The 143,551-nt window shown below is 47.0% G+C and overlaps 3 protein-coding genes and 2 long non-coding RNA genes across 7 annotated transcripts in view; 1 reads left to right on the forward strand and 4 right to left on the reverse strand.

Annotated features, from left to right (window-relative positions):
• Positions 1-953: 953 nt before the first annotated feature.
• Positions 954-31,394, reverse strand: KCNJ1 (potassium inwardly rectifying channel subfamily J member 1). Its single transcript, XM_030333597.1, has 3 exons — positions 31,222-31,394; positions 19,230-19,381; positions 954-4,124 (listed from the first exon to the last, which is right to left on the reverse strand). Exon 3 carries the CDS (start codon positions 4,101-4,103, stop codon positions 2,985-2,987), a length of 1,119 nt encoding a protein of 372 aa, XP_030189457.1. The 5' UTR covers positions 4,104-4,124; positions 19,230-19,381; positions 31,222-31,394; the 3' UTR covers positions 954-2,984.
• A 22,667-nt stretch (positions 31,395-54,061) lies between these two features.
• KCNJ5 (potassium inwardly rectifying channel subfamily J member 5) lies at positions 54,062-82,814 on the forward strand. The gene is made up of 3 exons (XM_030332852.1): positions 54,062-54,314; positions 74,526-75,464; positions 78,567-82,814. The coding sequence occupies exons 2-3, from the start codon at positions 74,528-74,530 to the stop codon at positions 78,887-78,889; spliced, it is 1,260 nt and encodes a 419-aa protein (XP_030188712.1). The 5' UTR covers positions 54,062-54,314; positions 74,526-74,527; the 3' UTR covers positions 78,890-82,814.
• Positions 69,473-74,809, reverse strand: LOC115525608. Its single transcript, XR_003972405.1, has 4 exons — positions 74,747-74,809; positions 72,192-72,347; positions 71,162-71,246; positions 69,473-69,575 (listed from the first exon to the last, which is right to left on the reverse strand). It is a non-coding gene; the product is annotated as an uncharacterized LOC115525608 (long non-coding RNA).
• Positions 82,815-83,551: 737 nt separating the features above from the next.
• Positions 83,552-88,150, reverse strand: LOC115525607. The gene is made up of 3 exons (XR_003972404.2): positions 86,838-88,150; positions 86,029-86,100; positions 83,552-85,230 (listed from the first exon to the last, which is right to left on the reverse strand). It is a non-coding gene; the product is annotated as an uncharacterized LOC115525607 (long non-coding RNA).
• A 41,157-nt stretch (positions 88,151-129,307) lies between these two features.
• ARHGAP32 (Rho GTPase activating protein 32) overlaps positions 129,308-143,551 on the reverse strand; it is a 179,198-nt gene continuing 164,954 nt past the window's right edge. For all 3 annotated transcript variants that reach the window (XM_032595033.1, XM_032595032.1, XM_030332384.1), the window contains 5 exons: positions 142,210-142,355; positions 139,716-139,787; positions 136,538-137,416; positions 134,841-135,814; positions 129,308-133,307 (listed from right to left, as the gene is read on the reverse strand). In XM_032595033.1, the coding sequence (XP_032450924.1) occupies positions 131,055-133,307; positions 134,841-135,814; positions 136,538-137,416; positions 139,716-139,787; positions 142,210-142,355 (4,324 nt within the window). In that variant the 3' untranslated portion in view covers positions 129,308-131,054. The remainder of the gene's footprint in view (positions 133,308-134,840; positions 135,815-136,537; positions 137,417-139,715; positions 139,788-142,209; positions 142,356-143,551) is intronic.

A 143,551-nucleotide genomic window follows, 5' to 3' on the forward strand; every position in this document is an offset into this window, starting at 1 on the left:
GCGCACCGGGAAAGTTCTTTGCTGTCCTGTCACCCACCCATAAGCTGTGGAAACAGACACTCTAATCCTCTCACTTCTTAGATTTGGCTGCTTACAGCCCATCTCTTCCTTCTTCGATTTCTCTCTTGTGGAATACATTTTTAGACCATCTCCCAAACCTTAACTCTGAATATTGGCAATATTGAGTCCACCTAAGCCCTGGAAGACGAAGCCAAGTTGAGACTCTCCAAACCAAAACCCCCATAGCAACAGAGCTAAATGAGGCACTTCAAGGGAAGTGAGTACCAGGAAAACTTTGAATATGGTACAGCATCACGGATGCAGTTTTTCTTGAAAGGAATACACAGCGACGAATTGCTTTTAGAATGGATTGATAATTCGGTAAATAGAACATGGCACACCTAGAACAAAAGCAATACTAACGTGGTCAGCTCCTGCTGGGAACCATGTTACCTCACTGGAGTAAAAAGCCTACCTTTAGCACTGGCATTAACCCATAGGCAAGTTAGCCTTCTGGAACCTTCTATTTCCCATATGTTTTCTTTACTCACTGAGCTCCTATGCCCTTGGCCTCCCCCTCTTTTTAAACATCCAGGGGTTTTATGCTGTTTTGGGGTTCCAGCCACCCCTCAAGATTATTAAAAGGTACCTGTGGGCCCTCATTTCCTCAGGGCTTTCCTGGATGTAAGTATATTAATGATTGCTAGAGGTTCATGGGGGATTTGCATGAAGAAAGAGACTCCAGGGGTGCCTAGGTGACTCAGTCAGTTAAGCGTCCGACTTTGGCTCAGGTCGTGATCTCATGGTTCATCGGTTCGAGTCCCACATCAGGCTCTGTGCTGTCAGTGCAGGGCCTGCTTCGGATCTTCTCCCTCCCTCTCTCTCTGCCCCTCCCCCGCTCTCTGTCTCTCAAAAATAAATAAACATTAAAAAAAAAAAAAAAAGGTGGAAAGAGACTCCAGATAGGAGAATGCCTTAATCCTAATAAAGGAATATTTGAAAGCACGGATTCCCCCGAATAACCCAGAAAGAGACACCAGTCACAAAGACTCCAGTGGTTCAGCTCTTCAGCAGTCTAAAGGAATAGATTGCATAAGATCATTTCACTTCCGGCAATCCCCAAGCATGCTGCTAACGGAGCAGAACAGACCGGAAGGAATGTGTTCTGACCCCCCCCCCAGGTTAATGAAGGGACTACGGAGTCATACAACCTCACGACAGTGGCCAGCAGAGAATTCTAGCTCCCTCATTTCCTTTAGCTTTGTCAATAGATCAAATTGCGGTGCCAGCATACCTCCAGGCACAGAGTAATCTCCCGTGTAGGTCTGGTGTTACGGCCACTGACAAAGTGCACAACTCTTAGCCCATCAGACTTCTTACTGCTCTTGGTCAGAGGGACCAAAGCGTGTGTGTGAATCTGATCAAACTCATCCCCGGGCCCCGGAAAACAGAACCATCCTTGGTGAAAACTGCCACAGCTGCCGCTTCATGTGCCAAGACACATTGGAGTGATTCGATGGAGCCGCACAGGAAAAGGCACGTCTGTAGCCAAGGTCACTTCCCCCCGGAGGTGAGCTGGCGTCGAGACAACATATGGTCCTGTTTGCCATCTTCCCCCACCCCTCCCACATCTCCCAGGAGAAAGTCCACCCTCAGCAAGAGGGCTGTCACCTGTTGGTCTGTTACAGTTCATGCACCGTAACTGACACTTTTGGAAAGCACGCGCACAGTTTCAGAGATTTAATAGATCAATCAACACACCGGGAACGTTTTGATTCCTAAGCAGCTTTGAGTACCATTCCTTCCAGAATATATTCACAATAATGCAGGAGGAGCCCTGAAAGAGATATTCACAGTAAAATCTTTCTCTACAGATCCGTCTTTATGTTCAGTTGGTCCCTTTGAGGAAGGGAGACCTCGTGTTTTCTTCACTGTGGGGTCACAGCCCATCCCACGCGTCTCCTTTAGAAACAGCATTTCGGTACAAACTCGAGGCAGAAGAACACAAGATACTTTTTTCTTTTTCTCAGAAGCATTGGCGGTACTGTCCCTTCTACCCTGACGCTGCTCCTTCAAACTCTTCACTGCCTTCTTGGAAGATCAGGAAATACTCTTTTACCCCAATTCATAGCCCCTTACCCCACCTCACACAAACTGGAAGAAATAACATCACCATTTTCAAATCAAGCATTCTTCCTTGCAGGAAGGTGTTCATTGAGATTCTAGAGTGGTGATTTAGCCTCTGTCTAAACGTACCACGTGAGATCGTTTGGGCCCAAACCGAACTTGGGCTGCAGTGTCTGGTGGGGCCAGAAAGTGGATGGAGCTCAGCGCTCCTCCCCACGTTGGATACATAGAGATGGAGAGTCCGTGGACTCAGCCTCCCCTTGATCTTCAGTAAACACAGCATGACCCAGACTAGGACCAAAGCTCAACAACCAGGGCTGGAGAAGCTCAGAGCCTCAGTTGTTCTTTGAGTATCAGTCTTTTCTTGCCATCTTCGATTAGTTCATTCTCTCCATCCTCAGGAGACTGATTTTTTTTTTTCTTTGACAAAAGCCAATGTTAAAAGTGGCTTATTTTTTATCAGTAGAATCTAAATAAGAATTCTGATCCTATCTAAAGCTCATAACTTCTTCAAAGAGAATTTTAAGATCTTTTTTGTCCTGTCCATGAAACTGTCGATGATTTTGTCCGTTTCTATCAACATTGCATGATTTCAAATAATCATATTCAAGATTCCAAGTGAATTCCTATGGCTTCCATATTGCAGTTTTCTAGAAATATATTGCATGTTCTAATGCAGGTGCCTTGTAGAGCTATATGTCTGTAAGATCATGGCTATGGAGTTCAGGGGCGTGGTGCTGGTAGACGTTGAAGGCTCTTGTCTTAATTTCATACCCTCAAATTTTCGATCACTTCATCATAGTTCTAGTCACCGTGTATCTTCAAGACTTTCCATTACTCCTGTTGAAAAGCCACTGTCACATTTTGGTGTCATCTGTTTCATTGACTTCTGATAAGACGAAGTTGGGATTGTCATAGCCTCTCTTCATCCTGGCTCTAGTATCTTTCTCATTATAAAGGCACATGGCACAGTGAGGGGTCTCCACTTCCACTGTCTTGCTAAAGTTATGGAAATCCACTCGGTATTTCCCTTCCTTTGTCTTGGATACTATGGGAGCAAAGCGGTAGCCCCAGAGCACCTCTTCTGGGACGTAGGACGTCCGGACTTGGCAGGTAGCACTAGTTGATTCCACTGTGCCATCTAAAAACACCACTAATTCAAAGTCTTGCTGGGGAAGGGTTTCTGCTGCCATGTGGAAGAAGGGGCTGTTTGGATCAATGACATGGTAAATTGTCAGTGGGGAGATGAAGAATAAATTTTCGTTCCCTGCGTCAACTACAAAATTGATGTTGATCTGGTCCAGAATAATGGTCTCTCCTTCAGGAGTGACGGTGGTCTTCAGAAGCTTTCCATATATGTGACTCCCAATAAGGAGGCTCTTCCTAAGATTAGCCACTCGGATTAGGAGACAGAGCTTCCCACCCCGCTTACTGATCACTGCATGCTTGCTGAATGTAATGGTCTTGGCACGTTTTTTGGGTCTGGAGATCTTGGCTAAAATGGCACCACACATGAAAGAATTGATGATGACTCCAAGTATAGACTGGAAGATAAGGAGAAAAATGGCAGTGCCACATTGTTCTGTCACACACCTGAATCCATATCCAATGGTCACTTGTGTTTCCAGAGAAAACAGAAAAGCTGAGGTCAAGCCATTAATGTTCTCCACACAGGGGGTGTGGTTGACAGAAGGATGGAACTCAGGGAGATCTTTGTGAATGTAGGCTACCGCATACCACAGAAGACCAAAGAGGAACCAACTCCCCAAGAAGGCTGTAATGAAGATGGTCATTTTGTATCTCCATTTGAGGTCAAGCACAGTCGTCCAGATGTCCACAAAGAATATGAACCTCGACTGTGCCTCGACGTTGCCAAACTCGATGTTGCACCTTCCATCTTTGGAGACCAGCCTCGCTCTTTGTCGAGAATGCCCAAAGAAGTGAGTGACGAACCATTTCCGAAGATGTTTGAACATTCTTTCTGTCAGCACTCTGATCTGAAACACATCAAAAACAAAACAAAACAAAGCAAAACAAAATTATGTTTATAGCAGCAGTGGACTAGGTGACTCACATAAAGAGCTAACTATATATGAAAGACCATTCAAAAGGATCTCAATTACTGATCAAGTTAGGAAAGCTAACAGTTTATTCTGGATACCACAACACTATTTTCGGTAAAAACTTTCCACTAGGACACCGTAGTGCTTAAATATGAAGAAGAAAAATAATTACACAGAGATACAAGTGGAAGGAACTTAAAGGGCATATATTCAAATGTTTCCTGCCCTTAGTCAGTGGCACACAAACTGAAAAATGTTTGTGATAACCAATTATGTCCTGTACTATGATTTATTTGATATCATTCTTTAAATCAATACTCTTTCTCCTTTAATAAACTTAGCCTTATGCTAAGCAAAAATACCTGTGAAAGCAGGCGCTGGAAGCACTATTTACATTTTTGGTAATATACGATAACAAATAACTATAAAAAAGGCTCATCAATATACTACCTAAAGCATCTTATACACTGTTATTATTACTCACTATCAAAAGAAATCCTGACCCAATTAAATTTTCTCATTTGTCCAATGAAGGAACTGAGATCCAGAAAATTTTAAGGACCTATCTAAAGCCTTGTACTAACCGGTGGCAGGGTGACAACTGAAAACATAAAACGTAAGGTTCCCTGCTTCCAGCCCAGAGGAGACTCTCCCAGGCTGCATCTCAGTTATTACCTTTTATATTCTAAAGCCAGATACGCCTCAAACATTTTAAGACAAATATTGGTCAACTTCCTTTTTTTTCCCCCCCTTTAATGCTTGAGACTATTTAGAACAGGGCTCCTCAATATGGTTTGGTCAAGTCCTATCATATGATCTCAGAAGTTTTCTCAATAGAGCTATAAACCTGTTTCCTGTCTCTCTCCACGGTATGCCAAGATTCCTAAAACGAATAGTATGACGGTCACCTCAATATCTCATACTTCCTTCCCTGCTCCTAAGTTGAAGGGAGCTCTGATTTCAATAATACTCCATAAAGCTAGAATCATGCTTTATTCACTCCTCTCTTCCAACTACCAGCACAGTCTATGGGCACTTACTAGTTATTCAATAAACATAAATGGAATAATTCAGTGAATGGGTTAAGCTCTTCAAAATACTATCTGATCAATGGTTTCTTGTTGATGACATTATTGTGACTTTCAGTTTATAGCAAAAAAAGTGAAGGGATTTTCCCCTAAACAGCCTACGGTGATGAAACCCATGGTCATCAACACTAGACTCCCTCTCCCCTAGGTGTGCCCTCCCCCATCCCAAGGTGTGCCCACCATGGTTAGCAATGTCTTCGTGGTATTTTTAATTAAATGCAAATATGTTTCTAAAATAGATTTCAAAACCCCCTTCAAAAATGTGTTTATTCATACAAACTGGGAAGCGAAACCAACTTAGTGATAAATTTTAAACAAAAGTCCTATCCCACAGTGTTTTGCTCACAGCCTTAAAGCAGGTGAAAACACAAGAAGCCAACACCAGGTAGAAGTAGTGAAGAGAAAACCACAGCTGTGGTGATTTGAAATTTTGAGGACAAGTTCTAAAGATATAAAAAAAGAAAATGCTACCAGGAGAGCAAACAGCAATGCACACACTCAGAGGGCCCTGCCGACATCCCACCCAACCCTCATTGACCTCAAGTCCCCAAAGACTCTTAGGGTTGGTCCCAGGTGAGACACACTGAAGAAGAAGAGTCTACCCCCTCCCCAGTCTCTCTCCTTTCTCTGCACACACATAGTTTAACCTGGCTTACATTCACTGGGGACTTCTCCCTTTCCTGGGTTCATGGAAGCTCTCACTGTTTTAAAAGCTCTTCATAGAGTGGATGTCACCTAAAATGCTAAATTCCCAAGCCAACATTTATCAAGTGAATCCACATTCTTTCCATCACGCATTGCATTTCCAGAGATGGCTCCAAAAACGCAACTTCTGAGTTTTCCTTCCTCACGACTGTTCTCTTCCAGTCTCAAGTTCGTTTCATTTTGATAAAGAACATTTCCGTAAAGGGAGCAAGTGCCCTCTGATTTATCTCTTGGATCCGTTTGGGTTTCCATGCCTGCATGGCTAATAAAATATCTTCCTGGCTTTTTAAAGAGCTCAAACAAAAATGTCAGCTTATAAAGCTTTCCCCCAGACCATCTGCACTTACCAGCATCCTAAGCATATTCCAAACCGGAGCTTCCATGCCTGGGGAAAGCAAGGAAGTGGCCTTGAGAGTTGCCCTCTGTATGCAGGCTGATTTCTTTTAGACTCAGCCTAATTTATTTCAGGCATTGGTCAGTGGACTGATGCTAATTTGTATTAGCTTGAAAACGCTTAATTTGATAGTGGGGTTGTGTGGTTTAAACCAAGGCAATTGGTTGTTCTCAGACTAAGCCCCAAGCTGGGTATGTATTTTTTTTTTCAGACCTCACATGGCTTGAATACCGTCATGCTAAGACATGACAAACCCCCAGCTAAGGTCTCTGGGCAGCAGGCATGGATTGAGTTCCAGCATTTTCCTCCTCTCCTTTGCCACGCTCCATATAGCTCTCTTACTGTTTCTCATAGGTCATGCCTATTAGCTTTCCACCAGAAAGAATTAGTTATCGTCAATCTCTCAGCCTATTCTCTGAAACACACTGAGATACTGAGATTTCCAAGTGTTTGCAAAGATACACGTGAATATGTAGACTTAGATCAGTACATATTTGTAAGATGAAAGTAAGAGACACCAGGAAGAAACAAGACACCAAGATAATCTCTCTATACAATAGTCCCTGTCAGGTAAGAAACAGATTTAAAAGCGGCCTTTATTGTCGGACTTATTTCATAAAATCTGGCATTTACTGAACGTACTTTTTACATGTACTAAGTGAGCCAATGCTTTTGGTTTATTTATTCAAAGAGTGAGAAGAATTATACCCGGAGAATGTAAGAATACAGGACAAATCCACCCCTTGACCAAACCCATCATTCACATGGCAGACCCATTATACTCAGCACATAGCCTACTTTGCTTAGACAATGGCATTTAACCTAACCACAGACAGAGCCAATATGTATTTGTCGTACTATTGGGTGGTTAGAGATCGGCCCTGGTGTCTGGGTTGTATAACATGTACAGTTTTAAGTTACTTTCTGTTGAAATCAGTAAATCTTAACAGCAAGCAAAGGGCCGTGCATTGGCTAATATTTACCAAGGTACTCTTAGTGGCCTGGTAGGGCAGGTGAATTATATTATTGCCATTTTTTTTCCCTTCAGGGCTCCAGTATGCTTGTTCTGTAAAGAGTCCATTCTCAGAAAATAGACTTTTTGTACACTTTCCAAACGTTGGGGCTATGTTTACTGTGTAGGGTTTCAAAAACAAATAGGACTCTGTTCCCATTCTCGAGGGGCTCACAGTCAAATGGGGAAGTGAGCTCAGTAAGTCAGCAATTACGATGTGGGGTGGGGTGGTGCGTATGTGCCCAAGAGGAACAACTTTTCTAAAAGATCTCTATTGGATGGGTAGTCAGCCTCTGCAAAATCTTTCAACTGACAGAAGACTCGTTGCCTTTTTGCATACATTAATGTCTTTATCTATCATCATTCAACAATGTTGTGTTGCTATGCCAGGCTCTGTGCTGGACATTAGAGACGCACACGATCGTTTACCAAACGGGCAGTCTTTGTCACTGTGAAGAAGCTTCCAGTCAAGCGTGGGGGTGGGAGATGCCACGATGAGAAACCGTGGGAATGCTCTGGGCAGCTTTTTATCTGAGAGGCAGAGACATGCTCTCCTGGGCAAGGCCTGAGCATGGTGTTAGACTCGCATGTGGTAGGAACTATAAGTATTTGTTGAGCGGTGATAAAGAAATTCATCAACCCACGCATAAAACCAGTGGATTGGCTCTATGGGTCCCCCTCTGGGATGTTTTAGAGGAGACATACCTGTGGGTGTAGTACTAACCAACTGCACTGTAATTGTGTGTGGCCCTGGAAGAAGCAACAGAAGAAAGAGAGCGTGGAGGGATGGAAAGAGGTGCCGGGAAAGGCAAGCAAGGGTCCACGCACTCACTGGTGGAGCGCCACGAGAGATACTTTCATTGTAAACCGGGATGGCTAACCGTTACGAAGACCACTGGTCTAGTTCCGCTTCAGTGACAACTCACCATAACACCAAATAAGTCTGAAGTCTCTTCTGTTTAAGAGCCCTTCAAATTCCTGGAAATAACCATCTTTTCCTCCCAGATCTCTTTTTTGTCCATAAAAGTGCCCAATCCATTTGCATGCGGTACCCACACCAACCCAAACTCCGGTCACCTTAAGCAAGGTACCCACGGTGTGCGCTCCTTAGTGACATTCCAAGAATGGATACAGAAGCCGTTCTTTTGGAGGGGTCCACCTGAGAACAAGCCAGTAAGGACCTGGAGCTTCCTAGGGGACTTTTCACACCACCTCCTTGTCTCCCCCCACCCCCGCCCCCGCGCATTTTGGCAGCCACAATATCAGAGGGGGGAGAGCAAAACTTTGCTTTCACTGCCTCCTACTTGAATCACAAAGGTCATCATTCCTAAAGAGAAATGATAAAACATTTACTCTAGTCTGCCTTTTCATCAAACCTCTCACCGCCTTAATCCCACCGAGGAACGTTTCTGAGAAGCGAGGTTTTATGTTAGAGGTAGGACTTATGAGTTATGGGTCCTGAGAGCGGAAGTCAAATGATTTTCTGTAGTTCCTTTGCAACGGCAGTGGAGGAGAAATTCAAGTGTCCGTGAGAATTTACTGCTTTGTTTAAGCCAAGAGTCAACTGAATCAACAAACATTGCTGAGGACCTATGAGAGTGAGGTGCAGAGTGGCATTATGGGACAAAGTCGCAGCCTCCTTCGTTAACATAATCAAGCAAACGCTCCATTTATTGAACGTGTGCTATGTATCAGGTGCTCTGCTAGGAAACAGAAGAGTTAATGACAACAGTCCCTGCTCTCAAGTTGCTCACAGATTGATTGAATAATCGCAGTGTGGTGTGTTTGCTGCTCTGAAAGGGCTGAGGACAGGGGTTTAAAGCAGCCACCAAAGAGGAGACCCAACAGGTTGGACATCAAACCTAAACACTCTTCCACACACCTTTGCTAAGGTATGTTGCACTTAACCGCTACTACAGAGAACTTCCTGTTTTCTATGAAAGTGATCTCAAGCTATTGTAGGATAGCCACCCAGCTGGGTCTGCAAACACTCAGGGCCCTGACTGAATCATCTAGCTCCCGGACTACCCCTTTCCTATGCAGAACCTATTGGAGACAGAGGGTGGTTTCCCTTTCGTTCCATAATTCCAGGAAGGGTTACTGCTGATGTCTGTCAGCACCATCAGGCAGCTCACTTGGGGTCAACGTGGGCTCTTCTCAAATAGACCTTGGCACGCCGGTACAAACCAATCCTCCTGGCCTCATGGCATATAGAAGGATACCTGAACCTCAACATTCCAGGCTGGACTCGGGAATGCACTTCAGCGGGCGCCTGGGTAGCTCTGTCAGTTAAGCGTCCCACTTTCGATTTCAGCTCCGGTCATGATCTCATGGTTCCTGAGATTCAGCCTCCCGTCGAGCTCTGTGCTGAGAGCGTGGAGGCTGCTTGGGATTCTCTGTCTCTCTCTCTTTTTCTCTCTCCCTCTCTCTCTCTGCCCCTCCCCTGCTTGTGATCTCTCTGTCTCTCTGTCTCTGTCTCTATCAAAATAAATCAATAATTTTTTTTTAAGGAGTGCTCTTCAGGGACACCTCACCTTTCCTTTGGGGTAAAGGTCCTCCCAGACCCTGCCCACCGTGAAGCCGTAAGTCTGCTTGTGTCCAGGGTGAGAATGCAGCACAAGCCTTCCTGGGTGCCTGGTTCCTTCCAACGAAAAGAGTGTGGGAACAAGAGCCAGGGGACCACAAGATCTGAGGGTATCAGTGCTCTCATAAAGGACACCGTGTTCTGTAGACATTTCTGGAGCCAGCTGGTCCAGTAGCATTATCTGAATAACTGCAGAGGTGTGCCAGGCATGGGGACCAAGAAAGGATGGGAGAACCTGGTCCAGGATGTTCCCGGCACAGGTGATAACCAAAGGCAGCGTGACAGGTGGAAGGAACTCCAGCTTGGGTAAACACAGACATGGACTGAATCCCAGCTCTGCCACTTAATGACCAGGTGACCTGAGAAAGCCACTTAGTCTTTCTGAGCCTCAGTTTCCTCACTTCTGAAATGGCTGCTAAAATATACTTTCAAAGGTTGCAGTGCGTTTTAAATGTCATCGCATACATAGAGTTCTAAAGTTTCCAGAACGCAGCGGTTAGGCAATAAATAGTAAGAACTGTTACTATTAGTCTACAAATGTAAATGTGTGTAACAGTTTAACGAGGTGTCACTGACCCAGGCCACACGAAGTCTACGCTGTGTGGAGTTAAAATGGGCTATATTAGAGACAGCAGCCAGGGGAAGGCAAAGGCTTCCAGGAAAGAGACAAAGGTTCGGCCAATGCAGCAATGCCTGTGAACTGTACTGGCTCCAGAGTCCATCTTCCCGCGTGGAACCGAAAACCTGGGAATAGCGAACATGCTTTTATAAAGGATTTGTCTGAGGTGCCTAGGTGGCTCAGTTGGTTGAGTGTCTGACTCTTGATTTGGGCTCAGGTCACGATTGCAGGGTCATGATGTGGGATCGAGCCCCACATCGAGCTCTGCGCTGAGTGCGGAGCCAGCTTGGGATTTTCTCTCTCTCTCTCTCTCTCTGCCCCTCTCCCTTGTTTGCACTCTCTCTTTCTCTCTCTAAACTTAAATGAATGAATGAATGAATGAATGAAGGATTTGTCTATAGCCAGGGCAGAAGCCTTACCTTGCAGAGGTGGAAAGAGAATAGAAGGAATGAGAATTATTCTTAACAAGCCTACCCAGATACCCCCAAGAGTGGTACCGGGGGTGGCGCTGTCCTTCTCCCACCACAGACCTCGACTAGGACTTGATCGTATTACTGAATACGTGCACATATGCCCACTGCAAAGGAGGAGAGCAGCCCTGGCTTCTGGGAGCTAGGTCCTGGCTCTCCCAGCGAGGGCTCTGTGTTCGGGTGAACGCAAACAGTTTCTCGAAACATCAGCATCACACAGGGCGACTCCGTAATCATGTCTGAACATTGTCCAAACCACAAAAATGACCCTAATCCCCCTAGTCCTGGCTAATAGAAGTGATCACTGCTTCTTCACCAATAACAACTCGGGCCGCACACCCGTCTTCCCCCCCACCCCCCGCTTCTAGATGATAAGATTTACTGACATATTCAACCATAACATTACTCTGAGTTCCTGGCATCTAACCCAGAGCAAAGTGTTACTTCTTTAAATCTTCCCCAAATTGCTTAAACTAGCCTATATCTTATTTAAGTATTTTCTTCTTTTTTTTTTTTAAATTTTTAATGTTTATTTTTGAGAGAGAGAGAGAGAGCATGTGCGAGGTGGGGGAGGGCAGATAGAGAAGGGGACAGAGGGTCCAAAGCAGGCTCTGCACGGAGAGCAGTGAGCTCGACGTGGGGCCTGGACTCACAAACTGTGAGGTCATGACCTGAGCCGAAGTCAGACGCTTAATCGACTGAGCCATGCAGGTGCCCCCTATTTAAGTACTTTCTAACACTGCACGAGGCTTCCCACAATTCATGGTCTGTGTTCTCACTAGTTGCAAAAAACCAGCTTGTTCAACTACAGGGATGTTCCTGGCACTCTTCGGCTGGAAGGCGCTGACACCACCAAAGGACAGAAAAGTGCACAGAAGAAAAGGTATAGCTAAGAAGTCATAGAGCCATTTTACAAGCCATATGGTCACTTTACACATTTGTTTGCTTTTGTATCCGGATGTGCAGAATCAAGGAAATAACCAAATTGAAATACCCAAAGTCATTAAAAGGAGTTAAAAGTTTCAGGTGCAGCTTTTAAATTCTATCTAGCTATCTTATTCACCACGACAATTGGTCGTCCTAAGATCCTGACACTCTCACCGCAAAAACCTGTATTTTTTCATGGCATCTGGATTGGGTCCCAGCAGCAAGTGTCAAGAGGTGTGACGTTCCCACTAATCCAGTCAGCCCGGGAGCTAGTGAAGCTGGACACAAGCAAGACGTCTGCGGGTCTTACCAGTCTCTGGTGACGGTGTGCATTTGCCTTGGAGTCGGAAACCTATGCTTTGGAAGCTGGACGCTTATTCTGTGTGTACTTTCAATACTGCTTCCTTGTTGTTCTTTGTCATTGCAACTTCAGGTATTTAGGAAATGTCAGCATGTCTCAGCTCTGCAGAGAAGGACCAAAAGGAGGCACTTCATCTCTGCCTGGCTCACAGTTTGGAAGAGAGAGCAACGCACCCCTGGGGGCTGCGAGGAGTGGCGACAGCAGAGTGAGAAAGCACTAGAAGATAAGAGAAACACACAGCCACACAGGTGGATCTACTTGGTTTCTGTGCCGGAGGTTTTTCTAAGAATTCTTCTAAACTTCACAGATTTCAGCTCTTTACCAAGAAGGCATTGGGTATGAGGGGACTGAGCCACAGCTAACAGAGGAAGTCAAGGTGAAAACGAAGCTGCACAGCTCAAACTGAATGAAGAGAAAGACTAGGGCTGAGAAAAGTCTCCCGAGAGGGAGTGGGAAATGGCTATTAAGACATCATGGAGGGCTTTCGGATCCTGTTGACGGCCTCTCCTGCATTCTGTGTGAACAGCGCCCTCTAGAGCATGATGCAGAGGGTGCCCCGTTGGAGCCGTGAAACTGTGGGGCCCAGAAAGCCTACAATGTCGGCGCCGGCACAAGAGAGAAATCTTTTACGTACATGTTACTATTTGATTCTTATCATAACCCTACGAGATGGGCAACTGAGGTTCAGAGAAGTTAAGCAAGTTTCCACAAGGTCACAAAGCAAAAAGCCCAAAGAGCAAAGATTAGAAGAACATAGCTCTGCCTGATTGAGAAGCCCTTGCTTTTAAGCCCAGTGGCATACTCAAAATAGTTACTGAACAAGGCAGAGGGAAGGCACGCATTTATTCGGCACCTACTTACTTTGCACCAGGCATGGTGATTTTCCACACGTTTCCTTGCCTAATGCAGAAAGCACATAGAAGGTAAGAACCAGCAAGAGACAAAACCTTTTTGGAAGACACAAAACCTGAAGGTTTGGATTGGCAGACTGGGGACAGGTTTCCAGGGACAAGAAAGAGCATGGGCCAAAGCACCAGAAAAGTTGAGGGAGGCAGAGTATGTGCGACACCATGGGGGCCCCCATGGAGAAGGTCCAGGCTCAACTGGATTGGATTTGAGAGTGCATGTTGGGGGAGAAGGCCTCGCACCCCAATGTCACCAGAAGGACCTCATAACGCCAGATGGAGTTCAGAAAGGTCATGATGCCAAAGTGATTAGGACACAACCGTGGAAGCTGCTGAAGATCTGTTGTCAAGCATCGCACTTTCTTTGGAAGCTTCTAGAGATTGTCCTAATCTCTAGATTGTCCTAGCTTGAGCTAATTGTAGGCGGTGGCCTGAAGTTACGGCAATGCCATCTTCCACCCGGAGATATTTCTGGATCTCCACAGGGTGGGGCCATTTCATCTTCCGTGGTCAGAGGTTCGTTGGGAGTGATGGCTAGTGAGGGAGGCTGGGGAGCTTCCTCCCCGCTGGAAGAGGAGAATCTGCCAGTGATGGTGAGTCGAACCTTGGGTCCTCACTGCTCGAGCAGGAGGGCCAGGCACCCTGGCCTCGGAGTCGGTCAGTTCAACGACACTCACTGAGCGCCACGGGCACGCCTCGGCAACAGCCGGGGATACAGACACAGGAGGAGACATTGGGCAGCCGGCTCTGCCTCACACCAACTACAGAAATGGGGGCAAGTCACTTCACCTTTCTGATCTGGCCTCATGTGCCGTTTCCCCTGCTGGGAGCACCTGGCTCTCTGCTCTCCCTCCTCCGAACCCCAGACTGACTACCTGGTTTCAGAAAGAAACATAAATGTCCGTCTCTCAAAGAGGGAAGAGTCCCTGGCCAAGCCCCTCCCCATTTAAATCAGGTTCCCTCCCCCTTGCGGTAGTTGATTGCACTCTTGACTTTTGGGGGTAGTATTTACAGTCATTTTAACCTACGCGTTTACTTTTATGCTGCTTTGGAGGCAGTGACCCCCTCCATCTCCTCTCCTGCTATATCCCCAGTGCCTCCTGGCTCAGTGCCAGCCTACAGTAGATGCTCAGTAAGTATTTGCCAAGGAGATTAATCAATACAGTGAGGTGTGAATGGCTCAAAGTGCTTACTTTCCAGAAGGGGATGTGGGGAGGGTAATAGAGCCTAATGCCACTCTCTAATGGCGGGACTCCGTCTCCACAGCACCAGGACAGGGCAGATGATCCGGCCTTGTGGCCTCACGCTCCTCATAACCAAACCCTTATCTGGTTTCTTCTAGCCTGGGTGGTTCGCTGGCTTGTTCACAGAGAAGTCCATGCCACCTGCCTCTGTGTGAAGAGGTGCAAGGAGACGATTTTCAAAGCTTCACGTATAACTGAAACCTGCCGTGGCCAACAGAGCTGGCCCGGGTTTGGGCGTGGAATATGCCGACCTGCCTCTATCGGGACGCACTCCGGATTGGGGTGAAATCACAGTAGGGAAGACACCTAGTGAAACACAGCAAATATGGTTATCGTCTGGAGAGAGAGGACAGATCCCTAGAGACTCCTGGGTCCGTCTGTCCCAGGAACAGATGGGACTTCGCCACAAAGGAATGGGCAGATGGATCGGTTCTAAGACCCCTCCTGTGCACGCAGGCCAGACCTCTTGAGTGCTGCTACATTACCTGTTGAATCCAGTTTCTAGTGAACCTGTGACAGAAAACTGAATTCACACAACAATCCAAAGACGTTTCTAGTCTCATGGCCTTTTTAGCCTCATTAGGATTCAAAAGAACTCCATGACAGGGCAAATGTCTCTGTCCATGTCTTGACAGGTAATCTTATCCTGGAACCAATTCTATGGTGTTCTCGGAAGATGGTATGAGAACAGAAATCGCTTATATACAGTAAGTCGTATCACATATGCATTAGGATATTAGATATTTAAAGGAATCCTTCACAGAATAATTTATAAAGTGAAGAATGATTTTGGCAAATAAAATAATCACCCTCTCACATGTTTATCTTGTAAAGGGATGTGTTGGGAGGAGTGTGTTTTTCTGCAAACTAGACACATCCAGAATGAAATAATTCTTAAATTTCATCTTTTCATCCCACACTGTTATTAGTGTGGGAATTCTCTCATTAATCTGACCCTTTTAGTTCCCTGCGGTTTAATTACATCAACTGTCTTTCCAGCCCAGAAACGAATAAATTCCGTGTGGTCTGTAGGCTCTGAACATACTTTCCTGAGCATCTGCAGCAAGAAAGTGCACTTTGTTTTTAAGAAAACATATAGAATTCCAAATGGCAATTTAAAATTAGGGGACTAATTCAACTAATACCTGAGTAATGGCACTTGGGGACTAGAATTCATGATGCTGTCCCCAAGGTAAAGGGTATCATGTTGGTATAACCCAGCTCTGATAGACATGCAAAAGACAAGAGACAGAACACCATGTTCTTGGGGGCGCCTGGGTTGTTCAGTCCGTTAAGTGTCCAACTTCGGCTTAGGTAACAATCTTGCGGTTTGTGAGTTCAAGCCCTGCGCCGGGTTCCGTGCTGACAGCTCGAAGCCTGGAGCCTGCTTCGGATCCTGTCTCCCTCTCTCTCTCTTCTGCTCCCCTGCTTGTGCTCTGTCTCTCTCTCTCAAAAATAAACAAACATTAAAAAAAAAAAAACTTAAAAAAAAAAAAAAGAACACCAGGTTCTTGAGTTTGGAGGGAACTTGGGATGCCTTCTGGTCTCACATTCTAGCTTATGTTTGTTTCCCTATCAGAGCTGCATCAAGTGACTCCCAGGAAGGATTTAAGAAGTCAGTATGTGGGGTTTGGATCTGGTGTTGGTCACTTACTAGCTCGAACCCTGGGTACTGCCTAACCTCTCGGTGTGTCAATTTCCTCATCAAAGAAATGGGGCCATTCGTATCAATCTTGCAAATGGCTGGAAAGGGCTTGGACGACACTGTGCTATGGAAAGGGATCAAGTTGTTCACACCCGCAGTGCTAGCATCTCAACACTAATTTCCTTTCAAGTTACAGCCGGCAGATTGACAGACCCAGTCGCGTCATCATCTGCAATGCCTTTAATGCTGGGCTTCTCTACACCAGGGTCCAGGCTACAAGAACATCATGCGTCCTAGAAAGGTGATGAGAAGGGCAAGCCTCTAGGATAAACCACAGAGCAGGGGATTAGCCAGAGAGCCAGTGTTCCTGTTAACTCTACTGCTGTGCCCCAGGGAGCCTCTGAGGGTCAATGATTACCAGCTTTGGCTTGGGTTCCAACTAGCCATCGGAGCTACATTAATGGGGCGGCACGTCACCCACACTCCCAGGTCCGGGTACTTTCTGGGAAAGCCCTGGGGGCAGAGACAAGCAGAGCCAGCAGCCTCTGTGACCCTTTTGTTCCATGCCATAGAGCCACCCCTGGGCCCATGCTGAGTTCCTCTCTTTGGGGCTCTTCCCGGGACCGGGCAGAGCTCACCTCAGGAACCTTCTCAAAATGGGCACTGCCGCACAGACGTCCCACCTGAGTCCTCACAAGCCTAACGCGCTACCCCAGCAGTTGTTTGAGCCACTCTTGACTGCTCCTCGTCTGCCACTGAAACAAGGAGGCGATTGGGAAAGGGGGGACGTTTCCCAGACCTTAGAACCGTGCCAGGGCAGGGCAAGCGTGAGGCTGTCATCGAGACCTGCCTCCCAAAAGAAGGCCAGTGGAGCCCACAGCAGACCTGCTGACGCACTTTCTCTCATTCCTGCCATTTCTTTTTACTCAATGGTGTGTATAATGACCTGGAAAGGCGAGGTGGAGCCCCACCTTATTTCCTCTTACTTGTCCTCCTGTCATGATCAGACCAAATCGAAAGAAGCTTCTCTGTCTCCAAAGTTGTCGCTTCACCTCTCTGAGCTGTGGCTTTTCCTACTAAATCAGGATTATGATGCCCATTTGTTGTCATGGGGATTAAAGGGAAAATACACCGCATCCATGAAAACTTGCACACGAATGTTTATACCAGCGTTCGTCACACACAGTAGCCAGAAAGTGGAGACAACCCAGGTGTCACTCAACCAATGAATCCATAAGAGAAACAGGGCACAGCCATCCAATGAAATATTGTTCGGCCATAAGAAAGGAGGGAAGTACTAATGCATGCTACAACAAGGAAGAACCTTGAAAGCATTGTGCTTGTACAAATGTCTACAGTTGGCAAATCTGTGGAGAGAGAAAGTCGGATTGGGAGTTGCAGGGTAGCAGGTGGAGAGGAATGGCTGCCAATGGGTATGGACTTTCTGTGGGGATGACGATGTTCCAACATTGACTATGGACTTTCTTTCTGTGGGGATGACGATGCTCTAACATTGACGTGGTGAGAGTTGCACAGCTTGGTGAACATACTAAGCCAACCACCATGGCATACTTGAAGTGGGTGGATTGTATCCAGAATCGCTACCCCAGGGCCTTTTCTGGGGCTTGGGCTGGAGGTGGCACCTCCCTCCTACAGCAGGTCGTCGCTGTGATTTTGGAGGCCCCACCATCAAAATGATTTTCTTGGCCACAAGAGCCTGGAGGTACAGGGAGATTTTCCTGCTTCCCCTCGCTCCTACATAGAATCTCTACTAGAATATGGAGAGGTGTCTCTTCTCCCCTTATCTGGGGGAGAAACTTTTCTTCCCCACCCTGGCCAGGTGGTGATGGGTGGAGTGGTTGAGGCAGAGCGTGGGTGCCTCCGGCTCGCCCATCCTCACCTGGGCTCCACGGGACTGAGAACCGCACACGGTATGACCCTGACCTGGCAGATCCGGGGTGAAGGGCCATCTCAGCTCTGCCCACTTGCTTCTCACGTATCCCAGGCCTGGAGTTCAGGCTAAATTCGTGTGATGGGGAGCCAGATCTACGGTTCCCCAAAGCAGGCAGGTCCATGGACTCCCAGGCTATCTGAAGGGATGCCCAGAGTTGGCCTTGACCTCACTCTGTGCTAACACCACCTGGCCTCACTGCAACCCCTCATGCTCACATGCTCCTCATCACTTGCTCATCCTCTTGCCTCCCTCCCCTTTTTTTTTTGATTTCTGGAGCCAATAACATTAATAACTCAAGTCTCATTTACAATGACCTCTCTGGAAATTCAGTACTACCTCACAGACAAGCCAGAATCCCATGCGACCATTTAAAGCCCCTCCTTGCCCCCAAGTCCCTCCATATCATTCCTTCCCCCTACTCCCCCACACACCAAAGAGAGAGAAGGAGGGGATATGGAGCATGACTGGCTCAGGGTCGGGGGGGCGGTGTCTTCGCTGCTTCTGTGGGTGACTGCTGAGGGCAGAGCCGTGTGGAACCCGGACTCACAGCCTCTCAGGGGAATGACAAAAAACTACCCACTGTGTGTTCCCAGAAGTCGACCCCTTTCTCAAAGGCAGGGCTGGGTTTCCCTTGCACCCTTCTTGAACAAGCACCACTGTCAAGACCAAGAGAGGCGCCTGGGTTGGGTAAGTGTCTTTAGTGTCTGACTCTTGATTTTGGCTCAGGTCATGATCTCATGTGTGTTCGAGCCCTACATCATGCCCCACGCTGACAGCATGGAGCCTGCTTGGGATTCTGTCTTTCCCAGTCTCTCTCTCTCTCTCTCTCTCTCTGCCCCTCCCTCCCCCTTTCTCTCTCTCAGAATAAATACATAAACTTAAAAAAAAAAAGAGCAAGAAAGAATGTATCAGTCCACCCTGTTTCTATTTTCAGTTTCCTGCCTTAAAATAAAAAAAATCCTCACCTGGATTAATATAGACCGTAATGACCTGTTTGATGATACAATATCAGGACCAAAGCTGATCTTACCAAGTATCATAAATACATGAGACTGGGGGTGGGGGACTGAAATATAGCCCCTGTCCTATTATGAATACTGATTGCTGTGAAAAGCAACAAGGCCAGTCTACCTGGAGAGTGCGTGCAGGTGCCCCAGAGTCTCTCGCCTTGGAACCCGTGGTCCTGGGTCAGACCTGAATTCCAACTCCGTGGTTGACTGGTCCGAGACTGAGTGCCTGCTTGTGTTTTTATATGGCCAGTGTCCCCACGTAATTCATTAAACCTGAAAAACAAAAAAGAAAGAAAAGAAGAGTTGAGGAACAGTAAAGATCTTAGAGTTCATCGTGAGTTGTTTATGTTTGCTTGTTTTCCTTCTCTCTCTGTGTCTTTTTCTCTTTTTGATGTGTAGGTCTTATGACTCTGCTGAATGGTATACCCTCCAGCCAAAGCCACTGTTTTCTGGTTCTTGTCCATCCATATGCCCACCAGACTCCCAATAGCTGTCCCCATTTTCAGTGATGGGTATTGCCACCATTATTTTCGTCCTTCCCCGACCCATGTTGCCAAGTCTCCCCTATGCTGCGCCGGTCAAGACGGAGGAGACAAGAGGAAGACCGCTAGGAATGACAAAGAGATTGACTCCAGGGCTTAGCACTGACTGCAATGCTCGCTGCCGGGCACCCAGAGGGTATGAGGTCGGAGCCGTGGGTAGCACTAAGACTGAGAACATCATCGCAAAAGTCCAGTGGGTGGGGTGGGCAAAGCAAAGATGGGGTCCAACAGGCGTCCGGAAGGTTGTGAAGGAGCAGGCCGTAAGGGGGGTATAGGCCTTGGCCTGGACTCTACTCTTTCCACTTGTCGGCAAGAATAAATTAATTTGCTTCTCTGAACCCAAGTGTTCACCATTAAAAAATGGAACTAGGAATACCAGTTTCCCAATGCTGAGGCAGGAATCAGTGTCAGGACACCCAGCAGAGGGTCCAGTACACTAAAAACTTCATAATGTTGGGTCCCTTTGCTTGGAGGGTCGAGGACTCCTGGTGAAGAGGCAGCCAAAGGTTGAGTTGGCATTTGGGGAATAATTTTAATTCCCAGTCTGGATCTGAGCAGGCGGCTGGCTCCAGGACCAGCTCGGAAGTGCCTGTACGAGCTGCACAGGAAATGCTGGGAAGGCCATGCAGTCTTGCCTGGGGGGAGATGCCAGGCCTCGGGTAACATCCTTCTGCCTCCCACGTCTCTGTCCCCACTGGCTCATCTAAAAGGGTCTCCCACCAGAACCTCTAGGAGAGGGTGACAGGGGCCCTGGGCTGCTTTAAAGAGGACTGATGCGGCGTATTTTTGCATACCTGAGACCCAGAAGGAGGAGACGTTGTCTGTCTGGCTGGCTTCTAGGGGAAAATTAACAAAGGAGAGAAAAGGCTGAGGAACAGAAGAAAAAAAACTGGCCATAAATTGATGAAATTGGATTAGACCAATGGAGATGTAATTGTGCCAAACCAATTGAATCCCCTCTGAGGTTAGCATTACCAGATTTCCAGATACAGCAGCAGCTGCAGCATGGGCCTTGGTGATGCGCCTGGCACAATCCTTTCTCTAGAAGCTCTTAGCAGAGGTTCATTGCCCATGACCGTTGCGCTGGGGGTGAAAAGTGCACCTTCCCCCAACCACGTACCAGGACATCACACCTGGGGACAGTCATCTTGGGTTGAGAATTCTCCAAAAAAATTTTCCTAGCACCCTCCTCTTTTCCTTCTCAGCACCTAATACAACCTACGTTACATTTATTTTTCTTAATCGGGGATTTCCTCAGCTCTGTCAATGGTACAACCACCCACTACTTCAAGCAAAGCCTTGATTCAGTCTTGATCCTTTCCCTTTCTGTCATCCCTGCACCAGCACGATTCATCAGCCAGCCTCGTCTGCTCTTTTGACAAACCATGTTCAGAACCTGTCTTCTTCACCCCAACCCTGTTGTCCAAACCACGTAAGTTCTTGAGGGGGCTATAGGATCTCTCTGCTATCTCTCCCTCTTCCCCATGATACATTCCCCGCCATCAGAGTGAGGTGTTAACGGTGTAAATCAGATCAAGTTACCACCCTGCTAAAGCCTCTCTTGCCTTCCTCTCGTCCTTATGACCTCAAGGCTCTATATGACCCGTCCTCTGCCATTCTCCCCAGCACCCCCTCATATCACTGCCACCCCATTCCGCTTTCACTTCTTCCCATCTTGTCACTACAGATGGCATCTTTTTTGTTTCCCTCTTTCCTACATGTTTACCTCCTATCTCGCCTCTGCCAAAACATTCACTCCCAGAGAGCAGCCTGCCTCGTTTTCCTCTGAATCCCCAGCACCTAGATCCATAGTGGGAACCCAAGGACCATTTCTTGAGGGGCACCTGGGTGGCTCAGTTGGTTAAGCATCTGACTTCAGCTCAGGTCATGATCTCACGGTTCGTGAGTTTGAGCCCTGCATCAGGCTCTGTACTGACAGCTCAGAGCCTGGAGCCTCCTTTAGATTCTGTGTCTCCCTCTCTCTCTGCCCCTCCCCTGCTCATGCTCTGTCTCCCTCTCTCTCTCAAAAATAAACAATTTTTTTTTAATTTTTAAATAAATAATAAATTAAAAGAAATATTTCTCTTTTTTTAATTTTTTTTTCAACGTTTATTTATTTTTGGGACAGAGAGAGACAGAGCATGAACGGGGGAGGGGCAGAGAGAGAGGGAGACACAGAATCGGAAACAGGCTCCAGGCTCTGAGCCATCAGCCCAGAGCCTGACGCGGGGCTCGAACTCACGGACCGCGAGATCGTGACCTGGCTGAAGTCAGACGCTTAACCGACTGCGCCACCCAGGCGCCCCAAGAAATATTTCTTAAGTGAGTGAAAGCCTGTGTCTTCCCCTGGCTGAAAGAACAGTCTGAGGACTTGCCCTGATCTGTTCACCACTTTATATCCAAGGCACCCACTGGGCTGTGCATGTAAGAGAGAGAGGGAAAGAGAAGGAAAGAGAAGTTATTTTCCTCCAAGTTGCATCTGAACACATTTTTTATTTTCTCACCCAACTAATGACCAAATAAACATCCAGCGATGGCATGCAAATGACACGTGGTAAATTCATAAACGCCCACGCCGATAGGTAGCAGGGAGATCTCGAATGTTCACAAGCATTGCATGCATTTGTGGGCTTTTGTTCTCTCATCTTTCAAAGTTAAGCTTAGGTTTTCTACAATGTGTAGTGGCACATATATCTCATGTATTATGAACTCAATCCTGTGCTTGGAAATGTGTATAAGAAATGCATGTGTTTTTGAGAACTCATTTACGGGATAAAAAAAAACTGCCCGTTTTTAGCATCGATTTACTTGGTATTGGGTTTGGAGGTTTTAAGAGTGCAAAAGCAGCTGAACCATGTGCAAAGGCTCAGAGAAGCTGAAGAAAATGTGGCTGAAATAGAAAGAGCCATCGGAGTGCAAGCCTGCAGTGAGGCCCTGGGATGATGGTTCCCATTAGCAGGCAAGGGCAGCTGGAAGCAAGGAGAGGGGGTACTCTACTGGCCAAGCAGAAGCACCCAGAGAAAAGCCCCTCTCCTTCAGGAATTGTGCAATCTAGGGCTGAGCCCTGAAAGGAAAGATATCCAGAATAGCATTAAATAAGTCAACTACATACCACCGTGTTTCACTATTAGAAAGACCCGTTATCTCTCTGGCTACAGCTGGTGTTTGTGGAATGAATGAACTGATGAATGAAGGAGAATGGGAAGGGGCTGTATCTTTTCATGTTATTCAGAGATGAAAGGAGACAAGATGTATAAAAGTAACTGGCAATTAATTAATGTTCTTTGAAGTTTTCTTGCATCTAGTTTAGTCTTGAGGGTAGCTTTTCTTCTAACCCATGGATCAACATAAACTAACATTTATAGACCTTACTAGGGGTGCCTGGGTGGCTAAGTCAGTTAAGCAGCCGACTCTTGATTTCGGCTCAGGTCATGATCTCAGGGTTATGAGATGGAGTCCTATGGTGGGCTCTATGCTGGGTGTAGAGCCTACTTGAGATTCTCTCTCTCTCTCTCTCTCTCTCTCTCTCTCTCTCCTTCTACAGCTTGTGCACTCTCTCTCTCTCTCATTCTCTATCTAAAAACAATAAATAAATAAATAAATAAATAAATAAACAAACAAAGTTTCGTTATGGCCTTACTACGTTCCAGACCCTCTCCGTGCTCACACTCAATAATTCCACCATCATTATTATTCCAAGTGTGTAGAGGGGAAAACCAAAGATCAGAGAAGCCGAGTTATTAATCCAAGTTCACAGAGCTAGAAAGTTAGAATTCAGCCTACTGTAGTTTCAGCTGGTATATATGTCCCTTGGGTTTAATTACCAGAAGTAGCTCATTAAAATGCATCCGTTCCAATGTGACTTTTTTGGCACAGACAGAAGGCTGGCGGTGTATTCTCTATAAGATCCTCATACCAGCTGGGAAGATAGCCTCTCCTATGTGGTTGGAGGCATGCTGCAGGGTTTGACTTTACTTTGCAGGATTGAGGTCAAAAGGTTGAAGTTACTGCAGGGGAAGGGGAACAACTTTTGCTGACTATCTACCATGTGCCAGAAACTGGTTTTGCAGAAATGCAAAATTTTATTTTATTTTATCCTCACCATGGCCCCGTGAGGTAGATATAATTATTCTGTTTTACAGGAGAGGAGCTGAGGCATAGGGAGGTTTCAAGGAGGCAGAGCTGGGATGAGAGCCCAAGTCTTCTAGATCCTTCTACCACAAGTCCCATAAGATTTGGCCCATTTAATGGATGAATTCCAATGTCCATGGTAAGGGAGGAAAGGCAGAAAGGCAGAAGGGAAAAGGCAGGCTCTCTAATTGTTTCCCTTCTTTCTGTCCTTCTTGCTTGTTCTTCCTTTTCTTATTCTTCCTTGTTATCTCTCTGTCAAAAAATATTTATTGAGAGTCTATCACTTACTAGGCTCTGTGCTAGGCACTTGGGATATAGTATTGAAAAGATCGAAATTCAGGGGGGTGGAGAAAGCTGAACAGATAATAAAATAAAGAAGAAACCAAATAAACACAATAATATAGATCATCATGAGGGTTAAGAAAGTCACAGTACCTGCAGGTAACCTTGACAAGTATTGGTAATCGGGAGGGCATGGGCCACCAAAGATGGTGAGGGTAGCAACGCCAAGATGAGAGAGGGAAGGTACTCACTGGGGCCAACGGTAAGCTCAGAGTCACCCTCCCTCACTCCCTGCAGCAGCACTTGCTGACTCCTTCCCAGGGCATTGCTCAGAGAGTTCTAGAATGTCAGGAGAGTTCTGAAAGGAGGTCTGCCTCCACCCTAGGATGGGCACAGATCAAGCTTCAGTTTTCCCATCTGTCAAATAATAGTAATAGTAATAGCTACCTCCAAGGGCATCATATAGATAAAATGATGTAGAGTTTGGGAAAATCCAGATGGGTGATACAAAAGTGAGTTGGAATTGTAGCAATAGGGAGTTCATTCGGTTAGACATAAGGAAAGACTTTTTGACTGAAAGGGTAATATGATGCTATAGCAGTTTTCCAATGAAGAATCTTACCTATGTTGACAATTTAAAATAGAAGCAATAACTATCTGCCTCAGATAAGCGCCTGACAATCCATAGGTGTAGTGGCATGGAGTGAATAAGTGTGGAAATGAATGCATTTTTAAATATGGATGTGATTTGCAAGAAGAGAAGCACTGAAGAACTCAGGAAGTCTCTCTGCTGTTACTATGTCAGGGATTCCAGAAGATTCTATTGGAAGAAAAGTGGCAGTATCATCAACTGGAATATTGAAAAGTAGCCCGCTGCCACTGCAGGGTTAGGTCCTTGTAGTTCACATCAGCTTGATCGAGGGGCCCGGAGACCCACAGCGTGGAGGTTCTCACTGCAGGGCCAGGAGCTAGCAGGATACAAGGAGAGTGGAAAAAAGAAACCAGTCTGGAGCTGCTCCAGAAAGTGAGAGGCTCTGAAACCCAGGTGTGATGCCCTGGGAGGTCCGTGGAGACCATGTGACCCAGCTCTCACCTGACCAACTCATGTGACCGGTCGCTCACAACCTGTGCCCCGGTGCAGTAATTTCCCTGAGACATGGGGACCACATCGCTGGCCTTGCCTAGAATACTTTGAAAAGCAAAACTGCGCTGTGAACAATGGGATTACTTTTAGTGACTCCAGGGCAAGGACAGTCATCAGCGCAGGGGTGAAGCCAGCCTCTTTCTGTTGGGTGTTGTACCTCCTCTCCATCCCCAGCCACGGACAGAGCCTAGAATGGCTCAGCATCTGGTCACTAATCAACAACTAGTGCTGTTTTTACTGTATCTGCATCTGGAAATTAGCCTTTTTGTGGTCTGGCTGTTAGAGTCCCCGTGCCCCGCCTTGCCCGCATGGCTAAGCAGGCAAAGACACATCCACTGCAGGCCAGCTTCCGCCAGACTTTGTTATAGTGAAGTGGCCAGCTGAGGGGACCGAAGAGGTCTGCTTCCTGCGGCTGCACTCGCTGGTAACTGAGGAGGGATGGGGGGGACTGGGTGGGGGCAGGGTGGTTAGAATGGCACCACTAGAGGGGCTGGATCACTTAGAACAGAACTGCCAACATTCAGGAGTGAGGACACCAGAGCCTGGAGCAGCAGGGCCAAGAGTAGGCAGGGAACAGAGGAGGTGAAGAAAACCTTGATCTATTGGCTGCCTGGGGTTTATGGCACCTCTGGGGTCTTTGGGACCTCAGGCAGGAAAAAAGCTACAAGGCCTATTTATCCTGGAGGCCCAGGCAGCCTGAAGAAAGCCTGAATGGGACAGGTAGCCAGAGGTGGCTGTCCCTGGGACACACCTAAACTGTGTGGCATTAGAAACACGTATCTGCTTCTCTAAGCCACTAGACAGAGCGGGATCATTGAAGGCACACTTCTGTGGTACAAGGACATAAGACAAGAGTCAGGAGCTCGTGTTCCACCCCTTTCTGGGACCTGGGGTTGAGAAGAGACTTCCAAGAGCATATTGGTGAGCAGCCCCTGAACCACTTCCAAACAGACACAGGTGATTACATACGGATTGTAGTTCCCTCTGAGATCTCTCCCCAACTCTCAACACCGCTACAGCCCAAGCTTCTCCTTGATATCTACTCAAATCCTGAGGCTGAGGTTTGAATCCACCGTCATCTTGTCTTCAGTAGGCATGAGAAAACCAGCCCCCTCCTACACTGGAAAGCAATGTTAGCCCACCACCCTTGGCCAAACTTCTCAAAAGATGACCCATTTCCCATCTTTACTTCCAGGCCACGATGGGCAGACTCCTTGGGAGGAATGGGGCCGCTTCCCGCCCTGAGTCCTGGATCTGTCCACTCACATTGTTCCAGGCGCCAGCCAGGACTGGGCCCACATCCCCCCCTGCACCACACCCCTCCCTACACTGCCACTAGACACTTAAAGAAGCGTCTTTGTCTGTAGAAATCCAAAACTGCAAATACCACCACAGGCTGGAAACACCCAGCCAAAGGCACACATGTATGAAAAGGTGAATAAAAGCCAAGCCCTGTGCACATGTTTCTCTATTTCTCAGCCAGCCTCTTTCTTCGGTGGACTTCCTCTCGTCCGAGTCTTAACAGAGGCGAGCATTTGCGTTGGCTGAAGAAGGAAGCCTTGAGTCTCACACACAATGCCTCAGACAATGCAAGGGAACATGAAGATCCCCAGACCCTGAAGGGATTCTTGGACGTAGTCCAGGTATGCATTCTTATTAGGGCCTCTCAGATCTCTTCTTCCCCTCATCTGGGGGGATGGAGTGGCTGGGAGAGGAGATGAGCCTTGTCTCCTCAACCACTCCACCTCTCTCAGGCCACCCTAGAAACAGACTCCGTAAGAGAGCCCCACCAGTTAGAATGTGCCTCATTTCTGCCTGTCACTCACACCTGTCCTTCCAGTGAGACGGAAAGTTCTGCACGGTAGGGACTGGGTCTTCACACTTTAGAAAAGCCCAATACAGAAAGCTTCTTTCTAAGGTGACCTTCTGGCCATTCCTGTGACTTATCTCTGAATCCAAGTCAAGCTCTCCATACTGTATGCATAATTCATCAGTGGCCTACCTCCCTAACCAGCAGAATACCTTGATCCCTGAAATGGTCGAATGAGCCATCCAGCACAAGACTGGGATTACTCTTATCTCTCTGAACATAACATCATCGGACTTGATTGCCAAGGGGCCAGGTTTCAGGGAGTCTTTTCCTGTGAGAAGGTAGCAACAGTTATTCATAATTTCCAGACACTGTCGAGCTCCTCAAGGACAAATGGCAGATCTGGATAGAGCCAGAAAGCTCCCAAGAATTTAATCAAAGGCAGTGAACCATGAGTCTTCCCCTAGGGGTAGTCACCTGAGAGAGCTTTGGTTGTTCTAAATGCAAAGACAATATTAACCTGTTGCTGCCAATGGGGTCGAGCTGCATATCTAAATCTGCTCCCTGGGGATATGGTGCCACATTGATCCACCTTGCTAAATACAATTCTTGAACTCAGGCAAAGAAACATTGGTGTTTGTGCAATTGGAAGTGAGGGAGGGTGGTGGAGATTGGGAAATTGTAAATAAATGGAAATTTCTGGCTTGCGTTTCACAGAGTATTCAAGAAGAAACTTAGAATGCAGAATTTACATGCATCTAACTAGAATGCAGAATTTACAAGGCTTGATAACTACAGAATGTAATGTAATGTGGGACAGATATGTGCACACTGAGGCAGACTGTTGCATCCTGGGGAACCAATTTGGGAAAATAACAAAAGGCTTCTTTGAGTGAGGAAGTTACTGACCGAAAGCGACACTGGATGCATTCAGATTGGTATTTTTTGGGGATTTTGAGAAAGTCACTGCACTACTCTAGACTGTAGTTTCTTGTTTTGCATAATGGGTCAAATGGACTTGATGAACCTTTAGAATTATTGTTTAAAGTTAGTTCCAATGTTCTGGTGTTTTACTGTGATGTTACTAGGTTGAATTTTCTATTAACAGCTAGAGCCCTTAATAAGAGTTTCCAGGAGAAACGACTTGGATTCTTAGTAGTCTTGAAGTTGCCCAGACTCTGTATTATTCTTGTTTTTTTTTTGTTTTTTTTTCTGTTATTTTCAAACAGAACCAGGGAGTTTCACGTGTGAGGGCAATGTTTTCTATTTGCTCACAGATTCTGACAAGGCAACAGCAAAGACAGTGACACTTGCTCTGAACATCCTTCATAGTAAATTCAGCAAGGAGGGCTTAGGATCATTCCATCTGGAACCAAGAACTGACTCCTATGAGCCCTTTGACCTTAAGGTTGTTTTCCGTTTATCATTGACTTGTCTAGGGGTCTACCTCTTATATGTCTTCACACTAATTTTTCCTTCATCCTTTTTCTTTCTTTCTTTCTTTCTTTCTTTCTTTCTTTCTTTCTTCCTCTCTCTCTTGCTCTCCTTCTTTCTTTCTTTTTTTCTTTCATTCTTTTTTGAAGGTGTTTTGTTGGTTTGGTTTTATTCTGTTTTGTTTTTCCAGTTTCCATATACTCCCTGCTTGTTCATGAAGATTATGAACTACATAATCAAGCCAGCCACTTTTTTGCTATCTAGAGCAGAGCTAATAGCATTCATGAATCTTATAGGTTCCAAAAGACAGAGCAGACTGGGAAGGTCTATGTCCTTTCATCTTACATTTTGACTTAGACTAAGTCATCACATTCCACAGTCCAGTACGTTCTTTTCTCAACCTGTAAAATCAGAGTGATTTTATTGGCCTTGAGATGAAGGTAGATGGCCACTTTGGGCTTTCTTTGCCTCAAGCCTCTTATCAAGCTGACCATCACTTCCCCCTCTGAAAACATCCAGCTAGTGTGGAGAAAAAAGAAGGTATTAAATAGATGTCTTTAAAACTAATTACTATATTCAACTACCTTCAATTGATTATTGGGCAAACTTTGATTTCTGTGCCAATAAATTCATTCCATAGTGACTTGACACTTGACATCTTTCCTCACCCCTCCCCTACCACCCATCCCCAGCCACACCAGCTTCATATTCCTTGTGTATGCCGTCATCTCTCATGCCTTCATATTTTTGTAAGTGCTATTTCCTTGTTCTGGAATGCTTTTCCCCCTGCCCCCCAGCAGGCCCCATCCCGTCTACCCAGGGAGTTGAGGATCATGTTTCCATGAAGTCTTTTTCAGGCACAGTAGGATGTCCTTCCTGTGTATGCAACAATTAAATCACGACTACACTGCGTGTAGCAGGACTTATTCATCATCGTATGTATCCTGCTAGAGGGTAATCACCTGTTTCCGTGTATGTACCCCCTAAACTGTAAGTGCCGTGAGAACCAGAGCTATTCAGTAACTTCCCAGGACCAAGCACAATTCCCACAACATCATGAGCGCTCATTATAAGCTTGTTGAAAGGCAAATGAGGGAAGGAAACCTATATGTATAATAATAATATTAATGAGGACACTATTGAAGAGAAGAAAAGCAATAGTCATCATTAGCATCTTAAATGGTAGAAGTGAGAGAGGTGAAGTTTGGGTCACACTCAAGGTCAAGCTGCTGAGATATAGAAGCGATCCCAGTGAAAACTTGACGAGAAGGAATTAGGAAACACTAAATCCACAGGAGTCACGGGGCAGGTAAAAGGTAAAGCATGAGAGTCGAAGCCGAAATCTTTGGAAAATCACTGAGCTGTGAACAGGTCGAGGGTAGATTTGTAACCTAGCATAGAAAAATGAATTGCCGACAACAGGAAAGTGACATGCATGAGAAATTCTGAATTTCGGCTCTGTAGAGCAAAGCATTCTTGGCAATTACAGTATTTTAAATATTGAATTTTTAAAAAACCAGAGAAAACTGAAAGTCACCCAAGTTCCAAGAACCATTCACAAGTAATCCACTTACCGCGCTTCTTGCAAATTTAGCCCTGCCCCTAAACTGACTTGAAGTGCTTCCTTACACAGAAGAAAATCAATCTTTATGCCTTTAAGTATCAAATATGTATATATGATATATATGTGTGTGTGTATATATGCATATATATGTGTGTATACATTATATATATGTGTGTGTGTGTGTGTGTGTGTGTGTGTATATATACATAATGTTTTTCCAATAGCTCACACCTTCTCAGATGCCCCTACCTCACCCTGCTTTGAAGAAACTGAAGCTGACTGAGTGAGAATACATTGTCACAAAACAGCATAGAGTGAGACACGGCAAGCCAAGCTCATGACTAAAGGGCACCCACTGGCCGACCTGGATACATTTTTGTCTAAAATGGCCCCCTGATCACAATCACCATGTTTTGCTCTATTTTGTATGCCCAACTAAAGAAAAAGAAAAACTTTTCCCCAAAGTCTTGTCTGTTGCAAAAGACAAACTTCTTCTGAGCAACTGTGCATAATCTATACGACAGAGATGTTTGGAGAAGGGGGCTCTGTGCCTGGTCACTCTGGGGTTTCTACAAAGCAGAGCATAGGGAAACATTTGCCATTCACTGCTACAAAGCACTTGTCACAGCAGAAATGTAGGGAATTGAATAAATGTTGAGAAATCCGAATGCATTCACTCTTAATCTGGCAACATTCATCAAAGGAAGGAAAGGCATTTGGGACAAGGGAAGCAAAATGTCTTACCAACACATCTGACCCAGGTAAGCATTGCACCTTTTCCATAATAGACCTCATTAAGCACCTTTATCCTCCGTCTTCATGATGGAGAAGTACTAAGAGAGGTCCTACTATTATGCAAGTTCTTGCAGCAATAGAAAGGATGCCATCAGGGACCAAATCCCTGAATGTAGCTCTACTACCAAGAGGGGAAGACCATGGAACCAGGCAGGGTGGGACCAGAGGCTCTTGCTGTGCTCCAGCTCTGGGCTGAGAAATGGCCAAGAGGCAGCAGGATGAAGCTCACAGTTTGTAATCCATATGTGACGGGAGATAGAGAGCATCAAGTGAACAAGTTAAAACCACACTTCTAATCCCCTGGAGTGGTAGGTGGTCTGTCTAGACTTGAGGTACGGAAAAGAGGGTTAAATTTCCACCAGAATTAACTTTGCTTTTCTACAGAGGCGGTGTGGCATTTCTCCCCCTTACCTCATGGATTGCCAGAGTAAGCGTAGAAACAAAAACCCAATCTCTTGGTCCCCAAGAAAGCAGCCAGATCCTTGATGTGGGCAAGACTTTGCACCTTTGGTCCAAGAGTTTGGGTATCCCAGGCGAGGGTGCTGAGGCCCTGTCGGTTTTTACGAGTCTATGGGTCAGCTCAGACCGGCTGCCAACTCATGTGTATGCAAGAGCTCTCAAAGAACATAGTTTACTTTAGAACTGGATCCAACAAGAGTAGGCGTGGCAGTGAAATGGGCTAGACACACCAGAGGTGTTGAGCTGCCAGGGCTAATTAAGAAAGATTTGTTTATGGAGCCATGACTTGGAACCACAAGGTCAATTCTCTGATGCTGACAGATTTCCAAGTCAAATTCATGAGGTTGCGCACATGTGCACATAGGGTAGGTGCCCCCAGGTGTGGGTGTTGGGGGTCCCCAGGGAGCCCCTCCAAAGCTTTCCTGCTCAATGGCTCACTCAGTGACCACAGAAGGTCAAGCTGCCCTGACCTTCCCTTGACCATTCATCTGTCTCCCTGGTCCCGACACAATGTAGAGCTTTGTAGCAGGGACTTTACAGAACTGGCTAGGGGGAGCAACCCCCTGCTTTACCAACTACGTTACCTGAGAGGAAATTCCTAGATTCTTATCCTCTGAAGTCCACGGTGGGGAGTGAGATAATGTATGTAATGCACTTGGCATCGACACTCATGGAAGTCAACATGCCCCAAGCATCACCCTTCTTATCTCCTTCCCACCCCCACCCCGTAGGCCCCGCCTCCCTCTAGACCATCCTAAGGGACACAAGATCTTGTCTTGCCCCCCTTACGATGCTCTCTTAGTGTTCCTCCTTGTCATGTGTGTCCTCCATGGACCGTCACTCATTTCACTGTGGGTCACTCCCTGGAGCATCAGAAAACAGTGTCCTTAATAAGCGGTCATTGTTTTCATGGAGGAGTTGTGGGGGGGGGGGCAGGGTGGAGGCAAGGATATGGGCAGGTCACACATCCCTTTACTGTCTGCGCCCTTCTTCTTCAATCAATACCACACTAGACGTTACGAGGTTTCGGACTTTATTTGTCTCAGCGATTGAAAGAATGGCAGAAACTGGAGAGTGGCACCATAGTTTCGAGGCCACGTGTCAGCGATTCTGACGCCATTCAATTACACAGGAGAGTTAATAGATCACGATTTTCACAGGGAGGATAAAATGGAAATGAATGCATGATTACATGGAAAAAGGAAATGTTCTTTTCAAACATTTGTAAGTATAATCAGTTATCTCAGTAAAAGAAAGAGAATATAGCAGGTGTCAGTAAACAGCTTATAATAGTATTTCTCGTGTGAAGTTTGATCGTTAAGAGACCTAGTCTGTGGAGCAACAGCACAGCAAAAGGGACAAGAGGAGAGATTCAAAGCTCGTGCTAAATATGACTTTTCCCCTTCACAGAAGGTCACTTGTGAACACACCAATTTCCACCCTTGCTCCTCTGTCCTTGGGTTCACCCCTTCTCCAAAAGTACCTCCTTTCTCAATCTCCAGCTGTGTGGTCCTCTGCCTGCCGAAGCAGGTCTCCCAACTCCACCAGTAGGATAACCTTCCTGCACCCAGTTTGCCCCCTTGCCCACCTCTGAACAGTGCACTTCCCCCAAGTCTGGGTGTGGGAACCAGGAGAAAGCGCCCTGCAGATGTCCAAGGACAGGGAGAGGGACTGTCCAGGTCCAAATACTGAGCACAAGCACCCACACAGGAAGGCCACTGTGGGGGTGGGGGGACTCCTCTGAGAGAGGGCTCCTCTCCTCTGGAGAACTGTATGGCCATGTGGTACCTTCCCCCAGGGTTGGTTAAGATGCTTCAGTCTTGCCTCCCTCTCTCCTTCACTCAGAGTCAACCTTGAATTTTATCCGACGGCTTGCCTGGCCCCCTTCCTATTTTCCCTCACCTGGATGTTTCCCCAAATAAAATCTTTACACCGTTAATCCCATCCTGGTGTCTCTCCTCCAAGGCCCTGGGCTTGGCCCTGCTATTCAGCTAGGTTGGGAGCTCCCAGAGAGCTGTGACACTCAGGGACACTGGAGAGGCACAAGACACTTCAGGAAAAGGCCTTTTCCCATCCAATTTGCAGAGCGGAGGCGGAGGCTGAGTTCTGAGATTGAGTGGGAGTTGTGGGTAGGCCTTTCACTCTCCCAGGCAGCCACCAGACAACTGGAGATACACATACGTGCACACAACACAACACAGCACAAACCCAAATGAGGAAAATAAAAGGTTTCTAAAGTGTCTTATTCATTTGCAAGGCAAGCACTCCCTGCACAATGAAGCCCGAATGTCTTATTATTATGCACACCAGGTAATTATCTTACCTCCATCCGTCCCCCCCACCCCTACCCCCTCGAAAGGACCCCTTGGGACCTGCTGGAAAGGAGAAAGAGGCCGTTGCTAAGTGACAGAGAGGGAAGGGCTGCTGTGTTCTTCCGTTTCCAGGAATCTTGCTTATAAGGTGCCAGTGAAGATGTTGGACCTGATGGAACGCGGCCTCTTCCATAGAAGCAAAGCGATTCGTTTTCTCAGCCTGTCCTGCTCCCCGCAGGCTTCATGGAGAAACGCCGCCCTTGCTTCCCAGTGTGCTGCTTCTCCCGCTGCAGTCACAAAGTCCTCAGCGGTCCTGCACTCTGGACTTGTCCCCTGGCTCTGTCCCGTCTGCTCTGCTAACCCTGCTGCTGTTCACCAGCATTTACCCCTCCAGCCGCCTGGAGCCTCCCCCCCAACTCTGCACCCGAGCTGGAGGCCCCGAGTGGATGGTGCGGTTTTTTTTCTTTTCTTTTTGAAAAAAATTTTCAAATGTTTTTTAAAATTTATTTTTGAGAGAGACAGAGAGAAAGAAAGAGAGACAGAGCGCAAGCAAGGGAGGGGCAGAGAGAGACAGGGAGACACAGAATCCGAAGCAGGCGCCAGGCACTGAGCCTTCAGCACAGAGCCCCACGCGGGGCTCGAACTCACGGACCGCGAGATCATGACCTGAGCGGAAGTCGGACGCTCAACCCATTGAGCCACCCAGGCGCCCCTCTTTTTCTTTTCTTTAAAGAAAGTATTCTACTCGTGACTAATGCTCTAACAGGAGCGGTTGGAATAAAGGACAGGTCTTTAGAGGCCCCTGATTTAGGAAAAGGCAGGGCGTCCCATTCGCACCAGAAAGGGTGGCACATGATGAAAAGTTTGAGAGGCAAGAAGCAGGCATCAGGGAAAGCTGGAGCCACGTTCTGGGCCCCGAGAGCGGGCACGCGTGGAGATTCAAGGCGAGAGGAGCAAATGGCAGTAACACTGCTGAGTGAGGCGAGCTCTTCCTGGTCCAGAGGAAAGGGGGAACCCGACGTGGGCTAAGCTGGTGGTCTGTGTCAAGGGCTTTGCCCACACCGGCCCGAATCATGCTAACAACCTTTAGGATAGGTGTTATTTTACACAGCCTACCAATGGAGTGGTGAGGACACCGGTCTCTGGGTACGCATTCCATATGTACCCAAGCTTGGGGGTTGAGGGAGGGGACAAGCAAATTCAGGCCTACCTTTAAGGCCTAGGCTCCTCCCAACCATTACCTCCCTGAGGTGAGGGACACCTCAGATGGACACAGTTTCCCTGTGAGGGAACGGAGAAGTCTGGGTCATTGTCCTACCTCTGTTCTAGTTAGTGAAAAAGCGGATCTTGTTATACGCCTGAAACTAATATAGCATTGTATGTCCACTGTACCTCAATATTAAAAAAAGAAAAAGAAGTGCTAGGGACACCTGGGTGACTCAGTCAGTTAAACATCCAACTGCGGCTCGGGTCCTGATCTCACGGCTCTCGAGTTTGAGCCCCGCGTGGGGATCCGTGTTGACAGCTCGGAGCCTGGAGCCTGCTTCGGATTCTGTGTCTCCCTCTCTCTCTGCCCCTCCCCAGCTTGCACTCTGACTCTCTCTTTCTCAAAGAATGAATAAACATTAAAAAAATTAGAAATAAAAAAGCAGTTGTCACTGTACCCTTTCTGGCACTGTATATATTCTTCACAAAGCACTGAGCTCATCATTTTGAGAATCCGGCAAAGACATTAAAAAGTACTTTAAGATGAAAATTTGGCAGATGAAGCAAATGTTTCTTTTTGCTCCCTCCTGAAGTCAACCAAAATGAGAGTTGAGGAATTTTAAACACCCACATGAAGGCAATTTTAGGACGTTTCAAAACACCAGCGATAGAGGGAACGATATTACACATAAATGATTTTGAATGATTTTGAACCAATGTGACACCCAAATCCCCAGTAGCAACATAGGATCCTACAAACAGTGGAGTGATTCCCCATTGAACTTGTGAGGGGAGAGAAACGATTCTCTACCGAGTCTAAGCTGTAACTCCATGTGCAGGTGGAATAAAGGCCATTTTAGACACACAAGGTTCCAATGTTACTTTTCATGGACTGTACTCTAGGAAGTTACCGGAAGATGCGTTTGCCAAAACAGAGGGCAGAAACCCTGAGAGAGGGATATGAGAAATCCTAGACACAGGCACCCAGCATGGGTGAGATATGGAAAGGCTTGTCCGGTGAGGTGGGGGGCCACCCTGGAGGACATCTGTCCAGCAGCAAGGACAGCCAGGCCTGGGCGATGGCTGCCTCTCAGGGAAAACAGTGTCACCCGATGGATCTTAAGAGAGGTTTCATGGTTCTGAAGGAGATTTTCGGGTGGAATGAATAATAGATACACGAAGAGCTAGGTAAATGAGAAAACTACTAACATTTACAAGGAAGAGAAAGTATATTTACAATATGCTACTTGGGGGTGCCTGGGTGGCTCAGTCTGTTAAGTGCCTGACTTCGGCTCAGGTCATGATCTCATGGCTCGTGAGTTCAAGCCCTGTGTCAGACTCTGTGCTGACAGTGCAGAGCCTGGAGCCTGCTTTGGATTCTGTGTCTCCCTCTCTGTCTGCCCCTCCCCTGCTCACACTCTGTCTCTCTCTCTCAAAAATAAATAAACATTTGGGGTGCCTGGGTGGCTCAGTCGGTTGAGCTTCTGACTTCGGCTCAGGTCATGATCTCACGGTGTGTGAGTTCAAGCCCTGCCTGGGGCTTTGTGCTGACAGCTCAGAGCCTGGAGCCTGCTTCCGATTCTGTGTCCCCCTCTCTCTCTGACCCTCCCCTGTTCATGCGCTGTCTCTCCCTGTCTCAAAAATAAATAAACATTAAAAAGATAAAATAAAATAAAATAAAATAAAATAAAATAAAATAAACAAACATTTAAAAAGGTTAAAAAGAATATGCCACTTGGCTCAGCTGTGAACAACATGTAGAGGATGGTAATGACGTCAACACTGGGTATTGAGCTAATAAGACTTTTGATGTAATTGGAGGGAGAGAATGGAGAGAAGAGAAATAGAGAGAAATAGGGCTGATGGAAGGCTAACTCCTCACCTCCCAGATGAGGAAGTCAAGAGAGTCAAACAAGGGAAATCGATACAGTACAAACTCGTTATTTAGAAATAAGGAGGTAAATATTAAATGAATGTCTTTTACCAGCACTGCAAGAGCCGAAAATGACAGCTCCTAATAACAAACACTGAGTGACTAGGGGCATTTGCACTCAGCATATTCCCTTTTGGGTGGAAGGAAAAGAAGATGAATGTTGGGTTACTACGGTCACCGTCACGGGCATGTGAACATTTTGTTATCCTCTTTCCCACACCACCCCTCCAAACGTTTGCCTGAGGGCAGGGGCCTTTCTCAGAAATACTACTCCAAGGCTAATGCTCAATATTTGGGCCACAGGGTTGCGATTTTTTTTTTTTTTCTGGTGGACAACATTTCCATTTTGGCTCTGAGAGAAGGGGGCTTGTTTGGCCAGAGGGACAACACCCTGGGCAGCCCCATGTGTTCCCAAATCCAGGCAGTAAGAGCCAAGCAGGGTCCGTCTCGAGACTTACTGATACATGACTTTGTCACCAAAATCTCACGCTCTTTGCGAAAAACAAGCACATTGACTTGTTGCAGTTGAATACAGGGAGACTGAGCTGGACAGCCACAAACACACAAGCCGTCTTCCATCTGTAGGTAAGGGAGGAGATTTCCTGTGTCCTAACACACCATCTTCCTACCCGCCACCTCCTACAGGTGGTGAGATGGGCTGCCCAGATCCTAACTGGGACCGGACAGAGGGACCCTTTGATGAAATATCTTCTTTTGTCTTTGGGCCTTGATTTTCTTGAGAATCCGTGTCTAATGGTAAAATCTGAATGTGTTTCCTACAGAGGAGAAGCAGAAAATCCCATTGTGCTGACAAAAAGGAAAGAGCATTTCTACACAGGTTTCACCACAGAAAGGTTTTGAAGAAGGCCATATGCAGGAGATGAAATGCTTTTCCTCTGAAACACTTACTGCCCTTGAAGATAAGATGAAAGCATATTGCTCTGTAAGAAATTCCAGGTCAAGGGACTTTTTTAAAAAAAGAAAGAGAATTCAATGAAGGGAGGATTTTGGTGAGTCCATTTAATCCGCTAAAAGCTTGTTGAGGACCTTACTAAGTAAAAGGCACAGTGCCAGGCACTTGGGGAGTTATAGAGATGAATAAAACATGGTCCTTTTTCTCAAGAGTTTAACTTTTTGTAGAGAAGACAGTCACAAACACAATGAGGCATAAACGCATGAGAAATGTCATGAGGAAATAGAAGAGGTTACTTAGGGAAGCTTTACCACGATGGCGATGTTTAGACTGGGTGCTACCAAAAAGGTAGAATTCAACTGGGGGGGTCGTCGAAGGTGGGGAGTGGATGAAGGAAAAATAGTTTGGACGCTGGAGAGCAAAGGTAGGCTTGGGAAGTGTGGAAGACTCAGGGGAAGACTGTTGGTTCAAGAAAAGGTGTGCTGGTAGATGAAGCGGGAGAAAGGTAGATGGGACCAAGATGGCGGAAGGACAGCATGCTGCACTTGGGATTTTGACCTTGTATCCATTTCCAACTGTGTGACCAACGTGGCTTTGAGGGAGGAGACAGACGCTTGGAATGCCAGTGTGACGGGTCGCTGGAGAAGATGATGCTTGCCATTTTTCTTTGTTTTAAATTTTCTATCTTGAGGAATTTTGTCATGCTTCACTCACAATTTTGTGTTTACATATATCATTGCCTGTTTTGATACCCTTAGCGCGTTTTTGGCAAATATAAAATTTTTCCTCCTCTGGGACATTGTGGGGGCACATCCGGTAAGCCCAAATCTCACACACAAAGACACACAATGTGCTATTTATGGAGCCCTGCCAGTCACACCAGTCAGAAAGTGCCCTTAAACAAAGACAAGGTGCCAAAAGGCTGCAGCCTTGGCCGGTTCCTCTTTCTGCTAGGCTTTCTAGAAAAAGACATCCTTCAGCAGTGCCTGGAGCCCTTCTTGCCGCTCAGAAAAGCTCCAGACACTAAACAGATTTTAGTCAGTTCCCCTAAAGCAAGTGCTACATCAGTACTAAACAGCAACCAGTATATTTCCCTCTCCCGGCCCTTTGAGATAAGTCGGACATGGCTGCAGGCCGTTTCTGCTAGGTAGACTGGGTAATGACCGCGACTGGACTTGATGTCCTGCCCCTGAGAATGGAAACCTCCCCAAGGCTGCGCACTTTCAACTGAGTGGGTGTTCAGGTGTCTGCCCTCTGCAGACCAGCGTTTGGGCTCTGGTCGGGAAAAGGCTGGACTCAGGGCTCCTGGGTCTGTGCTCTGCTACCCACTCCTCTCCTCAGGACCTGCTCTCTTACAGGTTTTACTCATGAGCAACACAGGAGTGCGCAAGGCTGGTGAGGTCCTCAGGTAAAGAGAATAATCTTTCTGGCCTGTGGGTAAGGCATTTTGCTGTTCTCTCTTGTCTGTGTCTCTGTAAAGAAGGCAGACATGTATTTTTCTAATCCTCATTTTACTTATTTATTTATTTTCAAAATTTATGTATTTTATTTTTGAGAGAGAGAGAGAGAGAGGGAGCATGTGAGCACACAAGCAGGGGAGGGGCAGAGAGAAAGAGAGAGAATCCCAAGCAGGCTCCATGCCATCCGCACAGAGCCTGATTCGGGGCTCGAACTCACAAACTATGAGATCATGACCTGAGCCGAGATCAAGAGTCAGACACTAAATCAACTGTGCCACCCAGGTGCCCCTCTAATCCTCATTTTAGATGTGAGGAAACGGAGGCTTAGCAAGACCAGTTCCTATAGGGCCTTGAATGGCCTTCTGAAAAAGATCTTGGTGTTGGCAGTTGGCCCTGGGGTTGAGACAGGCTTCAGTTGCTATGTGAACTTGGCTGTTCTGATATTTTTGATCGCTAGATACCAGACCAGCATCCTGAAAAGTGTTGTACCCCCATCTTGTCAGGCAGTTTCCTTCTTGGAATGGAAGAAGAGGTTCCCAGATTCACAAACCCCCTGCATTGAAAGAGAATCTGGCGGGGCACCTGGGTGGCTCAGTTGGACTTTGGCTTGGGTCATGACCTCATGGTTTGTGGGTCCAAACCCCACGTTGGGCTCTGTGCTGACAGCTTGGAGCCTAGAGCCTGCTTCAGATTCTGTCTCTCTCTCTCTCTCTCTGCCCTTCCTATAGATCGAGCTCTGTGTGTCTCTCTCTCAAAAATAAATAAATGTTAAAAAAATGTTTAATAAAAATAAATAAAAAAGAAAAAGAAAAGGACTCTGACTTGCCCACATTTCCCATGTCTTCTCCCCTCAATGACATCCACCCAAACACTCCAGCCTCCTTAGTCTGAAAAACACGGCCCTGGGAGCCCAGCACTCCAGAGGTGCTCTCCAGCCAACCCAAGTGAAATGGACCATTGCCTCCTTCGTTGTAGACATCATGCTCTTATTAGCACCCATTAGAACTCATAGGTGATTCACATTGAGCTGGAGATGAGTTTTGTTTTGTTTACAGATGCTAAATAATCCATATATCCCCCCCCACACACACACACTGCCTGCCCTTGAACGGCTTGTTTTCAGTTGACCACACTGATGATATGTGAAGGAACTGGGACTCAAATCCAAGACCCTAACTCCACTGTGCTGGGGAGGCATAAATATTAAACAAATCACAAAGCTCCTTCTCCAATATCCTCCCTGCTCTTTGAGCTTCCAGGAAATAAGCCAGGAACTCGGTAAGCCTCAAGGAGCCAAGAAGTCGTCTCCTCAGTGCCTGGGGCAGAGCCCTGGGCTTGAGAGTGAGAGTATACATCCGGGTTATACAGAGTCTGCTCTTCCCTTTTTTTATTTTTATTTATTTATTTTTTTAATGTTTTATTTATTTTTGAGACAGAGAGAGACAGAGCATGAACTGGGGAGGGTCAGAGAGAGGAAGACACAGAATCTGAAACAGGCTCCAGGCTCTGAGCTGTCAGCACAGAGCCCGACGCGGGGCTCAAACTCACGGACCGTGAGATCGTGACCTGAGCCGAAGTTGGACGCTTAACCGACTGAGCCACCCAGGCGCCCCTTCTCTTCCCTTTTTTAAAATTTCTTTTCTTTTTGAACCATTTGGGTTTGGTTGTTTTTATATATATAAAATAATAACTCCTGCAAAATAAAAACAAAGACAAAAACGTGGGCAGCTCACTATGTATCAACATGTACAAAAAAAATAAATATATAAAAATACATCCTTGAGAAAGGACGAAATAGATATAGGTCATCTTAGCACTTGTGCAAAGAGGATGTCTGGTGGATGGAAGCGATGAATACGAATAGGGCAAGGAGCCGCTCAAGAGCCCCCGGGGAAGCTTCCACAGAAATCCTGCTTTGCATTCTGAAGACTCAGCATCCCTGCTTTCCAGACCTCTCTCCCCAGCAAGGAGAGAAGACAGAGGGCAGCCTCCAGAAGACTCTCTCCTTGCACTCTCAAGAAGAATCTCAGACCCCAAGTCAGCACACGTCTTTCTCCCCTAACTCTTACTGTCCTTGGTCAATACTTTGTTTTTTGTTTTTTTGCCACTTTTGTCCATGAACATGGCTCTCTCCCTCGCTGACACAAAGTTCCCGGGAAACCTGTTCTTGATCGGAGTCCTCATTCCATCCTCCACAATTGCTCAAGCTCCAAAGCTATAGAGCTTGATAGCTCGTCCATAGAATGAATGAATGATTAAGCCTGAGTGTCCTTCCTTTGCCTCGTATAACCTTGTTATAATGTTGGATGCCTCCTCCCCTGCCAAGCACTACCATCCTCCAAAAGAAACTTTCTTGGAAGACTTTCAGGAGGTGTGCTCGAGATCAGGCACAAGCTGTATGTGGCATCTGTAGTTTTCCTTCTTCGGCTGCCTCGGCACCCCAGCAGTGACGTCATATCCACAGAGCACTCCGTGCCTCCCTACTGGGGGCCATCATGCACTCCGTGCCTTCCTACTAGGAGCCCTCATGCATTCAGCGCCTACCTACTGGGGGCCACCGTGCACTCCGTGCCTTCCTTCTGGCGGCCACCATGACACACAGGGCCCCCCATACCATGCCATGAGCTAAGGACAACGCTGAGTGTCCACCCCCAACAATGGTCATGGTCATGCCTCTATTCTGAAGACCAACGGTGACTAGTTTGTTACATAGTCCGCCCAACGTTCTTCCCTTAGGGCTACGGCCCCTGTGGTATCCAGTAGACTCTTGGAGGATACCCTCACCACTCTCTCGGGCATGTACAGACTTGCCAGAACCCCACAGAGCATGCAGTTCAAGCCAAGACAGCTGACCAGAGAAGGAAGGGATGGTGGATGACCTTGCCTTTCATACTCATCTGTTTGGGGAGCAGGTCTGGGTTGGGGACATGGCAGGACAGAGGACCAGAGTCATGCTGGAAATGTTTGCAGAGGGAAGGGCTTCAGTGTTGCAGCAACACCGGCCTTTGCTTTTCCAGGGTTTCTCACACCAATGTCTCAGACACTTTGTTCTACATTCTCAGTTGCTCACGGTGTCCCCATAAAATCAGAAGTCAAGACAAATGAGTTTGCATGTGTTCAGCTGGTCACCCCTGTGCTCACTGAATGCTCTGGGGAAGGGGGGAGGGGTGGGCAGGTAGAAAATTCCCCTTGCGCAGATACCGGGCAGGTACTTTTCCCAGGCTCACATATTTGTGAGGCTCAGCTCCTGAACTCAGGCACAAACCCGGGCTCTGGAAATTGCCAACTTCTGCCATGACAAAGCACAAGTGTCCTGGGCCAGTCCTGTGACCTTGAAGTTGATGCCTTTCCACCACATTAGCTGATGTGACGTGAACAGTCCTTTCCCACCATGGTGACCAGCCCTGTCCTCACTACATGGCTCAGAGATTTACCCACAACTAATACTGTAGCTCAGCCTTCAGTACCCATAGTGCCTATAGGACCATAAACCCCAGGCCCTCCTAGAATATCTCAGAACTTGGACCCCAAAGAGTGGGTTTCACTGGCCTTCCAGCCAGGCCCCTGCTGTTTCTTGGATCCCACTGTGACCTTGGGTGTAGGTAATGAGGATCTCATTCAAGGGGAGGAAACGTGCTTTAGAATAAGGGCCCCAAATTTCAGGGTGACAGCCTCAGGGAACTTGGGTAGTAGGAAAAACACTGAACTTGGAGCCAGGAAGTCTGGGTTTGAGGTCTGCCTTTGCCACGTCATAGCAGTATGACGTTGGGGTGGTTACATAATCCCTGAGTCTCAGCTTCCTCATTTGAAAAAGGGACAAATTATAATTGCCTTATTTACACAATATTGTGTACAAGTTCCTTGCTAAGTGCTACATAAACATCACTTAGTATTATTATTATTATCATGTGTAATACTAAGATCAAATTTAACCAGGGAGTAGGAGATCCTGGTTTGAGTCCTAAGTCCTCCACCGATGCACAGCGGAGGCCACACTATGCTTTCCCCAGCTGGGATGTGAGGATGGGGACAACTGCCCCCAGTGGCCCCAGGGACTGCCGGGGGCTGTGGAAATGGAGGTAGTGGGTGGCTGGGATGCTCTTTGGAGATTAAAGAACACAAACAGGGCCTGACCTAGGCTCAGGTAGTATGATATAGGGCTGTTGCTACCCTCAGGTAAAAGAATCCCAGCAATGAGCTCTCCTCTTTGAAAAAGACTTAGCATTGCTTTATAACACAACCATCACAGTAGCTTCCTTTTATCTGTCTCATCCAAAAACACTTTCATGACCCTTACGTTATGTGGTCATCTAAACAAAGGAAGGTGGCTGCAGAGAAGGGCATGTGATGACCCCGGCCTCATGACCCGAGGCTAGGTTAACAATCTTGTCCTCATTACCCGAGCAGCCCTGGTGTCCTGGAAAACAAATGATTTGAGCATGGGCAATTCTTGTTCCCACCTTTATTTGTGCAACCCCACCCCTTTTCCTCCTGACCTCACCCATCCTCCCTGGCTCATTAGACAGAGGCTATGAATGCCCACTGCTGTAGTCCTATCTTGGCCCGCAAATCCTTCAGCAGAGGAGAAAGAGCCCACCCAGCCACTCTCACTAACAGCTTTGGGGCTTGGTTTCTTCTTTTACAAAAGGACACTGGGGCAAATGATCATCAGGTTCTCTTGAGATAACGGGAAGCTTAAAACTGCCCAGTAAGTATTTTCTAATGTTACTACAAAAGGAAGTAGGGTGATCTTCTTCTGTGTCCCTGTAGAATTTGACAGATACTTCATATGACTCTCCAATCCCCTAGCAGGTGTTCCCACCATCAGACAGATTTAGGGCAGCTCATCCAAAACCCACCATCTAGTAAGTGACCATGTCCCATGACCCAATAAAAATCTCAACATTGCCAGAGTGTCAGGGGAAGAACTGAGCATCCGTGGGCAGGGAGAGGGAGAATGCAGGGAGGAGAGAGTCTGAACGCACTCTAGACAAAGCCTAATACCTTTGGGTCTTCACACAAAGAGTGATGGATGTATGCGAAGAAAATAACAACCCCAAGTGCACTGTGAATCAGGCATTTTCTCGGGGAAGGGCAGCAGACTTCAATATCTTAGTCCATTGACTATGACCTTCCTTCTTGTTCAATAGCCAAGACTAATAACCACTCAGTCTACCTACAACTAATGCCCTTTACTGGATTCCAGGTGCACTTAGCAATGTTCCAATCATGATATGGCTTCCCATGTAGGTCTCTCCCTGTAGGGAGAAATTCGTTGACCATGCCGTCTGTGAGTTCTAGTTTCTGGTGTTCACTGTGAATTAATAAGTTAGCATTTTTGTCTAGACATTAGGAAGCTAGATTTTAATGGGTGCCCTTGGGAGATGGCTGTGCTTGCAATCAAGTGACTGAATTTGCAAGGACCTTGACAGATGTTCTAAGCTTTGTCACTTTTGGGGGTCTCTGGAAAGGCAGAGAGCTGTCCTCCTCAACGGAGACTCAACCTCACAGGAGACGCCCAACCATCACCATTAGCTGTGTTCTCTTTCCATATACGCTTGTATAACTATTTATTATTTATTTGTTACCATGAGGGTAGGCACCTCTGTAGGCAGAGAATATAGCCTCATTCATCACTGCACATCCAGAACTGGCACAGAGCCTTCTGCAGAGCAAGGGGTCAGCAAATGTCTGCAGAATAGATGATTAAAAATGAATGCATGACTTGAGTATAAAGAGGGTGAATTAAAGAAATGCTTCTACTTTTGTTCTCCCCTGAAACCCCAATAAAATAACAATTTTAGAAAAGGCATTAACCCTCAAGGGTAAGAAGACTGGACAAGAGACAAGAACAACAACATTTTTGAAAACCAGAAAACAGATGTGTTCTATGCTTGTATAGGAAAAAAAAAAAAAACAGGAACCAGCAAATTCACCCTTTAGAATCCCAAAAGATTTAGCTATCTATAACACTGTCTACCTCCAGAAGTTGGGGTAGGAGATGAACGAAGCAGCTCACACAAGGAGGGTTCATTGAGGCTGTTCAGGAAAGACAGTAGTTAGATTTCCAGATCCCCTCCCTGCATAGGCCCAGGCAAAAACAAAAACAAAAACAAAAATTTCTCCTGGCCCTCTCTTGCACTGGTCTGGAGATTTATTCCCGGAAATGGTAAAGCAAATGGCCCCTAGACAGAGGGACACATGGCACCATTAAGGATGGGTTTATCATACCCTGAAAAAAAGAAGAACTAAGTAAACATATGCATAGTAGATAGTCTCCAGTTCTCTTCCCCAGCCTGACTTCAGAGGCTAGCAGTCAGTATCAGACACTCCAAACAGGAGATTGAAAGAGTTGCTCCTGAAAACTCAGATCATGTCCTAAAGAAAAAACTGCTATCAGGGGTTCCTGCAATGAAATGGCCCAGCCAGAGTTTGTCAACACCATCTTCTGCCCCAGAGCTTCCTCTTAGCAGGTTACCCGATATCCAAGGAGCTAAAACAGACAGACACGTAAAAGCCTCTTGGAGGAAGTGGGGACCAGGCAGGAAGAAGAAAGCTTCAAGTAGAAAGAATGTTACCCTCAAGAAATGAACCTTAAGGGACACCTGGGTGGCTCAGTTGGTTTGGCTCAGGTCATGATCTTACTGTCCATGAGTTCGAGCTCCACGTCCAGCTCTGTGCTGTCAGCTCAGAGCCTGGAGCCTGCTTCAGATTCTCCGTCTCCCTTTCTCTGCCTCTCCCCTGCTCGTGCTCTCTCTCTCTTTCTCTCTCTTTCTCTCTCTTTCAAAAATAAATAAAGATTTAAAAAAAATTTTTTAAGAGAAAAAGAAATGAATCTTAAGAGAATAAAAATGGGGGGGTCTTGGAAATTAAAATACAATAGCAAAACCCAAAATCTCAATGGATAGTTCGAAAGACAAAGTTGAGGAAATCTTCCCGAACACAGAGCAAAAAACACAAAGAGATAAAATTGGAAGAGAAAAGATAAGGAAATATGAGGTTTCTGAGGTCCAATATCTAAGTGACAGAAATTTCAGAACAAGAGAATGGGGAAAACAGAAGAAGAAAATCATCAAAGAAGCATTGCAAGAAAATTTCCCAGAATGGAAGGCAATGATGGAACGGTCTGCCTAATGCCCAGGACAATGGATATAAATAGTCCCACCACAAGTCACATCATTGGGACACTTCAGAACACTACAGGCAAGGAGAAGATCATGCTCATTTTCAGAAAGGAAAAAGAGGACATATAAAAGGATCAAAAATGAATCTGGCTTTGGACATCTCAACATCATCAAAAGATGGAAGGAAAATTAAGACATCCCTGTAACATTCTGAAGGAAAATGGTTTCCTTTTTTTTAAGTTTATTTATTTATTTTGAGAGAGAGAAAAAGAGAGAGAGAGAGAGAGAGAGAGAGGCAGAGAGAGAATCCTAAGCAGGCTCCACATGGGGCTCAAACTCGTGAGCCTTGAGATCATAACCTGAGCTGAAACCAAGAGTAAGATGCTGAACTGACTGAGCAACCACCCAGGGGCCCCTCAAGGAAAATGATTTCTGATTTAGAATGCCATACCTGGCCAAGCTGTCAATCGAACAGAATAGAGATATTTCAGATATGCAAAGTCTCCAAAAAAAATGTACCTCACATGCTCTCTTTCCCAGGACAGAACTGTAGAATATTTTCCTCCAAAGTGAGAGAGTGAACCAAGAAATAAGCAAACAGGAGACTCAGGAAATGGGGTGCAGTAAGAGAGAGTGGAAGGGACAAGAGACACCCCCAGCAGAGAGGGCCACCCATGTAGACCAAAGGGAGCACAAGACTCCAGAGGAGAGTTCCCCAAGGGATGAAACCAACAGAACCTGATGTATCTGGACATTTGTTTTTTAATCTTTTAAAATTGTTTTTATTTTGGGACATCTTGAGAAGAGCTTGAAAGTGTAGGTGGAAATTTTTTCACCGAGGTTGGTGATAAGAGCCAACCAAGAAGAGTTAGTGATGTCAGGGAAACCCAAAACTTGTGCGAGATTGAAAAAGTAGTCTGACTGCATAGATCAGCTACAATCCAACCAGAATTTTATAGACATATGAGTATTAACATGGACTGTCTGATGGAAATTCTGACAAAACTCCACTGGGAAAATGGTAAATGAGAAGGGAGAACATATGTGGTAGAGGTGGGGGAGGAATGGGAGCTAAGTTCCATCTTAGTGTTCCATCCAACACTTCTGGGAAGTTGGAGAGACTCTAAAACAGAAGCATCTAGAAGTATTACTACAAGTGTGTCATTTAGAGATGTGTGGTGAAACCAAGGGGAAAAAATAGCAGAGATGAAAGTAGGAGTGTCTGCAGGTTGGGAGATGGGGGAGGAGGAGGGGGCAGCCTGGCTGTTTTCCTAACTATCCAGAACATATGCACATGTGCTTTGAACATACGCACATATTACTTTAATAAAACAAAACTAAAGATGAAAATGAATGAATGCCTAATTGTTCTAGAGAGAGAGAGAAAAATCTCTTCCAACCACTAGATGGTGCTATTGGCCACTTGTGAAACCGGCCTGGGAAGGGCCCCGCTGGTCAGGCATTTATTTCTGGGGAGTTTTCCATAAAGCAGAATGAGATTTTATCAATAAAATTAGGGAAAAAAATTAAGTTGTTTATCTTCTTTCATCTTCAAATATCATCCTTCTTCATGGACCTGGATGAAAAAATCATTTGCCTTCGGTGTTGTGACAATTGAAAACGCAACGCTGGGGCGCCTGGGTGGCGCAGTCGGTTAAGCGTCCGACTTCAGCCAGGTCACGATCTCGCGGTCCGTGAGTTCGAGCCCCGCGTCGGGCTCTGGGCTGATGGCTCAGAGCCTGGAGCCTGTTTCCGATTCTGTGTCTCCCTCTCTCTCTGCCCCTCCCCCGTTCATGCTCTGTCTCTCTCTGTCCCAAAATAAATAAACGTTGAAAACGCAACGCTGGGGACAAAATCCAGAACCTTCTAGCTTGTTGAGTGCCCCACCTTCTAGGAGCACAGATGCTGATTCAATAAAATCAACTGTGCAGCCAATTGTGGTAAATGTCTCTCTCGGGCCCTGGGGCCTGGACTCACGGATAAGAGGAAATTCAGGAACGGGAAGCTTGTTTTAGGAAAGCCTAAGAGCCAGGTGGTGCTAATGTCAGAAATCAAAGAAATTCAAAGAAAACTGGAGTTGGGATCCTCCAGCGACAGCTGGGATACTTATCTATTCAGGAAGCAGAGACATAGGCATGGAAATCAGGCATGAAGAAAGGCCTATTTAATACATTCTGCAATTACTAATGACACCTTGATAGCCCGATTGATGTTGTTTTCCCCCCCACCCCTTAGTTCTGTTTCCCTTGACTCTTCTGGATCCGTGGTCTGCAGTAACTGTGGGTACACATTTCTTACCCTCTGCTGTGCTTGAGCACAAGTCTTCCTAAGATAAGCACCACTAAAGAAATATTTTATTAATGAATGAACCTGATACACGAACTGCAATGTTTTCCTGCCCCTCATCCTTTCAGCGTGGTGCACCCCCCACCCCACCCCCAGAGCTACCCTCCAGCCATCTTGTCCTGCTCTGGATCCTCCCCCTCCTCCTCCCTCAAGCCGGATGTGAGCCCAGTCCCCAGCTCTGGCCTCTTGTCCCCTCTGCAGATGACAGCCGGAAATCTGCACTTGGGTCCCTGACTCCTTCCTCAACTCAGGCCTTCAGTCCTTCCTCTTTTCAGACAATTTTCTTTAGGAGATTTGTCAGCCTTAAGTTAGGAGGCACCTCATCTACAAACTCTGTGTCTCTCTTTCCCCGGGCCACCTGCGCCTTCCGATCTCTTGATTCCCTTCACGAGCCACACATACATCCAGTAAGCATTTGCTGAATAAAAGGCGTGACGCCGGACACTGGGAATGGAAGGATTTGAAACCCCATGGTCCCCACCCCCAAGAAACTTGCAGATTGTAGGTAGAGGAAGAAGACAGATAAAGGAACTCCCAGCACCCCGCGATCAGGGCTTTAGCGGAGGGAAGCGGAAGGGGAACGGTGCTCTCCTGATCCCAGGGGAGTCCGGGAAGCCTACTTGGCACAGCTCAGCGACAAGCCATCCAGTTCCACCCTCTCTTCTCCCCGCTCCCCAGATGCTACCAGGCACTGGATCTGCTGAGTCTGCCTCAGCTGTGTTTTCTACCGCGTGTTCTCTCGCCGACCCCAGCGTGCGTAGGCATCACTTAGGGATTTTGTTGGAGTGAAGCTGGTCTCTGAGCAGGACTGAGGTGGAGGCTGGAGTTCAGTAGTTCGTACAAGCTCCCCGGAGTGGGGCTCCTACCGCTGATCTGTGAACACCCTACGGGTCGTGGGGTTCTTTCTTGTGACCACCAAAGCCCAAGCGTGCACCCCTGCCTCTGACCCCTAGACAGTGCCATCCGGCAGCCCGCACTCCCCCCCCCCCAACCATAGTGCCTATTTAAAAGAAATGAGATCAGATTTAAAAGTCATTTTGTGACTCGCAGTAGCCACGTTTCACATGTTCAACGACCACACGTGCCGTGTTATAGAAGAACAGATACGGAATGTTTCCTTCGTCGCAAAAGTTCCGTTGGGTGGCGCTGCTTACTCTCTCTGCACCTAAGCTGGTCACTGGCGGAACTAGTTACATACGGCCTGGTGCCCTCACCAGACCCTAAGCTCCTTGAAGACAAACTCTGTGTTTGTCTTGCCATTTTTCCTATCCCCAGAACCTAGCCCGTAACCGTTTTCTCATTTGACAAAACTTGATTCGTCGCCTACTATGCACCAGCAGCTGGGACCTAGCGGAGCTCGGTGGTGAAAAGCACGAACACGACCTCTGCGCCAGCACAGGTCCCAAGATCTGTGCTCAGTCATCATTCGCTGAAACGAATACGCGAATCAGTTATGTACCAAACGCCTCGGGGAAAATCTTCTTGAGAAATGACTTTCCCCTATTTCTCCCCGACTCAGAAATCTTCTCCGGTCACCTCCCCTCTGCCGAAGCAAGTCCACGCTCCGTGGCTTGGGACACAAGGCGCTTCCGAGAGGCACAGTTGCAGCCAGTATGGCTCGTGTGTTGGTGTGCTAGAACCGCCGTAGCAAAACACCACACACTGAGGGGCCTGAGCAGCAGATTTACTTCTCACGAGTCTGGAGGATGAAGTCCAAGATCACGGGGCCAGCACGGCTGGTTTCTCCTGAGGCCTCTCTCCTCGGCTTGCGGACAGCTGTCTTCTCTCTGCGTCCTCACGTGGCCGTTTCTCTGCGTGCACCCCACCCCCCGCCGGTGTCTGCGTGCCCCAATCTCCTCTTCTTATAAACACGCCAGGCAGACTGGATCAGGGTCTATCCCAACAGCGTCATTTTAACCTAATCATCTCTTGAAAACATTGTCTCTAAATACAGCACCCCTGGGGGTATACTCAGGGTTCAGTCTCCAACATACGAATCTGGGGTGGGGTGGGGAACACCATTCACCCATAACCGTTAGGAATATGATTTTGGAATCTCACAAAGCTGGGTTATGAAAGTCACTATTAATGACTGTGCCCATAAGAGGACACTTGACTGTCTGAGCCTCAGTTTCCTCATCGGAGAAATGATGATGATACTACCTTCCCCTGGGGTCTTAAGATGAAAGCATCTGCTTATGTGGACCGCTTAGCTGAGCTCAGAGGTAATAGGCACTCAGCTCATTACAGTCACTTGACATCAACCCTCCCTCACACTTTCCCTGCCCTATCCCCTGACACCAGTCCCTCCCTCAGGTCCCCGACACACACACACACACACACACACACACACGTAAGCCTTGCTTTCCCGCACCTTTCTTCATACAAACCCTACTCCCCTCCATATTCAAAGCCTAGTCTTACTTCAGGGCTCACATCAGATGCTCCTTCAGTCCTTAGGCAGATGTCAGCTCTCAGCTCCGACTCTCCAAGCTTGGTTAGCATTACCCTCTGTTCTACACCATCATCCCATCCAATTAGCACCTATGAAGTAGAACCCAAGTTGTTAATTTGTCTGCTAACTTTTCCTGCATAGAGGCTGACCCTCCCAACTGAATGGTGAGACATCGTAGATCAAAGCCGCCATTATACTTATTAGCTTTTCTCACAGCACATATCAATGTGCTCAGAGGAGTTTATGAGTGCAAAAATACGGATATGTGGGCAATATTCACTGATTGAATAAGAGTGTGTGTGTGTGTGTGTGTGTGTGTGTGTGTGTGTGTGGTCTTAGCATAAAGAAATCATGAGAAAGAAAAACACCAAATTCAGGCTATTGATTCTCTCTTGAGGGATGAGGAGCTAATCCAGGGTGGGTTCACAATCTCGGCAATCTTGTGTTTTGCTGTTTAAACTGGGTGGCATCTTCACAATTATCTGTGATACTATTCTCATACCATTTTGAATTCTTAACTATTTCAAGTTAATACTCATTAGTCGACACATGTCTGTTGTTGCTAGGTTGACTTATTAACATATCCAACTAATATGTGAGGAATTCTTCTGCCATGAGTGAAAATACTTACAATATTTGTCTTAGAAGAGTTTTAGTTAGGACTTCAGAGTAGAGCTCTTTTAATTAATATTTTAGCTGGCCGGAAATATTTATGAGACATTACCAGCCTCATAAATGCAAATCGAATTTCTATAAATAGGAGAAAAGATAATTTCCTGTGTGTCATATTCTAAAAAGAAAACTTTAATTGTGATTCACCTCCCACTCAGTGAAGGCAGGTAAGAGAAGCTGATAAAGGTGGACGGAGGCAGTACTCTAATTAACAGTGATAACACCCTTGAATTCTCAGTGCTTTCAAGTACTGCCTCATCAATTTTTGGACACTGAAAGACGCACCCAGCATCTTCCAAGCCCCCAGAGCCATTCTTCAATTGCATCTCTTATCCTCAGATGTTGCCCGGGCTCTCTGGGAGACTTGGGCATATGGAAAAGTGAAGGCTCACCTAAATTTGCAAAAACCAGTCAGGACGAGAACCCCCATATCTCTGATTTTTCAGATCCAGGCCAAGAACTGGACCCAGGTTTTCTGTCCCCTGGCCCAAGGTCCCATCGCTGTGAGAATATTTACAGAGCAACATTTCCCAGACCACCCTATGTTTTGCCTCAAAGTCAGCCAGTCTCTCCCCATTTGGCAGAAGAAATCCCATAGTTTTTTACGCTGGATCCAAAAGCAACAGTTAGGCTCGTAGGCTCACAGGCTCTCATAGGCTCGGTAAATGTGTATAAAGGATGTCATCCAGGCCACAGGGCTATACAGTCAAGGCTTCTCCCAAGAGCTAGGAAATTAAGGAATTAAGAACTGTCTTCTCAGAGTGTTAAACTATTAGATCAACGTGTAATGAATGAGCAGGAAGACAGGCTAAATCCCCCAAGGGGACTTCGAGATTTCCTACTCAGTGAGGGTTAATTGCAGCCACACTGAATGACCCCGCTACAGACAGAAAGGAGGGGGCGTCCAGCAGGGACCCTCCGTGCTCTAACTCTGGGTAGTGGGCCGTGTGCACGCTGGCTGCTGTATGCCACAACAGGAGCCCCCGGGGGGGTTGCCCTCATGGCTCCCAGTGCCATGTTGCTGTCACGTTGCTGTGCTCTCACTGGAGAGGAATGACTTGGTGCCCCCCCCCCCGCCCCCGCCCAGTCCCACTAACAACCGATTGTTTCCTTGTGATTTAATAAACCCGCTTTCCTGTTGTTCACAGTGTTCACTTGATACATATTCATTGAGCACTCATGCTAGGTGCTGGGGACACAGCAGAGAACAAGTCAGTCACAGTCATTGCCCCAGCAGAGCCTACAGTCTCATGGACACCGGTCTCACACCCTTGATCAAGTGCCTGCTGGCAGAGAGGAGACACGCTCAGGGCCTGGAGCAGGTGTGCCGAACCCCATAGGCTGGGCTGCCCTGAATGGACGGTCCTCAGAGAAGCCTGCCGGCGCCTCCCCAGACAGCAGGCCTCTCTGCAGGGGATGGCCCATCTGCAGTTGCCTTTCCTGCAGCTCCCACTAATTAAAGAATAAACGCATGCAATCAGCCCTCCAGGCAGGGAGAAACCCCAAAGGGCAGGCAGTGGCTCTACTGGGCCTAGGTGTGCATTCAGCTTGGGCTCTAAGTCGGTGGGAGACTTCTCTGAGCGGAGAGAGCATTTCCCCTTTCCCGCTATCCCTATCCAGGCCCAGGTCACATGTCCCCGGAAAGGCCGGTTAGACGGTGAGCAGAGAGCCCTGGGATCAGAGCAGACCTGTTTCCTGTCTCTGGACGGGACCACTGCCCTCACTGCGCCCACAGGAGCGGGAGGGCGAGGAAGCAACAGCAGCGAGGTGGCTGAGCAGCCCGTCCAGGGCTCTGATCCAAGATTTCTGCCCTTCTAGTTTCTTCCTTTCCTCTGCTCCACCGCACCCACTCAGCACGCGCGCGCTCACACACACGCACAGGCGCGCTCACACACAGGCACACGCGGCGCTCACACATGCACATGCAGGCGAGCTCACGCACATGCACACGCGGGAGGGCGCGCGCGCGCACACACACACACACACACACACACACACACACACAGGCTTGCACAAGATCTCCATCCTTTGCCTCTCTGCACGGCCAGAAGCACCCCCAGTACCACCAGCCCGGACGCGGCAGGGAGGGGGCGCGAGGGAGGGGACAGCTGCCCGCCCCCTCTCCTCGGGTGCTCTCCGCACCTCCCAGATCCGATTCATTCAGAACCGCTGCGCCCCGGGCCGCCCGGGAACCCCGCCCCACCCTCCCGCCCCTCCCGCCTTTGCCCGGGGCCCTTTAAGTCGGTTATTACACGTTGTTACACAGAGTCCTCCGTCCTGGGGCAGAAGGGGAGGAGAAGCGGGGGAGAGAAGCGGGCGGAGGTAGGAGAAGGGGGAGAGACGGAGGGGAGGGGAGAGACGGAGGGGAGGGGGGAGCGCGCGCGAGACAGCGAGAGCGTGAGCAGAGCCTCCGGCTGCCGGAGGAAGGGAGTGACTGAGGGGCTGGCGCGGGAAGGGACAGGATGGCTTAGCCTCTGGCCACAGGACCCCACGCCAGGGAGAAGCTCTAGGCGGACTCCGAGGCTGTGGTAATGGCTGGGGCTGGAGAGTCCCCGCGAGGGCCCTGAGCGCCCCCGCACCCAGAAGTTAGCATCAGTGGGACTTGGAAGCTCCCATCTCAACAAGTAAGTTGCCTTCTTTTCCTTCTGCATTTTTAACCCCCGCCACTGGTTCTGGAAGGCGGGATGGGTACCCTCAAGGTGCCCCTTGCCCCTGGCAGTTAGCTTTTGCCAGGCATCTGCCACTTTGGGAGCCCATGGGGACAGTGGAGGGCTGAGGGCCGGTTTAAAGTTCAACCAGGAAATCCGAGCTCCCCAGAGCCGGCAGGTGCCCCAGGCATTGGGAGTTCAGTCTTCAGAGGGTTGTAAACATCTCAGTGCAGGTGCTGCAACAGGGTTACCTGGGGAGGGGGAGGGGGAGGGTCCCCAAACCCCACCCCCCCACCCCCCCGCAGTGGAATGAGAAGCCAAGGCAGGGTGGGGGCATCATCTACCCCCCCACCCCCTCCCCGGGGTGAGGGTTCTGCCTTCATACCCAGGTGTAGAGGGCTGGGGGGAGGCGGCCAGCTCCCTCAGCTTTTGACTCTCAGCTGACTCTTGCTTTCTTTTAAGTCTGGCCACATTGGAAACATGGCCTTGCTCTTTCTGCCCTCCTTGCCGCCTGGTCACTTCCTGGAAGCTGGCAGGATGGCTCCTGGGACCAGGTCTGGTCTCCAAATTTCCAGGGCCTACCCTAAACACCAGGTCGGGGAAGGCTAGCCCAGCACCTGTTCTGAGAGCCCTCTGGAACACCAGAAGATCAACAGGCACATGACTGTTTGCTCTGTGTCAGAATGGGCCAAGCGCTTTGCTCTCTTTTGATCCTTTTAATGGAACCAATATTCACATCTGCCTTCTCCGGCTGAGAAGCTGCAGCTACGTGGGGCTGTGTAACTCGCGGGAGGTACCCAACTCACAAGTGAGATTCTCACCTGGGCCTGACTCCAAAATGTACCTTTTTCTCACCGCTAAGCTAACCACATCATAGGGCTTTCTGGTTCACAAAGCACTTTTCCCAGTGGGAGAGAAGCAGTGAAAAAAAAGCTAATATTTATGGAACCAAGTACTGAGCCAGACACATTCACATGAGTTCATCTGGATGCCTGTCCCGCGGGGTGGAGGTCATTCGCCGGCTTTACAGATGAGACCACAGCTTTAGAGTTCTGAGCGGGAATAATGGCAGAGCTATTATCCCCTAAACCCTTGTCCTCCGACTTCAAAGCCAGACTCTTTCCACTGTTAAACAGCAACCCCGAAAGGTACGCTGGCCTTCCCAATCTGTACCTTTTCCTCAAAGCCGGGTGTAAATCCTATCAGCTGGCTGATGAGGCTCTGGGGCGCCCTAGAATCTGGTGGAAGAACCAAGCAGGGTGTGGATGGTGTAGAAGTTAGGGGGAGGAGGCCTTCGTTTGGGCTGTGGCACGAAAAGCTTTGTCACCTTGCCTGGGATTTTAAACTATTGATCTGACCCTAGATGGCCTCACGCACTCAGGGTGCATGCTTCTTGGCCGTAATATTAAGGAATTGTCGTTTATTGAACGCTGACTACGTGACACTGGGCATTTTGTGTATGCGATGGGGTTGTCTCTTCTTCCATCGGCTGTTTCTCCTACCTTCCCCTTCTCACCTCTTCCCATCCCCTGTACCATCCTGGACCCAGACAATCTGAAACGGAGTTCACAGAGTAGAGACTTACAGCCCGAGGCTGGAAAAAGACAACCTTCTTTTACCTTGGAAGGAGTATGTTGGGCCATTTGTTATGTGTTTATTACTTGTCAGGCTCTGCATATTAATTATGAGATTGATAGTATGTTATTACAGCAGCCTAAATTATCAGAACAGCACCAGGGTCACCACCGAAGGGGGAAACATCACATAGAGAGCGTGTCTGCACATTCCACAGTCCTCCCTATCTCCCCGAGCCGTGTTCTAGATACACTATCTAGCTCTCTGGCTGAAAGGGGACCACTCACACAGACTTCTGTCCTCTCCAAAAGCCACTACAGTCTGCCAGTACTCCTCGCAGGCAACATGTCTTATGGAAGTAGCACGCCTGCATTAGACACGGGATGAATGAACTAACTCCATCCAGCAAGCAGTGGGGACACGATAAGCGATAAGCGTGAGCAAAGAGAAGGGGCTGGTCCGAAAGCTCTGCTGCCTTCTCTGGGGATGCAGGCAGATCTCAGCGGGATTCCCCAACATGGGCACCCCTGAGTCTGCGGGCACATGCTGAGCAGAGCCCAGCTCTCCCACTGTGGAAACATCAGCATGGCTCTGTCACAGACATTCTCTCTGCCCCAGTGTCCCCGGCCGGCTGAGTGGCAGCATCCCTTTGGGGCTTCCTGCAAATGCCTGCCGGGGTTTCCTGTCCAGAAATTCAGGAGACTCCAACACTGCCGTAGTCCCCTGTGATGGAGTTAACCCCACAGCGGGGAAGAGACAACCAGATCGTGCATTCTCCACTTAGCATTTGCTCTGAAAGTGACCTAGTTCCCCATGCCTTCTGTGGGCAAAGCCACAAATAGGTGTGCTGGGCGCTCACGTACTTGAAAATGGCATCTACTTCAGCTTCTTGTTTTTAAATCAGTTCAACAACCATTTATTTGATCACTTAGCATGTGCCAGGAACAATTAACCTTTGAGAGCCTTGGAACGTGGTCCTTCAGGCAGGGTTATGCCTTCCACGTCGGAGCATGAGAGCAAAAGCTTGCATTTTCTGGGCAATACTGATTGAGTATTTCGGCTGGGGGTGGGAGTACCCTGGGGAGAAAGGAGGAGTCCATTCGGTGGTTTGAAGGAGCCATGTTTAGATTCAAATTTTCACTGTGTCTGAGCTACAGGCAGGCCATTGAGAGCTGGCAGCGTTTCTAAGAGAGGGGCCATCATCAGATGTCTCCTGAGACAGCTGTCAGCCATGGAGGAATTTTTCTCTTTTTCCTAAAGAAAAGATAAGAAGCATGGGAGATCAAACACAAAGGAGTGTAGTGAGGCATTTGAAACAAACAAACAAACAAACAAACAAACAAAAACCACCTGAATGTATTTCTCTAAGAGACTTGTGGGTGGCTTTCTCTGGGATTATTTGGAAACGGAGGGGACGGCTCCCCCTTCCTGAGACCCTGGCTGCTGGGGAACGGGGCCACGTCCCTGCCAGTGCAGCAAAGCTTATCTAGTTCCTCCTACCTTGACATTCTGATAAGTGAGCTATTCTAGTCAACAGAGCCCCGGATGGCAGCAGGCCTTGCCAACAACCGTGTTAACTTAAATGTCAGAGCCAAACCTTTAACACATGACCCTGAGATCCTGGCTGGTGCGCAAATGTTAAGCTCCGTTATCATTCCAGGCCAGAGCACGCTGAGGGGCAAAGGTCAGGGATAACCCGACCAGTTGGTCAGGTGGCAACAGCGCTTCCGGGTCACCGAGGGTCAACCCATATGGCGGCCAGAGAGGCTGGTGGCCGGGGGTGGAGAAATAAATGCAGAAGGAGGGAAGGAGAGCCCACGAAGGGCTTTCAAACTCTCATTCTCCCCAAACTCTCATCCTCAAACTTGGTTGTTTGAGGCTGGGTGTGCTGTCCGCCTCTTTGTCCTGTCCCACATCTCAGGCTTCTTACTGTAATATGAGGTAGGCCCTAATGCCATCTTCCTACATTATTTCTTGCTGCTCAAAACGAACAGTGAGGAAGTAGGGCAGAGAAGTACTGTCAGGGGGTTGAACCCGTGTCCTGTGTGTTTTGCCTTCCGAGTCTGTCCCTCCCAAGATCGTGCTGTTGAGCACTGGATGCCCAGAGTCTGGCCGGGAGGAGAGTCATAAGAGCAACAGAGACTAGGTCCTGCCTCCTTTCCAGGAAGCTGGCCATCCAGCAGCGATAACAGACCCCACAGGTGCCCAGGTTTATAAGAGCCCCTTACGAACCAAAGTTATGCCAGTCAGCTAACCTGGACTATCACAGAGCAACCCCACTGGACAGTAAGGTATGTAGGCCTTACAGCGCCAGTCAGGGTGCCTGAGTCACTTTGGAAAGTGCCCTTTATTGGACGAACTTAAATGTCACTCACGTATTCCTTTAAAAATGCATATGGAGGGGCCCCTGGGTATCTCAGTCGGTTAAGCGTCCCACTCTTGATTTGGGCTCAGGTCATGATCTCGCGGTTTCGTGAGTTTGAGCCCCATGTAGGGCTCTGTGCTGACAGTGCGGAGACTGCTTGGGATTTTTTTCTCTCTCTCTCTCTCTCTTTCTCTCTCTCTCTGCCCTTCCCCTGCTCACGCTGTCTCTGTTTCTCTCAAACTAAATAAATAAACTTAAAAATATAATAAAGATATAAAAATAAAAATGTGTATGGAGCTCCTACCACAGGCCAGACCCTGTGTAGAAACCGTCGCTACAAGATTGGGTCATTGACACACCCTGCCTGCCCGACCTTGGAGTTCTCTCTTTTGACTACCCGAAGAAAGCAGACGTGTCCACGAATACCTCGCGGCATCAGAGCTAAGAGCCATCACAGTGAGGCAAAAGGGCAGAGGAAAGGCCAGGGAGAAGCAGGAAAGCTTTCCAAGGGGGCTCAAAAATTCAGTGAGGTGGAAGAGAGGAGGGAGCCCAAGGAAGGAGCCCAGTTTCAGAGGCCCTGAGACTGACCTGGAGGGGGGCAGGGTGGGGAGGGGCGGGGCTTGCACTTGCACCGGTCCTTCTTCTCATCCATTCAGATTCCCCCTGAATCTTTATCTTAAATGTTCACTCAACAAAACAACATTTCCCTCACAGCCAAGATCTCTCATGCTGCCCCTTTTTATAGCCACGCCTACTTCCCTCCGGTCCCACCTCTTCCTCACCCCCTGGCAGCCATTAACTTGCCCTCATTTCTAGTTTTTATCAGCTCAAGAATGTTATATAAATTTAGTCATACAGTATATAGCCGTTTGGTTTTTCTTTTTTAAAATATTTTTTAATGTTTATTTATTTTTGAGAGAGACAGAGACAGAGAGCACTAGAGCATGAGAGGGGGAGGGGCAGAGAGAGAGGAGGACAGAGGATCTGAAGCAGGCTCTGCCCTGACAGCAGGGAGCCTGATTCTGGACTTGAACCCATGAACTGCGAGATCATGACCTGAGCTGAAGTCAGATGCTTGACCAACTGAGCCACCCAGGTGACCCTACCTTTTGGCTTCTCAATCAGTATAATTCTCTGGAGATTGATCCAGGGATATGTGTGTGTGTGTGTGTGTGTGTGTGTGTGTGTGTATGTGTGTGTGTGTGCATGAGTATATGGGCTGTGTCATATCTCAGTGTGGATGTGGAAGTCATTCAAACATTCACCCCTCGAAGGATATCTGGGTTGTTTCCAGTTTGAGGCTATTATGAATAAAGCTGCTATAAATATTTGTATACAGGTTTTTGCATGAACATAAGTTTACATTTCTTTGGGATAAGTGCCCAGAAGTGCAATTGATGGTTCACATGGTAATTATATGTTTAGTTTTTCAAGAAACTGTCAAATTGTTTTCCATAGTGGCTGTACCATTTTACATTCCTATCCGCAGTGTAGGAGTGATCCGTTTTCTCCACATCCTTGCCACTATGTGGTGGTGTCACTATTTTTTATTTTAGCCATCCTCATAGGTGTGCGATGATATCTCACTGTGGTTTTGCATTTCCCTAATGGCTAATGATATTGGCCATCTCTTCATGTGTTTGTTTGCTCCCCATATGTTCTCTTTAGGAAAATGTCCTTTCGTGTCTTAGACCCATTTTCTAATTAGATTGTTTGCTTTACTGTTGGATCTCGAGAGTCCTGTATGCATGCCAGGTACTAACCCTTGCCATATACATGGTTTGCAAACATTTTCTCCTACTCTGGAGCATGTCTTTTCATCTTAACAAGGTCTTTTTCAGCAAAACGTAAACTTTTTAATTCCGACCAGGTCCAATTTATAGGTGTTTCCTTTTATGGATGAGGTTTTCGGTGTCAAGTCGAAGAATTCTCTGCCTGCTGTAGATCTTGAAGGTTTCCGCAGGTTTTCTTTTGTTTCCTAAAAGTTGTACAGCTGTCTTGTTTATACTTTGTGCGTGATTCATTTTGAGTTACTTTCTGTATAAGGTCTGAGACTCAGTCACGTTCATCTTTCTGTCTGTGGCTATTGTTCTGATACCATTTGTTGTAAAGACAGTCTTTCCTCCATTGAATCCGGTTTGTGCTTTTGTCAAAAACCAGTGGGGTATATTTGTGAAGGTCTATTTCTGGGTTCCGGGTTCTGTTCTATTGATCTATGTGTCCGTCTCTCCTCCGGTTCCACTTAGACTTGATCACTTAGCTAGACAATAAGTTTTAAAATGCACTAGACTGATTTCTTCCACTTTATTCTTTTTCAAACTGTTTTACAAGAATAGTCTAGTTCCTTTAACTTCCAATGGAATTTTAGCATAATCTCTCTACCTATGAAAAATCTGGTGGGATTTTGATAGGAATTGCATTAAGCCTGCACATCAGTCTGGGGAGAATTGACATCTTTACTGTTATTGAGTCTTCTAGTCTATGAACACAGTATATTTCTTCCTTATTTAGATATTCCTTAATGTCTTTCGTTGACACTTTTTTTTAAAGTTTATTTGAGAGAGACAGAGAGAAGAGAGAGCGAGGGAGGGGCAGAGAGAGGGAGAGACAGAATCCCAAGCAGGCTCTGTGCTGTCAGCACAGAGCCCGACACAGGGCTCGAACTCAAGGAACTGTGAGATTGTGACTTAAGCTGAAACCAAGAGGAAGGCGCTTAACCGACTGAGCCACCCAGGTGCCCCTCATTGATACAAAATGTCTGATCTCCCATAAACCAACTGTGTGACCTTGTGTATATCACTTCTCAGACCTTCACTTTGCCTTCTGTAAAATGGGTATAGTAACACCTACCTTGACATGGCATGGAAAAACAAGATAGCAAAGGAAAAGCATCGGACAATAAGCACTTGATGACTTATTCCCCTTGATTGATCATCTCTGTTCTTTCTTTTCTTCTTCTTGCCTGTATTCACTTTCACTGTGTTTTGTCTTTTCATCCTTTGTTTCTTAAGCTACTTTCACTCTCAAGTCTTTTATTCTTAGGCTTTTATCTTTGTCATATTCTCGCTGACTTCTTCTGTCTATTCTCCCTTAATATTTGTCATTCCTCGCATTTGGGGCATTCCCTGTTTTTTGTCCTTGGACTCTGAGAATGAGCCTAGAGCCAGTTAGCCTGGGTTTCAGTCCACACAAACACTTGCTTTGGGGCAGTTGGTTTACCCTGCCTTGTGCCTCAGTTTCTTCATCTGTAAAATGGGGGAAACAGTATCTATCTCACACCTGTTCTGAAATGATTACGAGTTAACACATGTAAAGCATTTAGAGTCCAATGTGGGGTATGGTGAGCCCCCAGTAGGTTTCAACTATAATTTTTGGGATTTTACCTGTCTGGTCTTTTCTCCCCATTCACTTACCTGTCATCATCGTCCCTTCTTTTTCCCTCGTACATCAGTACGTTCATATTCACATGACTCTGCTTTCTCGTGGTTGTCTTCTCTGCACCTCTCCTGCCTCCTAGTCTCTAATCATCATTGATAAATTGGCACCAGCCCAGGAAATCTGTCCCTTGGGCTGTAGACAGGAAACAAGTGGTTTTTCATTTTGATTTAATTATTAATCTCCTTTATTATTTAATGCAGAATGCATACAGTGCAGGGTTACGATGAGGAGAATGTATTATAACCGTGCTGCTCGCTTTCAAAGGGACAGCAGGCTTAAAAAGGAAAAGTACTGGATAGACAGATACAAATGTGGGGGAAATGGAAAATGAATTAATTTGATTTTCATGCCCTTTTATTCATGATTTTTCATACATCATCTGCAGGGGGCTGGGTGGGTGAATCTGCATTGTGGCCGGTAAGCCACGGCTAAGTATCAGGAAAAATAGACGGAAGGGCCCCTCGAGTGGCCCACAGCAGCCCGCCGAGAAAGGCAATGAGATACTCCATCTTAAGCAAATGAGGGCCAAACGAGTTGGGAACCTCAGTCACAGGCTTCCAGGCCTGCTCCATAGAGGCACTGCTCGATAATTAGGGACATATGAAATGTTCAGTTGCTTGAAAAGTACTCACACCGTGATTAAGACTTTCAAATCTGTATTCCATACCTTGAAATAGGCCTAACTTTGCCCTTTTAAAAACTGCCGGGTGTATTTGGACTCAAATCTACTCAAGGAAACCTTCTCAATACCATCAAAATGACCTTTCTGTCTCTGTATTTTCTCCAAAGAATTGGACTCCACCAGCAAGTGCCAGACCTGCCCGCTCCCGTTTCGGACAAGAACTGTGTCTTCCAAAAAAACAAAACAAAACCTTGAGTGAAACACCCTTTAGTCCTCCTCTCCTTGCTTTTTATCTTTATGGTGAAGTGTCAGTATTTTTGTTTCTTTAATGACAAGTAACGGGATTAGTCCACAGCACTTCTCATAGAGTGCATGTTTCTCTCCAGATACCATAAAATAACGCACAAGTTTTTATTACTTCCTTAGAATGTTGGTGCCGAGGTCTCCAAAGATGCAGTTTGAAAGGCAGCTAATTATCTTCCCTTGTCTGGGCTGCCCACGGCTCCGAAGGCCCCAGACTCAACCTTCTGGTGCCCCTTGTGGCATTGACTGGCCCCCTTCACCAGAAGTGCAGCCAGAAGTCAAAGCCACCCGTTAAGCCTTTGTTACGTTTTTCAGTGTTTATATGACATAAAACTTCACACTCAGTGTTGCTGTGTCTACAGTGTCGTCATCTTGGGAGGGAGTTAACCAGCAGTTGTGTGCCCTGTGTAAGCCACAACTATGCAACTAGCAAGTGAGATTAATATTATAGGATTCTCATGAGCCAATCCAAGAGTTCTGAGAGACCCCCAACAGAGATGCCAATTACTATTATTATTCCATCCTGATGACATATACCGATAATACCGGTATTATTTCATAACTTCGTGCCTGCTCTTAGCCTGTAACAATTCAGGTTAGGGAACAAAGTATATTATACTATTATCTGGTAGTGTAGAATTTCCCTGAAACAATGGCAGCTATTTCATTACCATTATGATTCCCTTGGGTATTTCCATTTCTTACATAGGAAAAGAGACCCCAGATAGGGAGCTATGCAGTAATGTGTAATTCAGAGCCAGATATGCGGCCAGGAAAGTCTGGATTATAATTCAGAACCAAGATCGCACTCTGTTTAGTGCTCTGGACTTGGATGGGCTTCACGTGGGAGAGCAGGAGAGCACCAGCTCTGCAATTCGGCCACGGTCAGTTCAAAACCGGGTTCTGCTGTTTAGGAGCCACGTGACCATCGGCAACTTCTTTACCTTCTCTGACTCTCAGTCTCCTTGTTTGTCTAACAGACACAGTCCTTCGCTCTAAAATGTTGTTGGGATGGTTAAGTGAGCTGATTTACACAAGGCACCTATTCGGAGTAGCATACGCATGCACATTTCACTTCGACGGCTGTTCTGCGAAGAAAAACAAGAAGTCAGCGTCACCAGCTACAGGAAATAAATCCAGCACATGTTTTAAACGATAGCAGAACGAGTGGAAAGGGCAGAGGGAAGGTGGGGCGCAGACGGAATAGATGCTCTGAGTGGAAACGAGGCACAGCTGAGTTATTCTAGGAGCAGCCTCAGACCTTGACTTGGCTCTAGATAATAATCACACTCGTGCCGAGGGGCCAGATTCAAGGGCTCCCCTTCCTTGGAAGGGAGAGAGGCTGCCCCAGGATGGAGGCCTGGGATGCCTGGGCAGGGGGAGATGTGTGAGTCTGTGACCGCTCTCCAGGAAGGGGCAGCCTGAGCCAGGCCGATGCCGTCCGGAGGTGGGGGGGCGGGGCCCTCGTCGTCTGAGGCCTCCTCACCTGCCTTCCACAGTGGCTCCCCCGCAGTGGCCTTGGCAGCCGAGCTATCAGGAACATGGTGTACCAGAACATCCGCAGTGATGAAGTGTCCTGACACAGGCGGTTCCTCCCACCACATTGTCCCTGGCTCCGTGTTTCAATGAAAGCCCTTCACTCTGCTCCTTCCACATGCAGCCCCCACCCACCCACAAAGCCATGGGAGACCTCTGCACTCCAGAGAGAGGGGTGCCCAAGTTCACTTTGGCAATGGCAGATTTTGGCAGAACCCCCTTTACTGGGCACTCTGCTCGGAGCAGAACCAACAGTAGGTGTTCCCCAAGCCCTTGCGGGCCCACGAGAGCGAGGAGCAGCCTGGGCCTAAGACCAGCACAGGTGGTCAAACCCTACCCGCGTCAGAGCCTCGCAGTCCCATTGTTCTAGGGTTCTGTCATCGCTGGTGATCAGCATCCATTACCTGGGAGCCAGAAACGAGCTCGGGAGTTGACCTGCCCCATGCTCCTGTCCTTACAGCCCCCCTCTGGAGAGGGAGCTCCCTCCACCTTCTCTGAGGCATTTATAGACATTATAGAACTTTCTCCCCGCTGAGAACCACGTCCACCGTGACTGAGATGGCGGGCTGCGATGCTTGTCCAAGATTCTGCTCGTGACGGCGTACTTGCAAAGGGTGCAATCGGAGAGGGAAAGGCAGCTAGACAGAAGATTCACCGTAGGAAGGCGGAGGGGTCGCGACAGTCGCCTGCACAATGGAGGAGACTAGGGAGGACAAGGCTGTCGGTGAGGAGACAGGGCTTGTTAGGACCATAGGAACCAGACCAGTGGGCAGGGAAGGACAACCCATTAACCCCTCTCCTTGCTGTGATGTGAGTCCCAGATGGGCCTTCTGGCTTCCCGTGTACTGAGGGCTGACAGGCCGTGTTCACAGAAGACCTGTTAGGGAGAATTTTCTGGTGCCACCACAACTCTTAACGCCATGCTCAGCATAACTCAAAGTACAATCCAACGCGCCCATGTGAGGAAAAAGCCTCTCTCCGACTCAGGAGCCCAGGAGTATAAATTGGCAGCTGACAGACTGAATCTGACTCACAGATCTATTTTCTTTGGTTAGCTTGCTGTTTCAAAAATGGTTGAATTCGTTGTCAACGTTGAAAAAAAAATCCCTGTTTAAAAGTCTTCATCTAAAAAAAAAAGTCTTCATCTCTTGCTTTTCTGGAAAAAGAAAGAGGAAGGTCTTACGGCACCAGCTCCACAGTCTGGCATGGTAACAACCAGCAGCGGCTGAATAACAGTTGTTCCCGTTAGGATTGTGTGTGTGTCCTCACCTCACTCCCCACCGCTCCATATTGTGCTCCCGAAACCCAGAGCAAGTTTTGGTTGCACTTATGTATTCATATAATTGCTTTTCCCAGGATAAAGAGAATTAAATCTTGTAAAATCCTTGTCTCTATCAAAAACATGAAAGTGAAGGCCTAAAGAGAGCTTCTATTCGAATGCAAAATGGCAGAAAGTATATTATCTGTACGTGGCCAGTGAGCGCGGAAAGAATTCAGCCGAGCACCTCCCCTCACTGAGCTCCGTGGACCGCAGAGTCTGGCACCAGCCTCATGGGTTCTGGTTACCGCAGGCTGCACGCCCCACTCAGCTAAGAAATTCAGGAATGGCAAGGTATTCACCCCACTCCTGGCAGAAATAGACACACCTTAGAGGCAGGAGACTTACTCTTAGAGGAATCGGTGACTCCCGGGCAGTTGTGTCTTCCCTGTATGGGGCCATGTTGTGCAAACCCTGACATTTCTGGAAGTGGAAGGGGTCCTCGGTGATTCTACCTGAACAGGTGTCAGCTGGGACACGCAGAACCACCCCCCCCTTCTGTCTCTTTGGAACAGTTAGGGACCTGTGGGGGCAAGTGTTGCCGTTGTTAGAAAAAGTCAAGGAGCAGCTGTAAGCCTGAGCAGGGGGCCTCTGAGGGCAAGTAGGAGGGTGGATGGAAGGTACAGTCCCCTCGGGGGTAAAAGGAAGGCGGCTCCGGGCAGCCTGGGGGCGTGGGGCTGCCCAGCAGCAGATCCTGAAGTGGTTGCATGGCACAGACCAGGCGCGTGTCCGTCTGGCAGTCTCCTGGGCCAGATATTTCAGGGCCGGGTCCCCCCTGAGGCTCAGAGCCACTGAGAGCCTGGCCAAACCCCGAGGGCCGAGGCCGAGTAACCTCAGAGGCAGCGGCAGCCGCTTTTAGAGGTTTTAGAATCAGACACACGCGGTCCAGCCGCTTAAGAGCTCAGTGACGTTCAGCAAGTTACTAAATCATCTGTAAATTAAGGCAGGCTTAATAGATCTATTTGAATATTAAATGAGACAGTGTGTAAACATCACCTGGCACAGAGATGGCTCATGACAGGTGCTTAGCCCACCAGCGTCTCATGGCGAGCAGCTCACTCCACCTCACTTGCCGGGTACCTTCCTCACCAAGTCGTTCCTGGCCCTTCCTCACTCACCCTGGCCAAGCCAAATTAAGACCTGTCTCTTGGTCTGGCCATCACTCTCTGCTACCCTGACTGTTTGCTGTGTGTTCCCCAGCAGGCCGTGACTCCTAGAGGGCAGAAAAGACACTAGTGGTCCTCGATCTTGGTTGCTGTTAGAATCCCCTGGGGTCAGGTTCTCTGGGGGCGGGACGTAGGCATCAGCCTGGTGTCCAGCTCCGGGCTGATTACAATGTGCACCTGCAGGGAAGTCTTGCAACTCCAAGAGGACCAGCAGGGGGCGCATGGGTGGCTCAGCTGGGGAGGCGACCACCCAAGCGCAAGGGACTCTGGATACCCGCTTAGGTTAGGATCTCAGGGTTCCTGAGATCAAGCCCTGAGTCCGGCTCTGCGCTGACAGCATGGAGCTTTGCTTGGAATTCTCACGTGCTCTCTCTCTCTCTCTCTCTCTCTCTCTCTCTCTCAAAATAAATAAACATTAAAAAAAGAGAGAGAGAGAGGGGCGCCTGGGTGGCTCAGTCAGTTAAGCGTCCAACTTCAGCTCAGGTCATGATCTCACGGTTCATGAGTTCCAGCCCCATGCCGGGCTCTGTGCTGACAGCTCAGAACCTGGAGCCTGCATCAGATTCTGTTTCCCCTCTCTCTTTGTCCTTCCCCTGCTCACACTCTGTCTGTCTGTCTGTCTCTCTCTCAAAACTAAAATAAACATTAAAAAAAGTTTTTTTAAAAAAAGAGAGGATCAGCAGCATTAACATGACTGGAAGCTCCTTGATAAAATGCAGACTCTGGGAACCCCAGACCAGCCGAATCAGAATCTGCATGTTAACAAGATCTCTGGGACTAGAAAGCACAAGAAAGATGGTAAAGTGCTCTTCTACCTCCTCCTACCCCCAGGGCCCAGCACCGTTAAAGCCTGCAGGGGGGTCAGTGGAGGTCTCACGGATTGGATGAATGACTGAATCTGCGCATTACAGTTTTCGATGGACTTGTACGCCTAGTCTCACACGTGCTATCACCCAGATCGTTTTTGAACTTAGGTTCAAAAAATAAAACCACAACACACTAAATTAAAGAATAGGTTTCCATCTAAGTGAACAAGAACAAATAGCTGCAAAATGATTGAGCTTTAAAATAAAATACCTGATGGGTTTTTAAAGATGTATTACTACTGTGCTCTTTTGCCATTAAACCACAGAATGCGCTGAAGTTTTTCTTTTTTTCTTTTTTTTTTTTTTTTTTAAGGATGGTTATTTTGAAAGCTGGGAGAGCGGGACTGGCCCCCTGGCAGCAGCCAGCCCATCAGTGTGGTTTGGACACAGGCTCTGGGGGACCCCCTCCTTGGGGAAGCAGGGCTCAGACATGGATTTCTTGGGCCAGCCCCACCCATCCAGGGGACAGGGCCCGTCTTGCTCTCCCCTGCCCCCTGAGCTTCTCCAGCTGCTTGTGCGTCGGTCAGGAAGGGCAGCCCGGGGTGGCCCCGAGGGAGCTATAAAGGCAGAGGCCAGAACTGCAGTTTCCAACCTTTGTCCTCTAGCAGCCTGCTGAGAAAAGAAGGGTCATGGGAAGCCCCCTGCGTCTCATTCCAAGAGACCAGCAATGGGAGGTGGCCGGGGTCATGCCGCACACGCCAGGGGACCCCGACCCCATGCTCCAGGCCCCCCCTCTAGGGATTCCCAGATCCCCGCCATGCTCGTGCTTGGGGCTCCCCTGTCCTGGTCACCTTCCCTCCCCCTCTTCGTCCCGCTCTTGCCCCAGGAGGGCAGCTCATCGGGACCCAGGAGGAGAGGAGCAGAAGAGTGAGCCACCCATATCTGAGCCCCAGAACAGCCTCTGCCTCTACGTGCAAGGGCCACGGGCGAGAGAGTTCTTAGAAAGTTCTTCAGGCCCAGCCGCTTGGGGACCCCAGAGAGACCGGAGCAAGGTCAGAGCTCCTTTCCAAGCAGCAATGACTCATCCAGCACAACTAGTGTGGGTTCTAGAGAGTTTCTCCACAGTTGCTGTGTGACTGGGGAAGTTATTCACACTCCCCCTCAGTGTCCCTCTTTGGAAAATAAAGACCGTGCCTCCCTGTGGAGTGAAAGAAGCTGCTGGAAGCATGATGCTGACACCCAGTAGACACTAGGGGCTGTTGGCTCTTTCTTCTCCTGAATTGCTTGAAGCCCTCCTGCCCCACCCCCACAACTCTACCCTGGATGGAAAATAAGTACTGGTCTCAACCTTTATTCAGTCTTCACGGCAGCCCTCCCTGGTTGGTCCCCTCATCATCCCCATTTTACAGAAAAAGTAACTGAGGCACAGAGCAGTAACTTCCCCCAAAGTCCCTCAGCTCCAGGTCAGATCAGAAGCTGGGTAATCTGATGCCAGGGTCAGCTTTCCTAACTACTTATTACCTGGTTCCCCCTTCTAGTCTGTGTTAGTGGGGTTTTTTTGGTTTTGTTTATTTTTGTTTTGTTTTGTTTTGTCTTATTTTTTTCTGCACAACAAACGACTGTAGACTAAATGGCTTAAAACAACAGCCAGTTTTAGGCTTAGGGTTAAGTAAGAGGTCCAAGCGTGACATGACTGTGTTCTTCGCTCTGAGTCTAAGAAGACTGAAATCCACGTGTCAGCAAGCTACGCACTCCTTTGGAACTCAAGCTCCTCTGGTTGTGGCAGAACTTAGTTCTTGGTGGTTATTAGGACCGAGGTCCCTGTTTCTTTGCTGGCTGTCACGAGGGGCTGCTGTCAGCTCCCAGAGGTCACTACTTTCCTTGCCACTTGGCCCCCTCCATGTTCACAGCTAGCCAAGAGCCTCTCCCTCTCATCTAATTCTGCCCATGCCTCTAAGCTTCTGCTTCAAAAAAAGCCCCAGTCCCTTTACGGGCTTACCTGATTAGGGCTGGCTCACCCCAGGTGGTCTCCCTTTCTTAAAGTCAGCTGTGGCGCGTCACGGGAGAGAGTATCCCTTCCCCAGATCTGGGGGAATTATAGGGAGTTTCTGGGGGGGGGCAGGAATAATGGGGGCATCTTAGAATTCTGCCGCCTGCATGTGCCTTCTCTATACCCAGCACATACTCCATTGGTAACACCTTTAATGCTCCCTGCTAATCTTTCTCTTTTTTTTTGGATGCTTATTTATTTTTGAGAGAGAGACAGAGCACAAGTGGGGCAGGGGCAAAGAGAGATGTAGACACAGAATCTGAAGCAGGCCCCAGGCTCTGAGCGGTCAGCACAGAGCCCGACGTGGGGCTTGAACCCACGAACCTTGAGATTATGACCTGAGCTGAAGTCGACACTTAACCGACTGAGCCACCGAGGGCCCCTACTCCCTGCTAATCTTGAAGGTCCTCAAGAGCATTGGGACAGCCTATTCATCAACCATTTGGAGCATTTTCATATTTCAGTAATAGCCACAGAGATTCATGTAGAACAGTATACAAATATTTAGCCTGAAATAGGAGTATGTTCTTCATGACCCCTCCTCCAGCCTCATCCCATATCTCAAATCTCCGGGAAGACACTGACTCAGCATATGTAAGAGAGAAAGGAAGAAATCGTGAAGGATATCTGCTCTTCTCCTTTTCACAGTAGGGAACCAGTCTGAAACAAGACTCCCAGCCTAGTGCTCCCTTCCGGAAACCCTGCCGACTTCCAAGTGCAGCTTGTATCAAGGCACTGTGTCCATGGCTCCTGACTTTGTAGAAAAAGCATCCCCATGACACAGGACTTTGTTTACCGTGTGTGTCCAGTGGGGGAGGGGTGGGAATTCTTAATACAGAGGCCCCTTTAAAAGAATGTCAGATTCACTGAGGCATCATCTAAACTCACAGTTTGTGAGTTCGAGTCCCGCATTGGGCTCTGTGTTGACAGCTCGGAGCCTGGCGCCTGCTTCGGATTCTGTGTCTCCCTCTCTCTCTGCCCCTCCCCCACTCGCACTCTGTCTCTGTTTGTCTCTCAAAAATAAATGTTAAAAAAAATTTTTTTTTAAGTACAACTTCCTTTGATTGTGCCTCCTTTCATTCTTTCTCCGTTTGTGCTTTTATATCAAAGAGTTTTCACCACTTTGCTGGACTTCAGGCTCTGTCTTTCCCAAGAGTTTTAATCATGTCTGGGCACAGCTTCCTACTCACAGACACAGGAAAGGATTACAGATGAGTAGCGGCACCAGGCCTGATGGGGTTTAATGGGATTTGCTCAAGTCAGTGCCTTTCCTGGTCCTGCAGAGAGCAGCTCTCTTACTGGCTTGCCTCCTCCAGTCCAAAGCCTCTGCCCGGCCCAGACTCCTGGGTTCAAAGGGGGCAGTGCTAGACTCTAAAGGGCATGGAGGCTGGGTCTGTATCACCTCATTCACTACTTACTCTCCAGCTCTTAGCACAAAAGCTGGACCGGTTCCTCCACTAACGCTTGCTGAATGGGTGCATGAGTTAATAGAATAGATCTTGAAAATCTGATTCAAAAAGCTCATCTCCATCGTCCCTAAAAATTCTTTTCATGTTATGGGCCCATAGCATTGGAGGCCAAGATTTCTAGAATGGGCATTTCACTTACTCTTAGGAAGAAATCCGGGTAGGAGAGTTTCCATACCTGTGAGCGTGGTGCCTTGCCCAGCAGATGGCCCACCGGGGCCCTTCGGTCCTTGACTTAGATGCTCTGTGTCTCTTTCTTCATCCTTCAAGTGGGGGTTAATGGGACATTGAATTAAATTTCAATTCAAGGAGAGTTTATGGATCTATATTTATATTCACACTTCTGTTTGTTTTCATATAGTCTTTCCCTAGATCCCCATAATGGCCCCCAGAGCTGGAATGGTGGAAAATATTATCTGGGGTTCATAGCAGAGTAAACTGAGGCAAAGAAAGTTAACACTGTTTTTCCTTGGGTCACAGAACAAGTTTCTTGGAAGCTGGGCTAGAACCCAGATCTCAACCTGGGCTGAGCAAGAAATGATTCCGGCAGATGATTTTAGTACACTTGGAGAATGGATGCCAATATCAAGTAAACCCTTTCCCTGTCTGCTGAGCACAACGAATTCTCAGATCTTGACTGAGGGGTCCTAGAAAATCTTTCTGTTTCTAGTACAGAGCAAGGCTTTCTCCTACAAGAACATACAAAAGTATGTTTAAAAGTAAAGAAGGAAACAGTGCAGAAAATCAGCAGAAAAGCTGTTTCTCCGGAAGAGCTGGGGCAGGAGAAGGTGCTTCCCCAGGTGCCCTAGCCAGTGACTCATTCTTGCCAGCACTGCACCTGCCCTTGCCCAGAGTCAGTGGCTTGGGGAGTCCATGGACAGCCCTCCTATTAGACCCCTCTCTGGGTTCCAACAGCTGGAGTCCCCAGGAGCACACAAGGCATTGGAATTAGCAGCAATTCTCATTGTTTCTGGGTATCTCTGAGTGAGTCGTCAGTAAACAGTCTCCTACCAAGGGGCAGAGTGACATCACGCTTGGGATTCTGCAAAGCAGCACCAAGCATTTCGCTCCTGGTTTCATTTATCTTTGTAACTGCCATGTGAGGGAGCAGGGAGCAGGTGGCCCTCTGCAGAATGGGAAATGGCCAACGGATGTCTGAGACAAACAGCCTTCCTGATGACCCTTCAATGTGATATTTTAAAGGTTACCTTGAAATTGCTGCAACCACCAAGGCAGCAGAGAAAAAGGTCTGCCAGGATCATCTGACTTTTTTGTGATGGGTGAACTCTTCCTCCATTGTTTATAGAACATGCATCTGGGATTTGCTACCAGGGACCCTGCTTCCTCGGAATGGGGGGGAGCACCTGTGAAATCAAGAGAAGTTTACTTGTAAAGGTGAAGGGCTGAGTAACAGCATCTCCTGAGGTGAATTCCCCCAGGATCAGAAGCTCATAGAACTTTCCAGAATAGGCAGCTCATTAGTTGAAGCAGGAGCCATAGAACATCAATGTCTAGAAGCCATTGTATGGTGGGTCCTGTGAGACCCCAGGCTGGAGCTAAATAAACCAAGATTCAAATCCTAACAGCCACTTAACTGAGTTTCATTGTCCTTGCCTGAAAATTGGGAGGATAATAACAGTTCCTGTCTAATAGCTTTGTTGTGAGAAATGAGCTAATGGATGTAAATTTCTTAGCACATGGCCTGGTTCATGAATGCTCAGAAATTTAAGCTGTGATTATTAACTGTAGAGATTCTCATGGTCGTTCCTAGTTTCAGCAGAGTCTTAAAGTAGTTGTTTTTTTTTTTTAAGTTTATTTTTTTATTTTGAGAGAGAGAGAGGCAGAGAGAGAGAGACAGAGAGAGAGAGAAAGAGGGAGCTGGGGAGGAGCAGGGAGAGGGGGAAAGAGAATCCCAAGAAAGCTTCATGTCGTCAGCAACAGAGCCTGATGTGGGGCCCAAACTCACAAACCATGAGATCATGACCTGAGCCAAAACCAAGAGTCAGACGCTTAACTGTGCCACCCAGATGCCCCTTAAAGTATTTTAAATGCAAGGGGGCAGAATATCCGAAAAATAGCAGACTATTACAGGTATCTAGATGTTTCTTTAAAGTATGGCATATCCTCCAAAAACATTTCACAGCCCTTTCTGAGAGTTATTTTTTGAGATATTTGAGTAAAATATTGAGATATTTTACTGAGATAATTGGCATGTAACATTGTATTCGTTTCAGGTGTATAACACAATGATTTGATAGATGCATACATTGCAAAACGATCACCACAATTACTTAACATCCATCACCACGTGTAGTTACAATTGTTTTTCTTGTGACAAAGACTTTGAAGACTCGCCCCCTTAGCATCTTTCTGTTAACTGTAACCGCCATGCTGTACATTGCATCCCCAGGACTTATTTTCCAACCAGAAGTTTGTACCTTTTGACCACCTCACCCGTTTCGCTGCCCCTGTATCTGTTCTCTGTATCTGTGAGTTTGGTTTTCATGCATTCTTTTTTGATTCCACATAAAAGTTTGCAGCCCTTCTGAAAACCTTAGGGGCATTAATGTCCTGTCCATTTCAGTTTTTTGGAGGCCACAGAATTACTGTGTCAAGATTTTTAATGGTGGGTCTACACTTAGTGCTCAGGCAGCACTCCCCACTCAGATGGGAGGAGTGACCACATGGTGAATCCGACACCCACTGCCTTTTCCTTTCTGTCTGCTGCTGAGATCTGAGACAAAAAGAGAGGAGACAGGGAGATAAAAAGAAAAAAACACAGACTTTGGGCCCAGTGATCAAGAATCCAGATTATCAGCTCCCGTACATACATGTTTGGTGGCCCAGGTAGCACTTAATCACTTACTGCTTTGGGACTCTATTTTCTTATTTATTTATTCATTTATCCAATAAGTACTTTTTGAGGATACAGTATGTTCTGGGCTAGCCTCTGGGTAGTTGGAATGTATGAGGGAACAAAACAGACACAACTGTGCCCATGCGGAGCTTACATTCTAATGGGGGGGGGTACTATTAGAAATAAATAGACGCTTAAGCAAACGGTGAGACCCCACGCTCGAACTCCAACCAGTTGTCGTGATAACAAGTGACGGTCCATGTGTAATGCATGGACTGTAGCAGGCACTTAATAAATTGTTGTGATTTTATTTTTTAAATTGCTCCCACATATCTTTAAATCCCTTCAACACGATGTGCGGTTTGCACCTGCATACTTACTCATCCAACAAACAACTATTCCTTCCTCCCTCCCTCCCACTTCCCTCGCTTACTCCCTTCCTTCCTTCCATCCTTCCTTCAGCAAGCAACTATTGAGCTGCTACTATATGCTAGAACCTGTAGTGGGCACCAGGGATACAAGCAGGTAATATAAGAAAACATGGTCCCTGCCCTTGAGAACGCCACAGTAGGGTCTACTGTATACCAGATGAGGGGCCTTTGAGAACCCAGAAGCAAGGGTGACCTTGAAGGCCTAGAACAGTCCACTTCACTGATGATGTCTTTTTTAACTCCACGCATCCCAGCTATGGCTGGCGATTCTAGGAATGCTATGAACCAGGATATGGAGATTGGAGTCACTCCCAGGGACCCTAAGAAGATTCCCAAACAGGCCCGGGATTACATCCCCATTGCCACAGACCGCACCCGTCTGCTGGCAGAAGGCAAGAAGCCCCGCCAGCGCTACATGGAAAAGAGTGGCAAGTGCAACGTCCACCATGGCAACGTCCAAGAAACCTATAGGTACCTGAGCGACCTCTTCACCACCCTGGTGGACCTCAAATGGCGCTTCAACCTGCTTGTCTTCACGATGGTCTACACCATCACTTGGCTGTTCTTTGGTTTCATTTGGTGGCTGATTGCCTACATCCGAGGTGATCTGGACCACGTTGGTGACCAAGATTGGATTCCTTGTGTTGAAAACCTCAGTGGCTTTGTGTCTGCCTTCCTGTTCTCCATTGAGACTGAAACCACCATCGGGTATGGCTTTCGGGTGATCACAGAGAAGTGTCCAGAGGGGATCATACTCCTCTTGGTCCAGGCCATCCTTGGCTCCATCGTCAATGCATTCATGGTGGGGTGCATGTTTGTCAAGATCAGTCAGCCAAAGAAGAGAGCAGAGACCCTCATGTTTTCCAACAACGCGGTCATCTCCATGCGGGACGAGAAGCTCTGCCTCATGTTCCGGGTGGGTGACCTTCGCAACTCCCACATTGTGGAGGCCTCCATCCGCGCCAAACTCATCAAGTCCCGGCAGACCAAAGAAGGGGAGTTCATCCCCCTGAACCAGACGGACATTAACGTGGGCTTCGACACTGGGGATGACCGTCTCTTCCTGGTGTCTCCGCTCATCATCTCCCACGAGATAAATGAGAAGAGCCCTTTCTGGGAGATGTCTCGGGCCCAGCTGGATCAGGAGGAGTTTGAAGTCGTGGTCATTCTAGAAGGGATGGTGGAAGCAACAGGTAAGACACTTTATCTTCCTCGGCCACAGAACCTTCCAACGTGCCCGGGAGCTTAGGTCACCAGGACTAGAAGGTGGAGGTTGGTGCCTAAGAATCCTGGGATGGCACACTCAGCCAGCCCAGTCTCTAATGGTGTGACCTGAGGGGTGTATTCAAGAGGGAATATTCAAGAGGGAGTAACAAGAGCTAATGTTCACTGAACCCTCCGATTGCCCCACGCAGTTCTAAACTTTCAACATATCATATTGCCTTTAATGCCCTCCCACCTCCTGTGAGATGATGGTCCTTAAGTTACAGATAAAGAAACAGAGGCACAGACAGGCAGGCTATTGGTCTACTTTTTGTCCAAGAGCCAGTCAAAGAGCCAGGATGCCTGTGAAGGCAGGGGGCCTCAAAGCTGGCCCTCGCTTTCAGCAGGCCACGCTGCCCCACCCCATCCTGGAGCACATGTCTACCCAAACGGAGTTCTGTGACCAGAGAACTTGGAGAAATACAGTCAAACAGGGTGCCCTGGCTTCTTTACAGCAGGACTTGACGGTGTCTCCCCGTGCTGCGGGTCACTCTGCGAGAAGAGGCTCCGGTGTGGCATCTCCCAAACACAAGGATTCCCAAAGTCACAGGATCCTGTTTTGGGAGAGAGGCCCATGCCCCAGGGCCATGGGAGCAGCTCTTCTGGCTGACCCCCCTCTGGAGAAGCCTGTCCAGAAGCTTCCCTGCGGAAGGCCAGCTGAGTGAACACAGGGCGAGCCGAAAACAGGGTATCTACGCCCCACGCAAACGCCCTCTTCGTGGCCAGTCTGCCTGCTCAGCTGTGAACCCTCACAGGCAGCTGGTAGCCCTGCCTCAAAGGCCAAGGCCTCTGTGCGAGCCCCCACTCCCACCACCCCTGCCACACCTCCTGGGGTGAAGAGCCCTCCGGCAGAACCCCGCACCCTGCTTCTTCTTTCTTTTCCTCTCCTTGCCTTCTTTTCTCTTCTTTTCACCCAGTAGACGGAGCGCTCAGAGAAAACGCACTCAGGCTCGGAATGATAAGTAATTTTCTAATTGTCGCCACAGCACCCCAGGGTCACTCCAGTCCCGTCTAAGCAGACATTGATGCTGCGTCGCACAGCTTCGTGCAGACAGAAGGTGTTCATAGTCAGGTATTCCACATACAGATCCAGAGTTTTGTCTGCCGCACCACACCGCCTCCCAGAATTTCAGCGGCCTGTCACAAAGATGGCCAAACGAGGCTTCCTCACCTTTCAGAGGCTGGTGGCTGGGTGGGAAACTCAGACGGGGCGTTCACAAACCTTCCCATTTGGACGGAGCCTGGGGAAGCTGGCTGGGGGTGCAAACAGGCTCCAGGGATGGGCGCGGGGGGGGCTGCTCGGCCATCTGCTGGGGGCTGGAGCCTGGCCAGACAGCATATGGCGGCAGCCGAGGGAGCCCCTGGGGCCAAGGACAGTCAGGACGCAGGAAGCCTACAGCAGAGCAGGGGGAGGGGGGCTTGCAGGCCACACCGCCCTCGGCGCTGGGTTGGGGATCCGAACAGGGGCTGAGCTTCTGGAGGAGGAGCTCCACTCTGGGACCACAAAGGAGGGGCCAGGTCAGAGAGGTGGGGACACATTGGACAGTTATGCCCTACACTGCCCTCATGCCTTTGCTCCCACCTGCCATGGAGGGATCAGGTGTCGACCCAGCCGAACTGGCTCTCCACCCCTCGGGTATCCTTCAGAATCAGTGGCCTGCAGGTGACCTGCCCGACCTGGTTGACCTCCTCCCCTCCCATGAGCACAGGGAGTCCCCGGGAGACCAGGGGAGGACAGCTCCCACCCACACCTGTTCTCCTCTCCGTGACTTTAACGTCTTAGTCGCCACACTCTCGGAGCCAGGCACGGGCCGTGGATTCAGGCGGGTTTTTGACTGGCACAGCTCTGCCACAACCAGCCTGCGTGAGTGTGGGCAAGTTGTTAACTTGTCAGCAAAACGAGTGCCATCCGTCTCACAGGGTGGCCGGGGGGGATGAAGCGATTACACGAGTGTCCTATGTACAGCACCGTGTCTGGCACCTAGAAGGGCGTCTTTTCCTTCCAGATCAGGGACACAGGTGGGCTCTCTAGCTGCAGGGTGGCCCCCCGCCACATCCCAAGGGGAGGGCCCCAGGAGATGCGGCCCAAAGGCCCCCGTGGACGTCCTGTACCGCTGTCTTCTCCAAGGCCCCCCGAGCCTGTGGACATCTGGCCCGGGTCTAGGCTGGTCAGTGCCCAGCTCAGGCCTCTGCCCCTCTTCTGGGCCGTGACAGGGGACGACAGAATGGAAAGGCCCGGCCCAGGCAGCACCCCGGGAGCAGAGAGCGGGCTGCAAGCCCACGGTGTGTGGGGTGCACTGGGGGTACCCAGCACTGGAGTACAAATGGGTGGGAAGCGGCCTTTCACTTGGGTTAGGTGTGCATGAGACCCCGTGAGCTGGAGAGGGCTTCTCCTTCAGTTAAGAGCGCAAGCCACCGGAAGATTAAATATCAGAAAGCTGCTTTCCTGTGACCCCAAACACAGAGGCTTCCTCATCCATAAACAAAGCTGCTCTCCTCCCTGGAGAAAAAGCGACACCTAAAAATAACATAAGCATGCAAGGGCTGAGCAGACAGGGAATGGAGGCATTGGAGCATGCCAGTCGAGGAGCCAAGGTGTGTGTGTGTGTGCGTGAGTGAGAGAGAGAGAGAGGCTTCTGCCCATATGTGTCTACCCCCAAACAATCCCTGTGTGTCCTACATGCCTGTCAGTCTCTCAACATTCACTCACTCTGTATTTATCTTTGTTCAGATGTTTTTCCTGCCTCTTTTGTAGCTCAGTCTTCTAGACCTTAATGCATGTCACTGGCTCTGTCTGTTCCAGCATTTTCTGCCCCAGTCTCTAGGAACCTACTGCAGAATCTCGCATGTTGGTTTCTACTTTTCTGCCTCCCCCCCCCCCCCCCCCGGGGAGCTCCCCCAAGGCGAGGGCTGTGCCTTCTTCGGCTTTACATCTCCAACGTGCTCAGCACAAGTAGAGGTGCACAAATGCTGGCTGGACGATGGATGATGGATGTGGCTAGTCCTCACACCTGTGCCCTCTGTCCCCCCAGGTATGACTTGCCAGGCACGGAGCTCCTACATGGATACAGAGGTGCTCTGGGGCCACCGATTCACACCAGTCCTCACCTTGGAAAAGGGCTTCTACGAGGTGGACTACAACACCTTCCATGACACCTACGAGACCAACACGCCCAGCTGCTGTGCCAAGGAGCTGGCAGAAATGAGGCGGGAAGGCCGGCTCCTCCAGTATCTCCCTAGCCCACCCCTGCCGGGGGGCTGTGCTGAAACGGAGCTCGATACAGAGGTCGAGCAGGAGGGAGAGGACGGGCCCGAGGGCCTGGGTGGGTCCCGGGACAACACGGGTTCGGTGTGAGGACGGTAGTGTCCCCACGACCTCCCCTCGCTGGCCTCTAGGGGCACAGCACCTGCCACAGAGCCGGGGGAGGAGGAGGAATGATGTGACTGCGCTGTTCGGGGGGGCCCCGGAGCCATCAAGGCTCCATGGGGAGGAACAGGATGTCCAGTCCCGGCATCTCCCAGCTCAGGCCTTCCTGAGTAGGGGGCCTGTGGCCTGGGCCCCTGTGGCAATGCTGCCTTTTCCCTCCCAGCCTCTGCCAGCCCTGCTGGCAGGATGGGTTTCCCCACAATGATAGTTACAGAGGGCCCTCTGTCTTCACACACACTTCTCTCTGCCGGCTGGCCGGGATCACCCCCCTCTTTGGATCTCACAGACCACCCAGCAGCTCCCCTCCAAGGGCCAGCACCCCTCGCCCCTCATCCCTACCACCCTGAGGCTTGTTGTGGATTCTGGGCGGGGAGATTCTGCCCCCCTGGAAGCTCACACCCCTGGTCCTGGGCTAGGCTCACAGACCTCGTGGGTTAAGGTCCATCCACGTCACGCAGGCGATTCCTTCCAACTCCCAGAGCAGTGTCCACCTTCTGAGAGCTACGGAGGACAAGGTCCTTGATGGTCTGTCCTCCTCTGTGTTTCCTCTGCTGTGTTCTGCGTGTCACATGTAGCCTCCCAGATACCTGGTCTCCTGGAAGTAACTCTCAGAAGCTGGCCTGGGCCACCCAGCGCACCCACGAGCTCATGTACAGCTGTCACGGGCCACTTCCTGGCCATTCCCCATCGTACTGTGCCCCACAGCTCCCGCCCAAGGCAGAACCCAGTGGCTGGTTCTTTTCTCGCACTTTTGGCCCAAGAATCACAAAGCACCTATCACCTTCACTGTAGTTTTCTTTCACGGTCTCAGCCTGTGTTGAGATCCAGGGAGAGAGTGGAGTTTCCAGCTCAAGATGAGCCAGTCAGGACTGAAACCAGGAGGGGGGAGGAAAACCAGAGAGGCAAGCATTAAAATTTTAAAATGAGAATCAGCGCCAATCACTGCCAAGACACTCTGACCTCGGGCTCAGCGCCCTTACCTGAGGGGAGGCAGTTGTGAAGCACAAAGAGGGGGAACCCAGGAGGCCTCACCTTCCAGCCCAGCTGAGAAGCCCCTGGGCCTCCTCCCTGTAGGCTGGAGAGCAGGAATGAGGCCCAGGGAGCAGATGGGAAGGGAAGGAAACGCGGGGCGAGGGCAATCAGTGGGAGAATCAGGGAGCCGGGGAACCTGAAGAGAGAAAACAGCAGAGAAGGGCCTTCAAAAGGACAACTTCCGGAGGTTTTCTTTTCCAGTTTAGCGGCACAGGAAGAGGGCGGGCAGACGGGGCAGATGGTCAGGTCCATGAAGCACAGCTGACACGTGTCGAGGCAGACAGGCTCCTGAGAGGCTGCCCTGGACCTGGAGAGAGATTTCAAATGCTCCCTGGCTGCAGAATTATGTTTTTCACAGTCCTCAGCTGCCCTTTGAGAATGGAAGCACGTTCCTGCCCGCTCTGAGGCACCTTCCCTGGAAGAGAGAGGAGCGCCATGGTGAGGCAGAAAGTTAAGGCGGAGCAAAGGGAACGACTTCTGGGCTCTCAGGCCCACATCCCCTCAGGCTGGGCTGGTGTGCCAAGAGGAGGCAGGCAGCCTGGATGGGGAACTGCCTCTTGAGTATGCCTCTGGGGCCGCCATACTCAGAGGAAGGGGATTCTTGTGCTTGGGTATGTGGACTCCATCTTGAGAGCAGGCACAGGGACAGGGCCGGCAAGGGGTTGGGGGGGTGGTTCTTCCTGCCAGGGGCATGGCGCCGAATCCCGGTTCCAAGCATTTTTCTGTGGTGAGGCAGGTATTGGAGGGAATGGGGGAATGCACTAGAATCCTGCCCCCACGGAAAGGGGAAGCACCCCAGCGGGGAACTGCATGCTATCAGGAATCTAAGGCATGCAGTCCGTTACTAAGATGGGATGTCTTGACTCTCCGGTGGGCTCCAGGCCTCACCCCAGGCCTGTCAGGTCCAGGGCTTGCACAGCGGGGCTATTTCCTCAACCCGCCTCACCAGACCTAAAACTGGCCTTAGTCAACACCCATCAGTGCCTGCGTGTTAGAGCCCTCGGTGAGGCAGCTAAGAAGGGGGGCACCGCAGGTGAAGCTAACGCTGCAGCTGGACTGGAGGGGCCCGCTTCACACCTGCCTCCATCTCCAATTCTAAAACCTCCCCCACCGGGCCGAGTGAGCCAGTCTCCTGCTGGCTAACTCTGCATGGCCTCCATGAACCCGGGGCCGTATCATGTCTCAGCCAACTACAGAAGCCGTCGAGGCTGCAGAAGCCAATGAGATCAATGCAGTCCTCTTCCAAAGCTCCCCGGTTAGTCAGATACCAATCCCAGTGTGCATATTCGCTGCCTTCTCTCATGAAGATTCAATTGCAGGAAGACTGACTGCCCTTCATATCTCAAGGAAATCCTTCTTCGTGACCACTCGGTACACCTAAGAAACATTCTTCAAATCATTTTCTGGAAGTTCTCGTGTAAGCGTGCACTTACTAAATGTCGAGTCTGGTGGGGGCCAGACCTTCGGTGGATTACTTTATAAACGTTGCACCTGCACACCAGCCATGTGTGGATCACAGCCCTTAGCTACACGGCTCCGAGCCCGCCCATCACTTCTGAAGGGCCACACAGCTGAGTTAAGCCAGTTTGTCAGGCACGCCCACTGGTAATTCCCATAGGCCTCAGCACCTCCCAAATCCCAGAGCGGTATCCCACAGGTCAGACCCTGAGGCATTGGGAGCTAACTTCTTGCCTTAGCTTCCATGACCTTCCTTTCTGAAATCACCCCTTATAAGGGAGGAGCCCCTGAGAACTCAGAGGACGCTACGTTCCCACTAATTCTCCTCTCCCCATGAATCTGACACCTGATAGGTGTGGACAGCATTGCCCATGGAATGGGTAGAATGGGTGTTGCCCGTGACCATTCCCTGCAGATACCACCCTTGTGCAGTCAAAGCCCACTTCCTGTCATTCCCTTCCGCTGTCTTAAGATCCTAGCCTGAGCAGTTGACCTGGCTGGAGGAGAAGAAGCCCTTGTCTTGCCTGGCAAGAGCCCTCCTTGCTCACCACCTATAACAACTGGGCACCTACTTTCACCTTATTTATCCCGTGCCCTGCTTTCCAGCCTGCCTCAACCATGTGTCTCATGTGAGTTGAGAGCCACAGAAACTTGAAATTTTTGTACTGAAATTGCCAAAAGCAAAAACAAAACAAAACACACACAAAAACCATCTGCCTGTTGTCTTCTAAGAATATGCCCTGAACGCATCTCTGCACATACACCATTTACTGAGCACCTACTACGCGCCCAGTGGATGAGGCACTTCACCTGGATGATCGCACCTCATTTGCAAACACTGCAGAGAAGCTCTTAGTAACCCCTTGTTACCAATGAGACAAGTGAGGTGCTGACAGGTTAATTAGTTTGCTCAAGGCCGCAGATAATGATAGGCAGGGGCCTCTGAGCCAAGCCCTCCCAAATACAGAGAGGCCATCATGGTGCGCCTCACCCCCCTCCAGGGCGACTCCTGAGCTGGGGCCACGGCAACAGGAGCATCCCACCTCTTCAGATCACCACTTTTCTGTGCTGGGCTGTAGACCGTCCGCTTCCATCCACCAGCATCCTTCTGTGGCAAGATAATTGGGAGACACCTTTTTCTGATGCCTAGAGAATTAATGAGCTGTGAAAAGAGACTAGACGGGGAATTATTGCTTTCTGGAAGAAGCCACTTAATTCTGCTCGGCTTGTTTTTTGCTAACAACATCTCCTTAAACTGCTGTGTCAAATCTCTTTCCCCCTGTGTAAGATTTGTCAATCTTCTTATTAAAGAGAACACCATTGCACAGCTAAAAATTCATCCAATAAAGTGGATTTGATCTTACAGAGCACTCTTTCCCATTTTAAATAGATGGCCACTGGTTTCCCATTCAAAGTGACTGCCGGTTTAAGCAAACTTGTCCTCTTGTTCTCATCAGTCTAAAAATGCAGCATCAGTATCTAGCCCAGCGTTGAGGTGAGAATGTGGGCACAGGTGGGGAGGGCACCAGATTGAGGAGAGCCAGACCAGGAGTCAGGGCTGAGCCTGTAGACAAAGTGCAGAGCAGGGAACCTAAGCAGTGTGGGTTCTCCGATCATTCATTCCCTCTCCCCAAATAATCGTCACACCTGCTTTAATGTTAACTATTCAGACTCTGCATTACCTAAATAATGAGCATCTTTTATAATATCCACTTTAGGGGCATCTGAGTGGCTCGGTCTGTTAAGCGTTTAACTTCAACTCAGGTCATGATCTCATGATGCGTGAGTTCGAGCCCGGCGTCGGGCTCTGTGCTGACACCTCAGAGCCTGGAACCTGCTTCAGATTCTGTGTCTCCCTCTCTCTCTGCCACTCCCCTGCTCTCTCTCTCTCTCTCTCTCTCAAAAATAAATAAACATTAAAAGAAAAATAAGAGAACAAGAAGCAATATGTTCACTTGTGAAAGGCAATGCAGTCCTGGTATGTGTGGGATCTTCTCCCATGTCTGGCTCAGTGGCCGGCCCATGATTAACCAGCTACGTCTTAGTCTGTCCAGGCTGCTATACCAAAAATAATAAAGACTGAGACTTAAATAACAAACATTTATTTCTACCATTCTGGAGTCTAGAAGGTCCAAGATCAAGGCTCTGGCAGATTTGGGGTGTCCCGTGAGGGTCCCATGTCCTAGTTCATAGATGCCTAATCACCTTCAAAGGCCCACCTCCTAACATGATCGTGTCAGGGGTTAGGATTTCAACATGTGAATTTTGGAAGGGACACAAACATTCGCTCTATAGCAAGGTATAAGATCAGTGCGTGTGACATAGGCCGAGGCAAGAGTGGGACCTCTACATCAGCACAGGGCCAAAGCACCCGCCAATGTGGAGGGTGACATTGCCTTCGTGGTGGTGAGGGAAAATAAAAACCATGTGCAAAGGTCAGGACACTCTGAGAATGGCTGCCTGTTTGCCTGCAGGAATGCCTCCCGGCTGGGGATTGCACTACCCATACTGTTCAGTATCAGAAGGGAGACACAAGGTCCGGGGGGGAATTGGACCCCTCAATGGGCAATTTGCCATCCAAGCCTAGATGTCCATTTGGGGAAGGAGAACCATACACCCATTGCAGGGAAAAAGCAAAAAGCTGAATGTTGCCCTCGGAAGACCCACTTTGGCCCAGAAGGTCCAGTCTTGGCTTGTGCTAGGCGAAAGACCAACATGTGCCACGTGTGTCCCTGACCATCCCTTTAGACCCTGTTAGATCCCAGCCATAAGGCATGTTGACTTCTCTCTGGCAAATAAGTGTCCAGGGAGGAGTTTCGGAAACAGGAGGGTTGTTTGTTCTCTAAGAGGCTGCTTACTTTTACTCAGAAGCTGCTACTAAAGTAACCTCGATTTCTCCCCAAATCACAGGGAGGAATTAATGAGAATTTGGGCACACCAGCGTGTGCTTTGAGCTTCCCTCTTTACCAAGTGGCAATAGCGTAGGTGGAAAAATCTAGGGCGGAGCGGGGTAAGGCTGCTGGTAGTAAGAAAGGAGGTGGCATACACGCTGAATGTCATTGTCACGTTCCAAATCACGTCTTAAATAGACCTGTTCATGGGAGACACTGCAGTCAGACCTGGGGGATTTGAACCCTTGCATGGCAACTGCTTTGTCCCCTAACCCGCAGGAGCGCTCAGCCATGGTCATTCAGGCATTCACCCACCACCTGTTCCCCTCGCAGAGGTCCGCTGGGTGTGCACATGGAGACAGGAAAGAGAGGAAGGGTGTTAGTGGGACCCAGATTGCTCCCCGATGGATAGAGGCATGGGTGTCCAAGCCACCCCCCACCCTCCTTCCTTTTCAGATTAAGCTTCAGACTACAATTCTGCCCAATGCACACACCCCATCTTCAGGGCCCTCACAGTCTTTTCATATGCAAAGAGAAAATCCTGAGGGTGGGGCGGGAGGGATCTGTTCCTCTTTCTGTGAGTCCCAGAATCCCAGTGGGGCCACGTTGGCAGGAGAGCCTGGACCTTACTCCTGACCATCCCTTCCCTCCAGGCTCGGTGGAGTGCTGTTAGCCATTTCGACCACCGTCTCGTGACAGAAAACACGGGGCCGACTCTGCACAACGTCCAAAGGGTCTCTCACTTTCCATCGCTTCGATTTGCCTACACATCCCGTCACACAGCAAAAATTTATGGAGCACCTTCTGTGTGTCAGGAGCAGGAACAGGCACCATGGATTCAGCAGCAGTCAAGACGGACCTGATCCTCTACCCTGGGGAACTTACCATCTGGCAGGGAGCAAGAGAGAGACAGAAAGGGACACAAACAAAAGAAAGACTTAGCTTGCGGTAAGGAAAGAGCAAACTGAAGTCAAGCACAGCGCAGGTGCACCTGGGGAAGGATGCAGGGACCCACCTCCGAGGAGGCGTCCTGGAGCTGAGACTTGCATATGAGGAGGAATGAATTCATCAGGCAAAGTGGTGGGAGTGTCTGATTCTGGACAGAGGTTAGAGCATGTGCGTGAGTCCTGGAGTGGAAGAATCTGAGGGCAAAGACCAGGGAGGCTGTGGCACCGTGGGGAGGAGGGGGAGGAAGCAGAGGTCAGACCCTGCCGGCTGGGAGACAGAGCTGTGAGCGTGGGCTTTATTCCAAGGGCAGTGGAGAAGAGCAGAAAGGGTTTTGTCAGAGGGGCTACCCGACAGGAAGCGATTCTATTTCGAGATGGCGTGGGCTCAGTTGTGTGGGCTTTCGTTCCCCAGCGGGGCCTCAGGTTATCAGCCACAAGGGGCCGCTTTCTGGGCTGCTCCGTCTGGCTGTACTCAAAAGCCACAGCTGACTTGAAACACTTTAGAAACATTTCCGGGTTGTAAACTCTGTGCTATTTCTGAGCCGTTCCGAACAAATTCATTCCAAATATTATTGCACATCCCCTGCGTGTGAGATGCTGATCGGATCGGGTCAGGTCCCCTTAATGCCACAAACCACGCCCATGTCCACCTGCTGCATTTGCCACCTACGCTGGTTTTCAAGCCGCGTTCCGTCTACTTAAGAATATCGAGAAAGCCTTCCTACTGTATAGCACTGACCTTGACAGCTCATTCCACATTCACTTTAAGTAGATGGTAGGCTCTTTTCATTGCAACACTGCCAGGCAGCATCTGGAAGAGAAAACTGGTCGCTTTTCAAAGGCTTTAAAGTTTTCGCTTTAGAAAAAGGAAATTTCATTCCGTAAGGCACTGTGCGTGTGTATGACATGTGTATAACATCTTGAAAATTGGTATTGCTTTGTGTGACACTCAAAGAAATCCAGTGCTCCTGCTGCTCCCAACCCCCTTGCCCCTTTATGACCCCTCTTCCCACCTTCAATCATGGACCCTTTGACTCTCTTGCTCCCACCCCGCCTCCCCCCACCCACTCCACCTTCCACTCACTGCAAGATGCCTTGTTGCTAGCCAAAGTTTCCCTGCACACACTCTTCCAAGGATATTGGCCCCCAGCCAGGTTCAACTTACCATTTCCTTCCCCCTCTGTATATGAAAATAAGATCGCTTTTAAAAACAAAACAAGGGGAGCCTGGGTGGCTCAGTTGGTGAAGCATCCAACTTGGGCTCAGATCACGATCCCACAATTCATAGGTTTGAGCCCCACATGGGCTCTCTGCAGTCAGCACAGAGCCCGCTTCAGATCCTCTGTCCCCCCCCCCAACCGCCATACCTCCCCAGCTCACTCTCTCTCTCTCTCAGAAATAAACAGTTAACAAAACAAAAAACAAAATTCACAACATTTTTAAGTGGAAGGGTTCAGTGGAAGGATTTTTACAGAGGAATTAGGTTGTTCCGGAAGTCATTCTAGGCCATCCCTTTAGGCCAGGCTTAACTTGTAATCACTCACTCACATATTCAGCAAATTTCAATGAGCAACCTTCTGTGTTCTGAACATCCTGCCAGGAGCTGGGGGAAGAGAATCGAATAAGACACGGCCCCTGCCCATTGGGAGCCCGCAGCCAAGTTGGACAAGGGTTTCAAACTGATGGCTCTGATTTGTCTCATTGACCAACCATCTTAATCTGCGTTATAGACACAGACAAATGCCCATGTTGTTGGTTACCAGAGGACCAGATAAAAATACAAGGATATTTTCATTAAAAAATTAGTGAACGAAAAGACTCAAAATGCAGGTTTTGTCTATAAAGTCAATGATTTGCCATCAAATCAGTAGTAACAATTTATACGTTTAAGATACACCATTAAAAGACAATGACAATTCCAGGCAAAACCTTCAGACCCTCCACTTTCAACTCATTTGCAAACTCTTCGGCTTAATCTATGGAAAATGGGTCAACCAGCAAATAGTTATTCCAGTTTCCAGGATTTTTTTCATGCTCCACCTTAAAAAAAAAAAAAAAGGAACACAGCTGTTCATCATCGACTTGGAAAATTCTGCCCATCCTGACCCTGACAGGGCCCTGCAGGTCCCCCACGGCCCTCTCCTGTCCGTGCAGGTGACCAGGGGGAGGCAGCATTTTCCAACTGGAAACTTGGTCCACAGAGGGAGATTTTGCGGAAGCGGCACTCCAGGCCTCCCACACACCCATCCCCGACCCACCACTGAGCAAACCTCAGCAGAGAGCCCTTGCCAGGGGGTGGGGACACGGTGGCCCTGGCACTGGACTTGGGATGGGAGTTTCAGCAACTGGCAAAAGAGATGTCTCTGGTCTTGGAGGAGCTTAGATTCCAGTGGGGAGGCAAGCATTGACGAAGTAAATTCACACATCGTGCAAACTTAGGCTTTGGCCAGCCGTGTCAATGAGAGTTACATGAGGCAATGAAGAATCTACAAAGCACAGAACAGCAGATCTTACCTGGTCTGGAGTCATGGCATTTGAGCTGAGGTCTGAAGCACGAGAAGGGCTTAGTCAGGAGACAGGGTGAAGAAAACCCTCCCAGTGTGGGCACTGCGGGCGAGGGAGAATGATGTTCTGGACGACAGAGAAATAGCCAGGCTGAGGGGGAAAGTGCCGGAGGTGGGGGCTGGAGGACAGCAGGGTGCCAGGGCTACCTTGGTGGCACAGATTTTGACTCTTAGCTTAAGAGCAATGGAGCACCACCAAAAGATGTACAGTTTTTAGAATACCTCTTTGGTTAAGAGTAGAGAATGGATGGGATGCTTGGGTGGCTCTGTCGGTTGCACGTCCGACTCCGGCTCGGGTCCCGGTCTCGTGGTTCGTGAGTTCAAGCCCCTGCGTCAGGCTCTGTGTCAACAGTGCAGAGCCTGGAGCCTGTTTCGGGGTTCTGTGTCCCCCTCTTTCTCTGTTCCTCCACCGCTCATGCTCTGTGTCTCTCTCAAAAATAAATAAGCATTAATAAAAACAAAAGATTCTCTCTCTCTCTCTCTCTCCAACCCCCTCTCCTCACTCTCTAAATAAATAAATAAAGAGTAGGGAATGGATTGGAAAGGGCCAGAGAATGCTTTGGGGAAGCTAGTTGGGTAAGAAATGTTGGAAACTTGGACTAAGGAGGCAGCAGTGGAGTTGAGGAGATGTAGGCAGGTTTGGGAAAATGCAAGATGAGTTTTAGCAGAATGATGGGATCCTGGGGGTGTCACGGAGGACATTCAGCCCTCTGGCTTCCAGAAGCAGACAGGCAGCTGGGTCATCACCTGAGCCTCGCTGCACTGGAGCAGAGGCCAGTTTTGGTGGTGGGGGTAGAGAGGAGACTGGTACGGGTGTGGTTTCACCAAATCTCTGCATTTGCATGGTTGCGCGTGAGGTATGTCCGAGGACACTCAGTAACCATTTGAACATAGAAGTCTGGGGCTCAGAGACTGAGAACAGGAAAAGTTCTGAGTTTGAGCATCATCAGCGGACAAGTGGAAGATGGAGGTGAGTCTGCAGATGAGATCGTCCTTGAAGAAAGCATGGAGGGTGAAGCAGGGACAGGACTGCCTCTTCATTTGGTAGGCAGGCTGGATAGGAGGGGCCTGTGAAGGGGCTCACAAAGGCCCCCCTGCCTTCCAGGACTCTGCGGGATGCTACGTTCAGGGAGACCCTCCCGGAGACAAGCACAACGACTTCTCCTAGAGCCTCTGGGATCCTGAGGAGATGCCGAACGAGGAGCCCGTGGAAGAGTCATGAGGTGAAAACAGCAGGACTGGGCAGCACGAGGCAGCGCTCACTGACCTGCCCCAAGCAGAGCGCACCCTTCAAAGTCCCCCTGCACCAGCCGGCTCGCTTCCAAGCACCCCAGCCCCAAGATGGCCAAACAAGAGGGCCCATCCTCAAACAAGAGGGTTCGAGGGTTTCCCTCCAATAACCATCTCCTCTACCTCCTGAATGTGGCCTATTTTTCTCTCCTTCTCACATGCCACATGATCTACATTGCTCTGAATCTCTCTCCTAATTAGTTCTTTTGACTTTGTAGCTTCACGCTGTCTTTTGACTTCCACTGCCCATCTAAACGCCTTACGTTCACTTTTGAAGCATTCTTTAAAGTTGATGTCATCTTGTTGGTTTCTATTGGGATGTCTGACATGTAGCTAGCTTAAAAGAGTGAATTTCCATATTCTCCTTACAGATTTGCATTTTCATATCCGTTGGAGGAAAGGCAGTCAGCTCCTATGACACAGCTGGTGGGCAGAAAGGTATACGGAATGAAGCCACTGGCTTCTTGTCAATGTGAGGTCCCAGGGAGGAAAACTGAAGAAATTACCCAAGGGAGGAGAACTTTGTCACTAGTTAATAGAGTTGATGCCTCCATGACTGCCCCTCACGTCACCCCATCCCCATGTAATTAGTAGAACCTGTGCCTGGGATAGGCTCTTCTGAAAGATAATCCAGAAGCAGCCACCTCAGCTGCAATTCCAACGAAATGTCCCGGATGTTTCCACTGTATTCATTTTACTCACTTAAAGATGGTCTTCGTGTGTCATGAGTTAGTGCCTTTCATTCATTTGCAGGGTGTTTATCCAGCCCAACTGTTTCATTCTTAGGAAGCTATGCTTCAAGTTTCCACAGCAGAATCCTTCAGCCAAGACTCATGAAAAAAATCCAAAATATGGTAATGTTTTCACTCACACGTTTACATCACAAACATACAAGATACACACACCCCTCCAGGATCCGCACTGAGCATTAATTCATAATTCTGGGTTTTAGTTCCAGTAAGTTTTCTGGCCTTTTCTCTCTCTCTTCTTCTGGGACACCTATGCACTTGATGTCATGATATTCTTTTTTCTTCTTTTTCAATTGAAGTGTAATTACCATAGAGTGTTATATTAGTTTCAGGTGTACAAGATAGTGATTCAACAATTCTCTTTTTTTAATTTTATTTTTTATTTTTTAAAGTGATTCAACAATTCTGTACATTACTTAGCGCTCATCATGATAAGTGTGGTCTGAATCCCCTTTACCTGTTTCACCCATTTCCTCACCCACCTCCTCTCTGGCAACCACCAGTTTGTTCTCTGTATTTAAGAGTATTTTGGGGGGGTTTCGCTCTTTTATTCTTTGTTTGTTCATTTGTTTTGTTTCTTAAATTACACATATGAGTGAAATCACATGGTATTTGTCTTTCTCTGACTTATTTCACTTAGTATTACACCCTATAGGCCCATCCTTGTTGTCGCAAATGGCAAGATATCATTCTTTTTTATGGCTGAGTAATATTCCATTATACATACATATTTTTCCCCACGCCTTCTTTATCCATTCATCTATGGATGGACATTTGGGTTGCTTCCATATCTCCACATCTTTGGGTAAATAAATACCCAGTAGAGGAATTACTGGATCATATAGTAATCCCATTTTTAATTTTTTGGGGGAAACTCCATACTGTTTCCACAGTGGCTATCTCTTTACTGACCTTTGAATTGGTCATAATAACCGTTGCCTTACCCACTAATTTGCAACAAGAGTTATAAATTGAAAACCATGAGCAAACTTTAATGTCCCACAATTGATGTTCCACCATCATCTTCACCATTATCTACCCCACACAGGTAAAGAGCCAGAAGTGCTAGTGCAAGAAGTAACTCCATCTGAACTTGGAGTATCCATACCACCTTGGAAAGAGAAGAGCCCCTCGGTCAGAAAGACCCAGGTTCAACCTCTGAGTCTCTTTTTCTGCTGTAGAACAGTGATAACTACCTCATGGAATGTCATAAAATTAAATGAGATTTCATGGGAAGGCCCCATTCAAGGTGGCATCTCTGTAAATATGGCCTCCTCTCCCTTGTCTTGGCTAACAGGTGACTCCTGTGCACAGGAGGACAGATGAGAGAAAGGGAGTCAGGTGTCACGTGTCAGAAGTCATCGAGAGGCCAAGGTTCCACCAGATCACTCTGATCTTTTTGCCTGCTCAGCTGTCACCCTCTGTTGACCATGGTTGAGGGACGGGGACCCTGCCCTACTACACAGACAGGAAGGACATCAACTGGGCATAGGGTGCAGCCGCAGAACTGGAAACTCAGCTCTGGTCCAAAAGGGAGTGGCCAGGAGCAACATGGTGGCCTGGCTCTGGGAACACAGTGCACCTCTGGGGCAAGGGAGATGGGAAGATGGCACACAGGGGCTGCTGCAGCACTGGGGACCTGGACTCTTTTGAATTGACTGTGGCCACTGATATGAGCATAGGAATTGGGAAAGACCACACTGGGCTCACAGAGCTCTGACATGGTCCTGGTGCAGATGGCTTCTGGTTGCCCATTGCAGGTTCATTCTGGCACTGACATCTCCTGTGGTTCTCGTCAACCATAGGAGTCAACCTGGCCCCTTTAGGCCATTGGCATTGTCCCAGGGGAAGCCAAGAACTCAAGTATATCCTAACTTCTGCCATTAACAAAAACCCAATCTCATTCTGGTTGCTCATCGTGCCCTCCAATCAAGCCCTGGATCCATAGCTTGCCTCGTGACCTAGTGCCCATTAGCCTCCTCTGCAAAGGTAGATAATGATTTCTCTTGGTGACACAGCCAGCCACAGGAATGCAATTGACTGACAGCCACCAGCAGAGGGTGACTTCGGGCTCTGCCTCAGCCTTCAAAAGCCATTTGTCTTTTACTCTCTGTTAATCACATGTCTAACTACGTCTTAGCATATTCTTCCTGGAAGACCCAAATGGCTCACAATTGACCCACCAATGGAAGCTGGAGAATTTACATACCAACTCTTCCCTCCTCAGCTGAGGGTTGCCCTGGAGTTTTTAAATCCCTCAAATTTCAGGGTTGAGCTGCCTTGAACACTGGCTGAGCAAGCTCTCACTGCACGGAGAAAAAGCTCTCAGGTGCGTGAAGTGAGAACCTGTCAGCAGGATTAGGGACTGTCCACTGCCCCTGTGGGAAACTGAAAGGTAGGCCAAAGGGGTGGCATGCGACCCCAACATCATCTTCTATGAAGAACACCAAACTTGCACTTCTCGAACCCGGGTATTTACATTCCCAGAAGCACATGGTGGTCATGACAGGAGGGCCCCATGGGCATTATGAGCTTGGAGCATCAGTTTTGTGTGTGTGCATTTTGTGGGGAAGCATGATTTCTATTTTTAGCAAATGGATATTAGAGCTTGGAATGCAGACTTCACATGAGTTTTTAAAAGACAACGTGAAATGTCAGAAAAATGCCATGCTTGACATTGGCTGCTTTGCGTAACCTCCTGGACCTCCTTCACTCAAGTGGAAAAGATTGACAAGCAGAGCTGTGGGCCACTTGGAGCCACTGAAGAGATTTAAGAAAGTGAGACAGCCAGATTGGTGGCTCCGTGGGGGAAGCCAGCAGCAGGGAGGTTGGGGTGCTTGGGGAATTACTGAGGTCCCAGTGGGCACAGCATATGCCAGGGCACCACAGGCACAGCAGATGAACAGAAACCCTCGTTCTGGGGTGCAGGGGGGAGGTACCTGAAAACTAATTCTACAATTAATGTTGAATTCGCATTTTGATATCTGCTCTGAACACAGTGCCCCCAAAGAGAACAAGAACTAGGTAAAGGTTTAGCAGGAAAATGTCCTAGACATAGGGAAGGGCTTGGGAAAAAGCCAGGAAGAGGGCATGAGCTTGGGGTGTGGGAGGAAGTGACAGGGCCCACGGGTGAGGGGTGAATGGGGTGGGGAGAAGATGACGTGGCATGTGCCTGGTGGGGTTTTCAGGAGTCAGTCCAGGTGGGCCCCCAGGCCACGGGAAGGACTCTGGTCTGCAGCAAAAAGAGGCTACCGGCAGGTTTTAAATAGAGCAGCTGCAAAATTATATTTGCAATTTTCTAAAAAATCAATTTAGCTGCGATGTGGAGAATAAGATGGAAGAAGGTCAGGGACAGATGCGGGGAAACTGGTTAGAAGTGAGTTACTAGTCTGGGGAAGGGATGCTGGCAGCTTGGGCTAGGAGAGTAGAAGTAGATAGATGGTAGGTAGATAGATGAGAGAGAGAGAGAGAGAGAGAGAGAGGGAATAGATAGATCGATGATGGTAGATAGATGGTAGATAGATAGATAGAAGATAATAGATAGATAATAGATAGATACATATAGATGATAGATAAATGGTAGATGATAGATAGAGTGATAGATAAATGATAGATGATATATATATAGATAGAGATAATAGATAATAGATAGAGAGTAGATAGATAGATAGATAGATAGATAATGATAGATAGATGATAGATAGATAGGTGATGGTAAATAGATAGATATATAGATAATAGATGATGGTAGATGGCAAATAGATATAGATGATAAATGATAGATAGTAGAGATATAGATAGTAGATAGATAATAGATAGATAGATAGATAATAAATAGATGGTAAATAGATATATAAATAATAGATGATGGTACATAGATGGTAGATAGATAGATATATAGATAATAGATAGATAGATGATGGTAGATAGATGGTAGATAGATAGATAGAAGATAATAGATAGATAATAGATAGATACATATAGATGATAGATAAATGGTAGATGATAGATAGGTGATATATAAATGATAGATGATATATATATAGATAGAGATAATAGATAATAGATAGAGAGTAGATAGATAGATAGATAGATAATGATAGATAGATGATAGATAGATAGATAGGTGATGGTAAATAGATAGATATATAGATAATAGATGATGGTAGATGGCAAATAGATATAGATGATAAATGATAGATAGATAGTAGAGATATAGATAGTAGATAGATAATAGATAGATAGATAGATAGATAATAAATAGATGGTAAATAGATATATAAATAATAGATGATGGTACATAGATGGTAGATAGATAGATATATAGATAATAGATAGATAGATGATGGTAGATAGATGGTAGATAGATAAATAGTAGATAGATAATAGATACATAGATAGTAGATAGATAATAGATAGATAGATAGATATAAATGATAGATAAGTAGTAGATGATAGATAGATAGATATAGATGATAGATATATAATAGGTGATAGATAGATAGATAGATGATGGTACATAGACAGTAGATGGATAGATAGTAGATAGATAATAGATAGATAAATAGATAGATAGATAGATAGATAATAGATGATGGTAAATAGATAGATAGATAGATAGATAGATAGATAGATAGATAATAGATGATGGTAGATAGATGATTGATAGATATAGTAGACAGATAGATAAATAATAGATAATAGATAGACATAGATGATAGATAAATGGTAGATGATAGATAGATAGATAGATAGATAGATGATAGATGATAGAGAGATAGATAAATAATAGATGATAGATAGATAGATATAAATAATCAGGGATCTCCAGAGAAACAGAACTTGTAAGATAGATATAGATATATGTATATGTGAATGTGTATGTATGCATGTATACATTATATATAATATGTTGTGTTTTATACATATATAAAAGAGAGAAAGAGAGAGATTTAGTATAGGAATTGTCTCACCCAACTACGGAGATGGAGAGGTCCCACAATGTGCCATCTGCATGCTAGAGACCCAGGAAAGCCAGTGGTCTAATTTAGTCTGAGTCCAAACACTTGCAAACAGGGGGAGCCAGTGGTATAAATCCCAGTCTGAAAGCAGGAGGAAACGAGATGAGATGTTCAGCTCAACAGTGAGGTAGGAAAAAGGGCAAATACCTCCTTCCTCTGCCTTTTGTTCCATTCAGGCCAGCCATGGATTGGATGATGCCCCCCCCAACCCACATTGGAGAAGGCAACCTACTTTATGAAGTGCACTGATTCAAATGCTAACTTCACACCCAGAAACAACGTGTCCCCTGAGCCAGTCGAGTTGACACACAAAACTCACTGGTGACATTCAAGAGGGAAAGTGAACAGGACCTGGTAATAGAAAAAGAATGAGGGAAGTGGACAGAGTATGTAAAAGGATATAAAGACTGAACCCCTTGTTTCGGGCTTGGGCAACTGGATGTACAGTGATCCCATTGATGAAGACAAAGCTAGTGGAGAATGATCAGGATCGGAAAAAGAATGAGTTTTCTTTTTCACGTGTTGCACGTGAAGGGCCCATGATACGTGCAAGTGGGACGTGCCATGTGGGAAAGAAGCCTGGATGGGACAGTCAGAAAGGGGACGAACCAGTAGTACCTGTCTGGGACCCCTGGGGACAAAGGCAAGGGCACTTCAACAAGAAGCGAGTGGTGAATACGGTCACGTGCTGCTAAGAACCAGACAATAGTAAAGACTGACACAGTGTCCCTTAGCAAGAGCTGTCGCGGGAGACTGTGCGTGCAGAGGGAGGCCAGCTTGGAGGGACCGAGGGGCATGTGAGGCAGAAGACCTAGGCACACCTCCTTCTGGACTATTGGCTTTGAAGTGGAGAAGCAGGGTGGTGGGTGTCTGGAGGGACACTCTGTTAGAGCTTCGACTGTGCACTGTCATTTGAGGACGCTGGAGGCTTAGCATGGTGAAATGTTGGTAGGAAATGCCTCCCAGAGAAGAGACAGCAGCAGGTGCATGACAGGGCTGGGGGCATCAGCAAATGATCCCCAAGAAAACGGGAGCAGTGGGATCCGGAGCCTGCTGACAAGACCACAGTGGAGAACCCCCGCTCTGTGGGACATTCCACCCCTCCCTTGTTGTCCCCAGTGCCTTTCTTCTCCCTTCCCTTCGCTCTTTTAAAGTCCTATTTATTCTCGGGCGCCCGGGGGGCTCAGTCGGTTGAGCGTCCAATGCTTGGCTCAGGTCATGATCCCACAGTTTCATGAGTTCAAATCCCACATTGGGCTCTACGCTGGCATCGCAGAGGCTGCTTGGGATTCTCTCTCTCCCTCTCTCTCTGCCCCTCCCCAACTCACACTGTCCCTGTGCCTCTCAAAATAAATATATAACTTTAAGGTTCTACTTATCCTTCATTACCCAGATGAAGTCAACACCCCTTTTTCCTTCTTAGCCAAACCAAGCTTCCGTGTTCCTTGTCCCCCCCAAATGCGCAGTCTTTGTAGCACTCACTGCTCACACCAAATGATGACGCGTGTCCTCTAGATGTGCCATCTAGTCAATCAAGGTGACATCTTCTTTCTTTTAATGCGCCTCCCTCAGCACCAGCGCTGGCCTGACGTGAAAGAGAAAAGGGCTTTTACTACAAAGTTATCTCTATCAGGAGTCAGGGTGAGGACAGAGACCTTCCAGCAGCCCTGTGCTCACAGGACTTCAACCCTTGAGTGAACGCTCAGAGACAGACAGATGTCCTGCTAACGAGGTTCACATTTCTCCCGAGGATGGCAGGTCTGAGCTACTGGCAATTAACAAAAGGCGCAAAATGAGAATGTAGGAGGGTGGATGTAGGAGAGCCTGGGGTGTTGACAGCATCCCTGGTTCCTGTGTGTCCTGTCCTCCTGTCCTCCCTGTCCTCATCAGACGTGTCAAACTAAGAGAGGAGATAATCTCAGAAGCAATTAGAAGGTGCTAAGAACTGATGAGATGTGAACACCACGGAGTGGGCATGTCCACCCCGAGCAGGAATTAATCAGTTGCTCAGTAAAAATAGCAGGGGAGAGGACTGGCAGGACCGCCCAGAGCCCTGGGGTGGGGGGCCAGCCCCAGTGATGTGGACACAGGCACGTCACACTTTCAAGTGACTTGTTTATCACATCTGTCTTCAGAAGGCTGGGGGATGGTTAGGACAGTGAGTTAATTTTTAAAAGTTAATATATGTAAAGTGCTTTGAACATTGCCTGAAATACAGTACACCTAAGTCAAATACAAGAAAACAATAACAACAACTATTATTCGGATCCTTGACAAGCAAGAGCTAATGACAAATGAAGCTGGATTTGAGTAATGCATCCACTAGTTGGCCAGAGATAGCTACTAATAAATCATTTAAATTCAGATTTTTGTTTCTTCATTTGAGAAATAAAGATATTCCTAAAAAAAAAGAAAAAAAAAGAAAAAAAGAAGGGGCGCCTGGGTGGCTCAGTCGGTTGAGCGTCCGACTTCGGCTCAGGTCACGATCTCGCGGTCCGTGAGTTCGAGCCCTGCGTCGGGCTCTGGGCTGATGGCTCAGAGCCTGGAGCCTGCCTCTGATTCTGTGTCTCCCTCTCTCTCTGCCCCTCCCCCATTCATGCTCTGTCTCTCTCTGTCTCAAAAATAAATAAATGTTAAAAAAATTTAAAAAAAAAAAAGAGAAATAAAGATATTCCTGCCTAATGTGCAGCGTTGTTGAGGGGATAGTAGAAGATACAATTGTAGAGTCTAGCCCAGACCATCAGAAATTCACAGTGGAGTGGGGGTAGTCTCCCCAAGGCAAGAACGGAACACCTTTACTCCAGGCATCTTCTCCATAAGTCACTGTGATGGTGAATTTTTGTGACAACTTAGTTGGGCCAAGATGCCCAGATATTCGACCAAACATTATTTTGGATGTTTCTGTGACAGTATTTTGAATGGGATGAACATTTAAGTTAGTAGACTTTGAGTAAAGCAGATTGCCCGCCATAGTGTGGGTGGGCCTCACCTAGTCAGTTGAACACCTGCCTAGAACAAAAGATTGACCTCCCCTGAGCATGAAAGAATTCTGCAGCAAACGGTCTTACAGATTTGAACTGCGACACTAGCTCCCTCTTGAGTGTCCAGCCTGCTAACCTATTCTGTAGGTTTTGGACTGCCAATCATATAATTACATGAGTCAATTCTTTTTATATATGTAGTACTTATCCTCTCATCTCTGTTTCTCTGGAGAACTCTCACCAGTGAAGACACAAAACTCCCTCTGATTGTCAGCGTGATGCAAAATGAGGCAATGTACCCACCCAACACTGAAAACCCAGCTAAAACATCTGGCTTGATGGCTAAGGAGAAGAAAATGAGATGATCACATATCTAGAATCTGCAGTTCTGGTCTGCATGACAGAACTTCTATTCTGATCATAATTGAACACACACTGATGATCACACTGGCAAACCTTTAAGCACTCTGATTCCAGGAGGGGAAGGCCTGGAGAGACACCTGGGAGGGCCAAGTGTCCAGAGAATGTGGTTTTTCCTAAAGTGTATGGAGTCCTCATTATTTACCAGATACTGTGCTGGAGACTGGAGATCATTACAACAACAATGAATTTAACTGAACCTAAAATACAATCTACCGTTGGGCACACCATATGTTATATACCAAGAAGATAGAAAAAAAATCTTCAGATTTCAGAGATGTGTCTCAGAATGAATAAAACAGGATAAGGATGGTAATACTAAGACTTCTAGAATTTATTATGGGTAGGTATTTTCTGGGCACTTTTCGTACATTCATTCAATACTCACTGCAAGTCTATGAGATAGAGTCTGTTATCATCCTATTTTATGGATGAGGACACTGAGACTCAGACAGGCAAAGTTCCCTGGTCAGGGTCACACAGCTCCGTCTGTAAGTGGCAGAGCTGGGATCTGAGCCAGGCACCCTGGCTCCAGAGTCTGTGCTCTCACCAGGAGACTGCTTACCCCAAATCTGTCTTCTTGTCCAGGGTCCTGCTTTGCGGGCCCCAGCCCATTCCAGAAAGTTCCATGGCTGTCAATCAGCTTGGCTGTAGGTGACCACTTGTAAGTGTACCATTAGCTTTTTGGAGAAGTTCAAATAAAATGCATCTAGAGCAGTTCATGACTCCCTCATGAAGTCATTTTGTCAGGTGGCAAATCTGGGGAGAGGCCAGGAGTCAAGGAGCCCTGTGTTGTTATGTGGATTTATTGAGAGGACATCACATTACTTCATGTGCCCGCAGCCACCCCGCCCACGAATCCCTCCGTAAATAATTATCACGCCAACCAGGCACAAGGCATTGCTGAGGACCAAAGATCCAGACGGAGTGGAACCGAGAGCCTCTTCCCCTGCAGCCTCCATGGGCCAACTTAACCCAAACGAAACTAAACACCTACAACCCAGGCGAAAGTGGAAGCAGAATGTAAGCAAGCACCCTTCACCCGTTGGGATGAGCACTGGGCGTTGTACGGAAACCAATTTGACAATAAATTATATATAAAAATAAAAATAATAAAAACCAAATATGGAAGCGCCCTGAAGGGTAATTTCTGAGATGGTTTATCCTTCTCTGCTAGTCTCTCCCCTAGGTGTTCCTGGCATCCTGGGGGCACAGCACCTCTGCCGAGAGATGAGGCTGCCACTCCGGTTCCCATGGAAACCGAACTGGGACAGGAGGAACAAAAGGTTCTTCAAGGTCATCAGAGCAAAGGAGAGCGGAGACAGAGATGGCAAATAACGGGGCTCTGCCTCCCCTTCTCGTTGCCACAGCACGTGGCCTCCAGCAGCCTGACCAGCCCAGCCCCCACCCCGCGAGGTCTGTGCCCTCCCCACGCCCCCGGGGGACAGACCGGGGTGCGCCCGGCTCCTCGGCCGCCAAGGCCCCAGCCCTGCAGTCCGGCGCCCAGGAGACACGAATAAGGGGAAAGCCCGGTGTGCCCTTCCCCTGCTCGGAGCCGCAAAGCTTCCAAGTGCCTTGTGTCCTCCCCTGCCTGGGGAAAAGGCCTCCTGGAGTCAAGGACTGCTGCTCTGCGGGCCACCTGATCGCCAGCCTAGCTGTGACAGAGACCGGGCTCTGGGACAGATGCAGAGCCCTTCCGCTCCCCCTCCCCCCCCCCCCCGGCCCACGTTCTCCTGGGGGGCCCTCTCCCCACCGCCGCTCTCCCCTGCACGTCCGTCAGCTGCATAGCTTCACCCCCCCCCCCCCCCCCCCCCCCCGCCGTAGCTCTTCCTTGCTCCACGCCCAGCCATGAACTTCTTCCTTCCAAAAGCCCAGGCGGCTTCTCAAGAAAAGACCTTTGCACCTTGCAGCCACCCAGGACTGAGAGGCGGGCCGGCCCTTCCCTTGGAGCTGTTTATCCGGCCTACCCTCTCTAGTCCCCAGAGCTGGAAACGGGTCACCCAAACCTCGAGGACCAGCGCCTGAGTCACAGCGAGGCTGGGAGTCCAGCTACGGGATTCAGGAACAGACCAACTTCCATGAGAACAGAGCCTCCTGCGAAGCTGGCGGGGACAAGTCGTCACAGTCTCTTCGGGTTTGATTAGGACCCACAACGCGCGGGGCTTTCGTCCAGCCGGCAGGGGCACCTGGGGCCCTGCTCCTTCTGAGGTGTCCCCGCAGGGCTCTGGGTGTCCCGCCAGCCCAGGCCCTGCCTTCTGGACCCACTGTCGGAAGCTGGAGCACATCTGAGCTCACGGCTGCGGAGAGGCTGGCTGCGGAAAACGGGGAACCGGCTTGTTATTAGGGCCAGTGCTTAAGAGAATTAAAAAAAAAAAAGTGCAGGATAGAAAACAAAAGTGGTAGCAGCAGCAGAACTGGAATAATAATAATAATAATATAAATTATAATAAATTATTATATAATAAATAATATTATATATAACAAATAATTACAATAAATTATGAAATAATAGATTATTATTATTATTGCCAGGATGTATTTATTCCTATCCTAGTTTTCCTGACATCACCAAAGGAGCGGTCTACCAACTCAGAGTGAAATAGTCGGGCTGGGCTATAATCACAAACACCTTAGAGATGCTTTTACAAACTCAAACAGAAAGCCCGGGCGGGTGGGGAGGGGTGGGGGGAGGGACATCGTAAGCAACCAGTCATGTGACTCTGGGGAAGGCAACAAGCCCTCTGTTTCCACAACAGTCAAGTGTGGGACACGGAGCTTCTCCGAGGGGTGCGTCTAGCTGTAAGATCTACGGATTCTCCGGGAATAAAATCATGTTAATGACTACGTTCATTCATTCACCAGGGCCCGGACATTGAGCTGGGGGCTGCCTGCCTGACTCTGAACTCCCTGCACATCTGCCCGGAGACTAAGTGCCAGCTGCCCAAATGGAGGCCTTCTCCCCACCCCACCTCCTGGAGGTGAAGGCCTTGGTGGAGCTGGGTACAGAAGAGGCAAGCAGGGGGGCAAAGCAGAGCTGTAGTTCAGGTTCATTGAGCCAGGTCTTCGCCAGCATTTGGCACATGCCCCCCACATTTAGCTCCTGTAACAAGCCACCAAGGACATAACGTTATTGTGCCCATTTCACATGCAGGGAAAGTGAGGCTTGGGGAAGTGGCATCTTGTGCCCAGAGTCACAGCTGGGGGTGCGGGTGAAGACATGATTCTGACGCCAACAGTCTGGCTTCAGAGTCCATACTTGAAAGAGGGACTGGACCCAAGAAGCCCCTGCGAATTCTGGAGAAAGTTCACCCAGTTATTAGCCTTGGTCCCAGCTGGAAACAGACGGTACCTCCAAACAGGGCAATCGAGGGATTTTAATGTAAGACCTATTAGCAAAGGTGGGGGCTGATTTTAGGGGAAGACACAGAGAGGACACAGTCTCTGGGACTGAGGAGCCAAGGCGAGGGAAAATTACCTGAGCCGGGGCAGACAGCGAGATGGAGAGAGAAGTCCACCAGCCAGGAGCTATGGCCTCTAGGGGACACAGCCCACCCAAGCCCACAAGCAGGGAGCCCAGCAAACAACTACCATGATCTCATTCTACCCCTACCTTCTGGCCTCCTGCCGCTCCTCCCGCGGACCAGACCCCGCTGCTGCTGCCCTGTGTGAGGTCACGTCCTTGGGCACGGAGCTGGAAGAAGTCACCAGTCAGGCAGCTTCCCCAAAGCGCTCCTCACGCGGGGGCATCCAGCCCTGCACCTGGCACCCTGCACCAGCGTGGGGTGCTCACGACGGGGAGCGGCTGATGTCTCTCCTTTTGGAAGCTCCACGGCGGGCCCAGCAGCAGCAGTGACAGCGCCACGGGCGAAGTTAGGGGAGCCACGTGACAAGGAAGGGCATGCACAGTCCAAACTGTGCAAATCATTTACTTGAAGACAGTCCCCCTGTCCCTAACACCAGGGCTGAAAACACTCCTTGAAGTCCAATAGCGCAGCAGCGCTCCCGGCCCTGCTTGTGCCTGCGTCCCCTGACCTCCAGAGGGCGCCCAGGAGCAAGCAGCGCTTCACACGCAGACTGAGAGAAGAGTCCACCTAAGGCCCGCGGGTTGGACAAAAGCAGCTTCCAGCACAGAAGCTGAAACCAGTAGAATCAGACACCTCGGGTTCAAAAGAACATAGAGGTCATCACCTCCAACCCTCCCTGTTTCCCGTCAAATATGTCAATTCAGCCAATTTGGCGAACACTGCAAGTACTATGCATCTATTATTTCTTAAAATCCTTCCTGCAGTCTTCTGAAGTTCTTCCCCAGTTGTCTCAAGGAATAACCAAACTCACCAGAAGCTTATGCAATTCCACACGTCAGGAAAATGTGAGAGAGCAGGTGTTCGATGCTAGCACTGAGCTCTTTCCTCGAGGGTCCCTCTCCCTCCTGTTTTGGGGGGAGGTACAGCAGCTCTCAACAGTCCCTACACCCTGAGACTTCTGGAGCTCGGCAACCATAAGAAATTCACGTTCCAAAGAGGGCCAGGCCAGTGGCACCTGCCGCCAGGGCCTCACTCCCTGCCGAGGGTGGTGCAGCCACCCCCCCCCCCCCGGGTCCACACAGAAGGCCCAGACTGGCCCACCATGATCTGCAGGATAGCAGCCGGGGAGCTAAGATTTTGAGCTGGTGCCTCCATCCCTAGCTTCCGACCACCGAGAACAAGAGTCTCCAGCGTTCATTTTGATTTGTCTGGTTCTCCTCCCGACGTTTTGTCAGGTTTCAGCCCGCCAAGACGACCTGGCTCAGGCACCACCACCACCCCCCCTCCCCGCTGATGTGCTTCTTCAGCATCTGGACCCAACTTAGAGGATTCACTTTCCTATCCTGAACTGTCCAGTTCCCTAAGGGGTCCTGCCACAACCCATCCTGCTTCAAGAGGGACAATGAGTCAGACACCCAGGGTAACCTTTCGGACACACGATGCCTCGGTGCAGAGGAAAAGCAGCTGCTTCTTTTCAGCCATTGGGCTGTTCTACCGAGAGCTGGGTGCACAGGTGGTGTTTCCAGCACCTACTCTCACGTACAAATTATAGCTCTTGTGTCAAAACAAGCTTTATTCTTCTATTTCCTGTTTGAAAAGTGAGATTACAGTTCAGAAGGAGGGGTCCCTGCTGTGTTGGCGGTGGGATTGGGCCACACTGGTTTCCCAGGAGATTTGCAGAGGCGCCACCTCCGTTTGTCATGTGTAATTTATCAGGGTGTTCCTCCTCCCCTGTTCTGGACCTGCCCAGAGGATCCTCAAACATCTGGAGGGCAGTGAAATGATACCCATTTGCCATCCCTGGTCTATTATCATAATGAACCTCGGAGCCTTCTGGAAGGGAACTCATGCTTAACAGGGTGCAAGGGCTACATTTTGGTTAAGAACCTGAGCTGGTGTTGGAGGGAGACGTGACCCTGCTCCCAGGGCCAGGGAGAGCAAGCTGCTTAGGGTCCCTAGTCTCTGCTGCAGACATCAGCCCCTGCCTCAGGCAGAAGCAGCCCTGGACAGGGTGTCAGTGGACACCAGCACCTGCTCGGGCAACAATGGCGGCCACCTTCGGCGTGTTTGCACTGGGGCCCTACACAGCAGGCCTCTGGAGCTTTGGCACAGCCCTTGTTGGGCACTTGCCGAGGTGGGGGTGACTCTGGTGGGTGTGGCATTGGCAGCATCAGAAGATTCATCTACAATGAACTACAGCAAGAGAGGAGGGAAGTAGTGGAAAGAATCACCTCTTATGAAGCCCCTGATCTCATCCTAGAGACTCCAAAGACTACTGGGAGAAATGAGAAAGAACGGCATTCTCAAAAGGAAGGAGGTGGAGCCAGGAGGGGGCGTGGCTAGAAGAGGTGGAGCTAGGAGGGGTGGGGCTAGAAGAGGTGGAGCTAGGAGGGGTGGGGCTAGAAGAGGTGGAACTAGGTGGGTGGGGCTAGAAGAGGTGGGGCTGGGAGGTGTGGGGCTAGAAGAGGTGCAGCTAGGAGGGGTGGGGTTGGGGGCGGGACTAAGAGGGTGGGGTTGGGGCGGGGCTAGGGAGTGGGGTTGGGGCGGGGCTAGGAGGGGCAAGCCTAGGAGGAAAGGCAGGAAGTAGGGTGGAAAGGTCTGTAGGGAGGGGAGATGAAGGAGGGCAGGTGACTAAAGGAGCTGCTCCCTCACATCCATTTTGGTTCAGGGAAGTGAAGTTCTTTGCTTAACTAGCATTTGCTCTTGGGAGGATGAAAAGCTCAATATCTGCCCTTCTCTCTACTCAATGGCTCCTTGGGAAAGTTCATGGTCTTCTCCCCCTATGTGCCTTCAGGAAAACAATTCTTTCTGCCTGCACTGCCTTTCCTGTCTTTCCTCCAGCCAATTTCCATGACGGAATGGAAAGTATTTCAAGGACAACTCCGCTAACCACCCACCGACGTGGGCGAATGCCTCTCTCACGGCCACCTTGCTTCTGGATTCCAAAAGGTCATTCACACTGTAGTTTAAGTTCGTGGATCCCTGGTGGGTACAGTTATCAATTTCTTGCTTCTCAATGCACCTTTCAATGCCTTACTTCCAGATAATGACACTGGACTCCGTGAACGTTTCTCCTTTGCCATCTGGCACGAAGTTAAGCTTGTGTGGAGGGTATGGAAGAGACGCTGCAGGAGGAAGGGCCTCTCTCCCTGGTCTGTGCTTTTGTTTCTGCTTCCCCGTGGCTGCCTGGAGCACGTGTGCTGAACCCCCAGTAGTGCTTACCCTCCAGCACGTGTTGTTGCCAGTCCCAGCCTGGATTCCTGGCCCGCTGGCACCCCAGGAGGGTCTGCTGGTCCTGGCCCAGGATTCCCTGTCCACTGGCCTTGGCCTACTTGTGACCCAGCGGGAAGCTTACAGCAGGCCCGTCCCCATCTGAGTTTCTTTGCTCTCCAACCATAGTCTCCACCTGTAGACCCACTGGGGCCCATAGCAGCCCAGTCAGCCCCCTCCCCATCCAGCGGGCCCCCTGGGACTAATTTACCGCAGCCTTGGGATGTCCTTGAGAGTTGTTTTATTCTCTGAGTGTTTAATCTCCTAGAAATACTTAATACTATTTTAAATTAAACTGTCCCTGTAAAAACGTGAGGTTTCTGCTTCTGATGGAACCGCAACTGGTATACCTCCAGTAGTTTTGCCCCAAAAGTAGAGCGGAGAGGAGGAGGCAGGGCCGTTTCTGTAATATGACCAGACCCCCTCACCCCAGAAGATGTGTGAAACAGAAGCCCTGCCTGCCTCTCTTCCAGATTCAGGTGGACCTGCACACATCCCTCTGCCACGCACTTCTCCCAGATCGGTAGCTGTTTACTGTCTGGGACCCCACGAGACTGTGGACACCTCTGTGTCTCAAAGTGTGGACCCCGGACCACCAGCAGCAGCAGCACCTGAGAACGGGTTGGAAATGCAAATTCTTGAGCCCCATCCCAGATCCATTAAATCAGAAACTCAGCATTCTATGTGGTCACAATCCCTTCGGGGGAGTCTCATATATGCAAAGGTTCGAGAACCATTGATGAGGGGTAAAGTAACTTAACTTCTCCGAGCCTCATCTGCAAATGGTAGTAATTATATCTTCCTCACGTTAATTGTTGTGAGTATTTGATAAGACAGCACAAAGAGTGAAATAATGGTGGCTAGGGACAGATCTATTGATACAGAAATATAGTTATAATAAAAAGCATCAGGGCTACTCCGTTCCCTTTTCTTCTCTCCTCTCCTTCCTAGAATTTGGGGGAACCATGGAACTAGCCTCCTGCACACTGCCCCCACTGGCTGGGGGTGCTAAATGTGCCAGGGTGACCAGGGTAGGTGACCAGGGTTCAGTGTCTCCAGAAATGACTTACAGGCTCTGGAACTCTCCCTAGAGGTGCCTGTGGGCCCTTCACCGAAATGGCCGAGTTGAAGCCTGTTGTTGGCAAGCTGGCAGTGGTGGGGGCTGGCTTAGGCACGCAGGTCCCCCAGTCACAGTACTGTGGGGTGGGAGCAATGGTGGGTGAACAGGAAAAAGCGTGTTCATTGGCAGGAGGTCTGAAGCCTCGGTCATTCCAGACCATCTGGGCCAGGTTTTCCTGATGCACACATGGTCTTCACGGGTATAATGGAAGTTTCTGGAGTTTCTCCAGAAACCTGATCTTAGCCTTCCTCCGTCTTCTTCCTTAGCTCGAGGGACAAGACGGCACTCCAAAAACTTAAGGCTCATGAAGGCACATGAAGACTAGGCAAGGCAGGTTTCCAATCAGCCTCTGGAATGTGCCTTTAACATATTTACTTGGCCAGTTGGATTTCCAAACTTTTCATGCTCTGCCTTAAACTCTGGCCTTCCTCGGGAGCTGATACCCACCTCTGGCACCCACCATGGGGTTGGTCTCACCCCAATCACCAGGCCTGGCCAAGAGCCACAACTCCCATCCCAGGTAAAATGAAACATGGAAAGATGGCACAATTAAAGGTGAAAAGAGTGTTCTCTGAGAATGGGCTGCCTTGCGTTCATCTGAAGTTTGGGTCGCCTTGAATGGACTTCATGGTTACTGGTGAGTGTCCAGCTTCTACCTGGAAGGGAGATAGGTCTGATTTTGAATGAAGCATTATGCACTAAAGATATTACCACAGGCAGAATTTGAATCTTTACCCCTATTCCACATTTCCAACTTTCAAATATACACCTCTTTTTCATACCTCCAAGTTCTCTGGAAGAATCTAGAGCTCTTTATTCCCAGGACTGGATAAATTTTCACTGGCTGCATTTTTATTTTAGAGAAAAGGAAATCTGATGTGATCAATGCTCCCTGAATAGGATTCCTGGGGCTCTTAATTAAGCCAGATAAGGTATCTCACACTGAGAAACACTCCCATTTGCTTCTTGAAAACTCATTTGTATTCTCTAAGAGATGTAATTTGTGTTTCCTTATCTCATTCCCGAATCAAAAGTTACAATTTTGCAAAGAATAATTTTTGCCCAAATATATTTTCTTTCTAGTATTCCAAAGAGTCCGTGATGGCAAGGGGTGTAGAGCTCTGTCCTTGAGTGGCTCTGACTCTGTCCTTCCTCCGGCAGTCCAGGAGCAACAAGTGTCCACTGTCTTCCCAGGCTTCCAGCCTCCACCCAACAGTCTACCTCCCAAGACCCCTCCCCTAAAATAAGGGAAGAGAAATTAGTCTCATTTTACAGTGAGCAGTTACTGTGGCTTAAAGATTGTTAGCCATGCATGGTACCTCTCTTAAATTTTGTCCTCCCATGAAATAAGCACACTTTTACCTCTGTCTCCTTAGACGGACTCCACCGACCCTTGTTCCCTGCTCCCAGGTCTCCTGTCTGGCCATAGACCAGCTGTTGATCATCAGTTGGGCAAGTGAACTCAGGCCTGGCTTTGTAGATGTGGACACTCTTGGTCCAAGGGCGGTGTCTTGCTTCCTTCTCTTTATCCTATGCTCAGCCATGTTTAGCATTCCAGTTTTTATAAGATGACCATGAACTCAAGGGTATCGGGCATAGTCTGAGCTATTAACAAGATGGCGTTTTTCTCACTTCTGTTATAGTCTGGGGGTAGACCTCCTTCAGGGAGATCTTCGAAGTAAACATGAGTGAGTGGCAGGTCAAGATGCAGGCATTCCCAGGCTCCTGGTCCTTGGCCTGCGTGCTGGATTTTAGGACACGAAGGGGGGAATAGACAGAGATGAGGTTAGAGAGGTGAGTACATGCCGAAAACCATGGTCATGTGTGCTATCCCCAGGGCGCCGAATTGTCCTGCAGTGCAGTCCTTCTCAGAATGGGATCCAGCTGCCCATGTCAGAGCTTTGACACGTTTCTTAAAAATGCTGATGCCTGGGGTGCTTGGGTGGCTCAGTTAGTTAAGTGTCCGACTCTTGATTTCAGCTCAGGTCATGATCTCACAGTTGTGAGATCAAGCCCCACATCGGGCTCCATGCTGAGCATGGGGCCAGCTTGGGATCCTCTCTCTCCTTCTCGCTCTGCCCCTCTCTTCCACTCACACACTCTCTCTCAAAATAAATAAATTAACATTTGAAAAACAATGTTGATTTTTGAGCTCCATTTCCAGATCTACTGAATCAGAATTTTTGTAGCCCAGGACCCCACAGATTTACAAGATGCCTGGGTAATGCTTATGCACCCTTTAGTTGGAAAATACTGGCACCATTGACTGAGAGGTTAATTCAAGAACCTAAGCAGAGATATAGCATAATCATATTGGTCACTTTGGTTGCACTTTATCGTTAGTTGCTTTAGACATATTGAGGTTGAGGCGTCTCTGGGATATCCAGATGGGAGCTGTCCAGGAGGAAGTCGGATCGATCTTCAGAACTGAGGACAAATTCTATGCAAAAGATACAAAGTGGTAGGGAAGGAAATCCTTAACATGGATGTGATTTCAAAAAGAAATGGGAGAGCAAAGAAAAAGCCCTTAGGTCTTAAGAATACCAACATTAGGGGCACCTAAGTGGCTCAGTCTGTTGAGTGTCTGGCTTTGGATTTCAGCTCAGGTCATGCATGGACTCACAGTTTGTGGGTTCAAGCCTTGCATCGGGCTCTGCACTGGCAGCACAGAACTGCTTGGGATGATTCTCTCTCTCCCTCTCTCTCTGCCCCTCTCCCACTTGTGTGTGCATACGTGCTCTCTCTCTCAAAATAAATAAATAAACGTTATTTAAAAAAAGAAAAGAAGAATACAAAACATTAAAAGGCTATGAAGAAGAAAAGTTGTCCAATGAATGGGGCTTTTTATTAGAGAAAGTATATTTTTACTGTTTCAGGTCAATTTAAATTTTAACAAGACAGAATGTTCTCGTGGGTAGTAATTGGTAAATACAGTGCTATTCAAGTTCTCTCCCAGGCTTTTAAGAAATGTACTTGATAATCAAGATTATAGTAATGCAATAGCCAAAGTCAAAAGTTTGATTTAGAGGCAAAGAGGAGAGAGGATTGAGTTGGGTAGGAGAACAGCTATATTATCAATGAGAGTGTAGGTAATGAGGACATAAGCGAACCGTCTTTACTGAGGCTCCGGTCCCTGCACAATGAGGAAGTAAATATTCTTTCAGTAAAATTGCCTCCAGTAAGAAAAGTCGCTAGCCAATTCTTTCAGGTGTGAGGATAAGAAAAATCAAAAAGATATTCTGGAAGGACAAAGTTAAAACTGCTTTTGTACCACACACATTTGAGCGGGGACAGGAAAGATATTTGTTTAAATGTTTCTTGGCTGGGAACAAAATGGATTTTCCCTTTTCCCTCTTGATTGTGGATGTTGTTCCTAATAATTCACAAAGTATTTTCTAAGTTATTCTTCAATTCCCCCAAGTAGATGTTTAACCATGATTGCACCTGAAGAAGAAAAAAAAAAAAAAAGAATTTACATTGAGTATTTTCTCAGGCCCTACTACTTGTTCTAAGTGCAAGATTGATTTCAGCTCCTTTGTTCTGCACAAACATGTTACAAAGTAGGTGCCCTCATCCTTATTTTACAGAAGAGTAAACAGAGGGGGATGGAGGTTAAATGACCCCATCAAGGTTGCCCAACTCCTAAGAATTCACACCCCCGCAGTCTAACTCCTGCATCTGCCCCCTTGCCTATTCTTTTATACTACTTTTTAGTGTATAAGTTTTAGGGGCTATTAACAAATGAAGCTTTTTAGATTACACAGGTATTTTTGAATTTCTCAGGGGAAGCCAAAAGTAGTCAACAACTATGAACTGCCATGAGGGTTTATGATAAATGATCAGTGAAGCAGAATAATTCATAAATGTTCATTCTTGGAATTAGGTTCTGTAATATATGTACATTTCATTATAAGATCTTATGCATATTTATCACTTTAGATGGTTTTCACCTGTCTGGTTTTAGCTAGATTATACATTCTCCAAAGCTGAGAAGTGCATACTCCCAATGTTTGGGGCCCTAGCATAGGAAAACAGGGAAAGTCCAATGATGCATTTTAAATGAATGAGTCAGGTAATGATGGGGAGCTCAGAAGAGCTTCTTTAAGTCACAAAAATATTTTCCGGTTATTTTCCAAATTTCCTGAGATGGGAAATCTAAATCTAAAATACGTTTTAGGGTTTGGTATGTATTTCTTTTTTAGGCGATATTTTAAATATAGTTTTATAACTTCCAGAGAAACATATCTATATAGACATGATTCGTTTTGAAAGGATCCTATGGGTTCTACAGCATTAAGAGCTTTTTTTTTTTTTTTTAATTAAAGAAAAGAACAAAATATCTTGGCCAAGCCAATCTCTGAAACAAAGGGCTTCAAATGGAGGCTGACTGTAGTCCAAAATTAGCCCGCGCTCTTATGCTACCGTATTATGTTTCTCTCTCTCTCTCTCTCTCTCTCTCCAAAGTTATTCTCAGATACAACTCCTGCTACTGGACAATGCCTGATATTAAATGTTAAAGAGTAACATGGTGGGCAGAGCCCCTCTGCTGAAGAGGACTTCTTGCTCTCGGTGATGGGAGTGCAGTAATTTAGAACAACCTTCCTCGGGGCACCTGGGTGGCTCAGTCAGTTGGGCATCCGACTTCTGCTCAGGTCATGATCTCACTGTCCATGAGTTCGAGCCCCTCATCCGGCTCTGTGCTGACAGCTCAGAGCCTGGAGCCTGCTTTGGATCCTGTGTCTCCCTCTTTCTCTGCCCCTTCCCTGCTCACATTCTCTCTCTCTCTCCCTCTCTCTCTCTCTCCTCAAAAATAATAAGCATTAAAAAAAAAGAACAACTTCCTGCTGAGAACAAATATTAAAAGTATATAAAATCTTTTAAAAACTTCTCTTGAAGGCATTGTTATGTCTTGATAGTGAACTAACAAGGTCATAAAGAATTACGGGAACGATCTAGAAGGCAGACCAGAGGCCCAGAGAGGTAAGCCCAGTAGCTGGGCCATCCCTCCTCTGGGAGTGTGTGTTGACCCTAGAGAAGCCGGCTGAAAGGCTGAGCGGCACATTTGTAGGGCGTGGTGTGCCAGGAGAGGAGTGCAGAGCTCACTAACATAGCAGTGAGCTGGTGTACAGGGGTGGCCTGATGAACCCACTTCCTTTTGGGTTGGGGTCACAGAAAGGCTGTACCCTAAAACTGAACAGCTGCAAATTGCTCTCAAGGAGGCTGCAATTCAGCTCGAAGCTCTCTCAGTGTCGAACCGGATCAGGTAACTCCAAGTGCTGGCAATCCTACATGCACAGCAGAAGCAAGCATATGTCCTATATGTTATTCTAGTCCTCAAATTCTTTCAGCAAACAATTTTTCAAAACTCATGTTCAGCACACAATAAGAAATAACAAGCACACAAGAAGAAAAGAAACTAAAAGAAAAAGTAGGCAACAGAAACAGACTTCCAGAGATTACAGAAGAGTTACTGCACATGAACTTTAAAATATTGATGCATGTGGGGCACCTGGGTGGCTCAGTCGGTTAAGCCTCCGACTTCAGCTCAGGTCATGGTCTCAGGGTGTGTGAATTCAAGCCCCGCATCAGGCTCTGTGCTGACAGAGCCTGGAGCCTGCTTTGGTTTTTGTGTCTCCCTCTCTCTCTGCCCCTCCCCTGCTCGCTCGCTCTCTCTCTCTCTCTCTCAAAAAGAAATAACCATTAAAAAAAATTTAAAATATTGATGCATGTATGTTTAAGATGACCAAAACCAATATGGAGAATTTTGGTAGAGGAGAACTATTTTTTAAAAAAGAATATTCCAGAACTGAAAAATACAAAAGCCTGTTTTTAAAACTCAATGGATGTGATTAATAGTAGATTAAATTAGGGGCACCTGGGTGGCTCAGTTGGTGAGCCTCCAACTCTTGATTTTGGCTTAGGTCAGGATCTCACAGTTCATGAGTTAGAGTTCAGCGTTGGGCTCTGGGCTGACAGTGTGGTGCCTGCTTGGGATTCTCTCTCTCCCTCTCTATCTCTCTGTCTCTCTCAAAATAAGTAAGTAAACTTAAAAAAAAATAATAAATAATAGGGGCGCCTGAGTGGCTCAGTCGGTTAGTGTCTGACTTCAGCTCAGGTCATGATCTCACAGTCCATGAGTTCGAGCCCCGCGTCAGGCTCTGTGCTGACAGCTTGGAGCCCAGAGCCTGCTTTGGATTCTGTGTCTCCCTCTCTGTCTGCCCCTCCCCTGCTCATGCTCTGTCTCTCTCTGTCTCAAAAATAAAAATAAAAACATTTTTTAAAAATTAAAAAATAATAATAATAATAAATAATAGATTAAATTAATCTGTAAAGGTAATTATTGAATTTATGAACTGGTGAAAATGTCCAGAATGAAGCATGGAGAGACAAAATGATGGAAAACAGGAGAGTAAGAAACAGAAGGTCTGACATACATACACTTGGCATGTCAAGAGAGCTGAGTGAAAATCAGGCAGACAATATTTAGAAATAAAACAGCTGAGAACTTTACAAAAATGCTGAAAAATATTAAGCCCTAGATTTAAAACGTCCTACACCCATAAGCCAAATGCATTAAGAAATATTTGTGTTATATGTACTTTATATTTTTGTATATGTGTGTGTTTCTATCTACACACACATCACGTCCACACCTAAGCACACTATAGTGGAAATACTTACAAAATAAATAAAGACAAAATGAAGATTTTTTTTGAGAGAGAGCGAGCTTGCACAAGCATGGTGGGGGAGGGGCAGAGGGAGAGCTTGAGAGAGAGAGAGAAAGAGAGAGAGAGAGAGAGAGAGAGAGAGAGAGAATCTTAAGCAGGCTCTACGCCTACCACAGATCTCACAACCTCGAGATCATGACCTGAGCCGAAATCAAGAGTCAAACTCTTACTTAACTGAGTGAGCCACCCACGTGCCCCAAAATGCAGATCTTAAATGCTGTCAGAAGGGGTGAAAAAACAGATTACCTTCTCAGGAGTAGCAATTGAACTTAAAGTGGATTTCTTCATAAAAAACAACAGAGTTAAGTAGTTAATAAAAAGAAAATAAAAGCCAGTCTATATCCAAGGAAAATGTCCTTTAAGAATTCAGGTGAAATGAAAATATTTTGAAATAAAAACTAAGAGAATTAATTAACTAATTAAGAGAATTTATTAATTAATCCAGGCAGAAAAAAGATCCCACATGGAAGTTCAAAGATACAGAAAGAAATGAAGAACAATGAAAATGATAAATTTTGAGTAAATCCAATATCTAAACATTTGATTTATAAAAAATAGGGCATTGATTGACTTTAGGAAAAGGAAACTTCTCAGTAATTGGTGTCAATTAGATATCCACATGGAAAAATAACTAAACTTGATCTCGTCTTAAACTACATGGAATAATCAATTCCAGGTAGATTGTAGACCAAAGTGTAAAAGATAAAACAAATGTGGGAATGCAGAGTGGTGCAACCACTGTGGGAAACAGCCAGGAGTTCCTCAAAAAGTTAAAAATAGAACCACCCTACAATCCAGCAATTACACAACTAGGTATTTATCCAAAGGATACTAATTCAAAGGGATACATGCTCCCCGATGTTTATAGCAGCATTATCAACAATAGCCAAATTATGGAAAGAGCCCAAATGTCCAACTGATGACTAGACAAAGAAGATGCGGTGTATACACACAATGGAACATTACTCAGCCATAGAAAAAGAATGAAATCTTGCCATTTGCAATGACACGGATGGAGCTAGATTGTATTATTCCAAGCGACATAAGTCAGTCAGAGAAAGGAGAAAGACACATACCATATGTGAAATTTAAGAAACAAAACAAATGAACAAAAGGAAAAAGAGAAAGAGAGAGAAAGAGGCAAACCGAAACACAGACTCTTAATTGTAGAGAACAAACTGATGGTGACCAGAGGGGAGGTGGGTGAGGAGATGGGTGAAATAAGTGATGGGGACTAAGGAGGGCACTTGTGATGGGCACCGGGTGATGTATGGAAGTGCTGAATCACTAAATTGTACACACGAAACTAATATTTCACCTAAAACTAACATTATGTTAACTAACTGGAATTTATATAAAAACTTTAAAAGAAGAAAAAGAAGGTAAAACAACGCTTCTATATTCATGACCTCATGGTAGGGAATGACTTTTTAAATAGGATATGAAATTCACCAAGTAGAAAAAAATGATAAATTGGACTACAGTAGAATGAAGACTTTGCTCATCAAATGGTATCATGAAGAGAGTGAAAAGATGAGCCATGTAACATGGCCCTTGGCCGTGATCTAGCTGAGCTTGACCACTGCATCTCCACCCGAACTAGTATGAATAGTTAAGGAGACTGCACACGGGAAATTTCTAAAATGTCCTTGCTTTTTCCTTCAGAGATAGGGGAGACCTGAGGCAAATCATGACCAAAAAAAAAAAAAATAGTGGAAAAAGGAGCCAGGTGTGTTCAGGATTGGGTTAGGAAACCCCAAATTCCTGTCCAAGTGAATGCCCTTGGTACTCTTGAGAAGACAGTGGAATTCTCCAGATGGATATAGTAGGTGCCATAAATTGAGCTGAACTCCAGAGACCTCTTGTTCCTCCCCTGATGGCAAGTCTCGAAGACATTTTCCTGGCAACTTTAACTCTCTGCTTCCTTAGCTGTAATGTCTGTGGGTACCCCAACTAAGTGGGTGGGTCTTTGTATCAGTTTTCTATGGCTGCTATAACAAATTACCAAAAAATTAGTGGCTTCAAAAACACATAGTTATTGTCTTGCAGTTCTAAAGTTAAGTCCTACGTGGGTCTCACTGGACTGAAATCAAGTTGTCAAGCAGGGGGGCGGGTTCCTTTCTGGAGGCTCTAGGGGAGAATCCATTTTCTTGCAGGTTCCAGCTTTTAGAGGGATCCTGCATCCCTTCGCTCATGGCTCCTCATGACTCCATCATCAAAGCAGCAATGGTTGGGACACCTGGGTGGCTCAGTTGGTGAAGCATCAGACTTCAGCTCAGGTCATCATCTCACAGTTCGTGAGTTCAAGCCCCGCATCAGGCTCTGTGCTGACAGCTCAGAGCTGGAGTCTGCTTCAGATTCTGTGTCTTCCCCCTCTCTCTGCCCCCCACCCAAATAAATAAACATTAAAAAAAATTTAAACAGCAGCAATGGGGAGTGGAGTCCTTGTCACATGACATCCCTCTAACCTGGCTTTCATTGTCACATCTTTGCCCCTGACTCTCTTCTTCTGCCCCCACCTTCCACTTTAACGGTTCTTGTGATTACATTGGGGCCACAGAGAATCTATCTTGAGTTCAGCTGATTTGCAACCTTTAATTCCTCTTTGCCATGTAACCTAACACATTCCCAAGTTCCAGGGAATAGAAAACAGACATCTTTGGGCAGGGAGCATTATTCTTCCAATTGCATTGCTTCACTAGCCAACCAGCCCCGCCTCCTCACACAACCGCCAATCAGCGTGTGTGTGCAAGGTGCCTGCACAGGTTCCATTCAGATTTGCATTGGTAACCGCCCATTGTCAGAAATGTGAGGAAAGTTTCTAACATAAGGGACAGAAACAAAACCAAACAGATGAAAGAAAATTAAGGGGGAAAGAAATGGAGGTGACAGAAGAAAAATAATAAAAACTCATTTAGTAATTTCAGGGAGCTAGGTCCTGCCTGGATCCACTAATAAGAACAAAAAGATATAAATGAGAACAAAGAAAAAGAAAGAACTCTTAGGGGAAAAAATATGGAGGTATAAAAATTCAATGCAAGGATTCTTTTTTTTAATTTTTTAAAATGTTTTTATTTATTTTTGAGAGACAGACAGAGCATGAGTGGGGGAGGGGCAGAGAGAGAGGGAGCTACAGACACCAAGGTACATCATCATTAAAATTCAGGAAAAAGGGGATCCTAAAACCTCCCAAAGAGGAAAATAGTTCATCTATAAGGATCAAGAAACAGAATGGCATCAGACTTCTCAACAGCTAGACTTACCAAAGACAAAAAAAAAAAAAAAAAAAAAAAAGATGATATTCAAAATATAAGGGCAATTGATTTTCAGTCTAGAAGTTTATATTGATCCAAATCATCAAAAAGGGTAATGGTAGGGAAAAAATATTTTTTTCATACATGCAAAGTTACAAAAAATTATTTCCCTTGCACCTTTCTCCATCACAAAGAGGGAATCAAATAAGACAGGAAGGTGGGATTCAGGAAAGAAGGGATTCCCCACAGAGAGAAGTCAAGGGTATTCCCACAGCAGTCACAGCTGTGAAGCAGGCCCAGAGAAACACCTTCTAGGTTTGAGTGGGAATAGGAAGGGCTCCGGGGGATACCTCTTTATTCCCAACCTCCAAAAAGAAGAACACACAGCAACTGTGAGTATCTGATGTGTCGACCCAAACTAAGAGGAAATTTACAGTTCCACAGCAGAGGCTGAGGGTGGGTTAATCAGTACATAGAAAATATTGGCTATTGGTGAAAGGACTTTGTACATAACTAGAATTAAAAATGTAGATGGAGTCTGTACATGTGTGTTGTTGGGGCAGGGGTGGGGCAGTAACCAGGCACGGTACCAGCCAAAGATCACCCTCATACTCCTTAGTGGGAAGTTAATACATGACGTTTAAAATTGAAAAATCAATGGGAATGCAAGCTGGTGCAGCCACTCTGAAAAATAGTATGGAGGTTCCTCAGAAAACTAAAAATAGAACTACCCTACGACCCAGCAACTGCACTACTAGGTATTTATCCAAGGGATACAGGTGTGCTGTTTCGAAGGGACACATGCACCCCCATGTTTATAGCAGCACTATCAACAATAGCCAAAGTATGGAAAGATCCCAAATGTCCATCGATGGATGAATGGATAAAGAAGAGGTGGTATATATATACAATGGAGTATTACTCGGGAATCAGAAAGAATGAAATCTTGCCATTTGCAACTACGTGGATGGAACTGGAGGGTATTACGCCAAGTGAAATTAGTCAAGAGAAAGACAAAAATATGACTTCACTCATATGAGGACTTTAAGAGACAAAACAGATGAACATAAGGGAAGGGAAACAAAAATAATATAAAAACCAGGAGGGGGACAAAACAGAAGAGACTCATAAATATGGAGAACAAACTGAGGGTTATGGGAGGGGTTGTGGGAGGGGGATGGGCTAAATGGGTAAGGGGCACTAAGGAATCTACTCCTGAAATCATCGTTGCACTATATGCTAACTAATTTGGATGTAAATATTTAAAAATACAATTAAAAAATAAATAAATGTGAAAAAAAGAAAAAGAAAAAAACCCCAAAACTATTCACTTAAAAATTTTTTTTAAAAATTGAAAAATCAAGAAATAGCACATTATGTAGAAACTGGATGGTACATAGGAAGAGACACCTAAAAGAGTTGAAAAAGGCAGTAGAACCTGGAAACTAAATGAGAACTGATGTGTTATTCTAAGGCTTTTGATTTTACTTGCATTTTAAAACTAAATCACTTTTGGGGTGCCTGGGTGGCTTGGTTGGTTAAGCGTCCGACTTTGGCTCAGGTCATAATCTCACGGTCCGTGAGTTCGAGCCCCGCGTCGGGCTCTGTGCTGACAGCTCAGAGCCTGGAGCCTGTTTCAGATTCTGTGTCTCCCTCTCTCTCTGCTCCTCCCCTGTTCATGCTCTGTCTCTGTCTCAAAAATAAATAAACGTTAAAAAAAAAATTAAAACTAAATCACTTTAAAACTAATCATTGCAGCAAAGTTGTTACAGAGGACAGCTGTTATAGTAAATATTTACAAATTTATATGCTAGCTTGAAAACCTGCAGCTCTAGGGAGGCTTTGGACTAATTCTCACATCCCCCTCGACACATATCCACCCCTCCCTTCCACAATACCTCACTCTTTTAGGAGCATTTTCTCACATATTACTTTGTCCCTCAACACTTCTGAAGCAGTTACTAGCCCATTTTACAGATAAGGCAATGGAGGCTTCAAACAATGGGATAACTTAGCAAAGTCCCCTGGCCAGTTTCCTCATATGTGCTGTGGAATCAAGTGGGCATAAACAAAATAGTCACATTGTTATTCGTCAAGAAGCTGTGACCAAAACCAAAAATTCCTGACACCTAGTCCAGATCCTAAACAACTAGACCATGTTTCCTGTGTCCTGAAGAAATGTTCTGTGAATAAAATATATCTGTGACCCGACATTAATACCCCTCTTAGAGGCTTTAATGTATTAACAGTATGGTGTGGATCTAGGGAATTCTACAGCAAAAAGCCCAAACAAATCTATTTGATTTATTATTTGACAACCTTGGGATCATGTGATCTTTTGGGGCTGAGGGCTGGGGAGACTCCCATTAACAGTGAAGATCCTGATACAAAACTTGGGTGACACTGGCCTGGGGCCCAGTTAAGCCCAGATAAGCAGAGGAGTGATGGGCAGGACTGGTAGGTTCTAGAAGGGGAACTGGAGGGATGGTTGCTCTTCAGGAACAAGGGCTCCCAAATTACAGAGGACACTGAATCTTCTGGAGAGTTCTTTGTGAAAGTACAAGTTCTCTGGCCATCAGAGAGACACCTAATTGAGTGGCACATAGAAATCTGTATTTCAAAAAAAATTTTTTTTAATGTTTATTTTTGAGAGAGAGAGAGAGAGAGAGAGAGAGTCAGAGAGTGTGAGCAGTGGAGGGGCAAAGAGAAAGACACAGAATCTGAAGCAGGCTCTAGGCTCTGAGCTGTTAGCACAGAGCCAGGCATGAGGCTTGAACTCACGAACGGTGAGATCATGACCTGAGCCGAGTCTGACACTTAACTGACGGAGCCACCCAGGCACCCCATAGAAATCTGTATTTTAAAAAAGCTCTGCAGGGAACGTCTGTGTGCATCCAGGTTTGGAAACTCTTGAGACTCAGAAGCTTTGCCTGGATTTAGCAGATGAGCACAGAGAAGCCAGGCTCTATGTGGTTTATTCCATTTCCTGAAAATATTTGAAAATTTCAAATCATAAGATCATCCTTACAAATTATGGAATCCATCATGAAGGCACACTCCCACTCGAGTTCTTTGGGCAGATGACATTTTTATCCAAGTCTTGTGTGGCAAGTTCAAATCTTATCCTTCTTTTTCACTGCTGGCTCCAAACAAGCAGGTCCTCGAATCAGCTCCCGGTATTTGCTGCTGGCCGCTGTCCTTACACTGCTCTTGTAAAAGTGGGGCGGAAAGCGATGCGGAAGAAAGCAGCAGCCTATTGAATCACTTTGGTAGGACTGGGGGACCCTTTCAAGAACTGGCAACACTTGTGAATCAAAAGTGTGCCAATGGCACCATCTGGTGGCTTCTTTAATTTCTGGGCAGTAGGCGTGTCAAGGCTCAACAGCACCGAAAGAGACTCCTTGTGGTTACAAAAGACAGTCGGCTCCTGTGGGGCTGAGCTTGGGCAAAATATCAAAGTTTTCTGAAATGTTTGCATGACCCCTTTCTTTTTAAACGTCATTCAATCATTTGTTCATTCGACAAACCTATTTGCGTATATACTGTGTGCTAAGTGCTCATGAAGCTTACAAATTAGTGATGAGATAATTAATAGATAAATCATTAATTACAAATAATTTCTTTTTAAAATTTTTTTAATGTTTATTTTTGAGGGAGACAGAGAGAGACAGAGCGTGAGTGGGGGAGGTGCAGAGAGAGAGGGAGACACAGAATCTGAAACAGGCTCCAGGCTCTGAGCTATCGGCACAGAGCCCATCACGGGGCTCAGACCCACCAACTGTGAGATCATGACCTGAGCTGGAGTTGGACACTTAACCGAATGAGCCACCCAGGTGACCCACAGTTAATTTCTGAGTGATAAGTGCTACTTAGAGAATTAAGAGGGTGATGTGATCAAGTGGCTACCTCACATTGGGACATTGAGGAAGACCTCTCTGATGACGTGAGATCTCAGTGAAGTGGCCTTCCATTAGAAGAACATTCTAGGTAGAGAGAAGAGCATGTACAAGGAACCTGGGGCAGGAAGGGGCTGGCTACAGGAACTTTAAAAGAGGCCAGTGCCTAATTGTAATGAGAGAGAGAGAGAGAGAGAGAGAGAGGCAGAAAAGTCAGAACACCAGATTGTATAGGCCAGAACAGATAGGTTGGATCGAGGTGCTATTGGAAGTCTTTGAGGGAGCAGACGCCAAGCAGAGGGAGAGGGGAGAAGAGCAGTCCAGGTAGAGACCAGTGCACTCACTGGGCAGCAGAGCAGGCAGCCTACAAACAACCTCCAGGTGGCACAAATACCACAGAGCCTCAGGGTTGGGAAGGGCTCCAAAGGTGCTCCAATTACTGGCCTAATGTTTCTGTCCCTCCTACAACATCCTTGCTCAATGGTTATCCATTTCTGATTGCTTCTGCCACCTAGGGTCAATCTGAACAAGTGTAAACCCTTTTCTTCTGAGAGGTGTGCCTACACTTAGGTGGACCCTTATGCTTGTAAGTCTCCCTTCTTTCGCCCTAATGTTGGGTTGCAGGTTCATTGAACATGTAGCTGAGGACCTCAGGAGGAGCCAAGGCAGGTGATCAGGTACCTTCCTGGACAATGAGGTCTTTGGACAAATGTCACATTGTCTAAAATAGGGGACAAAAGGTGCCCATTTGTGTAAGGTGGAAACATCCCAGAAAGCCAAGGTTACCTTAAAGTGGAAGAGTGATGGTATCAGTACCCTGTCCTGGAATACTCATTTGTTATTAGTGTAGCCAAGGACATTTTGAGTCCAACATTGGGTGCTTTTGCTTAATGCCAAGGAAGGTTTACCTACATGTTTTAGGTTTGACTTTTTAAGTTTATTTATTTATTTAGAGAGAGAAAGAGAGAGAGAGAGAGAGAGAGCCCCTCCAACCATGGAGGGGCAGAGTGAGGGAGAGACAGAATCCCAAGCAGGCTCCGGCAATGTCAGAGCAGAGCCCAATGCCCAGACTTGAACTCACAAACTGTGTGACCTGAGCCGAGATCAGGAGTCAGATGCTTAACTGACTGAGTCACCAGGGTGCCCCTGGGTTGTTGTTGTTGTTCTTATTGCTGTTGTTGTTGTTTTAAAGAAAACAACCATAAAAATAAAAAAGTCACAATAGCCTTTAACACCCTGATAATCTTAAGCTCTGGTAGGAAGAGAACCACTTCCCACCATAATCAGTGTCATACACTTGCCAAGTGGCATTGAGAGGACGGCTAAGGGAAGGGGTAGCTTCTATATCAGGAGGGGCCAAGCAACAGTGAAATCTAGAGTCCATGGCAACTACTTTCAGAGAGTTCTTGAGGATTCTGAGGCCTCTAAGTCCCAGTAACCTTATCCTGTAGGATCTAGGAAACATAATGAGATGTTTTAGCTGTTCCCGTTAAAACTCATGTAGCTTAGAGAAGGAGGTCATTCAAGGACTAACTCATTTATCTTTCCCTAGATTCTACCACCCCTTGGCACATAGGTTACTACAGAGGCTTGTTGAAAACTGTCCAAGTCTCAATTTTCCCTTCTCTTCCAAGGTTGTCTGGGTTCATTACATCTTCTCGAGCCCGCACCCTACAGCAGATGTGAGTATGGGAAGACAGCCCCCCTGGACACTCAGAACATCTCCATTCTTCTCCTCCACATAGCTTCCCTTCAAAACTTTCCAAATGATTTTCAAAACTGACCTCCATTAAACGTATTTTCTGATTAGTTCTTGTTCTAGAGTCTAGTCACCCTGGCAGTTTGAGATCATCTAAACCTCCTTGCTTTCCTTTTGGGGCCATCAGCCCACAACAGTAGTGCAAACGTGCGTGTAGCATATGAAAGTCAACCAAACAAGTGATGTTGGGTTCATTCTTGGTGTTGAGGAAAGACAACCTGTTCTATTCCGGTACCCAAACAAAGGGTTTCTGAGCCCCCGCCTTCCGTTACATTACGGTGGAAAACAGAGACCCATCAGTATATCTGTTCAGCAAATAGTGATGCACATATGGCTGTAGCACTGTTTCCAGCACTAGGACGTAATAGTGAACAAGACAAAGTTCCCGTGCTCTTGGTGTTCACAGTCTGGAGGAGGTGCAGCTATCACATAGGTACTACGGGAAAGCAGAATAAGTGGATTGAGATTAATTGGGGATGCTGCGTTACGTAGGGTGGTCAAGGGAAGTCTTTTCCAAGGTGGTGATGAACAGGGCAAGACTTAAAGTGAAGGAACAAGTCACATAAATACCTGGGATCTGAGGGTTGCTGGGGAACAATGTGGGTCTGAGATGGAAGTGAACCTGGCAGGTTTGTGTTAGGAGGAGGGGGGTCAGCGAAGCCAGTGAGAGAGTAGTGGAGGAAACACAACTGGTGGTCATATCTGACTCTCACACGGCATCCACAGAGCACAACGCTCCCCTTTGCAAGCCTTCCTCCGTTCCTCTGGGACTGGGGCGAGACACTGCATCTCTTTACTTCCAGAAGCTTTTCTCCACTATGATCAGAAACCTGTGGCTGCAGGGCCAATTTCTTGCTGCCATCTTGGGACCCCCAAAAGTGACGCCTCACCATGGGACCTGCCAACCCTACACTGCCCCTCAATTTCTTGTGTCCAAAGGACTGTTATTCTTTGAGCAATATTTCCCATACTAGGACATGGCTGTCTGTCCTTAATGCAAGCGAAAGAATCCGAGAGGGGAGCCAGGTGGTGTGGCAGACACTGTTAATGCACACCGCTGCCCCATTGGGCTCTCCATCCAGGTACATGGCAGACTCTCCTGAACTTGCCCCCTTCCCTGTGTTGGGGCAGGGCCTTGAAACTAGCTCTGGCTCACGAGCTCTGAGCAGGAACAACCTGCAGTATTTCTGGGCCACATGCTAACTACTTGCGCAGGAACCTCTGGTGCTCTCTTCGCTGCCACGGTTTCTCCGGAACATGTTTAGATGATGTAGGGAAAGCACGGGGGGAGCCAGCCTCACCCCCAGTGGCTGAGTGGCCACACAGAGGACTGTTACCCAGGAGAATCATCTGGGCCTGCAGCAGATTTTGCTCGAGCAGGACATACACCTGTTTTTGTGTTAAGGTATTGAGATTCTGGTGATGTTATTACAGCATAATCCTCTTCTGTCCTGGAGAGCTTGATTTCCCTGCAAATTCGTAGCATGGTGTCTTCACCACTTCTGTGTTATGGTGTTCATAATCTTCTTCAAAATGTTTATTTATTTTTGAAAGAGTGCGAGAAGGGGAGGGGCGGGGGGGCACAGAGAATCTGAAACGGGCTCCACGCTGACAGCAGAGTCCAGTGTGGGGCTCAAACTCACCAACCACAAGATCACAACCTGAGCTGTAGTTGGACACATAACCGACTGAGCCACCCAGGCATCCCAGGGTGTTCATAATTTTTGAAGATCCTCTTTGGGCAGGTAGCATAGAAGCGTGAGAAAAACTACGTGGCTCCAGTCAGAGAGCTTGAATCCAAATCCCACTTAACCTCACACGTATGAACTCCAGCACGTCACCTAAACTTTCTGGGCCTCAGTTTCATTATCGGTAAAGTGGCAATAAAATAATGCTACTTCATGTAATTGTTAGGAAGATGGAGCTATAGTAATATGTTTTTAAAAACCTAGAATAGCCTGGTACCTGATGATTGATTAATAAGTTGTTAGTTACTATTGGTACAGTCACTCTCTTCTCTTCTCTGGATAGGCATTTTGCTTTAATAGATTTTGAACCAGGGAAACCGTGTGTTTAAGAATGAGGGAAAGGCCCTTGTTAACTTACCAAGTGTTACCACTCAAAACTGGAGGGACAGTCAAAGCCACCTGTGTTCAGCAACTCTTGTAACATGCCACACTGTTTTCTCCCTACTATTCTTCTGAAGCAGCAATCCAGAGTACCGCTTCTGTTGGTGCCCCGTGTGGATTGATGGGCCCACCAGCAGGTAGGGCAGTACAACAAGGTGAAGCCTGCAGAAGGGAACTCCGTTGGCAGAGAAGGCACAGCTCACAGCTGTTCCTAGGACCATCTCCCTGAACTGCATAATTATCAGATTTAATGGGATGGCATGGAGATAACATAGCTCCGCTCCAGAACGCAGACATTATTCAGTCATCACCAGCACTGTCTATCTACATCAAGAGTTCTGCTGAATAAATGCAAAATATTTTCAAACAAGGGCTTTCTCCACTTCCGTGTCATGCTCCAAGCTTCGCTGTGAAGTTTCATATTAACCACTAAGTTATGTCTCATGTATCTACTTGCTAAAACTCTTCCTGCACAATGTCAACTACGTGAAACCTGATTAAATTCTTAATAACGTAATGATAGAGGCATAATAGAACCCTCTCTTCTTTAACTGCGGCAGGGCCTTCCTTGCCCCATTCAGTCAGTATCCTGGATAACTTCCGCTGGGTGTCTGCTCCCCTGCTAACCCCTCTCGAGACATCCATCATCTAATTCAGTCCTCCCGGCAACCGTAAGCACTATTCCCATTTCAGAGATGAGAAAGCCAGGGCTTAGCAAGAGTTTCAGAAATAGTTTTAGAAGGGCTTAGTAGTTCCGTGAGGGCTTTAGAATTAGTAAGTAGCCGTCAGGGTTCAACTAGACGGCTTCAAAGTCTGCCTTTATTAGAGCATAAACTGATGCTGAGAGTGTCTGGGTCTGAACTGTAGGTTCACCCCTCACTAGCTGTCTGACAGCAGGCAAAGAGTTCAACCACGTGTCATGGTTTCAACTAGAAACTGACAGGCCCTGAGGAACAAATGAGCTGATGGGTATAAAACACTTACAACAGTGACTGGCACCGTAGTATAGTCAAGCACGGTGTTCGTTGTCATTAGCTGTTAAAAATTGCTCTTATATTATTGCCCACAATCGATAAAAATACATAAAACTAAAAAACTAAAACAAATAAGCTAATCGTGTGCCAGTTGTGCTTGTAAAAGCTTTGGTGAGAAAGGAGAGCACAAGTAACAAGCATTATTTGTTTTCCAGGAATACAGTGTTTGAAACAATTGCCTGCCTGAACAATAAATATGCATCAACTGTACTTCCTGACCAGCCTAAATGTCTCGCACCTAAAAGAACTATGTATGTAATTGGAATCAATGCTGTAGTGATCGGTATTGTTTTTACCAGTTTTAGAGAATGTTGAACTGTCTTCTGTGTTGTCAGCTCAATTGGTCCTAATATCTCTGTGTCGTGGTTATAAATCATTTAATCTAGGCTTAGTATTTAAACACTGGGGACCAAAAAAAAATGATATATTTCTGTTCTAGTAATACAAAAGTGATAGGTAACCAAAGGAAATGAGAAAAAATGAGAAAAAGTGGTGAAGCTAAATGAAGTAGAAAGTGGTTTTTTCAAAGAAGGCTATTAAATATGCTGTCCAGATCACTACTTAACCACCTGTACCAGAATCACAAGTAGCAGATGCTAAAATTGTGGATTCCTCAGTCCAGGCCGGAACTACTGAATTAGACTATGTGGTGATGGCTCAAGAAATTGCATGTTTAACTGGCTTTCCAGATGCTTTATATACATTGTAAGTTTAAGAATCACTTGCCCAGTTTAAAACATGAACAAGTGGCTGAGGCGCCTGGGTGGCTCAGTCAGTTGAGTGTCTGACATCAGCTCAGGTCATGAGTTCGAGCCCCGCATCGGGCTCTGCTCTGACAGCTCAGAGCCTGGAGCCTGCTTTGGATTCTGTCTCTCTCTCTCTCTCTCTCTGCTCCTCCCTCAGTCATGCCCTGTCTCTCTCTCTCTCTCTCAAAAATAGACATTAAACAAATATAAATAAATAAAAATTAAGCATCACGATTGTGTTTTTAAGATGTACACTCTCAACTGCGTGACAAACATGACAAGCTAAAAGGTCTTACTTCCAGTGCTTGCAGATGCCCAAGGTTTCACTGCGTCGGGGTCAGTATTACATTAAAATGTGCCTTTTCCCATAGAACCACAAGTAATTAAAGTCTCAAACACCACACTAATGTCTCTGCCACTGATTCTTCAATGATAAACACACATTTTAAGAAGCACTAGATTTTCATCCGTGTGAAGGAAATTTGGTGATGAAATTATTGGTAAAGAAATGAGAATCCCAGAAAATTAAGAAGACCCACAGGGAATGCCATACCGGTCTTTTCTTTAATCCCATCAGAGCCATTTCCATGGGAACACGTGTTCAGGTCTGGAATGCTTACCTAGAGCAGACGTTGTACGTTTGCTGACAGCGTGTAGTGCCGTAGGCAGGTATACGGAAAACGGCTAGCACACCGGGGCCATTGGTACTAAACAGGCAACTTTTTCTACCGCAGGCAAAGAGGGAGAGGCCCTAATAATTTAGGATAAAGAATTATTTGTAATTTATGACTCCCAAAAGGAAAACTAAGCTTTCAAAAGCTGAATATCGTGTTTTTCAACAAACACCGGTTGATAGGGAAATATTTTTGAGAAGAATTCTGGCACAGGCATCCGCTCTCGACCCCTGGTCAGGCAGCCAGGCTAAGTTCAGTACCTGCCTCAGTCGAGTACTTTCTTCATCTGGGTTTGCCACAAACCAGCTTGCCACAGAGTGTAGGAGCTGACTCCTTTCTGGTCATTTCTCTCTGAAAAGTCAACAGGATGTCCAAGATGCTTTGAGGGAATCTTTGGAAATGTGGTGGTTATTTCGAATCCCCTTGTGGAGGGCTCCTGAGCTCAGAAGCCAATTCAGTTTCGTTGAAACTGGCAGCTTGGGAGTCAGGTCACAGCAGACGGTGTGGGCTCCTTGGGGCAGCCCTAGATGGGGCAAGGCAAGTCTGTCTACACCTTCCAGCACAGTGCGACAGGTCTCTGCCTTTCTAAGTGACTGTTTGACCTGGGAAAAACCTGGTCAGGCGGCACACTGTGGCAAGTAGATATAAAAACAGGAGACGTTAAATCTCTTCCCTCAAATATATTCCATTTGGTATCATAATGTGTCATACACTCAGATTTGAATGTTGTTGAATATCCCCAATTACCCCATTCTGTTATAGCCATATTAGGTTGAAAAGGAAACACATACACAAAGAAGTCTGTTTTAACCTGAAATAATTTTGTTGATATTTGAATTGCTTTCAGTGGGACATTTGCTTTCAACCACAAGATATCTCCATCTGGATTATCGGAGTACAAAATCTCTTCTCTCCCCCCTCCCCCAACCAAAACAAAGAAACAAACAAAACCCCAAACCCACAACTCAGCTTCAAATAAGTTTTGAAGAAATGAGACTCTAAATATTTACATATGGGTTGAGAAATAAATCACAAAACTATTTACAAAAATACACAAGCTTATATGCATTAACAATTTACACCAGTTCACAAAAATATTAAAACATAAAAAAAAACACTATATAAATTAAAGTTAAGAACTCAAAAGTATGATCTAAGACTTCCTAGGATGCTTCTCTCATGCAGGTCATGGCTGAAAAAATCAGGTTTTGCTACCTTAGAATCTAAACTGTGAAACAACCATTTTTAGTCTTTGAACGCTAACAGTACTAATCAGAAAAGGAAAAAAGACCCTCTGTGCACACCAACATTAAAGTATACCATTCCTGACATTTCCATAACACACAGTACTGAAAATCACATGCCTCTAACCATTTGGAAAGTAACTTTCTGACATACTTCTGCTTTCCTTATTATTTCCTTACACACACTGCTCAGACGATACTCGGCCAACATAATGAATGGATGACTGACAAACAGGGCTGGGAACGGGTATTTGGACTTTGTAGGCTCCGTTTTTAACTCAAAGGGCACATTCCAAATTTATGCCATATGTGTCTATTGCTGTTTCCCATGTGGTCACCCAGTCTTCTATCTCCACTCATATTAATGGTCCCTCTTCTTTACATAGTCCTAGAATTTTTCAACCTGACTCTAACTTTAAAAAAAAAAAATGCTCTGCCATTATAAAAGTGTGCAGGCCCTATCCGTGGGACCATCCCGGAGACTTGCATGTTTTAAAGGAAACTGAATACAATAAGCAGTAAGACTCGGATGAAATTAATAAGAAAATGGCACCTCTGGGGCGGTCAGCGAAGTCTCCGGCCAGACGTCTAGGGCGTATTCGTTTCAGTCAAACCAAACTGGGACATTGGAATTTTGCCAAAAAAGATACAATCTGGAGACATGGCGAAGAAAATACCAATCGAATTCAATTATGGGTTTGATGCACAAGGGCAGCTCCATTTCCTTGATCACAATGTTCCGTATCAAAGCTCGAACATTTAATTACTGCTTGTGAAGCCGCACACAAGGTGAACTATGCTGAGGTAACCTGGCTCACAGTGATTTGCCGTGCACTTTCTACCCTACAAGACCAGAAAGGGAAGATACAGGCAAAGTCCCTCAAAGAACTGACTCCAAAGTTAAGTCTGTATCTACATCAAGTGACACAACTCTAGATTTTACCTAAAGTTTGTGTTTCACGATTATACCAGTAATTTGGGTCATTCTTCTGATTCACCTGATATTTCTAAGCCCATAGGACATTAATAAAGTAATTGCTTTGAGGAATTAACCTTAGTATTCATGAAATAGATTTAGGTTCAGGAGTAAACAATGTGTGTGACAACAGATCCACAAATATTAAGACTGGACAGGACTCCTTCAGCCACCTCCTTCTGGGCTCTCCGTTACTAACACCATCTGTACCTCGTCATACCGGCTCCTTTCTAACGCTCCGTGCTGCTGGTGAGAACTTACAGGGCATGTGTGACCTCAGAGGGGTAATGCATTGCCTACTTGACAAAAAGATGATTAAGGTTAAAAAAAAAAACGTTAATGCTGCATACTCACCAAAGATCAAAATCCTGTATGTAGCACCTGACATGTTTGTGTGCTAGAAGAAAGTGTCCTATCAGGTTTCCTAACACTGTGACTATATTCCCATTGTGTCTACATGTTTAATCTAGAGACCTCCGTTTCCACAGACCTTTCATAGGTCAGCATTTCAGGATTGCTACCATGATCTTTATTGACTGAATTCCTCTCATCAATTCTGGGGAAACAAAAGAAAACCTTATAGAGTATCTCCACATATAAATAAATGTGTTCTTAAAACTTTATTTTTTTCTAAATATAAACCCTTAAAATGCAATCACATGATTTTCTTTTAAATAAAAAAAAGAACTGGCAGGAATCCTAATCTTTATACAATTTCACAGCAATAATAGCAGCATGTATTTAGCCTCGTAAAAGATTTCTTCCTTTGCTCTAAATAAAAGTTAATTCCAAGTTTTAAAAAGCCAGAGCAGCAATCATCCAGTAAATGGAATGAAATTCTCCTAGTGTCTTCTACAAACTGAGCTTTTAAAACATGTGCATGGACAAAACTCAAGTATTACTGAGAGTTATGGAATGCCACGACAATCTAAACTCGTTTGTAAGTATAGGACTGCCTTGTCAGTCTGGCGTATGTGCTTGGGGGGCAGGGGGTGTTGAGAAGATGGAGTGGAGTGGCCGGCCAGACAGTGGTCTGCTCCTGCTCTAACTGGGAACGTGACTTTCAAAAGAAAGTCCTGGGTACTCAACATGTTTAACATGCCCGCAGAGTTGTAAGAGCTATTCCTTCGATGCTGGTGTAAATGGTAATTAAGGACGACTGTGCTTGCACAAGTACAGTGTGAACAAACAGCACGTGAATCCTTTAGGATGTAAACAGTGAACTGCCCAGAATTCTGGTGCAATGGGGCTGTGCACTAAGTGTAATTATTGCAGGGGCTTGCAGTTTACTAACAGGTAATTCGTAGCTACTTTAAGAGTTCCCAAGAAACCTGTACTCTGGTTTAGAAACAGAAATTAACATGTAAATTTGTAATCATGATAAACGATGTGTATTTATCCACCAGTCAAGTCATGCTGGGTTTGTTTTTTTTTCTCCCAATGGCGGGGGGGGGGGGGCCGTGGGGGGGAGTGGCTTTGGAGAACAAATGGTGTGAGATGTTTTACTAGGATTACAATTTATCAAATATTATTGAGAGAAAAAAAATTACTGAAGGCAGGCAACACATCAGAAGCACTGATGGGGTTCTGTGGTGCTAACAAAGTTCACTGAGTTCTGCCTACGAAGCTTCTTCTCACTTTAGAATCCCTTCTGCAGTGGACATCAGCCTGCTCGCCGAACTGCACGGAACAACTCTGAGAAGGATGAAAAGGACGTGGTTCAGCTTGGGTCTAAATGGCCTGACATTTTATGATGCCTCTTTCTTAAATGCTTCAAGTCTTAATTCCTTTATTGTTTTTTGTAATTATAATGTGCTAATTGTCTGACAGAATCATTTGAAGGATCGGGGAGAAGTTTTTCTCTGTTCGAATTTAACACACCAGACCCTTCCAAATCAGGGAGAAGGAAGTGAGGGTAACTGAGTGTCAGTCTGGGCACCTGCATGGCTACTGAAAAAGTACGGAGGAATGCCACAGAAAATGCAAAAGCCTACCAGGAAATAGACAGAAACTGCTCTGCACTATATAGCAAACACTAAGAAGGACAAAGTTAAATTCAAATTCGGTGAAAGGCAGTCCTCAGGCTCTTACAAAATTAGCCCCATATGGCAAGTATGGTCTGTGACAAATTTCTTCACTAGGTTTTCAACACAGTGCTTTACAATCATTCAGATTTCTTTTAATGACAAAAATCAGTCTATAGATGGAAGAGGTGGTGATGAAGCAGGAAAGGGGGAAAAATGGTAATTTTTCTTTTTTGTTGTTGTTTTTAATGTGGTAGGGGGGAATTGTAGCTTTTTTTTTTTTTTTAATCTTTTTGGTTACTGAAAAAAATAGAACAGTCCACTGTCCAGCAGAGGCTGCTTCAACTCTATTGCTCCGGGGCTCATTCTGCATGGATCTGTGTTTCGGGGTGCTGCAAGGACAACTCTGTGGGCAGGAAGGCCCCCTGACCCAGAGCGGTAGCATATGTCCTGTTTTGTGGGTGGGGGAAGCCAGAGGGCACATAGGTCCCCATCGCTCCTCCTGCAAAGCCTCCTCGCTGGTGCTGGGGTGGGGAGTGGTAACCCTCCAGGTTGTCATACTGGGACACAACAGTCATACCGCCCTGGCGCTTGCCGTGTGTTTGGTATTGGTACAGCACAGTGGGGTCCCTCTCCGAATGCTGAGTATGGTGGAGCTTCAGGCTATGACTCCGCTCCGGTTTCGGGGGTGGGACTACTGACTGGCCCAGGTGTTCCTCCTCTTTGTAGCAGTCTCTGGAGTGTTTCTCTGGGGCGGGAGGCTGCCTAGCCCGAGGCCTCTCCAGCTCTTTGGAGAGCCTCACCTCTTTGTGGTTCAGTCTCAGAGACTCCTGCCCCGATGTCATGTATGTCCCTCCAGAGTTATGGTAGTTGACTGGCTCAGAAGTGTCTGGAATCCCTTTGGGCCCATAATCTAACTGGCCAGCCCCTTGGGGGTAAGGTGGCCCATTTTTTGATTCACATAACTGCCTATGGCTTGCTTCCTGATGTGCCCTGTGCTCAGGGAGACTACAACCCATGTCGTGAAGCTTCCTGTTCCTGAGGCTACTCTGCTTCTGAGGGAGGGATGGTTTCTCCGACTGTCCGTTGCCATATCCTCCGTGGTGGTGGGCTCTATCAAACTCTGGCTCTGGATGCTTCCTGTAGAAGCGCTCCTCTCCCTCGGGACTGACGGCCTTGGCTGCGTGCCGCCCCTCCTTGCCCTCTGCCACTGAGAGAAGTCCAGTTTTCCCAGGATCTGATTTACTACGCAGGTGGATGACATAGATCCCGCCCAGGTCATCCTGCACGGCCGGGGTCATGTTATCATACTGGGACATGACAGGCCCTTTCACCTTCTGCCGAGCGCGGCTCTCTCTCCGGATAGACTGCATGCGGTATTTTTCCATGTCCTCAAGATCCCATGAGGTGTAAGTGTGCTTTACCTCAGCAGTTGGAGGCATGTTGACTACATTATGGTCATTACCAGAGAAATAGCCGGTCATGTTGGCCCGGGGACGTGGGAGCAAACCAGCGTAACTGTAGAAGTTCTTTCCTTGCAGCCTCGGATTGTAGAAGGCAAAATCGCGATTGGGTAGGCGGTGAAGGGGCCTCAGCTGTACTGTGCTGTAGGCGTCCACATCACACAGGGCTCCTTCTGGACTGTAATAGGAGCTAGAAGAACTGGAGTATGGGCTATATCGGTAGTGGACCCGGCCATTCTCAAAGTAAGGCTGAAGCTGAGTGACGTGATAATCTGAGCGGGCCTGGGAGGACTGATATGGCTTATACTGGTACAGGGGTCTTGGGCAGTAGGCTGGTTCATCGTCTGGGGGAACTTCCGTCCGTGAAATGGGAACCGAGCGAATCATGGAAGATGGAGGGGCATGGAGAGACTGTACCCTCCGGATGGTAGGGTACGGAGGAATATCTTCAGGGTAACAACTACTCCTAACGGAGGAGCCCAAAGAAGATACATACTCAACTCGGCCGCATGGCTTGGAGTGATGTCCAGACGCGTTTCTTCCTGGGGCCACATATGTGTTATAACGAGGTCCCATGGAGGCTGGTGGCTCTGATCTGGCACCATACACCTGGTGCTGCTCCAATTTATTGTGGTGTGGAGGTACGCTCTGGGGACGGTACTGGCAGTTGGGGATCATACTGAAATGCAGACAGTTTTCTGGACCAAAGGGTTCAGTGGTGACATCAGGCCTCGCGAAGGCGGAATAAGTCGTCTTCTGAGAAGCATGCTTAGGTTGTGGGACAGGAAGTGGTAAAGGCAGAACATCGTCCACAGGAGCTGAGGAAGCAGTGACAAAGGGGTGATAGCTGGCGCTGCTGGCAGGATCTGCACTATTGGAGTGGATGGCAGTGGCCATTTTACTCTCCAGCGTCCTGGTGGGGGGCACCGGTGCGGTAAAGCCACAGGATGAGTACACGGGGACAGACTCGGCACGCAGGTGCAGTGGCGGGGCCCTGGCACCTTCCCGCACCTTGTCAGGAAGGCCCGGCTGGAGAGCAGGAGCAGACATGGGACACTGAACGGCTGTGCTGCCATCACCGACCAGGACATGTGCGGGGTCATCGGTGGCTCTGGGTTCAGGTGGTCTCTCTGGAGCTGGAACTGCGTGAACCTATTGAAAGATGACCACATTATGAGCTTGTTTTTTATGCTCCCCTCTGTGGAATCAAACACTGTTCGATTCGTAACCCACACTCTGAGGCTATTTGGAGTAGCAGCATGAAATTTCCCAAGCCATGTGGTGGCACTGGTCAAGACGGCAAGCCAGTCCGTCCTCGCTGCCAGGAAAAGAAGGTCTGTGCTGCAGCTGCCACAGCAGCCATTACCATCCTTGGAAAACTGTTCTAACTTACGATCAGTCTTCAATGTGAGACAAGGCTGCTTATGACATGACCTTAATGTGCAGACCAAAACACATAGTCAAGCTCAGGGGCACCTGAGTGGCTCAGTCGGTTAAGCATCCAACTTCAACTCAGGTCATGATCTCATGATCTCGCAGTCTGTGGGTTTCGAGCCCCATGTCAGCCTCTGTGCTGACAGCTCGGAGCCTGGAGCCTGCTTCGGATTCTGTGTCTCCCTCTTTCTCTGCCTGTGCCCTGCTCATGCTCTGTCTCTGTCTCTCAAAAATAAGTAAACATTAAAAACATTTTTTAAAGCATAGTCAAGCTCAAAAATATACACCCATCTAGCTAGCCTATCCATCTAGCTCAGCCTCCATGCCAAGAACATTTTGTTAAACAAGAAGAGTTGATCCCAGCTGGAGAGATTTGTGAAGTGAATCACAGTGACAGGTAGTGAGCAGTTTAAGCCCCCGAATCCAGGGAAGGGTAAGGAAGTGACCTGATGTGCCATTCAAATCAGTTAGTGTCTGTCCCCACCTTCTATTCCACCCTGGTCTGTAGCAGCTGAAGCCAAACGGGATGCCCACGGCAACAGCGCTCCCTGAGAAGCAGTTGCTAGAAACAGCATCCTCCACTAAAGACTAGATATTGAAGTCCTTTTAGTTCACGGTGACCACAAAACGCATGGACTACTTTTCTAAAGTACGAGAAAATTTGAAAGAAACTTCAGCATTCTGCATACAACATTCTCTCATCACAACAGATGTCTGGCTGCAGAACAACCTGCTGGCTTATGCTAGGAACTAACAAAAGACCTAAAATGATGTAATCGCTTACATTTCTAAAACCTCTGTAAAGCAGAAAGGCAGAATAAAGCACGGTCATTGTGCACATGTGAATAATTGGCACAGGGTGGTTAAATGACTTGCCCACAGTCACAATGAATCACTGGTGGAGTTGGGCAAAAAACAAAAAACAAAAAATACCAACCTGCAGCCCCGAGAGCTGCAGCCCAATGTGACTTATTTGATCATGACCTCTCTGTATTACAAGAAGAAAACACCTAGATGCTTTAGGAAGAGAAGATAGCAGGCAGAGTTCAACAACAATCATTGAGTAACTGCTCCTTCCTCAGAGAACAACCAGCATCAGGGTAAAGGCAGGGTCCAACCTCAGATAGGAAACGTTTCATGGAAACCTGCCACAGGACTTAAAATAAATGTCGTATCTGACTCACCCTGCTGACAAATGACATACCTTTGGAAAGCATTTCTTTCATCTCCCTGAATCCCTCCCCTTCTTACCTTGTGGGAATTATTTAATCCTGTGCTGGCCGCTGCTTGTACCTGCCCCGTGACGGGCAGCTGCTCCGCTGGCCTCTGGGAGGGAGGGGGGGGAAGGGGGCGGCTAGTTCTGTGCGGACGCTGGAGGGTGGCGGCAGCAAAATCAGCTGCGGTGGGTTGCTGGACCACATCCCAACTGGCTTCCCTGGTGCTTATCTCAGCCGCCGCCGGAGTGGTTGTCAGGTAAGCCATGGTGGCTGTGCTGGTATTCTCTTCAGGGGACCCAGAAGGAGGGTAGATTTTGTCCTTCGGCAAACTAGAAGGTGTGGGAGATTTGTCTGCAAGTTCTGAAGGGTGATGGGGTTTATCTACACTTGCACCAAGATAAGGAGGCTGATCTCCGCTATAGAAATGAAGCTGAGGCTGGTCCTGATCCATAAAGGAGACAGTTGGCATACTGGTCTTCCCAGAATGGTCTTCAGAGAAGCTTATGTGATCATCAGACTTAGAGTCTGTTAAGGGAACTGATGGGATTCTGGCCTTTTCTGGGTCCCCAGATAAATAGGTTTGATGTGGATGATTCCCTGGTAAGTCTGCCTGGTGGAGCTGCTCCCCGGATTCAGTTGCACTGGAATGAGCGTGATTCCCAACTGCCGTGTCTGCTACAGGCTGGCCACAGTTCCCAGATACCTCATTCTGGAGGCGGGATTCCTCTGCTGGCCTATCAGTTTGGTAATAGGCTTTATCTAGAGTGATGTTAGAGTAGGAACTAGGCAGTTTATCTTCGTTTGCAGCCACTGCTAGGTCTCCGTAATTCGTATAAGCAGCCTGGGCGGGCCCTGGTCTCTTCAATGACTGAGTTGAAGCTTGCTGTGCAGACTCAGCCAGTGCTAGCGCCAACAGGCGGGCCACATTTTTCGGAGGCGGTGGTGGTGGGATAAGAGAGACTGAACTGACGGGAACGGAATCCTGAGGGGGGTCATGGGTAACTGCTCCTGGTGGGAAATTGGGAAAGAAAATGAGAGTGAAAAGGTAGCTTGTGTTATCCTGTACTGGAAATCCAAACACTCCCCATCTGATCACTACCAAATAGGTGCCTTCCATATTTCAAAATGGCAATCCATGACTTCCATCCCACATGCAAATGTTGTAGAGAACACATCTGGTTCAGGAGGAAAACTAAAACAAATTGTTTAGAGATTGCAATCTCCTCTTGAACTGCTACAGAGATGAGGGGGAAAAAAAAGCAGGTCCCTCATCTGGCTCAGAAAAGATTGCTTAGAAAACAAGCTTCAAGTGCCTGAAGACTGTTATTAAGAATACTTTTTTTTGTTTGTTTTTGTTTTTTACATTTGATGGTGTAGGCTGGCTGGTTAACTTGTAAGGCTATAATATAGGTATTTTTATTAGAAGAGAAAACAGAATCAAGAGCTACGAAGCTGTGCAAAAATTATCCATGAATTCTGACTGTCCAAAGACTTTAAAAGGGGACTTTATGAAGGTCTGGAGCAGGACCATCGGTCCTTTGGGAGACTTTTGTTTGACTGATTTTAATTTAGGGCTTTGAGCCATCAGCACCTCCCAGAAAAAACAAAAAAACATTCTCTTTGATTAAAGGCTAGCTGTGGAGCAAATTTCTCTCTTAAAAGGCACAGATGGCAAACAGGATTGATGATCCCTCTTAGCTTAAAGAAAGAATGGAGAAAAACAAATGGTACCTGTCTGAGTCTGTCCAGAAGGTACAGCCTTACTCTGACTGCTTAAGACGGCCTGTTCCTCTTTCCCTGGTGACTCTACTTCTGCAGCAGCCACCTGGTCTAGGGGCTGAACTTCAGACTCACATCCTTCTTGGGACTCTCTCTCTTTTGTTTTCATCTTTACTACCTGGGTGGGGGATCTATTTATGACATCACTTTCTTCAATGCTTTTGTTCCAAGTTGGAGAAGACGCATTCGGAGCTGCTGTATTTGAAACTGTACCAATGACTTCAGATACCCGAGTGGGAAGAGTCACTGAAATTGGCTCAGATATGTTCATTGAAGGCGATTTGCTTAGTTTCCGTCCAATCTTTGGAGAGAAAGCGTAGACAACCTTTTCAGTGAATGAGGATGGCTTGGATGACTTCTCTTCAGTTGGGCTCAAGTCCAGGGTAAAGAATGGACTCAGTTTCTCCTGCAGAGGAGAAACGGCTTCAGAACTTGCCGTGCTTCCTGGAGTCTGCGACTGGCTACCACCTGCTTCTGTATCCTTTTTATTGGTACTTGGTTTATCCTTGGAGTATCCTAATGAATCTAAAAAGGAGGCACCGCTCTCCAGACATTCTGATTCAGCCTTAGGGGGACTACACTGAAATGACATGGGATCAAAATCCAGGCTGGCTACTCCAATGTCTGGTGGGCTCAAGTCAACATCTTCAGCTGCGTGAGAAGACATAAGAGCTGGAATATGGAGCAGCCCTACTTCCTCCTCACTTTCATTGTCATGGGGCAGATTATCATAGGAATTACAGCGGTTCCCCAGCATTTCTCCATTAAAAGAGGCACTCAGTGCATCACTGCTAGATCTGGGTCTTCGAGGTCGGAACAGCTTGGAATCGCCTGGCAAAAACGGGTAACAGTATCAACATTTGAATGCATATGATACACAATACACAACACCATGAAAGTCACCTAGTCAGTAGACTAGTAATGCACTATGTAGGGTAAGAAAATGTTAACGTCTCAGTTTCTTTCCAGAAATTGTCTCTTGGGCATACCAAAAGCTAAATAACAAAAACATCTGATAATATTCTGAGAGAGAATGCAGCCTTTGATGGTTTCAACAGGAAAAAGGACTCAAAACTATTATTATTAGTCCAACATTGCCTCCTGTGGTGACTTTGGGCAAGATTTCATTTCTTTTGGTCTTAGTTTATCACTCATCTCACACATGACTTCTAAGAATCAACCACTAAAAGAGTACTTTGGATATATAATAGCAAAGGGGATTTTTGTTTTTGTTTTTGTTTCTTTGGAGGAAAAATCCTCATAATAACCACATTTTTAAAAAGCAAACATCTCAACTAAAAACTCCCTACAATTCCATAAAGTATTTACATATACTTAGTACAGGATTCTTTTCAGATACTTAAGCAAAAACAATTTCATTTTTTTTCTTGAATGAGTATAGGCTTTGAGTTTCTCAGGCAGAGTCCTTCCACAGTAGACTGTTACATGATTTTATGATATTGCTAAATATCCACTGGTAAAAGAAATCTTCTATCCCACCATTCTATTACAATTATTAGAATCACCATGTTGAAAATGTACTATAAAGAACTAGATAAATGCATTCAAAATGTGTTAACCACTTATAAAATTAATCTCTACTAAAATGTTATTTTCTGCTTAATACTGGCATCTACTCAGGGGTGCCTGGGTGACTCAGTCGGTTGAGCGTCTGACTTAGGCTCAGGTCATGATCTCACGGTTCGTAAATTTGAGCCCCGTATCGGGCTCTGTGCTGAAAGCTTGGAGCCTGGAGCCTGCTTCGGATTCTGTGTCTCCCTCTCTCTCTCTCTGCCCCTCCCTTGCTTGCTCTCGGTCTCTCTGTATCTCTCTCAAAAATAAATAAACATTAAAAATATTTTTAAAAAAATACTGGCATCTACCCAGTCCAGTTCATTATATCTGTGAGTCATTCTCTTAACTACAGAGAAATGGAAAATCTTGGAACCCTTAAGATGTCAGACACCCAACTAAGGGATGTGTGAGGGTTTCTTGAATCACAAGCAGAGCCACGGGTCTATGAGGATCTGGCAGTTAGAAGAGTTAATAAATGAAGATGAGAAATCTGACCAGCATGACGACACCCAAGATACCTCAAAAACATGATTTTAATATCAACAGATTAAGAAAGCCCTTGGGAAATCAATGTAGCTCCTGATTATTTTTGTAAAAAGGGCCTTTTTTTTTTTTTGAGAGAGAGAGCCAGAGCAAGTGAGTGAGTGCAAGTGGGGGAGGGGTAGAGGGAGGGAACAAGAGAGAATCTTAAGCAGCCTCCACAGTGAGCACGGAGCCTAACATAGGGCTCAATCTCAGGATCCCAAAACCATGAGGTCATGACCTAAGCCAAAATCAAGAGTCTGACACTTAACTGACTGAACCACCCAGGAGCCCCCAAAAGGGCCTTCTTTACAATCCTGCTGCATATGCCAAACATGAAGTAAAGGATGTCCTATTTGCTATTATATGGTTTTGTCAAAATAGTTGTACGTTCTTCTAATATTGCAGTTCATTGTTCAGTCTAAAACATAGTACATAACTGCAACTATAACCTGACTTTCGCCAAGTAGGGGCTTAAAAAACTTACTTTCCTGATTTTTAGTTTTGTCAAGTTGCAGTGAAACCATTTTGTACTCTTTACTAGAATTTTGGTCGCCATTTTAAGAGGATTCACTTGCAAGTTTTCTTCTCCTCATACTGAGGATATATCTTCAGATAATGAGGACTGCCTATAATCAATCTGATCTATGAAATTTAATGTCAGGTTAAGCCATTTACAAGACAAAAGACTACTAGTCTGAAAGCTGCTTCATTTTATACTTTGTGAGACTGTGCTTTCATGAAATCTAAAGCAAGAAATACTAATAACATCATTTTCCACTGGGCATTAATAAATATAAATGGTTAACTTAAAACATTTCACCTATTTTTATGTAAACTGAATAGCAATCATGTCAAAGTGAGGAAATGAGAGACTGGTACTATATGAAAATATCAATGGACAATGCTAGATATTAGGGTTCTTCGGAAATGATAGTCTATAGCCTATTTATTAAGCATGTACTTATTAAATATCCTCAATTGTGTTCTTTAATGAAATAAAGAATAAAACAATTGATGCTTTTAGTCTTACCATCGACTGCATGGAGAGAAGTAAGAGATTCTTCACTCTTAGCTGAACGGAGGGTTCCTTCCGCCCTGCCACCTGAAGAAGGAAATCCAAATAGCGTGAAGTTTTATTCACTGCTACAGATGTAGAGGAAAGGAACACTGTTCGTCTCTACACATATTTAAACTGCCAAGAGTGAACAGCTTTACATTTTGACAATCACATTCAATTTAAGCATTATATTATATAAGGTGCTGTCTTGTTTTCAGATGGTTTCCTATGTGAAAAATCTCTTCTAAAAGATTATGAACTTGAGAATACAGATGAATTTTAAAACTTCTTTCCGTTGTATTTCCTAAAGACTAGCATGATATCTTAAGATGACATCATACTAGACTTAGGGTAAGCCCTAAATCTAATGACTGGTGTCCTTCTAAGCAGAGAGGACACAGAGACCGAGGAGGCCATGCAAAGACAGGCAGGGAGTGGAGTGACACCACCAAGAGCCAGCAGAAGCTGGAAGAGGTGAGGGAAGATTCATCCAGGGTATATGGCCTTGCTGACACCTCAGTTTCAGACTTTTAGCCTACAGAACTATGAGGGGATAAACTTCTGTTGGTTTAAGTCACCCAATTTGTAGCAACTTGTTATGACAGCCCTAGGAAACTAATACAGTGCCTTGATTACGTATGTTGGATCTTATTTGTTAAATATCATCATCCTCATTTACCTCTTGGCCACACTCAACACTGGTGACACTTTCTGTTTAAACCCCTCCTCCATGATTTCTGGTGATCACAGAAATGAGAGTAAGGTGTGTCCACTGCCTATCCTTCTGTAATCATTTCCTCTTACTCTTTTCATAACAACTCTCCTTTTTCCAGTCCTTTAAACACTGCTTTTCTCCAGATTCAGTTCCCAATCTGCTTCTCTCACTCAACAGGCTCTCCCATAAAATCTCTCTCCAGAGTTTTCATCCTTGAGCGTTTGCTGATGACTTCCAAATCCATATTTCTACTAATATTAAGCCCCTTTACTGAATTCCAGATCCATACTACTAATCATCTCTTGGCCATGTCCAACTCACCGTGTCCAAAATAAACACATCGTTTTTCTTACCCAGACTACTACTCCCTACATGAATAATGCCATCTCCCTAATCATTTAATGAGAACTGAAAATGATCTTTGCTCCTCTTTTTTTCTCATCCTTCACAATCCTTTGGTCACTCAGCCTTGTAGATAGATTCTGCTTCCTAAATATCTCAAATCTATTTCCCACTTCTACTGTCACTGCTTACTCCAGACACTCACTGTTTGTTTCTTGGTTGTACAATTGTAACTGTCTCCTAATTACTGTCCAGTCTCCAGTCTTCTTCTCTCCCCATATATTCCCTATACTGCTGCTGAAGTCATCTTTCTTCAATGCAAGTGTGATTGTGTTACATTATTAAAGCCACTTGATAACCCCCAAAGCAATGGAAGACGAAACCAAAACTCTGACAAGCACGCAAGGCCCCTAGGGACCGAAACCTCTTTTTGTACCATAATGTACCCAGCCAAGTTCCCTGCTCCACACATGAGCACACACCTTACTCTCATTTCCTGAAATACCTTTCTCAGCCTCTTGGTGATCACATGAATCCCTACTTATCTTTCAAAAAACCAAGTCAAAGGGTGTATTTCTGGCCACTAGTCCCTTTCCCTATACAAATTGGCATGTCCTACCATAAATACCTCACACAAACATCTACCTCAATTGCTCTGATTCTGAATGAAACTTATCTTCTTACACATATGATTTCCCAAGTAAGTCTCCGAAGGTAGGGGCAGTATCTTAATTTTCTTTTTATCTGGGAGGCTGCTATCAATATATCTAGTATATGCTTACTTAGTACATGACGGCAAACCGAATGATGAATTAAATGAACTGAATGTTGTATTTCTAACATTCAAGCACTACTATCCTTCCTAGATTCAGAAGCTGTCAATGAGATGATGGATTTTAAACTACTGTTACGAGTAGTATTTTCAACAACAGTAAGCGATTTCTTAATATAATAAGATACTCTCATCAACGAATTACCCAGGAAAAAGATAGATTCCTTGGTTGTAAGAGTCATAAACTTAAAAGGCAGGCTGAAACATGGTTTTATCACATTTTAAATCTATATAAATGTACATGAATAAACTTAAACACCACGGCAGTTATTTTGTATTAACAGCAATATACAAAACTATGTTATGAGTATGTTGTGAATTTTAACCACATTCTCACTCTATATAATCTACACAGTTTCCACAAGAAACTGGGTACTTCTACGTGCTTATGTATGTGTCTGCGCATAAAAGAAGACAATTCAGGGGTAGCACCACAACCGTGGACACACCATACAGAAACACAGCATAACAATACACTGACTACAGACCCAGAGTGCGCCACGGGACGGGCAGTGCGGAGCGGCCGTGTGGGCTGCTGTCCCGGCAGCAGAGCACAGGAAGGGCAGGAGAGCACCAACCTTTCAGAGCCATGGCTTTCATCTCAGAAGGCTCACTCTCATTCCGCTGCAACTTCCGCTTAGAAACAGATGATGATTTCCCCAAGTTGAAAAAGGAACGCCAGCTGCCCACGGGAGATTTTTTCATTTTATTTTGAGGCCTCCTCCTGTAAGAGAGAAAATAACCTGTGTTAAGATATCCCAGGGGCTATCCTTACTTACAGGAAATGTACAAATGATGGAAAGAACCAAAAAGCCTAGAGAGGCACAGCTGAAAACATACACATACACATACATATGTGTATGTGCACCTAAACTGTGCAGCTAAAGCATGAAATGGAAATAAAATGTATAGGTTTGTTTTTTGTTTTGGAGAGAGGGGGGGGGAGACAGAGAGAGGGAGACAGAGAGAGAGAGGGAGAGAGAGACCACAAGTCAGGGGTAGGGGCAGAGGGGGAGAGAGAGAGAATCTCAAGCAGGCTCCACTCTAGCGCAAAGCCTGATGTGGGGCTCGATCCCACAACCCTGAGATCACGACCTAAGCCGAAATCAAGAGCTAGACATTCAACCGACTGACCCAACCAGGCACCCCTCAATTTTAATATTAATAACTAGTCACAAAGGTAATTTTTATACAGGTTTTTATATTTAGATCTAACCTCACAGTAAGTGAAATAAGTTGAGAATAAGAAATATTTGGATGTAGGAATTATTAAAACTCTAAAAATAAAAGAGTTAAAGAAAATTATTTTACATGTAAGTAAATAGAATTCAACCAAAAAGAGGGGCACCTGGGTGGCTCAGCTGGTTAAGTGTCCAACTTTGGCTCAGGTCATGATTTCATGGCTCATGAGTTTGAGCCCCACATCGGGCTCTGTGCTGACTACTCAGAGCCTAGAGCCTGGTTTAGATTCTGTGTCTCCCTCTCTCTCTGCCCCTCCCCCCACTTATGTTCTGTCTCACTCTTCTCCCTCTCTCTCAAAATAAATAAACATTTTTTAAAAATTAGAAAAAAAAATACACCAAAAAGAAAAGTATTACAAACGATAACTAGCATATATTGAAAGGCAGGCACTGTGCTAACTGCCTTATATGTAATAGCTCATCTAAATTAAAAATAACCATATGAGGAAAGTACTAATATTCTCATTGTAAGGCTGAGGAAACTATGACACTAATTTTAAGTAACTTCCTTAATGTTATAAAACTAGTAAATAATGGAGGCAGGGTTGGAACCCAGTATCTACTCTCTTGACTACTATTCTAAAAAGAAATTTTTTTTTTTTTTTTTTTTTTTAGAAAGAAATTTTTGAAGAGATTATGGAAAATGCTGGTAGGCATCTTTTTTTTTTTTTCTCCCCTC

This window comes from Lynx canadensis, chromosome D1, assembly GCF_007474595.2.
Source record: "Lynx canadensis isolate LIC74 chromosome D1, mLynCan4.pri.v2, whole genome shotgun sequence".
NCBI lineage: Eukaryota > Metazoa > Chordata > Mammalia > Carnivora > Felidae > Lynx > Lynx canadensis.

What these genes read in the sequence shown, in the direction of transcription:
- KCNJ1 (XM_030333597.1), bottom strand. Translation starts at nt 4,103, where the DNA reads ATGTTCAAACATCTTCGGAAATGGTTCGTCACTCACTTCTTTGGGCAT.
- KCNJ5 (XM_030332852.1), top strand. Translation starts at nt 74,528, where the DNA reads ATGGCTGGCGATTCTAGGAATGCTATGAACCAGGATATGGAGATTGGA. An exon ending in AGGGATGGTGGAAGCAACAG is followed by an intron (nt 75,465 to 78,566) that starts GTAAGACACTTT and finishes CTGTCCCCCCAG; the next exon opens with GTATGACTTGCCAGGCACGG.